We start from the raw sequence: 122,199 nt of genomic DNA, 5'->3' as shown, positions 1-122,199 counted from the left end.
TTAGGAGAGCGGGCAGCCAGCCAGCCGCCAGGGGCTTTGCCACACCCCCAGCAGCCCTCATTAACCCCTGGAGAAGCCCACACCACCCTTTCTCTACTTATGTGATTTCAGGCAGCGAGTGGCTTGCTGGCCTTTTGACTAGGTGGGGGCAGCAGACAAGGAGAGCCCCAGGTGAGCGAGGCCTGCTTGGGCTGGCTGAATCAGGTTGCTTTTGGCTGGGGGGGGGGGGTGGAATATGCTAATGAGTTATGCTAATGAGCTCTACCACCTATTTTTCTACAAAATGACCCCTGAGGCTATGCCCCCTTGATGTAGCCAATCCTCCAAGAGCTTACAGGGCTCTTATTACAGGACCTAGTGTAAGCTCTTGGAGGATTGGCTACATCAGGGGTGTGTGGCCTAATATGCAAAGGAGTTCCTGCTACAAAAAAAAAAGCCCCTGGGCTCTTCTGTTGCAGACCAATGCATCTACCCTTTGAAACTATGTTGGAGATTAAAACTCTACCAGCTCCTCCCAGCTGTTTTGAATGAAACGTACCTTCAGTTTTAACTTGGGAGAAGGGAGGAGTGTATCTCAGTCATCAGAGATCTGGGAAATGCTTTGCCACATAGACTGTGTTGCGGTGCAACAAAACACACCAATAATAAATTCCTCCGTTAAACCACAAGCAACGTTCCCTCTAAAAAGGAAGAGAAAAATACACAGAGGCAACTACTTATGGCTTGTAGGTAAATCCAGCACAGGCACTCCCTTTCTGACTTTTTGCCTCCTGCACTAATCTAGACAACACCCGGAAAGGGAGGTGCCCAAGCCATTAAAATCTGTAACTCCGGCTGCAGATATTAAAGACGGTGCACTGAAATGACACATTCCATTTTGCAATCCATTGTAGTCGCCTGTAGCCCCCTGCTGGCCACTGTGCTTTGTATCTCAAAAAAGTTTTGTGATCTAATCTGAAATCACCAAGACCAGGAGAGTCCCCAGGGGTGCCCACACCAGCACCTTTTGTGGCACCCACCTAGTGTTTTTCGAAACTGGGTGGGGCCCTGTGTGGCTTCTGCCCAGCAAAGTTTCTGACTGACCACTGGAGATTTTATTGTACAGATTTTTTTAAAAATGTTGGCAGCCATTCTGTGGCAGGCGCCACCTCCTGAGGAAGCCATTTTGTCCCTGCACTCACCATACTATGTCAGAATTCCGAAGGTGCCCACAGACGCAAAAAAAGTTGGTGATCCCTGGCTTCTTAGACATTTAATGCATGACACTTTGAGTGCTTTTGAGCCTCTCTTCTGATGTTGGTCAACATGTGTCTGTCAAAGGGTTGCCAGGTCCAATTCAAGAAATATCTGTGGCCAAGAGACATTGGGGGTGGAGCCAGGAGCAAGGTTGTGGTGGCTAGAACTCCTTTTGGAGAGGGGGGGGGGATTAGCACATTGCTTGGAAAATGGCACCTATGTGGGCTGAACCTTCTAAAATTCACACTTTGCTGTCCAGGTGGCTTGCTAAAGTGCTTGGACTAGATTCTTTCCAGAAGGATCATACCAATCCAGAAGGAACGTACCAAGAATGGGGCAAACTGGAAAGTGGATATTCAGAATCTGTGTGGAGGCTGCTCTGTATAAAAAACTGAGTGCAGGCAGAGGGGAAGAAAAACGTCTTTGTGAACACAGGCATTTTGTTTTGCAGTTTTATCCCCAGTAAAGTTTCCTAAACTGCAGAGTTGGGGATTCAAGTATGTTTCCCCCAAAATCTGGGCTTGCTAGATCTTGCCAGTGAACTGAGCAAGACTCAAGCACACTGTAGGACTTTCATTCCAGTGTTTAAAACAGCTGTTTCCTTTGTTGTAATCCGTGACGTCCCCATGTGCATAACTGGGAGACTAAAATCTCAGTGGTTTTATGTGGCATTCAACAGCAAAGCCACCCACCCCCGGCACTGAGTAACTCTGAGCAATTCCTTAATTGTCTCCTTTACAAACAAGCAGAGCTAGCAGTCTGGCTTTCTTCTCAGCCCTCCTCTAAGATCTAGAGGTGTATTCCAGAAATGCTGGTGACTGTAGAGGGTTGGGAGATACCCGGAGAGTGGGTGGCAGGGGTCATTTTGTAGAAAAAGAGGGGCCGCAGCTCATTAGCACAACTCACCCCTGACATCACCAGAAGGTGCATGAAATTATATCAACTCAGCATCTACCTTAAAATGTTCCTTGAATTAGAATTGTCCTAATAAAACCTTACTCCCATCCAGTGTTCCCTCTAAGCTGAGTTAGCGTGAGCTAGCTCACAGATTTTTTTAGCTTCCAGCTCACACATTTTTGTCTTAGCTCAGGAAGAATGACCCCAGAGCACAATAATTTATGTAATAGCTCACAACTTTAATGCAAGTAGCTCATAACTTTAATACCAGTAGCTCACAATGTAGAATTTTTGCTCACAAGACTGCAGCTTAGAGGGAACATTATTATACTTTTAAAATTACTTTCTCCTATGTGGCCACAGTGGCATGAGGAAGATTTCCATCTGTCTGCTTTATATGTTTTGGTTATTTCCCCATATTAGAATATTAGAAAATTTGTTAGATTTTAGAGTTCAGCAAAATTCTCACAGGGAGTTTGAACAATGGCACCCAGAAGCAAGTTGTTGTTTTTTGGGGGGGGGGGCGGGGTATGAAAGGAAGAGCACAATAAAATCTAGAGATTCCAGAGCTCTGCTCCTGTGAGCTCCTGCCCAAAATGAGGCCTAGTGGGCAGAAACTGGAGAGGTCAGGGTTTGAGGAGAGGAGGGACGTCAATGGGATATAATGCCACAGAGTTCACCCTCCAAGGCAGCCCTTTTCTCTCAGGGAACTGATCTCAGTAGTCTGGAGTTTGGCTGTAATTCTGGGTCCCCCTAGCCATGGGGAAGGGGTTGGGGATAGGGTTGCCAGATCCGGGGTCAGAAAACTCCTGGAGATTTGGGGGTGGAGTCAGGGGAGGACAGGGATTTTAGTGGGGATGTGATGCCACAGAGTCCCCCCTTCAAAACTTCTAGGGGAACTGATCTCTGTAATCTGAAGATAAACTATAATTCTGGTGGTTTCCAGGTCCCACCCGGAGGCTAACATTCCTCATTCTCCTCATTCCTCCAGGCCCCACTTGGAGGCTGGTAACCCTGCGGCCACAGGTGTGATGTTGCCAGCAGCTCCACAGCTTTTCAGAGTCCATTTGGTCTAGTAGTTAAGAGCAGCAGACTCTAATCTGGAGAACCAGGTTTGATTCCCCATTCCTCCATATGTAGCCAGCTGAGTGACTTTGGGTCAGTCCCAGTTCTCTCAGAGCTGTTCTCTCAAAAGCAGTTCTCTAAGAGCATTCTGAGCCCCACCTGCCTCACAGAGTGTCTGTTCGGGGAGAGGAAGGGAAAGGAGACTGTAAACTGCTCGGTGACTCCGAGTGAAGGGCAGGGTAGAAATCCATCTCTTCTTCTTTTCAGTGGTGCTGCTGATGATGACTTTTTTGTCATATAATTTGTCCCAGCTGGGAGATGAATGAGCCTTGCAAGCCATATTCAGTGAAGCAGCTTCCCCCGCTGTTTTGGATACCACAAATGTTGATACACCACAGTTGGGCATTATGCTTCAGACATATCTCTTGACACCCACGCACAAGGCTGCCAGGTCTTTGTTGGAAAATACCTGGAGATTTTGGGGGTGGAACTGGGAGGGCAGGGTTTGGTGAGGGGAGGGGCCTTAGCATGGTATAATGCCCTAGAGCATGGTTTCCCAAACTTTTCTTTCCTGTGGCACTTCTCCTTCGTGGTCCACTAAAATTTTGGGGTGAAGCTGGAAGACAGGAATCATGTCATTTCCAGTGGTGTCAAGGGCCAAGTGATGTCACTTCTGGGGCACACTGAACCAAAACTCCACCTTTTCCTGTGATGTCACTTCTGGGGCACACTCCCCCAAACCTGCCTCTTTTTCTGAAGTAATTTCATTTTCAGAAAAATCACTCTGAAATTCATGCTGAGCCAAAACGGGGGTGGAAAGTGGGCAGTCCTCTCTTTCCACTCTCACACCTGCATGCACCTATCTGTTTGTGTGTTCTTCTCCAGCTTGCAAGCACTCCTAATGCCCAAGTTTAATTGCCTGCACCACTTACACACCCCTTCCTCAACAACACTGGCCAGTGTATGCAGTTGGGAGTGCTGTTGCTATTACCATCAGGAACGACAGCGCTGTGTATCACCCACACTGGGCCCTGGCAGCTGCTCTACCTCAAAATATGCTGAAACATTTAGGAGGCCCTTCCTTCAGCTGCTACTACTGGAACCCTGACTCAAGTTATAACCAAGCTTGCTTGGTTTCAAGAAAATCTTCCGACAGCTATTTTTCATACTTTCTTTGGCTGAAACACTGGGAAATTGCTGTGAAAGGTAGCAGAGAATTGTACTGCAATTAATGAATTAATTTCCAGTTATATGAAGTTCATACAAGCTTTTCTGTAGCTATCCCAAAAAGGTTATTTATGAGGGGTCTGCAGCTTTTTACTGGCTGTGTTTCCCATGCCTTTAAAAGCAACCTGTTTTGCAGATATTTAGCCAGTGAACTTCTTTCATCTTTTTTAATACCTACAGGAGGAGTTTAATTTTGGTGTCAGACAGCTGTTAAAAGCAGGACCAGTACAACGGTGCCAAGTTCATAGTACCATCACTTCCAGTGCTGTTGAGGTATGCTGCAGTAATCTCCAATAATCTCTTTCTGCCCCACACCTCTCACTCACTCACACAGAAATCTAATAGAAAGACCAGCTGACTACAACTGGGGGTGCAAACTTTTCATTGGCAGAGCTCCTATGTCTGCAACAACAGTATGATGAACAGAAAAGTTTCATCCAGTAAAAATGGAAGGAAAGAAAGAAAGGGAAAGAATGAAATGGAAGGAGAGGAAAAGAAGACATGGAAAGAAAGAACATAAGAGGAGCTATGTTGGATCAGGCCAGTGGACTATCCAGTCTAATATTCTCTCATACAATGCCCAAAAAGCACCAGAATGTCCATCAGTGGGGCCAGGGCACTAGAAGCCCTCCCACTGTTGCTTCCCCCCCAACTCCTAGCACCAAGAATACAGACAGAGCATCACTTGCAGGGAAAGAAAGAAAGGGGGGGAGGAAAAAAAGCCTTTCTCACCATCAGATGACCCCAGCCAGCAAAACTTCTGCCCAGGGGTCATTTGGTAAAAAAAATAGCTACTGGAAAGGCCATTCCCCGCCCCTCCCGGCTGAAAAATAACACACAAACCCTTCTTAGCCGCCCAGGCCTCCTGGGGAAATCTCCCCAAAAGAGTATACTGCAAGGCACATGAAAACTCATACCTTGAAGAACACTTAATGGGTCTAAAGTGCCAGTGGACTCCAGCTTTTCTCTTAAACACTGGGAGGAGGGGAGAAGGAAGGAGAGGCAGCCCAGCTCCTCTCTGCACAACACAGAGACAGGGGAAGGAAGGAAGCCAAACAGAGCTCAGGCTTTGCAGCCTGTGTCAGTCTTCAAGGCTAGCTTTTCTCTGCACAACAGAGAGACAGGGGGAGGAAGGAAGCAGTGCAGAGGTCATGTATTGCTGGGGGCGGGGCTAGCTTTGGCTTTTCTTGTGACCCGGTAGTGAGGCTTCCGTGGCCCGGTACTGGGTCACGACCCTGCAAATAGGAAACGCTGCCCTACCCTTCAAAGCAGCCATTTTCTCCAGAGGAGCTGATCTCTGCCAGCAAGAGATCAGTTGCTAAAGTGGGAGATCTCCAGGACTTGCCTGGAGGCTGGCAACCCTACTCACAAATGGTCAGTGAGCTAATTCTTCCCTTCAATCCATCTATGAGATGGATCCCGCCACAGATTTATGGACTCAAATTGTGTTGAAGTTGCTCAGCAAGAAATGTGTGCATGCTCCAAGGAGAGAAATGAACGTTGCTCCGTCTATTCAGGCACATACCAGAATAGGAACGCTACCAGGCACGGGGGGGGGGGGGGGGGGCGAAGGAGAATATCTGGGGAATTGTCTGAGCTCAGCAAAGAGGCAAGATGGATAGTTCACGAAATTGGTATAGTTCTAAAACGGTGCTGTTGCAGTCTGGCTAATGTATAATTTATTTGCAATGCTGAAATATCCCAGAGCGGAGGTTTTTACTGAATAATCAGGTACTCCTTATCTCAAAAAAAGATTTTTTAAAAAAAGCTCTGCCTGGATGTATTCATGGAGGTTTCATGGCATGATGTAATGGGTTTAGATTTCATGCATTCTTGAAGAATCTGTAAATCCCAATGGTTTGGGGGGAAACAAAGACATGAAGGGAGTTAAGCAAGAGCCAATAACATCAGAGATTCTGTTTTTTGCTGCTGGAACAATTATCTGCAATGGTTCTCTCTGGGTTATTTGCAGCGCAAACATGTCCTGATTACAATTCCTGCACATTCCAGGATGGTGAGAAGTATTTCGTAGTCCTACAGAATTAATGGGATTATATTTACTTTGTAGGAGAAGAGATAGATGTGCCCATGAGATTACGGCACAGTTCCCCCAGCCACTTAATCCTCATTTTCCAAGCCAGTAGGAAGTTTCAGGGTCAGCATTTTATAGGATCGGTTTCTTGTGATCAGAGACTTCTGGAAAACGCTGTGCGTTTTGTAATGTATGCATTTGAAATGATACAAATTCAGTTTGTGGAACATCCTGACAGACAATGCTAGACCTCCTAAAGTAGGACACACAGACACCGAAAAAAAGATGCTTTGTCTTGCAAACTACCAGTTTCTTGGCTAGGGTGGTCAAATCCAATTCAAGAAATATCTGGGGACTTTTGGGGTGGAGCCAGGAGATTTCGGGAGTGGAGCAAGGGGGTGACAAGCACAATTGAACTCCAAAGGGAGTTCTGGCCATCACCTTAAAGGGACTGCACATCTTTTAAATGCCTTCCCTCCATTGGAAATAATGATGGATTGGGGTACCTTTTGGGGGGATCATAGAATTGGACCCCCTGGTCCAATTCTTTTGAAACGTAGAAGGGGTTTTGAGGCGAGGCATTGGATGCTATGCTGCAAATTCAGTGCTTCTACCTAAAAAAAGAGTCCCCCCCAAGTCTCAGATACCCACAGATCAGTTCTCCATTATACCCTATGGGAATCGGTCTCCATAGGGAATAATGGAGTGCCCAACAGACATTTACCTCCCCCTCCTTCTGCATTCTGATGACCCTGAAGTGTGGGGAGGGCCTCCAAACTGGAGGATCCCCTGCCCCCACCTGGGAATTGGCAACCGTATTCTTGGTGTTGAAATTTGTGATGGGTGCCCAAAAGCTGGTAGCTACCAACTGTCTCAGGGATGGCCAAACTGTGGCTTTGGAGCCACCTGTGGCTCATCTATCTATCTATCTATCTATCTATCTATCTATCTATCTATCTATCTATCTATCTATCTATCTATCTATCTATCTATCTATCTATAGATATATTAAAATATATATATTAAAAACCTTAAAACATGCTTAAAATGTTAGCACTTGTTGGTCTTAAGGTGCTTTGAGAGCCAGTTTGGTGTAGTGGTTAAGTGTGCGGACTCTTATCTGGGAGAACCGGGTTTGATTCCCCACTCCTGCACTTGCACCTGCTGGAATGGCCTTGGGTCAGCCATAGCTCTGGCAGAGGTTGTCCTTGAAAGGGCAGCTGCTGTGAGAGCCCTCTCCAGCCCCACCCACCTCACAGGGTGTCTGTTGTGGGGGAGGAAGGTAAAGGAGATTGTGAGCTGCTCTGAGACTCTTCGGAGTGGCGGGCGGGATATAAATCCAATATCTTCTTCTTCTTTGTATTACTCCCATGGGATCCAGGGAATAGCAAAAGAAGCTCTGACTCTTTCCTTCCCCAGGGGTCCAGGAGGGGGAGGAACCACAGCCAATAGAAGGAAGAGAGGCTTGGCTCAGGACCTCTGCTGTGTAATTGAGAGAGCCTGGAAGAACAAGCTCTGCCTTTCCCCTTCCTCCCCAAGGGAGGAGCCTCAGCCAATTGAGGAAAATAGGGGTTTTGCTCTGTAGCTCCTATGTGATTGAGCAAGCCTTGCAACGCAAGCTGTTATGCAGAAGGAAGCATGTGATCGGGAGAAGGAAGCAGATGACAGTCAGTTGCTCGGTGGTCTGATAGGAGCCCTCTGGGGACCTGATTCGGCCCCCAGGCCACATGTTTGACACCCCTGCTATAGAGAGTCAGCGAGATAGAAAGGCCTGGAGACTCTTCTATCCAGGGGTCGTTTTGTAGAAAAATAGGTGGTGGACCTCATCCAGGGATTGTTGTGCAGCTGCACCTACTATTCAATGGACAAGGAGGTAGAACTCTCAGAAGAAGGAGGAGGAATTCTCAGAAAGGTTCAGGAGCTGCTCTCCTGTGAGCTTCCACTGAATCTGAGGCCTGGTTCTAGCCTTCCCTTTCTACTGCTCTCTGATGCTATCTCTTAGTTGTGTAGATTGCTACTCTCAGGGAATCTTCCTTCCTTCTGGCCCGATGCCATCTATGCTATCCTTTTCCATCTTGGCACCATGAGAGCAGGACATGCTTCCTGCATCTCTATCCAACCCAGCTAGTTAGACTAGATTAGAATCCTGTCTCTATCCCGTCTACAATGGAGTCCAACCAATAAAGGATTCACATTAACTTTCGCAAAGAGGCGCCGTCTGTAACTTTGTTTCTTGTCAGCACCCACAAACCAGATAGATGCTGCTGCGTCATGTGCCTTGAACGCTCTGCTCAACCCAATAATCCTTCAGGTAGAACTATCTGTGCTACCAAAAACTCTGTGGAGGGAGGGCGGGATAAAAATGTACTAAATAAAGTTTAGATACATATGTGTGGAAAGTGGACAGATGTCTGGTACCATCACATTCCAACACTTCCCAAAACAAAATGCACAAGACACACAACAGACAAATTGGTGACTTCCAGATGGCAATGACGCTTTCTGCTGTTTTCGTTGTCTCTACAGCAGCTGATTCAGCGCAGAAGCGATGGAATTTCCACTTGGTGAGTTTGCCTACATTTCCCCTACCTCAGCCTCACTTTAGCAGCTATCCCCTTTGCCATATCAATAAGCAATTGATTTATTGTCCTGACTTGGATAACCCAGGCAAGAAGAAGATAGAAGAAGAAGATATTGGATTTTTATCCCGCCCTCCACTCCGAATCTCAAAGTCTCAGAGCGGCTCACAATCTCCTTTATCTTCTCACCCTACAGCAGACACCCTTTGAGGTGGGTGGGGCTGAGAGGACTCTCACAGCAGCTGCCCTTTCAAGGACAACCTCTGCCAGAGCTATGGCTAACCCAAGGCCATTCCAGCAGGTGCAAGTGGAGGAGTGGGGAATCAAACCCGGTTCTCCCGGATAAGAGCCTGTGCACTTAACCACTACACCAAACTGGCTCTCATCAAGCCTGATCTTATCAATTCTCTGAAGCTAAGCAGATCCAACTCTGGCAAGTACTTGGATGGGGGACCTCCAAGGAATACCAGAGCCGGGATGCAGAGGCAGGCAATATCAAGCCACCTCTCTGAAATGTCCTACCTCCACTGGGGGTTGCCAGAAGTCAGCCATAACTTCCAGGTGTGCAAACACACACACTTTAAAAAAGCAATTGATTTATTGTAATAGTATTACAAGTATTTATTGCAATTGGTGTGACTTTATTCATGGGGCGCAAAGAGTCGGACTTGACTGTGAGACTGAACAACAACAACAACGATAGAACTTCACTGCTATAAAGATCTGAATAGGTTTTTAAGTAAGTCTCTATCCTCTTTCTTTGCAAAGATATAAAGAAGAAGAAGACTGAAGATTTATACCCCGCCCTTCTCTCTGAATCAGAGTCTCAGAACAGCTCACAATCTCCTATATCTTCTCCCCCCACAACAGACATACCCTTTGAGGTGGGTGGGGCTGAGAGGGCTCTCACAGCAGCTGTCCTTCCAAGGACAACCCCTGCAAGAGCTATGGCTGACCCAAGGCCATTCCAGCAGGTGCAAGTGGGGGAGTGGAGAATCAAACCCGGTTCTCCCAGATAAAAGTCTGCGCACTTAACCACTACTCCAAACTGGCTCTCTGGAAGAGGCACATCTCTGCAGTGATGTGCTAGAGACCTACTTTTTAAACAGAAGCTGGAAGTGCAGAGGACTTTACAGATAATGTTATAGTGACTTGTTGATTACTGATGTTAAAATATGGGGAATTTTTTTTAATTGCATTTCACAAAACTCATTTGCCTTTTGCAAATCAGGGCCACCAAAGTCTCTAACACATCAAAACTTAAATAATAAAAACCACTTTTTAAAACCACAACACCAAAAACATCATTAAGGCAATTAAAAACAGCTAAACTATGCACAAAGGCGTAAAAGCAATTAAAGCAACGGGCAGGAAGGAGAGATCACTAAAGGAATGTCAAATGAAACAAACAATAAAATAAGTCTTTCACCCACTGGGAAAATACGGCAACAGAAAGAAGGAAGAGCCCTCCGGAGGGAAGAGCCCTTCCAGTAGTGAGACCTTGGTGAGGGACTGAAGCAGGAGAAAGTAGGGGTCATTTCACAGAAAAAGAGGTGCCGGAGCTCATTAGCACAACTCATTTGCATAACTCATTTGCATATGCCACCCACCCCTGACATCACTGGGAGGTGTACTAAATTAGATCAGCTCAGCATGTACCTCAAAAAGCTTCTTGAATTATCATTGTCATCATAAAACCTTACTCCCATTATACTTTTAAAATCACTTTCTCCTATGCGGCCACGGTGTCATGATGAAGATTTCCATCTGTCTGCTTCATATGTTTTGGTTATTTTCCCTTTTCTTTTTTGGAAAAATCATTTAGAAAGTTTGTCATATCTCAGAGTTCAGCAAAATTCTCACAGGGCGTATGATCAATGGAGCCCAGAAGCAAGTTTTTTTTTAGGGAGGGGGGGGTATGAAAGAAAGAGCACAATAAAAGTTAGAGCTTTTGGAGTTCCGCTCCTGTGATCTCCTGCCCAAAACGAGACCTGGAGGATACTGACATAGGCAGAACTAGGAAACACCTGGGTATTCGCCCCAATACTCCCTCTAACCTGTGGAGTCTTGAGAGCGGAAATTCTGCTTCATGAGCTACAGGCATTAAAGTTGTGAGCTACTACATAAATTAGTTTGCTCTGGGGGCATCCTTCCTGAGCTAAGACAAAAATGTGTGAGCTGGAGGCTAAAAAACTATCAGCTGACTCACACTAACTCAGCTTAGAGGGAACACTGATTCCCACCCACATGGCGGCCACCCCATGTTTCGTACTTTTCTTTCAAAGACTGAGGAAAGAATGTCAGAAAAGCGGAGTGAAAGCCAGATAGTGTGCACCATGATGCTGTGTGGAAGCGGGGGGCAGAGGAACTCCCACCCCATCAGCAGCCAGGCCAGACCAGACAACTCCGTGTGGAAACGAATGCAGAAATTTACTACGCTATCCCTTCCTAACCTCCTTTTACACACAGAAAAAGAAGCGTGCCTCGAGCGGCTCTCTTCCTATCCCGGCCCAGTGTAAGACGTTGAATCGAACAGCTCGCCCAAACTTTCCCCATATATCTTCATTACTTGGGGTTAAGCGGCCCGTGAGCAGAAAAGCAAAACATATCAGGTGCTGAATCAAGAGCTTACGAGGCAATGTCCGATTCACTGGGGAACCAGGAATCACAAGTCAGCAGCTCTTTCGGTTAGGCCAACGCCTGCTGCTTCAGATTACGTTCCCATTGGCTCAAAGGAAGGGGCCGAACCCGAGATGTAGGACTGCTAGATCTGTTTCAGAGGGTCTCAAACAGCAAGCCCCCTTATTTGCAGGGCTGCAGAGAAGGTATCCACAGCGGGGGGGGGGGGGGCAGAGCAGAGTCTTGGGGGGCCCTTCCTGTACCCCCCTTGCTTGTGGTATCTTCAATTCATTTATTTAGTGTTTGCATACCCTGCCTTTCTCCTGACACGGTGAAGGCCGAACGCAGTCAAGATGACAACGGTAGATAAATGCAAACATATTCGTATTAATGCCGTAATTAAGTAGGTACTTACACCAGTTGAGCTGGAGCTGATTCAAGGTGCCCTGTAAGCGCTTCGAAATAAATGTAGACTCCTCAGACTCCAGGGGTTGGTGTCTGCCTTACCCCTTCTGGGAGGCGGTTCCATAGCAGCGGCAAAGAAGACAGCATAATGAAATATCAGCATTAAAATGATGTCGTCGAGTCAGTGCTATTTAATGATGATAAAGTCATTAATAAGCAGGACTGTGGATTCATTGGACAGGCACGTCAGCTTCGCATTTGCCTCCATACGCCTGCCAGGTGGATCAAAGGTCATTTGGCTGCATTTTGGTTGGTCAACCAACCTGCCACAGGGCTTGGTCAGGGGGTGGCCAAACTTACTTAACGTAAGAGCCACATAGAATAAACGTCAGACGTTTAATAGAAGGGAGGGAGGGAGGAAGGAAGGAAAATAGATGGGGAGAGCTGGAAAGAAAGCAGCTTTAACTTCAAATGCATTCTTCAAGCTACCAGCTGGCTTGGTGAAGCGATTGAAAGAGACAAATCTCTTCTCCAAGCCTGCTGATGGTGTGGTGGGGGCTTCAAGAGCCACACAATGTGTGAAAGAGCCACATGTGGCTCCTGAGTCAAAGTTTGGCCACCCCTGGCCTGGGTGTTATACTGAAGCCAGCATTATTGCCAAAGAAAATTATCCAAGCTAACCAAAGAAAAAATGATTTCTTCCCTCTTCATTTAGCCCCCAAAAGATGACCCCCCCCAACCTGAGTTGGCCAATCTGGTCACCCGGATCCATGATGCCATAGTAACCATAAGCAGGGGTGCAATTCTATCAGGAACTCCTTTGCTTATTAGGCCACACACCCCTGATGTAGCCAATCCTCCAAGAGCAAAAAAGAGCCTTGTAAGCTCTTGGAGGATTGGCTGCATCAGGGGTGTGTGGCCTAATATGCAAAGGAGCTTCTGCTAGAATTCCACCCTGCCCTGACCATAAGTCTCAATCAGTGCTCCCTCTAAGCTGAGTTAGTGTTTTTAGCTCACATATTTTTAGCCTCCAGCTCACACACTTTTGTCTTAGCTCTGGAAAAATGACCCCAGAGCAAACTAATTGATGCAGAAGCTCACAACTTTAATACCAGTAGCTCACAAAGTAGAATTTTTGCTCACAAGACTTTGCAGCTTAGAGGGAACATTGCTCTCAATATAATGCAGTCTGCATGGGGTTGCCCTCTAAAGGCCAAACTAGGCAAGATTCCACCTGTGGGGTCATCCTGGAGACATGACTCCAAGCTGTAGAACCCTAATCTTTGAAGAGTGCTGGAGAAGTCCAGTTTTGGTTGGGTTGGATAGACAGTACAGGGGAATAGCAGGAGCCCTTTAACTCCCACTCCATGTGGTCCTGGCCAGAACTGGGCCCTTGTGGTAATCTTACATCATTCTCCAGGACTGGGAAGGGGCATTTTGGGCAGCTCTAGGGATGAGGACTCAGCAAAAAAACCACCCCTATCCTTGTACCCACGGAAGTTCTAAATGGGATCCTTTCTGTTATCCCGTTAAATGAGGGTTGCCAGCTCAAGAAATATCTGGGGACTTTGAGAGTGGAGCCAGGAGACATTGGGGTGGAGGGTGTGACAAGCATAATTGAACTCCAAAGGGAGTTCTGGCTCATGTGTAAAGGGACCGCACACCTTTTAAATGCCTTCACTCCGTTGGAAATAATGGATAGGGGCACCTTCTTTTGGGGCTCATAGAACCCTGGTCCAATCTTTTTAAAACTTGGAGGATATTTTGGGGAGATGCACTGGATGCTATGCTGAAAATTTAGTGCCTCTGCTTCAAAAAACAGCCTCCCCAGATACCCATGGATCAATTCTCCATTATACCCTATGGGAATGAGTCTCCATGGCATAGGGCAGTGGTGGTGAACCTATGGCACACATGCCAGTAGGGGCACTCAGAGCCCTCTCTGTGGGCATGCGCGCCATCACCATGGCCCTCCCCCTCCCTGCCTCCGCTTTCACCTTCAGGAAGGCGAAAACAGCGGGGCATGGCACTCCTGTGCTCTTCGGAGCCTGCTTCCTCCAGAGGGAAGGCAAACTCCAAGGAGCGCAGGTCAACGCCGCAGCTTTCACTTTCCCAAAGGTGAAAAAGCAGTGCGAGGTGCACCTGTGCTGTTCAAACCCTCTTTAAAGAGCGCAGGCGTGTGTGTATGTAATGTATGAGTTGCCATGTGTGTATGGAATGTACGAGTTGTTTTTTTCTAAACAAAAATCTCAGTATCCAGGTTAAATTGCCGTGTTGGCACTTTGCGATAAATAAGTGGGTTTTGGGTTGCAGTTTGGGCACTCGGTCTCTAAAAGGTTCACCATCACTGGCATAGGGAATAATGGAGTGCCCAGCAGATATCTCCCCCACCCCCCCGTTTTCTGATGACCCTGAAGTAGGGGGAGAGCCTCCAAACCAGAGAACCTTTACATGCAAATTGAAATTGACAAGCTGATGCATATGAGAGCAGTTGCTTTAGCACGGGTTCCTAGTTCATTAATGCGGCCACTGGAAGTGGTAAATGAAACAGGAAGCGGTCTCATGTTGCCGCACCGGTTGAACAAGAGGATTGCTGCCTTAAGGAATTGAAGTGGATTCATGGTACTACCTGCGTCTGGAAACGCAAGTGCACAGCAGGACTTGGTACCTTCATTTTTTTCAATTTAAGCATCCGGATTGGATATTATTTATGTTTATGAACTTTGGACTTTGAAAATAACAGCAAGTGGTGTAAGACGTTGTATTGGACTAATTTGAAATTGTGAAGATATACATGTACTTATCGATACAGCATAATTGTTTGTAATGCTTATGTGCAATGTTTCTTCGCTTGCTACCTACCTGGGGATTGGCAGTCCTACATTAAATGTTTTATTGTGGATGGCAGGAGGAAAGATTGCCCAGGGCTGCTGAGTGAATACTTTGCAAAAGCTAATATTAGTCCTGTATTGTAAGGGACTCCATTCTAGACAGGATACAGAGAGGATTCTAATATGGTCTAACTAGCTATAAAGGATAGAGATGCAGAAAGCATGTCCTGTCCTTACGGTGCCAAGATGGAGGAGGAGACCTATAGCATAGTATGGAGAGAAGGTAGTCGGTCCAGAAGTAAGGAAGATTCCCTGAGAGTAGCAATCTACACAACAAAGGGATAGCATCAGAGAGCAGTAGAAAGGGAAGGACAGAACAGTCTCCAGGCCTCTCTCTCTCTCTCTGATTCTCTATAGTCCCCCTCTGAAGCCTGAGGCTATGAGACAGAGCAAAGTCCTTTCACTTTGTGAGCCGCCCTGAGTCCGCTTGTGAAGAGGGCGGGATATAAATTGAACGTAATAATAATAATAAATAATAATAAACAAACTTTAAGACAGGAATGTCAAACATAAGGCCCAGGGGGCAGAACCAGCCTGTCCAGGGCTCTTACCTGGTCCACAAGCAACTGGTATGTATGGAAATATGTGGTTCTCTCCCTTTTATATTATCCCTTGGGGGGAAAAATTACTAGTCTTGCATATGACTGCATATATTTATTGGGGCTTTTGTGGGCTCCGCAGTAAATCAACTGCTTTCACTGTTAGGAATCAACTGCTTTTGCTTGACTTTTCAGTAACAACATAATGTTAATTGGGTTTGCCTGTGTCCTTTATAACGTTTTTCTCTCTGGTACCTGGCTTTACATTTTATGGCACGCGTGCCCCACCCGACAAAGTGACATTGATGTCAGATCCAGCCCTCGCAACAAATGACTTCGACATCTCTTTTTTAAGGGATTTCCCCTGTAGTTTTTAGGAGGGGTGAAGTGACTGAAAATCACAAATCACTCAGTAAGTGGTTTGCCTGCAGTGACTGTATACAATGGCGCATCTCTGAATTCATCGGGCCTCAGTCTCCAGGAATGCGTGGCACGATGGTGCTTCTTATAAGCTCTGCTCGGTGCACATAAGACAAAACTGGAAGGAAGTGGATGGAGAGCAGCACCCAAGAAAAGAAAGTGTTGTGCAGCAAATGGCCTCGTCTCTGCGCTTCTTCGGCATCGCTGTTCTTGTATGTTCTTGCATAAGAGAAGCCATGTTGGATCAGGCCAATGTCCCATCCAGTCCAACACTCTGTGTCACACAGTAGCCAAAAAACCCAAGTGCCATCAGGAGGTCCATCAATGGGACCAGGACACAAGAAGTCCTCACACTGTCACCCCCCACAAGCACCAAGAATACAGAGCATCACTGCCCCAGACAGAGTTCCAACAAAACGCTGTGGCTGATAGCCACTGGTGGACCTCTGCTCCATATGCTTATCCAATCCCCTTTTGAAGCTGTCTAAGCTTGTAGCCACCACCCAGGGGGAGATTAAGGCTCATTGGTGCCCTGAGCACTGACCAGTCTTGGTGCCCCACTCCTTTCCACACTAACCCAGTCCGTTTTAGTTGTTGATCTGTCTGAGCAGAAATACAATGCAGGTTGCAGCAATACAAACATTTATTCATATGATAATACAATATACTGTACAAACTAAGCCAAGCTTGGGCTACATAAAGTTCTACAAAAATGCAATACAACATCTGTTTTAATATTTCACAAGTTAAATGCATCAAAGTTCCAATATTCATGATCTAAAAGGCATTTTTCTAAATTTAATTTCCACAAAATCACTGATAACATCCTCGAAATTAATACTTCTCAGAATGTCTGCTTCAATTGTTAATGTACACAGTGAGTTGAGTCTTTCTTGAAGCATAACTGATCTATTTGGGTTTTTTACACGTTTCAGTTGTGAGAAAGACCTCTCTGTCGTGCCGTTGGTGACCATTAATGCTAAAAATATTCGCAAGGCAATTTCAACGTTTGGAAAGGCACTCTCTAGTTTGCCTTCTGTAATTGTGTTGTAAAGTTCCAAGTGAGTGAAAGATGTTTTCTTGGTTGTTTTAAACTTATGAAGAACACCACTCAACTGAACCCGCTTCATTTTTGATGTTTACATGGGGCTGAAATTAAAAAGGGGCAGAGAGGGTCATTGAAATGACTCTCATGGCAACGGAATGTGGCTCCATCATTTTACTTTTAAACACATGCATTTTACTTTTAAACATAGCCTACGACACTGCACCTCGCCAACAAAAAACAGAAGATAACCCTAGTGTGCACCATGATCAATCTGCACTAGTTTTATCATTTTTTATTTATTTTTTTTACAAATTTTCATTCAGGGTTTTTCTTTTCTTTTCACCCTTTTCCCAACTTTGTGGTGCCCCCTTTGGCCCTAGTGCCCTAAGCACGTGCTTAATCTGCTTAATGGTTAATCCGCCCCTGCCACCACCACCTCCTGTGGCAGTGAATTATACGTGGTCATCACCCTTTGGGTGAAGAAGGACTTCCTTTTACCTCTTTATCTGTTTTATTACCTGACTGCTCAGCAATTTCATTGAATGCCCACGAATTCTTGTATTGTGAGAAAGGGAGAAAAAGTACTTCTTTCTCTACCTTCTCTTTCCCGCGCATAATCTTGTAAACAGCCTCGCTGCAGGACTCCAGGTCTAGAGATTTCTTGTTAACAGGTGCCGAGGAGCCGTTCTCTGATCAAGTAGGTGTCCTCTGTGTTAAGTGCCATCAAGCCACTACCTTCTTTTTAATTTATATTTTCAATTTTTAACTCGCCCTCCCCACAAGTGGGCTTATGGTTAACAGCCTTGTTCAGGTCTTGCAAATTGAAGTTCGTGGCTTCCTTAACCGAGTCAATCTGCCTCATGGTGGGTCTTCCTCTTTTCCTTCCATTTTTCCTAGCATTATTGTCTTTCCCAGGGCCTCTTGTCTTCTCATACGATAGTCTCAATTTCGTCATTTTCGTTTCTAGGGAGAATCCGGGCTTCATTTGATCTAGAATTATGTGTTCCACCGCTGAGGAAATCTGAGCCTCCTCCAAAATGAGCACAGCCTGAGGTTCTCTGCATCTGCTAGGTGGACACTGTAGTAGTAGTAGAAGGAGGAGGAGACAGTAGATTTATACCCCGCCCTTCTCTCTGAAACAGAGTCTCAGAGCGGCTTACAATCGCCATTATCTTCTTCCCCCACAATAGACACCCTGTGAAGTGGGTGGGGCTGAGAGAGCTCTCTCAGAAGATGCCCTTTCAAGGACAACTCTTGCAAGAGCTATGGCTAACCCAAAGCCATTCCAGCAGGTGCAAATGGAGGAGTGGGGAATCAAACCCGGTTCTCCCAGATAAGAGTCCGCACACTTAACCACTACATCAAGCTGGCTAGTAGTTGGTGATAGTTCATGAAGCTCACAAAGGATGAATGTTTCAGCACAGCACATCCGATATGGAGGTAAAACCAGTGAAATGGGGCTCTAGAGGTGCCAATTTACTTCAGAGCACTGTTCCATCAGAGCAGTTGGGCATTTAGTCTCCCTGGTCACTAAAATCAGGCATAGACTTAAAAAAAGGAGAAATGTAATGTTCTTTCAGGGCTGAGGAAGCTTCCCCAATTACCTGAAATCTCCCAGAAGGAAAGACACCTGGTCAAGAGCCCGTTTGAGGTGCCGTGGCTCACTGCTAGAGCATCTGTTTGACTTGCAGGAGGCCCTTGTTTCTATTCCCAGGATCTCCAGTTAAAAGATCAGGTAACAGGTGATCTGAAAGACTTTCACCAGAGAGACCCTGGAGAACCACTGCCTGTCTGAATTGGCAATACTGACTTTGATGGCTAGATGGGCTGATGCAGTATAAGACAGCTAGTTCTGCATTTTAAATAGGGATTCAGAGAACTAGAGTTGAGTTGTATCTGGGTAGGGTAGCCTGCAGTTGGAGTTTTTAATGGAAGTCAAAAGCACACAAGATAAAACAGAGAAAGAATCAGGAGTCTTGATGTCAGTGCCGGATTAAACCCCGCGGAGGTCCCTAGGCAGTCAAAATCTCAGGGACCCCTTGCAACTTATCTCAGAGTCAGAGTGCCTGCTCCATTGCCCACAGCCCCCTCTCAAAAGGCAGGCACCTTCTCAAAAGCTCCTTTGACAAAGCTGTGGGGGAGAGGCAGAGAGGAGCAAGCTTGGCAGTGACTCCAGCAGCAGCTGCACCAGGCAAGCCGGGCAAAGAGTGGTTCAGTTGCTGGCTGAGTGTGCTGGCTGGGAGGATTGCAAACAGGGGGGAAACTAGGGGGAGAATCCAACCCTAAAGGTGTGGGGGCACATAGGCCAGTACCTACTTGGCCTAATTGTTAACCCAGCCCTGCTTGTTGTCCCTTAAAAATATTTTATTCCAGGGTAAGCTTTTGCGCAAGACAAGCAGTTTTGTGGCATGTTTTTAGGAATCCAACAGACTCCAACTATAAATTAAATGATCATGAAAATAACATAACATTTCAACATACCCTCTTTCCAAGGAAACTAAACCCTGCAGCTGTTGGGGAGGTCTTAACCACGCGCTTTTTTTTCTATTAAATTTTTATTTTGATAAAGGAAAAATACAGAAAAGAAGGGAGGGGGTATAAAAGTAATCATTAGTCATCTAGAGCTTTTACATATGTCAATGACGTTATTGTAATATATAATACATAATACATAGATCAGAAGTAAAAAAGTAGTCCCCTGTGCAAGCACCAGCCGTTTCCGACTCTGGGTTGACGTATCACAACATTTTCACAGCAGACTTTTTTTACGGAGTGGGTTGCCATTGCCTTCCCCAGTCATCTACACTTTCCCCCCAGCAAGCTGGGTACTCATTTTACTGACCTCGGAAGGAGAGAAGGCTGAGTGAACTTTGAGCCAGCTACCTGAACCCAGCTTCCGCCAGGATCAAACTTAGGTCATGAGCAGAGCTTGGACTGCAGTACTGCAGCTTACCGCTTTGCACCAGATCAGAAGTTGATTATTTCAAATTATTCCTCGTAACTCAATTAAATGAAGTTATCATAGCATATAGATGTTGTTGTTGTTCAGTTGCACAGTCAAGTCCAACTCTTTGCGACCCCATGGACAAAGTCACGCCAAGCCCTCCTGTCTTCCACCATCCTCTGAAGTCTGCTCAAATTCGTGTCGTTAGTTACATCTGGAATGCGGTCCAGCCATCTTATCGTTTCCGTCCACTTCTTCTTTTGCCTTCTGTCTTTCCTAGCATCAGGGTCTTTTCCAGTGAGTGCTCCCTTCTCATTTGGTGGCCAAAGTATTTGAGCTTCAGCTTCAGCATCTGACCTTCCCTGACCAGTCTGGGTTGATTTCCCTAACTGATTTGATCCAAAGGACTCTCAAAAGTCTTCTCCAGCACCACAGCTCAAAAGCATCTATTCTTCTGTGCTCGGCCTTCCTTATGGCCCAGCTCTCACAGCCGTACATTACTACTGGGAATATCATCGCTTTGACTATATGGACTTTTGTTGGCAGGGTGGTGTCTCTACTTTTTATTATTACCACCCAGGTTCGCCATAGCTGTCCTCCCTAGATGCAAACATCTTTTAATTTCATGGCTACAGTCGCCATCTGCAGTGATCTTGGACCCCAGAAATGTGAAGTCTGTCACTACTTCCATGTCTTCCCCTTCTATTTGCCAAGGTGTGATGGTGCCGGATGCCATGATCTTAGTTTTTTTGGTGTTGAGTTTCAAGCCTCCTTTTGTGCTCTCCTCTTTCACTCTCAACAAGGGGTTCCTTAGGTCCTCCTCACTTTCTTCCATTAGAATGGTGTCATCTGCATATCTGAGGTTGTTGATGTTTTATATGCAGTCTTAATTCCGGCTTGTGCTTCATCCAGGCCAGCATTCCTCATGATGTACTCTGCATATAAATTAAATAAGCAGGATGACAATATACATCCTTGTCGAATTCCTTTTCCTATTCTAAACCAATCAGTTGTTCCATATTCCGTTCTGACAGTTGCTTCTTGACCCTTACAGATTTCTCAGGAGACATGTGAGGTGGTCTGGTACTCCCATCTCTTTAAGGACTTGCCACAGTTTGTTGTGACCCACAACAAACAAAGATATATTCTAGAAAACTGCCTGAATATATATATATATACTTCCCCTAATGTATTATATTTGATATTTTAATATAACTTTTGCATACCATTCATTATTTATCCAAAACATAAATTTACTTAACATTGACTTAATTAATAAAATAGGCTTAATTAATAAAATTAATATAATATTAATGAACCACTCTTAAGCCTAATTCCTAAAGAGATCAAGCAGCCCTCAGCCCATATCATTTCAAATCGCAGATGCAAGTTCTCACAATGGAAAGTTCCTTCAGTCGCCTCTCTACTGAAAACCAACAGAGAAGGGTCACTTTCTCTCCTGTATGCTAGGTTACATGTAAGATTCTTTGGTCTGTGAGCTTTCCGTCATGTAAACCCCTTGTGAAGAAATGCAGTTTTTCTCCTGGGAGGTTTGAGATGAACTGAGTCTCCACTGCGCAGTTTGGAGGGACAGAATCCTAGATTATCTCCAGGAGGAAGCAGGAGGATATGTTTCTCTGGGAGGGACAATGACTCAGTGGTAGATCATCTGCTTGATAAGTGAAAGGTCCCAGGCTCAATCCCTGGCATCTCCAACTAAAAAGGATCCAGGCAAGTAGGTGTGAAAAACCTCAGCTTGAAACCCTGGAGAGCCGCTGCTAGTATGAGTAGACAATACTGACTTTGATGGACCAAGGATCTGATTCAGTAGAAGGCAGCTTCAGATGTTCATATGACCTAGTCAGTGGGTGGAGAAAGATATGATAAAAAAAAACTCCTTGCCACAGGAAGGAGGTTTCTTGTCCTTAGGTGCTGCATCCAGAAGCATACACAGACCTTTCCACAGGCAAGGCAGCCATCAGACATGTGCTCTCCTCAACAGCTGGAGCAAACTTTAAGGTAATAGTAACTTGGTAGAGATCTGTAACTTCTTAAAGCTAAGGAGCCTGTCCTATATTTTAACATCTGATGAGGCTTGCATAGAGAAAGGGACAGAGGATTTGTGTTTTTCCCTTTTCATTTGGTTCCCTTGCTCAATCGTTCTGTGCTAAAAGTATGCTCGTGGACAATTTCCTTTTAATAAATACTTTATAACTTTGGATGCTGTTAGCAGTTCTCTGTGCTACATAGACCTCAGACACCAGACACAGATTTACCGTCTTAATGAGGACTAAGTTCTTGTCAAACATGACAACAAAACTCAGGAATGGGAGGGGGGCTAAGCAGATAAAGCTGCATCGAGACATATATTAAGAAGGGACTCACAATTGCTTTGATCTCCTTTTCTCCCCAGCGGGGACCCAAATGAGTGGCTATCCTTCTCCTCTGCTCTTTTGTCCTCACAACAACCCTGTGAGGTAGGTCAGGCTGAGTGTGTGACTAACCCAAGGTCACCCAGAAAGCTTCTATGGCAGAGTGGGGATTTGAACCTGGGGCTCCCAGATCCTTGTCTGACATTCTAATCCAGGGGTGTCCAAACTTCCTTAATGAAAGAGCCATACAGAATAAACGTCAGATGTTTGAGAGCCACAAGACAGGAATGTCAGGTGTTTGAGAGATGGAAGGAAGGAAGGAAGGAAGGAAGGAAGGAAGGAAGGAAGGAAGGAAGGAAGGAAGGAAGGAAGGAAGGAAGGAAGGAAGGAAGGAGAGAAAGAGATGGTGGTAGGGGAGGAGAGATGGAAAGAAAGCAACTTTAAATCCATTTTCCAAGCCAGCTGCCTTGGCTTTGCTAATGCATTGAAAGAGAGAAATGCCACACAATTTGTGTGAAAGAGCCACAGTTTGGCCACCCCTGCTCTTATCATTACACCACACTGGCTCCACCTCCCGCCTCCTTGGCTTCCTGAAGGAAAACACCCTGCCAATGAATATCAGAGACACTGAAACCACTGAATGCAGATCTTGGAGCTCCCAAAGAGCAAGGGGACAGCAGAGCCAGCCCATTCAGCAGCTGCCCTGTTTGGTTTGCACCTGGGCCACGTAAATCGATGTGCAAAACGCATTCACCAATGCCTGGAGACAGCCTGAGCCAGGCCGAAGTCCCAGCAGCCCTCACTGAGAGCGATCCAGGCGACAAAAGAAAGCTGCTAACCAGCAAGGCCAAACCCGCTCCCCTGCCCTACACACACCATCGACAGGTTCAACCTCCATTCCATTACCTCTTTCTTAGGGGAAGGCCCAGGGGAAACCTTTGCAGAGGGGCCAAACCTCTGCCTGGGTCCCTGGTAGAGTTGCCAACACAGGGGTTGAGAAATTCCTGGAGATTTGGGGGTGGATCCAAGGAAGGGACCTCAGCCATATAATGCCACAGAGTCTGCTCTCCAAAGCAACCATCTTGCCCTTAATTCTGGAAGGGGGGGGGTGTTTCTCTCCCTTTCACCAGTGTGATCAACTCTCTTTAGGAACGTAAGAGAAGCCATGTTGGATCAGGCCAATGGCCCATCCAGTTCAACACTCTGTCACACAGTGGCAAAAAAAAAACAGGTGCCATCAGGAGGTCCACCAGTGGGGCCAGAACACTAAAAGCCCTCCCACTGTCCCCTCCCCCCCAGCACCAAGAATACAAAGCATTACTTGCCCCAGACAGAGAGTTCCATCTATACCAGGGGCGGCCAAACTATGGCTCTTTCACACATAATGTGTGGATCTTGAAGCCTCCGCTGCCTCATTGGCTGGCTTGGAGAAGGCATTTCAAGTTGCTTGCTTTCCACCTCTCCCTCTATTTTCCATCCTGCCTTGCGGCTCTCAAACATCTGAAATTTTTCGATGTGGCTCTTATGTTAAGCAAGTTTGGCCACCCCTAATAGCCCCTGATGAACCCCCGCTCCACACATTTATCCCATCCCCTCGTGAAGCCGTCTATGCTTGTAGCTGTTGCCTCTTTTTCCACCCTGGCTAGAGAGAACAGCGGCTCTGCAAGTCGTCTGGGGACAGTGGGGAGGGCTGTCACTCCAAGGCAGGTCCACCTAACACGCATTTACATCGCCCCAAAGGTGCCAATCCAGACGGTGCTGTTTGGGTGGCCACAGCCATGCCACAAGGGGGCGCCCTTCGGTGGTCGGTTTTCCCCTTCTTATACCTGCCTGGAGGCCCTGATTCTCCTTAAAGTTGCCAATCCCCAGCTGGCGGCAGGGGATCACCCAGTTTGGAGGCCCTCCTCCTGCTTCAGGGTCACCAGAAAGCGGGGGAGGGGGAAAATGTCTGCTGGGCACTCCATTATTCCCTATGGAGACCGATTCCCGTAGGGTATAATGGAGAATTGATCCATGGGTATCTGGGGCTTTGGGGGGGGCTGTTTTTTGATACAGAGGCACCAAATTTTCAGCAAAACATCCAGTGCCTCTTGTCAAAACCGCCTCCAAGTTTCAAAAAGACTGGACCAGGGGGTCCAATTCTGTGAGCCCCCAAAGAAGGTGCCCGAATTCTTCACTATTTCCAATTAAAGGAAGGCGTTTAAAAGATGTGCGGTCCCTTCAAATGAGATGGGCAGCACTCGCTTTGGAGTTCAATTCTGCTTGTCACACCCTTGCTCCTGGCTCCACCCCCAAAGTCTCCTGTCTCCACCCTCAAAGTCCCCAGACCTTTCTTCAATTGGACTTGGCAACCCTGATTCTCCTCCAGCCAGACACAACAACAGCGGCTGCAGTCAATCGCCGCTTCCTTTGCAACGCCGGGAGCTGTGCGCTCGGCCGCCGGCTGCTCTCCTCCGCGGTCTTACTAAGGGCTGCCCTCCCTCCAGCCTCCCGCTTGACTTTGACTTACGTCCGCTCCCCACCCCGGCCCATCTCTCGCCCGTGGCTGCCTGCTCGGCCGGGCCAGATCGGAATCTCCTCGCTCTATCTCCCCAAAGGGCAACGCTACGCGAGGCAATGCGGCTGTTCGTCGCGCTCCAGCCTGCCCGCCCTCCCCTCTCCGCCTTCGCACGGGCGCCGCGTTCCCAGGCGCAGCGGCTGCAGTTCCCCCCGGCCGACGCCAGGAGGCTCTTGCAGGAGCAAAGACCTGAGCCGGGAGAGGCCCTCTGCGGGCATCCCAAAAACCCCTCACCTCTCCCGCCGGGCTCGTTCGCGGCCGGCTCTGCAGCCTCGCTCTGCCTGCTTTCCTTGGGGATCGCAGGGCCTCTGACTCCCGCGTAGTCCCCGCCCCCCCCCCCCCCCGGCCTACAATCTCTCTCCCTCCCGCAGACCTGCAAGCCGCATCCCCTTTTCCCAACCCCGGGAAGGCGAGGGGTCCCGGTGGGTTTCTAGGGTTGCCAGGTCCGATTCAAGACGTATCTGGGGGCTTCGGGGGTGGAGGCAGGAGACACTGGTGGTGGAGCCAGGAGCAAGGGTGTGACAAGCATAATCGAACTCCAAGGGGAGTTCTGGCCATCACATTTAAAGAGACCACGCTCCTTTTAAATGCCTTCCTTCCATTGGAAATAATGAAGGATAGGGGCACCTCCTTTTGGGGCTCATAGAATTGGACTCCCTGGTCCAATCCTCTTGAAACTTGGAGGGTGTTTTGGGGAGAGGCATTGGATGCTATGCTGAAAATTTGGTGCCACTACCTCAAAAAACAGCCCCCCCCCCAGAGCCCCAGATTCCTGCAGATCAATTCTCCATTATACCCTACGGGAACCGGTCTCCCTAGGGAACAATGGAGTGCCCAGTGGACATTTCCCTTCCCCCCCCCTTTCTGATGACCCTGAAGCGGGGGTGGAGGAGGACATCCAAAAGGGCGATCTCCTGTCCCCACCTGGGGATTAGCAACCCTATGAGTCTCTGTGCCAGCACCGCAGGTGTGCTGCAAAAATGGCCCCTGGAAACGGGCGTGGAGGCGAGGCGACTATGCATGCAAGCGCTCCCCATAGGCATGCCAACGCTCCCCGGCTGGCTCCCTTGGCCTGAGTGGGCGTGTGCACACGGGGCTTCCTTGCAGCCTCCCCGGGGGCAGCGCGCGGTAGGGTTGCCAAGTCCACTTCAAGAAATATCTGGCGACTTTGGGGGTGGAGCCAGGAGACATTGGGGGGCCAGGAGCAAGGTTGTGACAAGCACTATTGAACTCCAAAGGGAGTTCTGGCCATCCCATTTAAAAGGGCCGCATTACTTTTAAGTGCCTTCCCTTCATTGGAAATAATGAAAGATAGGGTCACCTTCTTTGGGGGCTCATAGAATTGGACTCCCTGGTCCAATCTTTTTGAAACCTGGAGGGTGTTTTGAGGAGAGGCACCGGATGCTATGCTGCAAATTTGGTGCCTCTGCCTCAAAAATCAGCCTCTCCAGAGCCCCAGGAACCCATAGACCATTTCTCCATTATACCCTATGGGAATCGGTCTCTATAGTGCCCAGCAGACATTTCCCTCCCCCCCTCCCTTTCTGACGACCCTGAAGCCGGAACGGCCTTCAAGCCCGGGATCCCCTGCCCCCACCTGGGAATTGGCAACTCTAGCGTGCGGGCGCCTCGCCTCCCCGCTCTTCGCCTGCCTGCTTCCCTCCAAGCCGCGGCTGCGCCTCAGCCAATGGCTGCGCGGCGCCGGGGCCTCGGGAGCTGTTTCACCCAATCACGGCCTTCCTCTCTGCCGCCCGCCCTCCTCGCTGAGCCCCGAGCGGCGTCTCCCACCACGCAGGCAGGCAGAAGGAGGAGGCGGGTCGGCTCGCTGGACCGGGGAGTCTGAAGCGGCGTCGCGCCTCTGTCCTTCCCCGCCTTCCCCCGGGCGGGGGCGCAGCCGACGCCGCGCTCTGCCCTGCCGCAGCGAGCCGGGAGTTCCTCGACCAAGCAGGCGGGCGAGGCTCGCTCCTGAGCGGCATGAGCAGCTCGCCCCGGCCCCGGGTGGGCCGCCCGGGGGCTTGATCGACCGCCAGAGGGACTCGCCTCTCCCCCCCCCCCCCGCTCCGCTCCTCTGTTCTCCTTCCTCGCTGGAGGGAGAGCCTGGCCGGCCGGAGGCATGGGCTGCATCGGCTCCCGGACTGTAGGTAAGGAGGGACCGGACCGAAGCGGCTGCTGCTGCAGCTGGTGATGCCGCAGCGGCGGCGGCTGCGCCTCTCTGGCGGGGAGGGCCTCCTTGGGGCACGGCTGGGCTGCGAGCGGATGCCCAACGGGATGTGTGTGGGGGGGGGGGGATCCGATGGGGAGACCAGCGCTGGGGACCAGGACCGGATCTACATGTTTTTTGGGGGGAGGGCAAAATTAAAAAAAAATGACGCCCCCTTATGGGCCAGTCTATCTTAAGGTCCCCTAGAATACAATGGACTGCATACACAGTTTGGCGCCCCCCCCTCTGCCCCCTGCCCCTAGATCCGGCCCTGCTGGGGACAGGGCGAGCTGGCAAGGGCAGGGAAGAAGAGAGAAAAAACAGTAGTCTCCCCTCCTCCCCATAGCAGCGCCACTGGGTGTGCATGGGTTATGACCTCTCCGTCTGGCCCTCCTGGATAGGAGAGCTGATTTTTGTGTGGGGGGGGAGTAGAGTGGGGATGGGCAGTAAGTGGCACCCACACACACAGGGCCAACCCTCCACTGTCCAACTCCCTAGGCAAGGCTAAGTAACCCTTCTCGCACTGATAACATCACTGAGTCACGGGGGGGGGGGGGGGAGAGCACCCAATTTGGTGTCCCCAGAAGATGCCCCCAGAAGGCTGGCCCCCTAAGCCGAGTGGCAGAGCCAGCCGTGCACACATAACCGGGGCAAAAGTGTTAAGCTGAGGAATTGCCTCCCCCTATTGCAGCTGGCTGGGAGGATGGAAATGTGCCGCCTCCTCCCGCAGCTAGCAGGTACGGCGGAGGCGCATCGTGCATGAGAAATCTTAAGAGCAGAGAGGGAGGGGGAACAGGGAGGGGGGTTTCTCCCCTGGCCGGAATCAGGTTTTCTGTTAGCAGCCCCCCAGGTGTCTCCACTTCCCCCTCTCCTGCTGTTATCGGATTCTCCATTGCGGTCACTGCAGTGAAGAAGGCGCATCTCTCCCTCCCTCCCTCCCCCTGGCTACCCACGCCTCGGCTGGAGCTGCCACCAGGTCCCTCCTCCCAGACAAAAGTCTGGCCAAGGGCAGCCCTCCCCAGCTTCTGCTGGAAGTGAAACTAGCCCCCCCACACCTCCACACACAATCTGCACTCAACCTGGGCTGGACACTGCATCTCCTATTTTGGCATCCCGGCTGCAAAAGAGACAGTGCTGTTTACGTGGTCCTTTTATCTGAAAAGGGCCTGGATGCAAATGTTTCTGTTGCAAGGGAGGCGTAAGCCCTGGGGTTCGGGGTGCTCTTGAGGCCTGGCCAATTGCAGATGGGCACATCTTGACCCGTAAGACGCAAACCTTCAGGACGTTGGCCAGCGCAGCTCAGCCCCCCCTGTTGCAGTGAATGGGAACCGAACACGTTCCAGCAATGGACTGTTGTGCGTTTCCGTCTGGCTTTTCTGCATCAAAATGCTTTGGGACAGCCCATTTCTCTTGCCTCCCTTGGAGCGTGCCTGGTATAAAATTTCTCATTTGGTTGTTTGTTTCATTTCTTCCCTGGCAGATTTCTCTTGGGGAGCTGGTGGTGCATTAGAATGCACCCAAGCATCCCAGTTTTAGTATCGCAACACGGTTGTGGTCATAAATATCTTCCTTGCAAGGAAGACCCACTGCGTTGGATGGGGTTCGCTTCTGAGCAAACATTTCAAGAAATTGTGGGGCCTAGCGTGCTTCCTCATGGAGTCAATCTTGACTAAGCACAGCGGTAATAGGGCAGGGAGTTTCCTGAGTGAAACATCAACAGAGGAAGAAAGGAATTGGTCTCAAGTACTAAGGAATTCTGAGCCTCCTCTTCTTCATAGGTGCAGCACTGGGCCATGAGCTATGTTCCCTCTAAGCTGCGGAGTCTTGTGAGCAAAATTTCTATTTTGTGAGCCGCTGGCATTCAAGTTGGGAGCTGCTGCATCAATTAACTCGCTCTGGGGCCATTTTTCCTGAGGCGAGACAAAAATGTGTGAGCCAGAGGCTAAAAAATTGTGAGCTAGCTCACACTCGGCCTAGAGGGAACCAGCCCTGTAGTGAGGGGCCATGAAGAGAGGGGGCTGCAGGGGGAGAGGGCCATTTAAATCATTCGGGGAAACTGGTTGACGGCTCCTGCCACCGGCCCCACGCTATTTGGACCCCACCAATCAACTGATTTGTGGGCCGTTTAAACGGCACGGGAGGGGCAGCAGCTGCTCCTGGGTACCCCTCCCACCCAATTTAAATTGCACAGAAGAGAGGGGCAGCCTGGGGGTGAGGGCCCTCCAAACCGTCAGGGGGCCAGGCCCCCACGGGCCTGGAGGGAACACTGGTCGTGAGCTGTATTCTGCATCCAGGCAGCAGAGGAATGCCATAAACAGGTTCCTACTTGGACATTTTTAAACTTGAGAAGTAGTCTGGGGACAGGGACTCCTAATTTAGTTGCAGAAAGGGTGGGTGGGTGGGCAGTTACACCTTTCTGCTGCAGCCGTTTTTCCATATAGGGGGACATCAGATTGGCATCCTGCTAGGACTGCATTTCCATTAAAAGAATGGGGGGAGACAGTTCTCCCGCATGACATCTAGCTTTACCTTGGTTTGCAGACAAAGTGCTGATGTGTACCAAGGATGTAACAGAAAGCCACAAGAGTCAGTGGGAGTTTTGCCGTGGTGTTCAGTGAAATCCAGGCTGCGCCCAAATGTGTACCCAATGGGGGGAGCTTTGCTCCAGCTATGCCCACTTGGCTGGTACGTTACCCTCTGTACCTTACTTGGGAATGAGATTGTGTAATGTGGCTGTGGTCCGTGGGAAGCCTTTGGGCCCCAGACATGAGCCAGCTGCCATATGTGTCTGAAAGTTCTGCTCTGCAAGTCCCACACTGTGGCTTCAGTAGCTTCCCTGTATATAATTCCCCAGCAAATTCTGCTCCGTGTTGAATTAGAATGGGAGCGACGGTGGCTCAGTGGTAGAGCATCTGCTTGGTAAGCAGAAGGTCCCAGGTTCAATCCCTGGCATCTCCAAAAAGGGTCCAGGCAAGTAGGCATGAAAATCCTCAGCTTGAGACCCTGGAGAGCCGCTGCCATTCTGAGAAGACAATACTGACTTTGATGGACCAAGGGTCTGATTCAGCATAAGGCAGCTTCATATGTTCATATGTTCAGTAGCATGGTGTTTCAGTCTGCGTCCTCCACCTCAGCCTCCCCAATGCCTCGAGCAGGCCCCGATTCTGACTTTTTAAATATTTTGGGCAGGGCTTTTTTCCTAGCAGGAACTCCTTTGCATATTAGGCCACACATCCCAGCTGTAGCCAATCCTCCAGGAGCGTACAGGGCTCTTCATACAGGGCCTACTGTAGTCCCTGCTTCAAAAAAGCCCTGATTTGGGGGAAACAATGAGATTTGATTCTATTAAATTCAATGCACGTGTTTGATATTTAAATAATAAAAAGGCTGGGTTGGAAGGACCTTTCTTTTGGACTTAGGAATGCTCCCCTTTCCAAGGAAGGATCCCACACCTTTGGCTTCCTCTTTAGCCTATTATGCTCCCCTTCCTTTGGCAATCGTCCCTCTTATGATGTTGGGTCTCGCCTGCAGATGCAGCGGACAGTTTTTTCATCTCAGAAGACGCCTTGTTGTTCTTCCGGCAGCATGCCAGGGGTTAAAAAGACATACCCTCCCACACACTGTTTTTCCCAGTCCAACTGGCTTTAGGAAGGCAGAAACCTGCAGGGAAAACAGCTGCGAAGGGCTACACCGCTTTTCCCTTGTAAAGGTGAATGCACAACTAGAGCCCCATAGAGGACAACATGGGGGGGGGGGTCGCAGTGGGAAAAAAATGGTGGGAGAGGGAAGGATTAAGCGCTTCTTTCCTTCCACTCCCCCTACCCCAGTGATTGCCATGTTGAAAGAGCAGCTGCTTGAATTTAATTGCCACGTAATTCGCAACTGCTCTTCTGGAATGTGATCTTTTTGTTTTCCTTGCTGTACGCAGCAGTGCCTGTATTTTTTTTTTGGTCAGCTCTTGGCAGGTATGTTGCTTTGGGATCTTCTCCTGTTTTCCTCCTTCACCCCGGTCCCATAACATAAATAGAAATTGCTAAGCCTAGAATGTGTTTCCAGAATACGGGCAGAACAACAAACTTAATTGCTGGACACCGACTTCGTTGGGCCTGATGCAGCCAATCAGCTTTGCTGCTGATCTTAGTCGATCTTTTAAAGATCTTTTTAAAAAAAGTCTCCCTGTACTGCTAAAGAAGTCCATAATTTACCCAATGTCATAGGGTTCACCCCTTCAATGCCAGAAATGTATAGACAATGCCCGCGATTATGTGCTCTTGTCCCATTTCTGTCTTTAAAGAAGATATTGGGTTTATATCCCACCCTCCATTCAGAGTCTCAGAATGGCTCACAAGGATTATCTTCCTCCCCCACAACGGACGCCCTGTGAGGTGGGTGGGGCTGGAGAGGGCTCTCACATCAGCTGCCCTTTCAAGGACAACCTCTGCCAGAGCTATGGCTGACCCAAGGCCATTCCAGCAGATGCAAGTGGAGGAGTGGGGAGGGAATCAAACCCAGTTCTCCCAGATAAGAGTCTGCGCATTTAACCGCTACACCAAACTTGACGAGGCAAGGTCTGCAGGTTTTATAGAACTTCCAAAACAAGCAAATCTTGACCCATTCACTTTTGACTCATAATCAACACGTACAGCGGCTTTCTTTCTTTTTTATTTGAGCATTCCAATTCAAATGATGCATTTTATTTGAGCATTCCAATTCAAATGATGTCAACCAGAATGAATGCATATATACCTATGGAGAAATATATAATAAAACCAGTTGAATCCAGGATCCAGGAATGGTACGCGTACACCAAGGGGCAATGATAATTCTGTCGTATCCATAGAGATAGAAGATCAGAAGCTGTTATTGGCCATGATGCTTTAGTGGCACAGCATAGCATTCCGCTTCCCCTGGGCACCTCTGCACAGAATGCACTGGGCAACTTAGAGGGAAACAACTCCACTTTTAAACTGGAAGTGCCAGTGAACTGTGGGAACTATAGTAATGCCTTCATATTGTTTGTTTCTTTAAATCTACATCTACAGTTCGAGATCTGTTCCACCCTTCACCCAGAAATCCCCCCCCCCTTTTCCTTGCAGCATTCTTAAATCTAACCCAGGAATATTACCCCTTTGTAATCGCATATCTAATCTAATCCATTTGTCTTCCAAAACACACTCAGTGTCCTCTTGTATGTGAATTCACGGTATCCGTTCATCATCTTCTTTTCCATATCACCCACGCATTCTCTTAAAATAACAAGTACCATTCCCCAGCGACACCCACTTTTTGTTGGCCAGGATTTCACCAAATGGCTCATCCGTTAGCCACTCGGGGGAATTGAAAAGCTGACTGTGGCCGAACAAAAAGGATTTCTAAGAACTGAGCTGATGTGATATCCAGAAGGGCTTTTTTTTTTGCTATTGAATTTGCACAGAATACCATGTATAGCCCTGATTCTTAGTGGCAAAAGCTCCCACAGCATATCAGCTAAGAACCAAGAATAGGGAAAGACCCTCGTTGAAAGTCATACCTTTGCTGCAAGACTGGAAGGTAGCCTTAGGCGGGACGGCTGTCTCTTAGCCTCAACCTGCAGTCTGAAGATAACACAACTGACCTAGTTTATGGGAAGGTGGTGGTGGTCCAGGACTCACGTTTGTGCTTGCAGCCCTCGTTCGGATCGCTCAGTGCTGTGAGACGATTCATGCCCAAGCACGCCAATATCTAGCTGCACTCCAATGCGGGTTCATAATATCTGTCTGGAGCACCGTTGTACTCTCAATTTAGAACAAAGTAGGAGTCCAGTTGCACCTTTAAGACCAACAAAATTTTATTCAGAATGTCAGCTTTCGTATGCATGCGTACTTCTTCAGACAAGGGTACAGTGGGCCGACATACATGTAGTTGGTGGGTTAAGAGTGTAAACTGATACAAAGTTAGGATCGAATCGTGAAACAGTGTAATAAATTGGAAGATCGTATGGTCTGGATAGCAATAAAAGGTAATCAAAGTTGCCGGTTAATTGCCGTTGCTAGGTAAAACAAAAGGACACGTCTTTCTTAGTGATGTTCTTGTCCACCTAATTTACTTTTCAACATCATTGTATACATTATAAACATCGTTCTAGCTTGCCATTACGGAAAAAAAGAATACATGAAATGAAAATGGGTTAAGCATATGTAATGAGATAAACAGCCAATATCCCTTATTTGAGTGTGTCAATACAAAAAAATTATTCTGTACTCTCGGTTTGCGCATGCAATCCTGGCTTGCTGTCGTGAAGCTTCTACATGCCCTGTGGGTGGGCGCAACCTGTCCGCTGATGATTTATTATAAAAACGGCACAGCTGGTTGGGGGTTTAAAAGGCCTTTGAGTAATGTGGTGTTTTCTGTGAACACGTCCCCTAGTAGGCTGAGCGTGATTCAGATCTTCTTGTGGGTGTGAAGAGCTTGTCACTGGGAATCTCGAGGGTTTATCCGCTTGGAAAGGCATGGGCTGTGACGCTGGAGTGGGATGGTTAGTAGAGCTGGTAAACACCCAGGCTGTCAGGGTCCCAGGCGTTCCTTTTATCAGGAAAGAACATATATAATAACATAATGCAACCTTCCCATAAACGTAGCAGAAAGAACAATGTAAATTTAAAGAAGGGCAAAGTTTAATGACATGGAAATGTACACAAAATGTTATCGTTCATGATGTACATAAAATGTTATCGTTCATGTGGCTCAGTGGTAGAGCGTCTGCTTGGTCTGCAGAAGGTCCCAGGGTTCAATCCCAGATCCTTGTCTGACATTCTAATCCAGGGGTGTACAAACTTGCTTAATGAAAGAGCCATACAGAATAAACGTCAGGTATCTGTGAAGTTCCTGCATCATGCAGGAGGTTGGACTAGATGACCCTGGAGGGCCCTTCCGACTTATGGTTCTGTGATTTCCCGCCCTCCACGTTTAATTTTAATGTAATTTAATTTTCGATTTATACCCTGCCCTATCCCGCAAGCGGGCTCTGGGTGGCTTACAACATTAAAAACCTTACAGAAACATTAAACAAACCACATCCAGACTAGACAATATCATAATTATAAAGCTGTAAAATTATGGAATTCTCAAAATAGTATTCAACGTAACTTATGCATCTAGATGGTAAGGTGCCGATAAGGTGCCGGAGAAAGCGATGACTTCAGAGGGCACCCGCCGGATTAATTAAAAGCCTGGTGGAAGAGTTCCATCTTACAGACCCTGCGAAACTCAGATAAGTTCCACAGGGCTCGGATCTCCAGTGGGAGCTCATTCCACCAGGTGGGGGTGCGGACCAAAAAGACCCTGGACCTTGTTGAAGCCAGTCGGGCATCCTCAGGACCAGGGATCACAAGGAGATGTTGTGCAGCTGACCTCAGGGCCCAGGAGGCTCATATGGAGAGAGGCGGTCCCAGAGATATGCAGATCCCAGGCCGTAAACTATAACTAGGGAGCACCAGGTCAACATGGTGCATGGGGTTTTGTGCATGGTGCATGGGGTTTTGTGGGACATGCCCTTGAGACAGCTGTTTGCATTGGTTCATTGCCTGCCCTAAGATAGTCACATTCGGGCACTGAGCTTTCTGAGTCCTTCTATAAAGAACCTTGATACGGATTGCAAATGACGTGACCCTCTCCGCCGTGTGTTACAGTAATTCTGGTATTATTGTCTCCATGCCTTAGATGACACTGATGCTGACTCACACAAAGCCACCTACTGGTTGAAAGGAGATTTGATCTTTGAGATCCCTGCCTTGTAGATAGAGTTGCTAACCTCCAGGTGGTGCCTGGAGAAAATGGCCGCTTTGGAGGGTAAACTCTATGACCTCATATCCCTGTTGAGTAGGGTTGTCAGGTCTGGGTTGGGAAATACCTGGAAATTTTGGGGGTGGACCTGGAGATTTTGGGAGCCTGGGAAGGGGAGGAACATCAGCAGGGGTGACCAACGGTAGCTCTCCAGATGTTTTTTTGCCTACAACTCCCATCAGCCCCAGCCATTGGCCATGCTGGCTGGGGCTGATGGGAGTTGTAGGCAAAAAACATCTGGAAAGCTACCGTTGGCCACCCCTGATATAGAGGAGGGTGTGGAATTATTTTCTGTGGCCCCAGAAGATAGGATCAGAACCAATGGGTTGAAATTAAATCAGAAGAGTTTCCGGCTCAACATTAGGAAGAATTTCCTGACCCTTAGAGCGGTTCCTCAGTGGAAAAGGCTCCTTCGGGAAGTGGAGGGCTGTCCTTCCTTGGAGGTTTTCCAACAGAGGCTAGATGGCCATCTGACAGCAATGAAGATCCTGTGAATTTAGGGGGAGGTGTTTGTGGGTTTCCTGCATTGTGCAGGGGGTTGGACTAGATGACCCTGGAGGTCCCTTTCAACTCTATGGTTCTATAAGAGAAGCCATGTTGGATCAGGTCAATGGCCCATTCAGTCCAACTGTGTCACACAATAGCCAAAAAAGCCACAAACAGACATGAACAGACATGAAGCAGATCTTTGGTCCATCAAGGTCAGTCTTGTCTACTTAGACTGGCAGCAGCTCTCCAGGGTCTCAGGGAGAAGACTTTCACATCCCTAACTGCCTGGTCTTTTTTACTGGAGATGCTGGGGATTGAGCCTGGGACCTTCTGCATGCCAAGCAGAGGATCTTCCACCAAGCCACAGCCTCTCCCCAAGCAGTCTAATCCAGGGGTGTCAAACTCATTTATTATGAGGGCCACATCTGATGTAAATGAGACCTTGTTGGGTCAGGTCATGTGTGTCATAAAATATATTTCCAGGTAGCGGAGATATATACTTTATAAAAGACACAAACACAAAGATTTTTTTCCAAAATTTAAAACATGCTTAAAAGATCAGCAGATTATGTAATATTAAGGTTTGTAGAATCTTTCGGGCTCAAGTGCCGTGTTCTACTGGAGAAAGTTTTTCTTCCAGACGTTTCGTTTTCAGCTGCGGAGAACATCCTCAGTGGCGTTGCAGCCGGAGCAGGCGCTCTGACCTTCTTGGCTGCTGTGCATGTAGAATCTTTCGGACTCAAGTGCCGTGTTCTACTGGAGAACGTTTTTCTTCCAGACGTTTCGTTCTCAGCTGCGGAGAACATCCTCAGTGGCGTTGCAGCCGGAGCAGGCGCTTTGACCTTCTTGGTTGCAGCAGCCAAGAAGGTCAGAGCACCTGCTCCGGCTGCAACGCCACTGAGGATGTTCTCCGCAGCTGAGAACGAAACGTCTGGAAGGAAAACTTTCTCCAGTAGAACACGGCACTTGAGCCCGAAAGATTCTACAAACCCTAATGATATTACCAGCCATGAAAACCTGAAATCTTTGATTATGTAATAGTCTCTGATAACTGACACATCTTGTTCTGAATCATTACATCAGAATCTACAGACAATGTCTGTGCAGTAGCAATCTTGAGTATGCTGTTCAGGTGTATATCTGTAAGTTGCAAACCTACTTTTCATTTATTGACATTCATCACAGAAATCTCATAGTCAATGCTTTGAGCCTAAGACCCAGAGGAACATGAAATGGCTGGGCATTGTGAACTTTTGTACATAAGTTGCTTCTTGTGCTGGTCAAGAATGTGTAAAGGTACCAGGACACAGACTGAGGACTATGTGTTTGTCTACAAAACTATATTCTTCCCCAGCGCTTTTTTGTAGCAGGAACTTCTTTGCATATTAGGCCACACACCCCTGATGTAGCCAGTCCTCCAAGAGCTTACAGGCCTCTTAGTACAGGGCCTACTGTAAGCTTCAGGAGGATTGGCTACATCAGGGGGTGTGGCCTGATATATAAAGGAATTCTTGCTACAACAAAAGTCCAGGTCTTCCCCAGAGAAATAGCTATTACTCCTATGAGGCAGTGCAAGAATACAAAGACAGCAATGTATAGTGGACAATATCAGCCTACTTGTAAGGGAAGTCTAGGTTAAAATCTCCAGTCTACAAAGGAAATGTGCTGGGTGAGCTTGGTCTGGACACACACTTTCAACCGGTTCCATCTCACTGGCTCGTTGTTATTCCTTGTCTAAATAATTCACGTTGCTTTCCTACTGAGAAAGACTGGATCATGAAGGCATAAATACAGAGAGAAGGGAGAGGCAAAACCCAGTTGCACCCAGGAGAGCCCTGGCATAACAAGCCAACAAAACACACATGCACACACACTTGGTGGCCTGATAAGACCTCTCCGGTGGGTTGATTTGGCCCCCAGCCCACACATTTGACACCCTGGTCTAATCCTTTTAATTGCCACAATCCCAAATTACCTAAACGACAATCCCAAACAAAACTCTCATCATTAATTACAGAATCAAAGGGGAGATGTCAGTGCAGCAATGTTCTTCCTATACTTATCCCAAACTTCCCTTCAAGTATTAATAGTAAAAGTGTCTTTGGAGTAATATATGCATAAGTGAGATTTGATTATTCACATCAGATCTTCAACAGATAACCTACAACTTAGACTCATTATTTTTCTTCCATCCATTAACTAGGTCAGCCTGTTTGCATGGAGATTGCATGCTGGCCTCAGAACCCTCCGTTTGCCCAGCAATCACGTGGAGCTGTGTAAATAACTCTAGGTAGTCTTTTCCGTTCCAGATGGAGCTGAATATAATAGTCTGCCAGTCTCTTGATTCTTTGTCAGAGAAAGCTTTTGAAAAATACTGGGAGAATATGTATTTTAATAACATTACTTCTTTTAGGAAATGTATATGGGTGTGTATACACACCCAAACTCATACATACCTGCACAAGTGTATGTACTTATAGATAGGGCTTTTGTGTAGCCGGAACTCCTCTGCATATTAGGCCACACACCTCTGATGTAGCCAATCCTCCTGAAGTTTACAGGGCTTACTGTAAGCTCTTGGAGGATTGGCTACTTCAGGGGTGTGTGGCCTAATATGCAAAGGAGTTCCTGTTACAAAAAAGCCCTGCTTATATATATAAATAATGGCAGTGAGGTATAGCAGTTAGTGTGTTGGAGTAGAATCTGGGAAACTCGGGTTCAAATCCCCGTTCTGCTGTGAAAGCTTGCTGGGGACCTTGGGCCAGTCACACACTCTAAGCCTGACCTATCCGACAGGGTTGTTGTAAGGATAACATGGCGGAGAATAGACGGATATAAGCCACTTTGGGTCCCCATTGGGGATAAATAACATAAATAAAAAATAAAATATGTTTAAAAGTTCATAATTATTTTAAAATCAGTTTTGGTTGTCATCTAAAACATAGCTGGATAGCTTATATAGGGTAAAAAAAGGTAAAGGTAATCCCCTGTGCAAGCCACCAGTCTTTTCCAACTCTGGAGTGACGTTACTTTTGCAATGTTTTCACGACAGACTTTTTACGGGGTGGTTTGCCATTGCCTTCCCCAATCATCTACACTTTCCCCCCCAGCAAGCTGGGTACTCATTTTACTGACCTCGGAAGGATGGAAGGCTGAGTCAACCTGAGCCGGCCACCTGAACCCAGCTTCCGCTGGGATCGAACTCAGGTTGTGAGCAGAGAGTTCAGACTGCAGTACTGCAGCTTTACCACTCTGCCACAGGGCTCTTATATAGGGTACCCCCCCATAATTTGTATATTTTTAAAATATGTTAAAAAGAAACACAGAAGTGGATGAATAAATAGAAATGAAGAACGTGCCAGTGGACGTAAGAACAAAGAGAAGCCATGTTGTATCAGGCCAGTGGCCCATCCAGTCCAACACTGCGTCACACAGTGGCCAAAAAACCCAGGTGCCATCAGGAGGTCCATCAGTGGGGCCTAATAATAATAATAATAATACTTTTTATTTATATCCCGCCTTCCCCGCTGAAGCAGGCTCAGGGCGGCTCACAACATATTAGTTCAATACAATACAATACAATAAAATCATATAATTCAACAAATACTACATTATAAAACAATCACTTAAATCGACATTTCAATTAAAATGAACAGTTATGGTGCTAAATTACAGGTTTTTAATAAATTGATGGCGGAATACAAGGGCAGCAAATCTATCATTTGCTCAGCATTCAGCGAAGGCCATCTTAAAAAGAGTAGTCTTTCAGGCCCTGCGGAATTGGTCAAGACTCCCCAGGGCCCGCACTTCATCAGTGTGGAGCTGCGATAGAGAAGGCCTGTTCCCTTGTGTTCTTCAATTTGGCCTCCCTCGACCCAGGGATATTCAGCTGGTTCTTTCCCGCTGTTCTCTGGGGTTCGTATGGGGAGAGACGGCCCCTCAGGTAGGCAGGCCCTCGACCATATAGGGCTTTAAAGGTAATAACCAACACTTTGTACCGAACCCAGTATGCATTCGCCAGCCAGTGCTGCCCATGCAGCCTCGGCTGTTTGTGCTTCCACTTCAGGAGCCCGAACAATAGCCTAGCCGCTGCGTTCTGCACCAGCTGCAGCTTCCGGGTTTGGCACAAAGGCAGCCCCATGTAGAGGGCTTTACAGTAATCCAGTCTTGAGGTGACCGTTGCATGGATCACTGTTGCTAGGTCCTGGCGCTCGAGGAAGGGGGCCAACTGTTTCGCTCGTCTAAGATGAAAAAACGCAGACTTGGCAGTGGCCGCTATCTGGGCCTCCATTGATAATGGAGGCTCCAGTAGAACCCCCAAGCTCTTGACCCGGTGTGCCGCTTTAAGCGAAACACCTTAAAAAACCGGGAGAGGAATTTCCCTTCCCACAGCGCCACGACCCAAGCAAAGGACCTCCATCTTCATTGGATTCAGCTTCAACCCACTCAGCCTGAGCCAACCTGCCATGGCTTGCAGCGCCAGGTCCAGATTTTTGGGGACGCAGTCAGGCCGGCTGTCCATTAGTAGATAGAGCTGGGTGTCATCCGCATATTGATAACACCCCAGCCCATGCCTCCGGGCAATCTGGGAAAGGGGGCGCATGTAGATGTTAAATAACATTGGAGAGAGAACTGCTCCCTCCAGCACCCCACAATCTAGTGAGTGCCTCTGGGACAGCTCTCCTCCAATTGCCACCCTTTGTCCCCATCCATCAAGGAAGGAGGAAAGCCACTGTAAGGCCAACCCCCTAATCCCTGCGTCGGCGAGCCGATGGGTCAGTAACTGATAATTGACTGTGTCGAACGCAGCCAACAAACAACATCAGCACCGCCATGCCACCTTGATCCAGATGCCGCTGGAGATCATCCACCAAGGCGACCAGCACTGTCTCTGTCCCATGGCTTGGGCGGAAGCCGGACTGGTAAGGATCTAAGATGGAAGTGTCATCCAGAAAACCCTGCAACTGTAGCGCTACTGCCCTCTCGATAATTTTACCTAAAAATGGTAAATTTGAGACCGGCCGGTAATATGCCAATTTGGCCGGGTCTGCTGTTCTCTTTTTCAAGAGAAGGCGGACCATAGTCTAGAAGTCCTCACACTGTTGTCCCTCCCAAGCACCAAGAATACCGAGCATCACTGCAGAATAATGCAGGATAATCATAATGTATCATTAAAAATAAAACATCATAGAAATACTTCCACTGGCTAGGGATGTATGAATGCTGTTTTGCACACCAGACAGCCGTACACAACTAGTGAGCACTGTTTAGCGTATTTAACTGCAAGTTGCACAGGTCTGCGCTCCACTGGTGATGCAACGCAGGCACACTGTTTCTTCCTCTTCTGACACAAGCGCTGAAGAAGAGACTGGCATCTCGTTGCTGGCAAAGCTGGCTCATTGTTTAGTGCGTAATTGGGGGCGGGGGAGATGTTCAAGGCAACGCTAGTATCCACTGCTTGGCTTTTTGGCAGTCTGCATATATATGCCCATTGCCCTTTTCTGGCCCTTTGCTGGCAAGGAAGAGAGCTGGAGGCCGTTCAGTGAAGTCCTCCCGTTATATCTCTCGAGTCTGCTGGAGCTGACAGACCATGTGCTGTTTGAGGATGGGGAGAGAATAATAATCTCTCGGGGGCCGAGCCACAGATGGTTGAGACTCCGTTATCAGCCCTGGAAACCCGTCTGCTTTTTCTGAAATTGCGAGCTTAATTATAGGCGGAAGCAAACATCAGATGTTGGGAGTCATGCTTTTGAGATTCATTACAAAGCAGCAAAATGCCTGGTTTTGTTATTGACCTGCGCTTATCGAAGCAGGCGTTTGGTTAGTCAGCTATTAAAGGGTCCTATGTGTGTTGTTGTAGGGTTGCCAGGTCCATTTCAAGAAATATCTGGGGACTTTGGGGGTGGAGCCAGGAGACGGGGCTGGAGCCAGGAGACTTTGGAGGTGGAGGAAGGTTGTAACAAGCATAATTGAACTCCAAAGGGAGTTCTGGGACCGCACACCTTTTAAATGCCTTCTCTCCATTGGAAATAATGAAGGATGGGGCACCTTCTTTGGGGACTCATAGAATTGGACCCCTGGGTCCAATCTTTTTGAAACTTAAGAGGATATTTTGGGGAGAGGCACTGGATGCTATGCTGAAAGTGTGGTGCCTCTACCTAAAAAAACAGCCCCCGTAGAGCCCCAGATACCCAGAGATCAATTCTCTGTTATACCCTATGGGAATAATTTTTCATAAGGAATAAGGATTGCCCAGCAGACATTTCCCTCCCCCTCCCCTGAAGTGCGGGGAGGGCCTCCAAACCAAGGGATCCCCTGCCCCCACCTGGGCAGGGTGGGTGAGTGGGGGGAGGGGAGTATGCAAATGCAGAGATTCTGTATAATACACTGAAAGATTCCTTGCTGCCCCCCATAAAGAATCCTTGTCACACTGAATTTTAGATAATTTGCTCTTCCCCGTGGTGCAGAGTGGTAAAGCAGCAGTACTGCAGTACTGTGATCTCAACTGTCTGCTCACGACCTGAGTTTGATTCCGGCAGAAGCTGGATTCAGGTAGCCGGCCCAAGGTTGACTCAGCCTTCCATCCTTCCGAGGTCGGTACCCAGCTTGCTGGGGGGAAAGTGTAGATGACTGGGGAAGGCAATGGCAAACCACCCCATAAAAAGTCTGCTGTGAAAACACTGTGAAAGCAACGTCACCCCAGATTTGGAAACGACTGGTGCTTGCACAGGGGACCTCTCCTTTCCTACAGGAGAGATGAAGACATTGCACCAGAAACTCTGAATGGGGAACTGACTTGTGTGTTCAAAACCAATGTTGGTATATGATTTTATCTGTAATTAGGGCTACGACCTTTGGAGTAAAACATTTCAACCCTGCAAATTCTCAGAAGCCAGGATCTTAAAATATCCAAGCTGAAATATTTGCAAATGTTCAATCCAAAACCAAGTTCTAACTGAGCTTTGGGGCATTTTCTGCAAGTCATAGCACTGGCAGCAGGGACTGGCTGGACACAAACGCGATGTCCAACACTTATGAGAAGTTGTTTGACTTCTACAGGGCATTCCATCAAAGCATGTGGCCTGTCAGAAATGTATGAGTCTTGGGGATGTGGTAAGGTGTCTCATTGTATATGTTCAGGGGTGGAATTCTAGCAGGAGTTCCTTTACATATTAGGCCACCTCCCCCCCCCATGTCGCCAATCCTCCAAGAGCTTACAAGGCTCTTTTTTGTAAGCTCTTAGAGGATTGGCTACATCAGGGGTGTGTGATCTATTATCCAAAGGAGCTCCTGCAAGAATTCCACCCCTGTCTATGTTATAGCACGTAATAGAGCACCACTTAAAACAGTGGTGGTTATTCCTCCCCTCCCCCCATGTGGGAAGTGTTACCAGGCCTCAGCCCACAAACTCTGAGAGAGGCTGGGGGGGATAGGGTAGGTAAAAAACAGAAGTGACATCATTAGACGCTCCAGGTGTTACAAAATCCTATAACCATAGAGTTTTTGTACATTCTAGACAGTCCATGACGTCGCTTCTGGGTTTTGCTGGAAATGACATCGTCGTGCGTGTGCGTGCTCCATTCTCTCTCCCCATTTCTTCCCACCATCGTCTCAGATGCCAGTGGGCAAAGGAGTAGTATGCCAGGAGATTTCCCACTATAATGGGAGACTTGATAATCCTATGCTGTGGGGTAAACTCTGTTTCTCCATGCCTTTTCTCCTGAAATACCATGCGCACTTCTTTCCAAAACCGACACTGATACCTTCTTCCTCTTTGCCTCTCGGCCCTGTGTTTCTGGTGGGCTTGGTTTGTGTGTGTGTGTAAAAAATTCAAAATTTTTGTAGTTTTGTTTACTTAAAGGTTTGCCCAACAACCTAGATTATTAATTCCTTTTTTAAAAAAAAGTTTGAAAAACTGTTCCTGGTAGGAGATGAGTTCATGATTATGCAAGTGCTGGCCAGTCAGTGCTGTGCACAGTGTTGGAAGCTAGCTGGAGCTGTTGGAAACTAGCCGAATTGTCTTCTCTTGACTTCATCCTGTCAGCGTGGTTGTACGTTTGGCCAGAATGGAGTGAGTGCAGTTCCACATTGAGTTTCTTATTATTTTGAACTTCATAGCTATTTTTTTAAAAAAATCCTTCTCAGTGGTAGCCTAGGCTGGAAGGAGAGCCTGCAAAACATTCTTACTGCTGCTTTTACCTGCTGTTAGTAAACATTAGTAAATAACTGATTGACAGCTAGGGCTCTTTTTTTTTTTTTGAGCAGGAATGCACAGGAATGCAGTTCCAGCTGGCTTGGTGCTAGGGGATGTGGCCTAATATGCAAATGAGCCTGCTGGGCTTTTTCTACAAACAAAACCCTGGCTAGAGCAGTTCCTCAGTGTAACAGGCTTCCTCAGGAGGTGGTGGACTCTCCTGCTTCGGAGGTGAGGCTAGATGACCATCTGACAGCAATGCTATGCTGTGAACTCAGACAGTTCAAGAGAGGGAGGGCAGGAATGGTTACATCAGTGCTTAGTTCTCATGGCCCTTTCTTGCATGCCCAGTGGAATGCTGATTGCCACTCTGGGGTCAGGCAGCAATTTTTATCCAGGCCACTTTGGCCAGGGATCCTGGAGGTTTTTTGCCATCTTCTGGGCATGTGCAACAAACAGAGAAACACGGCAAAGAGTGACGGCAGAAAACCCTAAGGTTCTGTGATAACCAGCCTCCAAAGAAGCATAAAGGCACTTATACAAATATACAAAACACACCTATATTATTACAAATACCTAAAGTGAAAACAGAGGAAGGACACACTCTGTCTAAGACTTTTTGGAATCTTGCCATGCTCTGATAGAGTTATTGAAAGCTGGTCAAAACGTCTAGTGAAACGAAGGAATATAAAGTACTGCCTCATCGCTGTGTTATGCTGTGTACATAACGTATTTGGAATTGGGACTATTCAGAAACACTACGGGGTCTCCTCAGGAGAAACTGGACCGAAGATTCCTTCGAATGTGGAAGGACTGATGGTTGACTGCTTATTATGAGCTTTCTAGATTGTGTCCTTCCTTTGTTTTCACGTTAGGTGTTCTGCATATCAGGGTTGTTTATAAGATGGTTTGTCGGAGAGTGTTTGTAATAATATAGAAGCGTGATTTGTATATTTGTATAAGTGTCTTTATGCTTCTTTGGAGTCTGGTTATCATGGAACCTTAGGGTTTTCTCCCATCATCTTCTGGGCATGTGCAGGGGTCACCGGAGGTGTGTGTGAGTGTGTGTGGGGAGGTATTTGTGAATTCCGTGCATTGCGCAGAGGGTCAGACTAGATGACCCTGGAGGTCTTTTCCAAGTCTATGATTCTGTGATTCCCCCACATCCATAAATAGGGAGCTCCAGGTCAACACTGTTATTAGGTGCAAAGGGTTTTGTGGGAAATACCTTTGAGATGGCTGTTTGCACTGGTTCCCTGCCTGCCCCAGTCTAGTCACATCCAGGCACTGAGCTCTCTGAGTCCCGCTGTAAAGAACCTTGATGTGGATGGCAAATGGCGTGACCCTCTCTGCTGTGTGTTACAGACATCTTGATATCACAGTAGCTCCGGCATTATTGTCTCCACGACTCATCACTGATGGTGATTCCCATAAAACCACCTACTGGTTAAAAGGAGATCTGATCTTTGAGATCCCTGCCTTGTAAATAGTGTTGCTAACCTCCCGATGGTGACTGGAAAAAATGCTTTGGAGGGTGAACTCTGTGGCCTCATGTTCCTGCTGAGTAGGGTTGTCAAGGTCTGGATTGGGAAATACCTGGAGATTTTGGGGGTGGAGCCTGGGAAGGGGAGGGGATAATGCCGTACAGTCCACCTTCCGAAGTAGCCATTTTCTCTGGGGCAACTGGTCTCTATTATCTGGAGACCAGTTGTAAATTACAGGAGATCTCCAGCCACTAACTTGAGGTTGGCAACTCTACTGCTGAGGTTCTTTCCCTTTCCTGCCAAACACTGCCTTCCCCAGGTTCTATCCCAAAATCTCTAGGAGTTTTCTCATTGGAAACCCTACTTGTAGCTCCAAATCCTTAGCCGCAGCAGCTCACCGGCTCTTCTGCTGAAATTAGTTCTGATTCTCAGTCTGTTTGCTTGCCCTTATCAACAATCGTCTACTGTTTCCAAACTTGGCATGTTCGGGTATCCCTTTCTGGATTAGATGTGTCTGCTGAGGAACCCCATTCTCATTTATTTATATGCAACGTCTACGGAAATTGTCCTTTGGATAAGAGCTGCCTTGTTTGTCCTTTGAAGCTGCATGGTGTTAGGCACTCTGCATTTATTTTTTGAGTCTCTGGCTTCCAAGTTTTCCAGTGCCAAGGTCATTTGTGACCAATGAAGATTGAAGCCATAATGGTTGCTCTTTGAAGTTATGTCATACTGCATTCCATCAATTGGCTTCTGAAATCCTGCCTTCCTAATTAATTTGTACAAGTTGGTTCATGACTGATGAAGATTCATACATTGAAACAGGAACTTAGCCAGCATCCTGTCAAGTTGCAAAAAGTACCTTTGTAATTGGTCTAGTTGTATAGGACTTATTTGTAATGGCCACCATTGTTTGTTTTTTACTTTTATTTTTTACTTTTTAATAAGCCTGCAATCTTGTGATTGCAGGCTTATTAAAGTTTTCTTGCATTTTTGTAATTATCATTTTTTTTTCACAGTTTTGAAATTATAGTTCCGTTTCATTTTTATTATTACAGTCAGGGACCAGATCCAACTGACAAAACATTATCTAATACTCAAGTTAAACTACGGTTAAAAATTAAAAAAAAAAAATAGCAAAAAATCTATATGAAATAACCTAGTAGAAAAAGAATAAAATATAAAATAACATCTTAGAACAGGGGTGGGGAACGTCCGGCCCGAAGGCCGTTTATGGCCCTCAAGATCACTTGGTCTGGCCCTCGGGGATTGCTGGGCTGAGCCAAGCTACGTGGCAACCTCTACAAAAAGAGCCCTGGACCCCTAGGCATTTTCTAGGGTGGCGGGCCAGGTGTGCGTGTGCCAAATTAGGTTCTCCCCACATGACTTAAAATAGAAAAACAATTATTTGTATTAATTTTGCTGGCCTGAATCATTCTCTCTCGGCCGAGCACTGTTTTTTAAGTTGATAATTTTGTATGGCCCATGAATGATGTTATAAATATCCAAATGGCCCTTGGCAGAAAAAAAACGATCCCTCACCCTTGTCTTAGAAAATAACTACATTTAAAATTTGAACGTGGAAACCAAAAATTGAGAACTATATAGTAGACTTTGTAATTAAGTCAAGGTTCAAAAGGGCAGGACTGAAATTTATTGTATACTTTGCACAGAATCTTGCAGTTAACTTGGTAATAACTGAGATTTCATCAATTCATAATTTATCTAAGCCTATCTGGTCCCCCTACCACAGGACTGTCAACAAGGGACAAAATTGTCTTATCTTGAATTTGTTTATAGAGGGTAGGCTTCCCAATCCCCAGGTCCCAGCGGGAGATCCCCTGGTTTTACAGGCTTCCCCCCTCCCCCAGCCAGCTGGCCGGCGGGGGAAGCTCCACCCCTACAGCCATTATGCACCTCCAGGAACGATTCCCATAGGGAATTATGGGGAATTGATCCACGGGTGTCAGGGGCTCTGGGGGGCTGTTTTTTGAGGTAGAGGTGCCAAATTTTCCATATAGCATCTAGTGCCTCTCCCCAAAATACCTCCCAAGTTTCAAAAGGATTGGACCAGGGGGTCCAATTCTATGAGCCCCAAAAGAAGGTACCCCTATCCTTCATTATTTTCTATGGAAGGAAGGCATTCTAAAAGGTGTGCTGTCCCTTTAAATGTGATGGCCAGAACTCCCTTGGAGTTCAATTATGCTTGTCAGACTCACACCCTTGCTCCTGGCTCCGCCCCAATGTCTCCTGGCTCCACCCCCAAAGTCTCCTGGCTCCACCCCCAAAGTCCCCAGATATTTCTTGAATTGGACTTGGCAACCCTAATAGAGGGGGCAGTGGAAAAGCCATGTCCCATTGCTTCCACCTTCGGTAGAGGGCAGGGGCAAGTCCTTTCAGAGTAAGAAATCTTATATCTCCCTTCCAAAAGCGTGGCATCACATCTGGCCAGTGTAAAACCCTTCCCATAAGGGGGGTGGGAATCTAAGGTTTTAAGATATTGGGGCATTGCCAATTGAAATTATATATGTTTCTTCAATTTTCCCTTTTATAATCATTCTCCAGCCTCTGGTACTTAGTACCCCTTTTTTCTGCTGGAAACCCCCCAACATGTCTTTAATATGTTAAGACACAGGGATATGTGCTGAGGGTGTACAGTAAGGCCCTAGGCCAGGGATGTCAAATGTCTGGCCACGGGCCAGAACCAGCCTACCCAGGGCTTTAATCAGGCCTGTGAGGCTCTTCTCTCCCCCCTCTTCCCCCTTTTGTCCTCACCCTTTGAAGCTCCTAGGCTGCCAAAGTTCCCTGCTCTTTCTGCCTGGTCTTGCTGGCTGTAGTAGGAAGCAAAGCTGCAAGAAAACATAGGATGGATTTTCCATTTAGGTCTCTGGGCCCAGATAGTTTGGGCCCAGAGACCTTAATGGAAAATCCATCCCACATTTTCCTTGCAACTTTGTCTGTGCCAGCTGAAGCTCATGCGGGTGATGATTTGAGCCAGCTTGTCTCGGCTGAATGGAACTGACCTAGTGAGAACTCTAACCTGGGAACCCACAGCCGAAGGGGGATATTACACTGGAGAGCCGTTGCCAATCTGAGTAGACCCAGGGGTTGGATGGGAGAAGCTTGCAATGCCATTTCAATGCCATTGTTTTTAGTTTCTGCTGTGATCCTTGTGCTTTTTCTTGATGTTTAATTTTTAAAATTGCATTGCCAAATACCGCTATTCCCCCACTTTTCTGTTTTAAACAAAATATTGCAAGAGCTTTAAGCATCTTTGTATTTTAAGTTAAAAAATATTATCTTTGTGTTTGTGTCCTTTATAAATTTTATACCTCCACTATCTCTCATTACATTTTATGACACACGTGGCCTGGCCCCAGAAAGTCCTATTTGTGTCAGATCCAGCCCTCTTAACAAATGAGTTTGACACCCCTGCCCTAGACCTAGGGCTGTATTAAGAGCACCAGTTTGGTGTGGTGGTTAAATGTGAGGACTCTAATCTGGGAGAACCAGGGTTGATTCCCCATCTCTTCACATGCATCTGCTGGTGTATTCTTGGGTTGGTCACAGTTCTCTCAGAGCTCTCCCAACCCCACTTACCTCACAGGGTATCTGTGGTGGGGAGAGGAAAAGAAGGAAATAGTGAGCCACTCTGAGACTCCAAGTGAAGGGCGGGAGATAAATCCAACTCTCTCCCTCCTCTATTTCAAGATATTTGGTTGCCCCAAGCAACGGAGCCCATCCTTTCCTGGGCCTCCAATGACCACAGGTTGGGTCCAAGCAAAGCTCTTGTGGCAATGCCATAGGCTTGGCTTGAACCAGTCAACAATGGTGCAGTTCTCAGAGGGGACAGCATCTGACTCGCGTGTCATTGGTGGCTGGAAGCAAGACAGCAGTGCTGTTGCTGTTCTTAAACCACTGCTTAGGAAAGCCGACTCTATCTCAGGCCTCAGAATTGCCTTGCGTGAAAAATACCATAGCGTTTTCCTGTGCTGCCTGTTTCAGGGAGTGATCCAAGAAGCTGTTTGTGAGGAAAGGGTCTCCAAGATAAGGCACGTAACGAACTCTGGGCATTTGCGTCTATCTAAATACGAAGTGATGGTGTTACATTCGACATCAGTACCAAATTACGCGGAGCTCCAGAATCCATTCAGGAGAAATTTCCCACTTCTGGGGCCTGTCGAGACATTGTGTAGGCATGTGACCAACAGTGTATGTCTAAGAGGGATATGATTGGCTGAATACTATTTTTAGGGGGAATAATTGGCTGACTAAAGGACAGCGGGGCAGGAAAGGATGGTGATTCTTGCGAGGAAATGAGCTAATGAAATCTGGCATGATTAAGAGAGCAGAACTGGGAGCTGTTAGCTCCGTAATGCATTCAAGCAGATTGGGGAGGCTGGGTTAGAGCTCACCAGGCTGCCAAGCAGAGAGGGAATGGAAGCAGAGGAGCGGATGACCCAGGGGGCGGTTATTGCGGAACACCAGCCGGGTTAGTCCGTCAAGGCGAGAAGGCAGAAAAGTGCTGAGGCACTGCTGGAGTCTAACTAAACTAACACGGGTGTGAGTTTTTCTTCTGAGGCAGCAGCCTCCTCTGTCAGATCTTTAACGTACGTAGGAAGGAGGCCTTGTAACAAGTGGTTACTGGTTTTTAACATCCACTTTTTGAACGGGGTGGGGGCAAAGGCTGGCTTGTTTGTCATGTGGACACTGAAAGTCAGCTTGTGAGTCATCGAACACCACAGGTTTCAGATTAGGGTTGTCAGCTCCGGGATGGGAAATACCTGGAGGGGTTTTTTTTGGGGGGGGGGGAATGGAGCCTGAGGAGGGTGGGGGTTGGAGTATAATGCCATAGAATTCACCTTTCAAGCAGCGAGTTTGTCCTAGCGTTGCCTGGGGATCAGTTGAAATCAGTACTTCTTCTCTGAAAGGATGATTAGCGCATGGAATTCACTGCCACAGGCGGTGGGGACAGCTACAAGCATGGACGGCTTCAAGAGGGAATCAGTTAAACATGGAGCAGAGGTCCATCGGTGGCTGTTAGGCACAGGATATTGACGAAACTCTCTGTCTGGGCAGTGATGCCGTGTATTATTGGTGCTGCGGGGGGGGGGCAGTGGGAGGGCTTCTAATGTCCTGGCCCCACTGATGGACCTTCTGATGGCACCTGGTTTTTTTGGCCACTGTGTGACACAGAGTGTTGGACTGGATGGGCTATTGGCCTGATCCAACATGGCTTCTCTTATGTTCTTTTGAAATCTCAGGCGATCTCTAGCTACTTCTTGGAGATTGACAGCCGTGTTCAAGGTGCTTTCACTGCCAAGCAAAGATTGTTTGCAGCTTCCTGGTGTGGTATAACCCACACATCTGCAAAGCAAAATAGGAGTGTGCATTTCCCCCCCCTAGGCCAAATAGGGTTGCCAGCCTCCAGGTGGGGGCTGGAGATCTCCCAGAATTGCAGCTGATTTTACCCTGACCTGGATAGCCTAGGTAAGCTCAGGCTGATTCCACACTCACCTTGTTCCAGAGCAGGCTTCTGTTTCTGTGCGGAGCACGTTGCCGATTTCGCACCAGTTACTCCGCCATTTTGCCCAGGGCAAACCCACAATCTGCTATGCCACAGTGTAAACCTGTTTTTTCAGGTTTACACTGTGGCATGGCAAATTGCAGGTTTGCCCCATGCAAAATGGCAGCGCGGAGCAACTGGTGCAAAATCGCCAGCTTGCTCTGCACAGAAACGGAAGCCTGCTCTGGAGCAAGGTGAGTTTGGAATCAGCCTCAGACTCATCAGATTTCAGAAGCTAAGCAGGATCAAACTCTGGCAAGTACTTGAATGGGAGACCTCCAAGGAATACCAGCTGTCAGGATGCAAGATCAGGCTTTATTCAGCCACCTCTCTGGATGTCCTGCAGCCCTTTAGTAGGGGTAAGTCACTAGAATTTCAGGTGCACTCACACGCATACAAAAAAGGGAAAGAATTACACATCTCCAGATGACAGAGATCAGCTCTCCTGGAGAAGATGGCCTATTGGAAAGGTGGACTCTATGATATTGTACCCCACTGAGGTCCCTCCCTTCCCCAAATCCCTCCTTTCCCAGGCTCCATCCCTCAAAATCTCCAGCTATTTCCAAATCCAGAGATGGAAGCCCTACAAATAAAGACATGCTGACCTATGTACAAGACATTTTTGTAGCAGGAACTCCATTGCATATTAGGCCACATACCCCTGATGTAGCCAGTCCTCCAAGAACTTACAGGGCTCTTAGCACAGGGCCTACTGTAAGTTCTCGGAGGATTGGCTGCATCTGGCATGTGTGGCCTGATATGCAAAGGAGTTCCTGCAACAAAAAAAAGCCCTGCCTATGTCAAATTTAATTGTGTGTCACCTTAACGTTGATTTATTTGTATTTCGAGATCCTTCATAAGGCTAGGGGCTATGAGAAGACAAGACTCGCTGGAAAAAACAATAATGCCAGGAAAAGTTGAAGGCAGCAGGGAAAGAGGAATACCCAACATGTGATGAGTTGACTCTGCCCTTTCCAATATTATAAAATTTATGCTTACAGAACAATGGGTCATAAGCAGACAAATTCAGTAAGTCAGAGATACAGAATAATACGATCCATTAATATAAAAGATAACCAAATAACCAGAGATATTAATACAAAATATAAAATACGTTTATTGCTACAGTGCACAGATGGAACACTCTGTCTGGGGCAGTGATGCTCCCGTATTCTTGGTGCTTGGGGTGGGAGGGCAACAGTGGGAGGGCTTCTGGAGTTCTGGCCCCGCTGGTGGACCTTCTGATGACACCTGGGTTTTGGCCACCTTGTGAATCAGAGTGTTGGACTGGTTGAGCTATTGGGCAGATCCAACATGGCTTCTCTTAGGTTCTTGTGTCTTAGATGTACAACCTGTGGCTGCTCCCTTAGGTTGCCAGCTAGTGGTAGACTGGGGTGAAATGTGGACGTTGGGTTTTACTATAGAGTTTCTACCGAATCCCAGAGCAGTATGACATCACTTTCAGGTTCACCCCAGAAATAATGTCACACAGTCACCATGAATGACATGCTCAGTGAGCTACCAAGGGGACGTTGCCATATAACATCTGCAGGCCATTAAATGGATTTTCCAATTTGTATCCTAAAATTCACATGTACAGCAACTCTCTCTCACATACACATCCATGTGAAGCTGTCTTACACTGAATTAGACCATCGGTCCATCAGCATTGTCTACTCAGACTGGCAGTGGCTCTCCAGAATCTCAGGCTGTCTTCCACATTACCTAATGCTTGGTCCTTTTAAACTGGAGATGCTGGGGATTGAACCTGGGACCTTCTGCATGCCAAGCAGAGGCTTTTTCACTGAGCCACCATTCCTGCCTCCTCCTGCACTCTACCTTGGCCATACTGGGGATGGAAGGGGTGGGGTTCCAGTGGATGCCTGGAAACAGTGTGGCATTAGCAGTTGCAAAAGGTAGGGGAATTGGCAATTGTCCCTAGGTTGGAAGTGCTTCCACCAATGGAAAAACAAGTTTGGGATCTGAGCCATTGACTGCAGCAGGACTTTCCCCCCGTTGATCATTGGACGCCTTGTAATGGTGGTTCTTTGCCTTCCCTGATGGAGAGCAACATCTGGCGACAAACTCTGTTAGCTCTTCTTAGTTTTGTTTCCGTTGCAGTCTTCGGCGTATGTCTCGGTGTGACTTTAGACTGCACTGCTTAAGTTGCATTTCTTCCTTCTCGTCGCCCCATACTTAGAACACATTTTCTTAGTCCCTGTGTCAGCACGTATTGGATTATGCTCTGTTAACTGGTGCGTGAACGGATTACGCTTGTCTGTCCCCTTTTAGGCCATCTTTCTCCTCCCCACACACAAAAAAATCTTTCACAAGACTCTATGCTGCGAGTTCTGCGTCCTTTTGTAGTGGGGAAAGGGGGACAAGGACACAATTTACATTGTCTACGCAGATACAGCGGTTGCAGATGTAGGGTGACCATAATGTCTGAAGGCCAGCCAGGGACACTGGGGGGTGGGGGTGCGCGCGCGCGCGCGCCGCCGGAAACAGGAAGTGACGTCACTTCCGGTGACGTCACTTCCGGTGATGTCATGCCACCACCGGAAACAGGAAGTGGCATCACTTCCTGTGACATCATTTCCCCCGCGTCACCTGCCGGAAACAGGAAGTGACTTCACAGCACTTCCTGTGACGTCCCCAAAAATCCCCCAAATATCACCGCCGGAAACAAATTTGTTCTCAAATCCTGTATATACTTCATCAGTATATGGGATAAGGCACTTTCTCAACTGTGCTGCATAATGCAGCCTATTTATTTTGTCCTGTTGGCTCTGTTGGCTCTATCTGCGCCACCTTCATCACTTTCGGGGTGTGGATCCCCCAGTGGGGTGGTCTCCCGACTCCCTCCGCTGACTGTTTCTGATAGCCCTGCGCCCCCTCTTTCATTTGATATGTGTCCCGTGCGGGTGCCACCCTCCCGCCGGGAGATGCCGCAAAATGAGCCCCCTTGAGGCTTATGGCGGCAGGGCTCGGGGGAAGCGAGCTAGACTGCTGTTCTTTTGAGGGGTTATAGAGTGTTTCGAGCCCGTCCCTGTGGCATCGGTCCCATCGTTGTGGGACCAAGGGGGCCGGCGCAGCGGCACGCCGAAGCAGCCTGTCACTAATAACACCGGTCAAGATGCAGGACAGGAACCTGGAAGTGACCGACAGGCTGCTTCAGCGTGCCGCTGCGCCGGCCCCCTGGGCCCCACAATGATGGGACCGATGCCACAGGGACGGGCTCGAAACACTCTATAACCCCTCAAAAGAACAGCAGTCTAGCTCGCTTCCCCCGAGCCCTGCCGCCATAAGCCTCAAGGGGGCTCATTTTGCGGCATCTCCCGGCGGGAGGGTGGCACCCGCACGGGACACATATCAAATGAAAGAGGGGGCGCAGGGCTATCAGAAACAGCCGGCGGAGGGAGTCGGGAGACCACTCCACTGGGGGATCCACACCCCGAAAGTGATGAAGGTGGCGCAGATAGAGCCAACAGAGCCAACAGGACAAAATAAATAGGCTGCATTATGCAGCACAGTTGAGAAAGTGCCTTATCCCATATACTGATGAAGTAAATACAGGATCTGAGAACAAAATTGCACTAGAAGACACAAACACAAAGCTCCCTTACACTGAATCAGTGCTTGGGTCCACCAAAGTCAGTATTGTCACATAAGAGAAGCCCTGTTGGATCAGGCCAGTGGCCCCTCCAGTCCAACACTCTGCGTCACATAAGAACATAAGCGAAGCCCTGTTGGATCAGGCCAGTGGCCCATCCAGTCCAACACTCTGCATCACATAACAACATAAGAGAAGCCCTGTTGGATCAGGCCAGTGGCCCATCCAGTCCAACACTCTGCATCACATAACAACATAAGAGAAGCCCTGTTGGATCAGGCCAGTGGCCCATCCAGTCCAACACTCTGCGTCACATAACAACATAAGAGAAGCCCTGTTGGATCAGGCCAGTGGCCCATCCAGTCCAACACTCTGCATCACATAACAACATAAGAGAAGCCCTGTTGAATCAGGCCAGTGGCCCATCCAGTCCAACACTCTGCGTCACATAAGAACATAAGAGAAGCCCTGTTGGATCAGGCCAGTGGCCCATCCAGTCCAACACTCTGCGTCACATAAGAACATAAGAGAAGCCCTGTTGGATCAGGCCAGTGGCCCATCCAGTCCAACACTCTGCATCACATAACAACATAAGAGAAGCCCTGTTGGATCAGGCCAGTGGCCCATCCAGTCCAACACTCTGCATCACATAACAACATAAGAGAAGCCCTGTTGGATCAGGCCAGTGGCCCATCCAGTCCAACACTCTGCGTCACATAACAACATAAGAGAAGCCCTGTTGGATCAGGCCAGTGGCCCATCCAGTCCAACACTCTGCATCACATAACAACATAAGGAGGGAGGGAGGGAAGGAAGGAAGGAAGGGAGAAAGGGAGGAAGGGAAGAAGGGAAGAAAGGAAGAAGGGAGGGAAGGAAGGAAGGAAGGGAGGGAGGGAAGGGAGGAAGGAAGGGAGGGAAGGAAGGAAGGAAGGAAGGAAGGAAGGAGGGAAGGAAGGAAGGAAGGGGGAGGGAGGGAAGGAAGGAAGGAAGGGGGAGGGAGAAGGAAGGAAGGGGGGAGGGAGGGAAGGAAGGAAGGAAGAAAGGAAGGGAGGAGGGAGGGAAGGAAGGAAGGCAAGGGAGGGAGGGAAGGAAGGAAGAAAGGAAGGGAGGGAGGAGGGAGGGAAGGAAGGGAAGGGAGTGAGGGAAGGAAGGAAGAAAGGAAGAAAGGGAGGAGGGAGGGAGGGAAGGAAGGAAGGGAAGGGAGTGAAGGAAGGAAGGAAGGAAGAAAGGAAGGAAGGAAGGGAGGGAGGGAGGAGGGAGGGAAGAAAGGAAGGCCGCCCCCCCCCCCCCGCTTTCGGCCCCCTTACCTTATTCCAGGGTGGCGGATCCGGCGGCGGCGGCGGGGAGTCCTCCGGCGGCGGCCTCGCGGCGAGGGAGGGAGGGAGCTGCCGGGGCTGGCCTCTGGAGGCCTCCAGGGACCAGCGCCGGGCCTCTCCGCTACCGGCGCTGGCCTCTGGAGGCCTCCAGGGACCAGCGCCGGCTGCTCCGCGGCTTCCCCGCGGCCTCCGCTGGTCCCTGGAGGCCCTCCAGAGACTCTGGAGGGCCTCCAGGGACCAGCGGAGGCCGCGGGGAAGCCTTCGCTGGCCGGCGCTGGTCCCCGAAGGCCTTCCAGAGGCTCTGGAAGGCCTTCCGGGACCAGCGCCGGGTGCCCCGCGGCTTCCCCGCGGCCTCCGCTGGTCCCTGGAGGCCCTCCAGAGACTCTGGAGGGCCTCCAGGGACCAGCGGAGGCCGCGGGGAAGCCTTCGCTGGCCGGCGCTGGTCCCGGAAGGCCTTCCAGAGCCTCTGGAAGGCCTTCCGGGACCAGCGCCGGGTGCCCCGCGGCCTCCCCGCGGCCTCCGCTGGTCCCTGGAGGCCCTCCAGAGACTCTGGAGGGCCTCCAGGGACCAGCGGAGGCCGCGGGGAAGCCTTCGCTGGCCGGCGCTGGTCCCCGAAGGCCTTCCAGAGCCTCTGGAAGGCCTTCCGGGACCAGCGCCGGGTGCCCCGCGGCCTCCGCTGGTCCCTGGAGGCCCTCCAGAGACTCTGGAGGGCCTCCAGGGACCAGCGGAGGCCGCGGGGAAGCCTTCGCTGGCCGGCGCTGGTCCCGGAAGGCCTTCCAGAGCCTCTGGAAGGCCTTCCGGGACCAGCGCCGGGTGCCCCGCGGCTTCCCCGCGGCCTCCGCTGGTCCCTGGAGGCCCTCCAGAGACTCTGGAGGGCCTCCAGGGACCAGCGGAGGCCGCGGGGAAGCCTTCGATGGCCGGCGCTGGTCCCCGAAGGCCTTCCAGAGGCTCTGGAAGGCCTTCCGGGACCAGCGCCGGGTGCCCCGCGGCCTCTCCGCGGCCTCCGCTGGTCGCTGGAGGCCCTCCAGAGTCTCTGGAGGGCTTCCAGCGACCAGCGGAGGCCACGGAGAGGCCTCCACCACTGCCGCCGGGCCCCGCGCGCGGGCGGGGAAGGCGGGGAGTGAGGGTGGGAGCGTCCCTGCGCGTGCGCAGGGGCCCTGCGCAGGCGCAGGGACGCTCCCTCCCTCACTCCCCGCCTTCCCCGCCCGCGCCCGCGGCCCACCGGCTCCGGGGCTGCCTAAACCGGGACCTTTAATGGTCCCGGTATAGGCAGCCCGGGATCCGGGATTGGGTGGCCAGATCCGGGAATGTCCCGGGAGACCGGGACGGTCTGGCCACCCTATGCAGATGCCAAGCCCTGATGTTTGCTCTCTAGTCGTTTGTGTTCTGGGATCTGTTGGAAGGGTGCAATTTGAGTCCTCTCTGGTTATTTTTAAAAAAAGGATAAAGAAGGGCTTCTCAGCTAAGGATCCCACAGATCTCAGAAGTTGATTCTGTGTTTACCTGGCATTTGTCTTGTGTAGTAGAGAAGGGGTGGGAAGTGAGAACAAAGTAAAAAGCTTTGAAGCAAGTGGTGTAATATTATTATTATTATTAGGCATTGTGTGTATTTTAACCAGGAGATCTTAAGGTTGTCCAGCAAGCTGGAAATTCTAGCTCTTTTAACATTATGCACCGCTATTTAATATTGCTTATTGTTTATTGTTAGCCGCCTTGAGTCTGCATAGAATAGGCGGGATATAAATATAGGCTTCCCAATCCCCAGGTCCCAGAGGGGGATCCCCCGGTTTTACAGGCTTCCGCCCTCCCCCACCCAGCTGGCCGGTGGGAGAAGCCCCGCCCCCACAGCCATCATGCACCTCCATGAACGATTCCCATAGGGAATGATGGGGAATTGATCCACGGGTATCGGGGGCTCTGGGGGGGCCTGTTTTTTGAGATAGAGGCATCAAATTTTCAGTATACCATCTAGTGCCTCTCCCCAAAATACCTTCCGAGTTTCAAAAAGATTGGACCAGGGGGTCCAATTCTATGAGCCCCAAAAGAAGGTGCCCCTATCCTTCATTATTTCCTATGGAAGGAAGGCATTTAAAAAGATGTGCAGTCCCTTTAAATGTGTTGGCCAGAACTCCCTTGGAGTTCAATTATGCTTGTCACAGCCTTGATCTTGGCTCTGCCCCTAATGTCTCCTGGCTCCACCCTCAAAGTCTCCTGGCTCCACCCCCAAAGTCCCCAGATATTTCTTGAATTGGACTTGGCAACCCTATAGAAATATAACGTAAATAAATAAATTAGGTGGCGAGCTAGTGTTCTTAAGGCAACAGAAGTTTCAGAGGTGGTTTGCCATTGCTTGTCTCCGCGTCACGCCCCTGGTATTCCTTGGAGGTCACCCATCCGGATACTAGCCAAGGGTGATCCTGCTTAGCTTCCAAGATCAGATGAGATCCCTTCCCACCCCCCATCCCCTGCAACAAATTAATACATTTTATTTAATAATTACAGTTACAACCACGATCAATCTAATGTTGAAAACAAAGTACAAGGTCTAAAAGGCAGTTGTGCAGAATTTACAAAATAACTCTAAATCAAAAATATATCAGTTTTCTGTAAAATGAATTCTGAGGTACAATATCATGTTCCATTAAATATGATATTAATAAAGAAACCAAATAGAAACAACACATCCTTGATGCTGCTCTAAATCCAATTCAAATGAGCTGCAAGCTACCTTATTGATTACAAACAGTTCCCATAATTCCTGAAACCAAGATTCTAATGATGGCAGAGAGGAGTTTATCCAGTTAGTCGCTATTGTAAGTCTAGCAGCTGCAATAAGAACGTTGATTAAATTGGAAGTGCATTTCCTAAGCGAGAGGTCTTTCCAATTGTGCAATAAAAAAATGAACATATGAACATATGAAGCTGCCTTATACTGAATCAGACCCTCGGTCCATCAAAGTCAGTCTTGTCTTCTCAGACTGGCAGCGGCTCTCCAGGGTCTCAAGCTGAGGTTTTTCACACCTATTTGCCTGGACCCTTTTTTGGAGATGCCAGGGATTGAACCTGGGACCTTCTGCTTCCCAAGCAGATGCTCTACCACTGAGCCACCATCCCTCCCCTTATGGATATCAGAAATGTCTGGTTCTGAAGGCAAGAGGTACCCTGTAAGTCTTATCTGGGTTGGAATGCCAAAATTTATAAATATACTTACAATTCCACCAACCATGTATATAAGTAGCTATTTCTCCACAATTTTATATACAAGTAGGTGAAATAGTAGGGACAAATCTGTGAAGTCTAATAGGAGGCCAGTACCACCTCAAAAGTGTTTTGACAAATTGACAATTCTGTTAGTCCACTAAGAAGGGGGGGGGGTTCTTTCAGGAATATGCGCAATCAAAAAGGTCCTTCTCCCCCACCTCAGCTCTTCAAAGAATCCAGTTGTGGCTATATAAATTATATATAATTTAGATATATATATATATGGTTGCTATATTAAAAGATTTAGAATGCTAGGGTTCAGAAAAGCACAGCAAGGGTTGTATAGATTATTGGGCTAAAAGAAGCCATTTTCCCAAGGGATCTGACACAAACCTCTTAGTGGCACATCTGGAGTCTCTCTGTATATTCACAGTGGCAAGTGATTCTCCTTGTGTTAAGCTGGAGGTGACTCTTGACTTTGCTCCTCTCCACATTTTTTTTCCCCAAAGATGAAAGATGGGACATCAGTCACAAGAGCTGGAGGGATCCTGGCAAATCACCCTGGTGGTGTTTGGCAGAGAGTCCCACCAGCTCAGAGCCAGGGCCAAAAAATCCCTGGCTCTGATCGAAGACAGCCGGATATCTTTACGGCCAGGGCCACCAGTGGATAGTTTTCAGCAGAGCGTAATGCTCTTCTGGGGACATACCATATGTGATGTACAATAGAGACCACACCCCCATCAGTCTCCCTCCCCTCCCCAAACTCCACCCTCTCGAGACACTGCCCCCAAATCTCCACGATTTTCCCAACCTAGTTTCCTCTTCAAGGCTCTGCTGTGAAGGATAAACCTTGAGTCCCCCTTCCTGTTCTGCATGGTCCTAATTCATAGTGGTGCCCTTTTGCATGAATGGCTCTAATGTGCCTTATCTTATCCATCTTATCTTTGCAGCCCATTGTTACATTTAGGGGCCTATTAACTTCCCATGCTGGAGCCCTCTGGAGGAGCTAAAGTGCTCATGAATGACTGTTGAGTCTATTTCTGCCTGCTGTGTAAACTGGGATTATTTGCTCTAGTTGGCTCTGTCATTACTTATATTTGTAATTTGATGAGGGGTGGGGGTTTAAAGGCCAGGTAGTAATGCATCTGGCAGGTGCAGCATATTTTGCACAGATGCTTTCGCACTGATAAGTTTGCACTGACAGCTTTATCTGTATGCACACCAGCACACTGGTACATGTGAGTATGTGGTTACTCTTGTACAGTTGCATCAATTCAAAATTGAACTACTTAATTTACAGCACTGCAGTGGTGCTAGTGGTGTTTTGCTGTCAAATTACAGCCAATGTATGGGCAAGAGAGATTCAAAGGTTAGGGTTACCAGGTCCAATTCAAGTAATATCTGGGGACTTTGTGGGGTGGAGCCAGGAGACATTGGGGGTGGAGCCAGGAGCAAGGTTGTGACGAGCATGATTGAACTCCAAAGGGAGTTCTAGCCATCACATTTAAAGGGACTGTACACCTTTTAAATGCCTTCCCTCCATTGGAAATAATGAAGGATAGGGGCACCTTCTTTGGGGGCTCAGAGAATTGGACCTCCTGGCCCAATCTTTTTTGAATCTTGGGTGTTGTTTTAAGGAGAGGCACCAGATGCTATGCTGAAAATTTGGTGCCTCTATTTAAAAAAACAGCTCCCCGTCCCAGAGGCCCAAATACCCATAGATCATTTCTCCATTATACCCTAAGGGGATCGGTCTCCATAGGAAATAATGGAGTGCCCAGCAGATATTTCCCCCCCCCCGGTGCGCTTTTTGATGACCCTGAAGCGGGGGGAGGGTCTCCAAACCGGGGATTCCCTGCCCCCACCTGGGGATTAAGCAACCAAAGTGAAACACAGATAAGGGTGGCAGAGATACAAAGCAACGCTTCTGTGTATAAATTAGTCTCAATTGTGCTTCTGAAAGCTAACACAAATAAAGTTACTTTAACACAAAAATATAATCAGCCTTATCAAAATATAGTTATAGCAAACAAAACATCAGCAGGAGAAGAGCCAAACACCTAATGTGCGTGTGTGTGTGTGTAAAGTCCACAGAGGCAATTTTCTTTTTCTTAAGTCAATTTCATAGAAGGTGCAGGTTTAGTCTCCTGGGAAGCAAATAGAATGAAGCACCACCTTAAGAACACCAAGGGGAATGGGCAAATGTCAACTGGTCAATCTAGATTCTTAGACATGCAGAAAATTTCTATTTTTCCTGCATAAGAGCTAAACGAGGTATCTGGAAATACAGAACCCGTTCCAGGTAACCCATCTAGAACTGTAAAAAACTGAAGCTATGGATCTTAGTGAGAAGTGCCTTGTCATGATTGGAGCTTAGAGAAAGCCTGGAAGGCAAAATGGATTCTGAATTTTTGGATACCTCATTTAGCTCTTGTGCAGTAAAAAAAGAAAATAGAGTCTTGAAGAATGCATTTAAAGTTGCTTTCTTTCCATCTCTTCCTTCTTCCACCCATCTATTTGCCTTCCTTCCTATCTTGTGGCTCTCAAACATCTGACATTTATTCTATGTGACCCTTATGTTAAGGAAATTTGGCCACCCCTGCCATAGAGTCTGCTCTTCAAAGCAGCCATTTTCTCCAGGGAAGCTGATCTCTGCCAGCTGGAGATCAGTTGTAAAAGCGAGTGACCTCCAGGCTTCACCTGGAAACTGGCAATCCTAATTAGAAGCTTATTGGGTAACCTTGGGAACACTCATACTCTCTAAGCCTAACTTACTTCACAAGATTGTTGTGAGGATAAAATGGATAGAAGTGATGATTAAACTAGAAATAGAATGATGAAAGGGTTGGAACACTTTCCTTGTGAAGAACAGTTAAAACGCTTTGAGAAACGTTGACTGCAGGGTGACATGATAGATTATGCACATGGAATTCACTGCCACAGGAGGTGGTGGCGGCTACAAGCATAGCCAGCTTCTAGAGGGGAGTGGATAAACATATGGAGCAGAGGTCCATCAGTGGCTATTAGCCACAGTGTATTGATGGAACTCTCTTTCTGGGGCAGTGATGCTCTTTATTCTTGGTGCTTGGGAGGGGAGGGCTTCTAGTGTCCTGGCCCCACTGATAGACCTCCTGATGGCACCTGGATTTTTGGCCACTGTGTGACACAGATGGGCCGCTACCCTGATCCAACATGGCTTCTCTTATGTTCTTACATTCTTAGAAGTACTTTGAGTTCCCATTGGAGAGAAAGGCAGAGTACAAATGAATTAATTAAGTAAGTATGTTGCATGCTCCTCCTGAAAACAGAATCATTGAGTTGGAAGGGTCATCTAGTCCAACACCCTCCGCAATGCAGGGAATTTGCAAACCAGCGACCAACGAGGCCAAGTCAGACACTGCAACGACCTCTCGGAGACCTTCCCAATAGGCACAGGTGTAAAGCAAGGCTGCGTTCTCGCGCCAACTCTCTTTACGATCTTCTTTAGCATGATGCTTCAAAGAGCCGCAGTAGATCTAGATGATGACGATGGTGTCTACATACGCTATCGCACCGATGGCAGCCTGTTCAACCTGAGGCGACTAAAGGCCCACTCCAAGACAATGGAAAAACTCATCCGAGAGCTACTGTTTGCTGATGATGCTGCACTCGTCTCCCACTCGGTATCAGCTCTGCAGCATATGACGTCCTGCTTTGCAGAGGCTGCCAAGCTATTCGGCCTAGAAGTTAGTCTGAAGAAGACAGAAGTTCTCCACCAGCCTGTACCCCAGGAAGATTATCACCCTCCCTGCATCACTGTGGGTGAATCAGTTCTGAAGACAGTCCAGCAGTTCAGCTACCTGGGGTGCATCATCTCCTCAGATGCTAAGATCGACAAGGAGATCGACAACAGGCTGGCAAAGGCAAACCGTGCATTTGGCCGACTGCACAAAAGAGTGTGGAGCAACAAGCATCTGAAAAAAGGCACAAAGATCAATGTTTACAAAGCGGTTGTGATGACAACCCTCATCTACGGCTCCGAATCGTGGGTTTTATACCGTCATCACCTGCGACTCCTTGAGCGCTTTCATCAGCGCTGCCTTCGCACCATCCTCAACATCCACTGGAGTGACTTTGTGACCAACACTGAAGTACTCAAGCAGGCGGAGGTTACCAGCATCGAGGCACTGCTGTTGAAGATGCAGCTGCGCTGGGCAGGGCATATTTCTAGGATGGAAAACCACCGCCTTCCCAAGATTGCCCTGTATGGCGAACTCTCCACCGGCCATCGAAATAGAGGGGCACCAAAGAAGAGGTACAAGGACTCCTTGAAGAAATCCCTTGGCACCTGTCGCATCAACCATCACCAGTGGTCTGACCTAGCCTCAGATCGCAAAGCATGGAGGCACACCATCCACCAGGCTGTCTCTTCTTTTGAGAACGCACGCATAGCTGGTCTTGAGGACAAAAGAAGATTGAGGAAGAATCTCACTGCTACAGCACCAACCCTAAATCAGACTTTTCCCTGCAGCCACTGTGGCCGGACCTGCCTGTCCCGCATTGGTCTTGTCAGCCACCAGCGAGCCTGCAGCAGACGTGGACTATTGCACCCTTCTTAAATCTTCGTTCGCGAAGCCAAGCCAAGAAAGATGTTGCATGCTCCTCCTGAAAACAGAATCATTGAGTTGGAAGGGTCATCTAGTCCAACACCCTCCACAATGCAGGGAATTTGCAAATACCCCCCCCACACACACACACACACACCTAGTGACCCCTGCTCCATGCCCAGAAGATGGCAAAAAAACCCTCCAGAATTCCTGGCCAAACTGACTTGAAGAAAAATTGCTTCCTGACCCCAAAGCGGTGATCTGCATTACATAGCATAGAATGTTTGTAAGGCTTATTCCCATGACCTTTTATTTTTACTCACCCACCAGCCCTTTGGCCTGTGTATAATGTCACTGGTGCAAATACAGCAGGTGGCTGGTGCTCTGCCAGAGGCATAGGGTCTTCCTGTTTTACAGGCCTTCGCTCTGTTTGAGGATTTTTGAGGATTTGTAGCATGGTGGCTACAGAGCTGGTCAGTCATCCAGGAGCAGAGCCAGCTCAGCCACTGAGCAAACCAGGTGATTGCCTAGGGCGCCGCCCTTCTGGGGGGTACCAAATTAGGCACCCTCCCATGTGACTTGGTGACGTTATCAGCACAGGGAAGGTGCCAGAAGTTAGTCTTGCCTAGGATGCCAGATGCTCTAGGGCTGGCCCAGTCAAGGAACTCCGGTCTCTGTCCCTCTTTTTTGAAAATTGTGTAAAAATCTATATAATTGAATCAATCTTGGTCCCAGGTCTGATGAAGACTGGAAAGGAACAAGTGCTTAATCGATTGGCTTGTCACCACACTACTTTGGGACTTGAATATGCATGTTTTGGACATTTGGACTGATTTCTATATACTTCTTAGTAAATTGGTCACTAGCTTGCATTTTTTTTGTTGTGTTATGAAGAAGAAGACTGCAGATTTATAACCCACCCTCCTCTCTGAATCAGAGACTCAGAGTGGCTTAAAATCTCCTGCATCTTCTCCTCCCACAACAGACACCATGTGAGGTGGGTGGGGCTGAGAGAGCTCTCCCAGAAGCTGCCATTTCAAGGACAACTCCTGCGAGAGCTATGGCTAACCCAAGGCCATTCCAGCAGCTGCAAGCGGAGGAGTGGGGAATCAAACGTGGTTCTCCCAGATAAGAGTCCGCACACTTAACCACTACACCAAACTGGCCCAAGCTCACCTTGGGCCAGCTGCTCGGTCTCAGCCTGACCTACCTCTCAGAGTTGTTGTGCGACAAAAAGGATGGGAGTGGGCTATGCATGCTGCTCTGGACCTCTTAGAGGTTACGAGCCCGATCGATTAAATAAGTGTTCATGCATTCTTCCATTTCTAAAGTTGGGTTGGCAAGCTCTTATTTTTAAGTGAAAAGCACTAATAAGCCTATTAAAATAAATAATTGCACGGACTCAGAACCCTTTCAATGTGATCCCCATCATTAAAGGCCTATAACCTAACCTTTCTAAATTAGGTTTTTAAAAAGAAAATTGGAGAGTAGCGGCAGTGCCTGCGTTAGTCGAATGGGAGAAGAAATGTTACGAGTGTGCCATTAGATTGAAAAGTACTAATTATGTAAGAGCAAGCAGGAGAGAGAGACAAGGCTGATTTGGCAGTGTTGGTTGAGAACCGACCCATGAGGAATGCTTTTTAGATCAAAATGATTGTCTGTCGATTTCTGCAAGAATGCTTCCAACCAATACTCCCTCGAAGCTGTGGAGTCTTGTGAGCAAAAATTCTAATCTGTGAGCTACTGGCATTAAAGTTGTGAGTTACCACCAGGGGTCATTTCAAAGAAAAAGAGGTGCCAGAGCTCATTAGCACAACTCATCTGCATAAACCACACACTCCTGACATCACTAAATTAGATCAGCTCAGCATCTACCTTAAAAAGCTTCTTGAATTGTAATTGTTTTCTCCTATGCGGCCACAGTGTCATGATGAAGGTTTCCATCTGCCTGCTTTAGGTGTTTTAGTTATTTCCCCTTTTTGGGGGGTGGGATATTAGAAAGCTTTTGAAATCTTATAGTTCAGCAAAATTCTCGTGGGGTGGGTGGGTTGAACAATGGAGCCCAGAAGCAAATATTTGAGGGGGTGGGTAAGAAAGAAAGAGCACAATAAAATTCAGAGGTTCCGGAGCTCCACTCTTGTGTGCTCCTGCCTAAATTGAAGCTGGTTACCGCATAAATTAGTTTGCTCTGGGGCCATTTTTCCTGAGCTGAGACAAAAATGTGTGAGCCAGAGACTAAAAAACTGTGAGATAGCTCATATTAACTCAGCTTAGAGGGAACGCTGCTTCCAACACTTGGGGCTCTTTAGCTTGGAGAAACGTCGACTGCGGGGTGACATGATAGAGTTTTACCAGATTATGCATGGGATGGAGAAAGAGAAAGAAGTACTTTTCTCTCTTTCTCACAATACAAGAACTCGTGGGCATTCAATGAAATTGCTGAGCAGTCGGGTTCGAACGGATAAAAGGAAGTACTTCTTCACCCAAAGGGTGATTAACATGTGGAATTCACTGCCACAGGAGGTGGTGGCGGCTACAAGCATAGCCAGCTTCAAGAGGGGATTGGATAAAAATATGGAGCAGAAGTCCATCAGTGGCTATTAGCCACAGCATATTATTGGAACTGTCTGGGACAGTGATGCTTTGTATTCTTGGTGCTTGGGGGAGGGCAAAGTGGAAGGGCTTCTAGCCCCACTTGTGAACCTCCTGATGGCACTTGCGGGGGGGGGGGGGTTGGCCACTATGTGACACAGAGTGTTGGACTGGATGGGCCATTGGCCTGATCCAACATGGCTTCTCTTATGTTCTTAACATGACTTCAGAGTTACCCAGCTGAAGTGGGTAAAACCTAAGCTTGCCAGCTCTGGGCTGGGAAGCACCTGGAGATTTTGGGGGTGGACTCTGAAGAGGTTGGGGTTTGGAGACATGAGGAACTTCAATGGGCTATAATGCCATAGAGCCCACCTTCCGTTGCCCAGAGATCAGTTTTAAACCACCTGCAGGTCAGCAGCAGTACAAAACCCTTCCATAGTTATTAATCCCCTTTGCCATGGCTGCCATTCCAATTGCTGGCTATGTTTGGCTGTCTGATCCTTCCCCCAACCTGGTTGAAGAAATGACATCATCCGGTGTGAACCAGCAGTCAGGTTCTTTCAGAGAAGCTAGTCCTCCCAAGAGACGTGGCTGCGATGTCTAGTTTCAGTAATCCTCCCAGGTCTTCCCCTCTCTGCTTATTTTCACAATAAATCTGTGGGCTGAATTACATCAGCTGCTCCTCCTGGGGAAAGCGGCCCTAGGAAGGGGATATTGGTGCCACGGAAAGAGGGTGCTTCAAGCCCTTCACCCACCACTCGATTGGAGATCTTCCCTCCCAAGCGTCTTTTAAAAATCCCTCTGGAGGATTTCGCGCTTTGGGGACACAAGAACATCAGAAGAGCCCTGCAGGATCAGGCCCAGTGTCCCTCTATTTCAGCATCCCATCTCACATGGTGGCTGACCTGTTGCCATGGTGAGGGCCAATGAACAGGGCACAGAGGCTGAGGCCTATCCCCCGTTGCTGCCTCCTAGCCCTGAGATTCAGCAGTTTTTGCCTCTGAATCTGGAGGTTCTCTTCAGGCCCTGTGGCTAGTAGTTATTGATGAACCTGTCTTCCACGAATGTGGGTTGTGGCACATGGGGGAAGTGAAACACCTCTTTTCCTGGCCCTTCTCCACCTCAAATCATCCCTTCCTAATGGGGCCTAGAAATGGTAGCTGTCTAGGGTTGCCAAGTCTGAGACAGGAAATATTTGGGAACTTTGGGGGTGGAGCCAGAAGACTGGGGGTGGAGCCAGAGCATGACAAGCAAGATTGAACTCCAAAAGGAGTTCTGGCCATCACATTTAAAGGGACCATTTGCCTTTTAAATGCCTTTCCTTCATTTGGAAATAATGAAGGACAGGGGCCAATCTTTTTGAATCTTGGGGGTTGTCTTAAGAAGAGCCACGAGATGTTGTGCTGAAAATTTGGTGCCTCTGCCTCAAAAAACAGTCCTTCTAGAACCCCAGATACTCACAGAGCAATTCTCCATTATACCCTATGGGAATTGATCTTCATAGGGTATAATGGAGTTCCCAGCAGACATTCCCCCCTCCCCACTTTCTGATAACCCCGAAGCAGGGGGAGGCCCTCCAAACCAGGGGATCCCCTGCCCCCACCTGGGGATTGGCAACCCTATAGCTGTCACAAAGTTTGAGTCCAGTGGCACCTTTAAGACCAGCAAAGTTTTATTCACAGGGCTCAAATTTTGTTCTGCTTCAGACCAAACATGGCCGCCCACCTGTATTTATGACCGTATTTGCAGATTTGTGGGGAATCTAGTGGCGCATTAAAGACTAACAAAATTCTATTCCGGCATATATTTATAATAAAAGCTAGTTAGTTTAATATACGGCACAAATACAGAGGCATGTTAAAGACGAGCAGGATTTATTCCAGCATAAACCTCCAACTGACTTCATCAGAAGCATAAAATGTACATCTGTGGAGATGATAATGTTCTTTTGCTGCTGCAGGCCAACAATTGGGGGTCAAGCCTGGGGAGGGTGGGGCTTGGGGAGGGGAGAGACCTCAGGAGGGTGTAATGTCATAGGGCCACCCTCCAAAGCAGCCAGTTCCTCCAGGGGAACCGATCTTGGTCATTTGAAGATCAACTGTCATAGCAGAAGATCTCCGGGGCCACCTGGAGGGTGGCAGCCCTCTTGCTAATGTTCTGGAATTCTCATGGATGTGCCTAATTTGTTGGTTGGACCTGAGAGTGGGGCATTCTGGGTAAGCTACCGTGTCTGTTTCTTCTGTGCTCTTGTTCATGAGGCTATCATGGTTGAACTTGTGAGTCTTTGCAAGAAACAAAAAAGGCATGCATGACCATGGCTCAGTGGTAGAGCATCTGCTTGGCATGCAGACCATCCCAGTTTCGATCCCCAGCATCTGTAGTTAAAGGGCATGGCAGCAGGTGATGTGGAAGACCTCTGCTTGAGATGATACTGAGTTTGATGGACCAGTGGTATGATTCAGTGTAAGGCACGTTCATGTGTTTAGACCTTTTGAACCAAGAGATGCCGACAGGGCTAGTTTGTATGCTGAGTTTGCACTGAAAAGATTCACACTTATATGTGGGTAGGCAAGTAACTATTTCTGGGCCAGGTATTCTTATGTGTGTATGCACACACATAGGTTTATGTGTGAACTAGCTGATTAGCCTTCGTGTCCTGGAATTTTGCTGGAATTTGGGAAGCAAGATTCAGAACTGTACTATAATCTGCACCTCTTTTTTTGTTTCCCTGTGTTGATTTACACAAGCAGGAGTTGAGCAACAGTACATGAAAATAGCCTTGGAAAGCAATTTCTTGCTCTTAACATTTTTTTTCCCTAACCCACCTGTTCACACATACTAATCACATGAACACATGAAGCTGCCTTATACCGAATCAGACGCTTGGTCCATCAAAGTTGGCATTTTAACTGGAGATGCTGGGGATTGAACCTGGAACCTTCTGCATGCCAAGCAGATGTTCTACCACTGAGCCACAGCACCTACCTTAAGATTCATTGACAGTGTGAAATTAAAGAAGAACCAGCTCTGTTCCAAATGAGGAACCTCATATTGACAGTAGCTTACATTGCATAGCTGGAGAGGACAAGTGACTAGAATGGGTTGAAACTTGGCTCAAGTGTTGGGCCATTTATTTATTTATTTTTAAATCAGTTTTACAGACTATTTTATTTTAGCTTTGGATTTTGTCTGATGAAGAACCTCTGTGTGATTGGAGAAACCTTCAAATACTTTAAGCTAGAGCAGATCTCATGAAAGATATCTGTGGTTCTGATTCACAATTACTTTAGCTGAGCTAGTAAAATTAAATGAGTGGATCTTTGACTGAAGTTGAAAGAAGACTGATTGGTTTGTCTGTACACTAAATACCCTGTGAGAGCCCTTTCTTTTACTGAATGAGTTCATAATCCCTCCTTTTTTTGACTCTTGGTTTCTTTTTTTTCTCCCCCTGGAGTCTAGATCAGAGGGAAAACGTTGCTAGAATGCAAAATGAATAGACTTCTAATTGTGATGTTTAAGAAGCTTAGGGGTAGCGTAGTATTGTATCCAGTGATGTGCCTGGCTAGCAATTTCTGCATAGCCAGCATTGGTGTTAAGATGTAGTAAAGCTACGCAGTGTTACCATGTGTACAGAAAAGAATGGGGAGCACCTCCCACCAAATAATAAAGAAGCCATAAAAAATTGAGCAACTTTTTAAAAAAGTTTGCTTGTTTATAATGCATCAAGGAACCACACCGTCATGCAAAAGCATAAGACAGTCTATAATTCAGTTAAAGGATGAACCAGGAAGCTTCTATATGTAGGAGTCCACATGTAGTACCATGTTTGCTGGGCTTTTTTGTAGAAAAAGCCCAGCAGGAACTCATTTGCATATTAGGCCACACCCCCTGACATCACTATTGTTTCACACAGGGCTTGTTTGTAGAAAAAGCCCAGAAAACACCAGATACCCCTTTGTTAATTAAAACCGTGTACTAAATATCTCCAGCACATAAATTATACACAAAACGCTGGTATTGCTTATGAGAAAAATCCAAAATGTTGTCACACACACACGCACCGTTGCCAATAAATACAATATCCAGAATAACATAAACCAAACCACCAAGTTCCATTACAGTTCCAGGCTTCCAAGGAATATGTAAAGACTTGTACAACACTCAGAAGTGATATAAATATATTCTCCAACTGTGCATAAAGTAAGTTCTCAATGGAATTTTGATCATTATATTTTCCGTTTCGGTTAATATCTTTGTCAAGAGATGCACATATGAATAACTTAAGCCTTTACTCTGAGGCGCGCTAAACCATATGTCAGCTTCAAAAATATTTCTAATAATATTTCTTATCTCTGGAGCCTTACAGCCTCTGTAATATTCACAGTGATACATACTTCCTGCTGGGCCAGTAGCTCTCAAAAGTATGATGGGAGTAAGGTTTTCTTATGACAATTATAATTCAAGAAGCATGTTAAGGTAGATGCTGAGCCGATATAATTTAGCACACCGCCCAGCGATGTCAGGAATCTGTGGCATATGCAAACGAGTTGTGCTAATGAGTTCCAACACCTCTTTTTCTACAAAACGATCTTTGACTACAGCCATGTGTGTGCCAGAGAGACGATTTCTGTGCGTCTGAACTGGGCCAAAGCAGTAGTTCTGGTTCTGTCTGTGCATTGGTGGACTGCAGTGCCTGCTCATGTTTGTCAGCATTGCCTCCATTCAGTTCCCAATTCGAGAGAAGATAGGAGGGATTGTCTTATATACATAATTTATCACTCAAACCTCCGCCTCCCTGACCAATTAGGTATTTTCTCAAAGTAACCTTTTCTCTTTGCTTGAAAAATACCAGAAGCATACCAAGAGCCTCGCTGTGATTCGCAGAAGGAAAAGCTTCTCGATCATCAACAAAAAAATAACTATACACAGAAAGAGAGACGGTGGTTTTAAAGGCTGGAATTGTGAGACAGGTAGGGTTGCCAGGTCTGGGTTTGGAAATTTTTGAAGATTTAGGGGTGAAGAAGGTATTGGATTTCTATCCTGCCCCATACTCTGAATCTCAGTCTCAGAGCGGTCACAATCTCCGTTGCCTCCCCCCCCCCATAACAGACACCTTGTGAGGTAGGTGGGGCTGAGAAAGCTATTACAACAGCTGCCCTTTCAAGGACAACTCCTAAGAAAGCTATGGTTGACCCAAGGCCATTCCAGCAGCTGCAAGTGGAGGAGAGGGGAATCAAACCCGGTTCTTCCGGATAAGAGTCTGTGCACAACCACTACACCAAACAGCCATTTTCTCCAAAGGAACTGATCTCTGCAGTTTGAAGATCAGCTATAATTCTGGGATATTGTTAGGCCCCCACCTGGAGCCTGGCAACCCTAGACCCAACAAAACATTTTTTTAAGTGGGGCAAAACCTCCCAAAGATCACTGTAGTAGCCTATGCATACATGATTTTATTGGCTGTCTTTTTATTATCCCTTAGTAACTGTTATGTGCCACTCCGTTCCTTTGGACTGGAACGTATTTTGATCTGTTGTGGTTCTGAATAGTATGGGGGTGGTGATTCAGGCAGAGTGCGAAGTCATTAAAAGAAAAATGGTTTTGTGGCATTTCAGCACTGTGGGCCATGGCTTTAGGGCAATGGTCCCCAACCTTTTTGGCACCAGGGACCAGTTTTGTGGAAGACCATTTTTCCACGGGCCGGAGGTGGGGATGGTTTCAGGATGATACAGGGGTGGATAAACTGTGGCTCTTTCACACATATCAAAGCCCCCATTACCCCATCTGCCAGCTTGGAGAAGGCGTTTCACTCTATAGATCATTTTTTCAAGCTAAGCCAGCCAGCGGCTTGGAGAATGCATTTAAAGTTAAAATTGTTTCCTTTCCACCTCTCCCTCTCTCCCTTCTTCCTTCCTTTCTTCCCTCCCTTTCTCCCTCCAGTTTGGTGTTGTGGTTAAGTGTGCAGACTCTTATCTGGGAAAACTGGGTTTGATTCCCCACTCCTCCGCTTACAGCTGTTGGAATGTCCTTGGGTTAGCCATAGCTCTCACAGGAGTTGTCCTAGAAAGGGCAGCTGCTGTGAGAGCCCTCTCCAGCCCCACCCACCTCACAGGGTGTCTGTTGTGGGGGGAGAAGATATAGGAGATTGTAAGCCACTCTGAGTCTCTGGTTCAGAGAGAAGGGTGGGGTATAAATCGGCAGCCTTCCTTCCTTCCCTCCCTCCCTCCCACATTTGACATGTCTTTTGTGTGGCTCTTACGTTAAGCAAGAATGGCCACCCCTGCTCTGCAGCAAAGTAGTCGATCTAATCTTGATAGACAAAAAGTCTGACTCAGTGTAAGGCAGGTTCGTGTGAGAAGCTGAGATAATGAGGTTCTTTGACTCAGCGGTTTGAGAGCCTTTCCTTTGTATGCAGAAAGTCCCACGTTCGTTCTCTGAGGTGACTCAGACGGTGGCTGAAGTGAGAAATCTCTGCCTGAAACGTTGGAGGCCCCTTGCCCGTCAGAGCAGACAGCTCTAACCCTGACAGACCAAGGGGTCGGACACTGTAGAAAGCAGCTAAATGTAGGATTGCCAGCCTCCAGGTGGGGCCTGGAGATCTCCCGCTTTTCCAACGGACCTCCAGCTGGCAGAGATCAGCTCACCTGGAGAAAATGGCTGCTTTGAAGGGTGGGCTCTGGCATTGAATCATGCTGAGGCCCCTCCCCTCCCCAAATCCCACCCTCTCCCGGATCCACTCCAAGTATTTTCCAACCCTAGCTACATGTATCCGTACTGGAAGCCGAACAAGGACCAGCAGTGTCTCGTGACATCTTAAACATACCTCATCCCTTATTCCCTTGACAGTTTTCTGACTTTTTTTTTTTTTTTAAATCCTTTTTTATTTTTTTTCCTTTTAAAAAAATGGAGAAGGATGAATGTGTCAATGAATAAGCAACTGTGGTACTTAAGCCAGCCAGCAGCCTACGAGAACTTGGTGGGAGAGGGCCAGGAGATATTTTGTAGAAAAAGAAGTTGCTGGAGCTCATTAGCGGAACTCATTTGCATATGCCACACACCGCTGACATCACCAGAAGGTGTACTGAATTATTTCATCTGAGCATCTACCTTAAAATGCTTCTTAAATTATAATTGTCCTAAGAAAACCTTACTTCCATCATATTTTTTAAAAATTACTTTCTCCTATGCTGCCACAGTGGCATGATGATTACCATCTGTCTGCTTGATATGTTTGGGTTCTTTTCCCATGTTTTTGTGGGAGAAAATATTGGAAAGTTTGTCAGTTTGTTCAGCAAAATTCTCACAGGGGGTTTGAACAATGGAGCCCAGAAAATTTGGGGGGGGGGGGGGGGCAGGTTAAGAAATTTAGAGGTTCTGGAGCTCTGCTCCTGTGAGCTCCTGCCCAAAATGATGCCTGGGAGAAGCAAAACTGATGGCTGAAGCACTGTTTGAATAACTGGTATGCATATGTGTCATGCAAACAATGAATCTGAGAGGAAGCTGGACTCACAGTTGCAAAAGGAGAAATTGGAGCCCTCAAACAAAAGAGAGCGTCTGACTAGCTCCTTTCTTTTTTGATGGCACTATGGGTACAGCTTCTCTTTTTGTATTCCGGTCTGCCTGAATTCTCACAAATATATCTAAAACTGTTCTTTTTTGATGTCTGTTCCCTCTGACTCTGGTTGGGATCAGACAAGCCGGTTGCCACAGTGGCCTCTCGGCTTCAAAAAAGGCATGCTGTGGCAATTAAGGGGCGCCCACCTGCTGGCTGAGACAAGCATGGGCTGTACATGTGCAGAGCAGAGCATGATCACCATCTTCAAGTACTTGAAGGGCTATCCTATAGAGGAGGGTGTGGAATTGTTTTCTGTGGCCCCAGAAAGTAGGACCAGAACTGACGGGTTGAAATTAAATGAAAAGCGTTTCCGTCTTAGCATTAAGAAGAACTTCCTGACCGTTAGAATGGTTCCTCAGTGGAACAGACTCCCTTGGGAGGAGGTGGGCTTTCTTTCCTCGGAGGTTTTTAAACAGAGGCTAGATGGCCATCTGACAGCAATGAAGATCCTGTGAATTTAGGGGGAGGTATTTGTGAGTTTCCTGCGTTGTGCAGGGGGTTGGACTAGGTGACCTTGGTGGTCCCTTCCAACTCTATGATTCACACCACTCCTGCGCATGTGTGGCACACCCAGCCAATCACACGGCCAGAAACATGCATCAGAGGTGTGGCAAGGACTTTGCCACTGGGAACTTCCCAGTGGCTATTTAATGTGTATGGGAGTTGTTCTACAACGAGTCAAGGATGAGCAAGCTGTGGGGAACAGATATGTGATTGCACACATTAAATCTGGGTGTAGGGGGTGGCTACGGTGGGCCAAAAAGCCAGTCTGATCACAACCAGTGTGGGTACATGATGGCGGAAGTCCCAGGGGATCCGGTTTCTAAAAGCAAGGGAGCAGGACAGCAGGGAATGAAAGACTCCTGGTCTGCAACCCTTCTCTCCAGGGCTTTTTTTTTTAGCAGGAACGCACAGGAACAGTTTCTGGCTGGCTTGGCATCGGGGTATGTGGCCTAATATGCAAATGAGTTCCTGCTGGGCTTTTCCTACAAAAAGGGAAAGGAAGGTCCCCTGCGCAAGCACCAATCATTTCTGACTCTGGAGTGATGCTGCTTTCACAACGTTTTCACGGCAGACTTTTTACAGGGTGGTTTGCCATTGCCTTCCCCAGTCATCTACACTTTCACCCAGCAAGATGGGTACTCAGTTTACCGACCTCGGAAGGATGGAAAGCTGAGTCAACCTCAAGCCGGATACCTGAAAACCCAGCTTCCACCGGGAATCGAACTCAAATTGTGAGCAGAGCTTAGGACTGCAGTACTGCAGCTTTAACACTCTGTGCCACGGGGCTCTATTTCCTACAAAAAAGCCTTGCGCAAAACAATGGTGAGGTCAGAGGATGTGGCCTAATAGGCAAATAAGTTCCTGCTGGTCTTTTTCCACACATAAAAAAGCCCTGTGTGAAACACCACCATTGTTTCACACAGGGCTTTTTTTGTGGAAAAAGCCCAGCAGGAATTCATTTGCCTATTAGGCCCACACCCCCTGACATCGCCGTTGTTACACACGGCTTATTTTGTGGGGAAAGCCCAGAAGAAACTCATTTGCATAATAGGCCACACCCCTGACATCTCCATTGTTTCACACAGGGCTTTTTTGTGGGAAAAGACCAGCAGGAACTCATTTGCATATTAGGCCATACCACCTGACATCACCGTTGTTTCACACAGCTTTTTTGTGGAGAAAGACCAGCAGGAACTCATTTGCATATTAGGCCACACCCCCTGACATCACCGTTGTTTCACGTGACTTTTTTGTGGGAAAAGCCCAGCAGGAACTAATTTGCCTATTAGGCCACATCCCCTGACATCACCATTGTTTCACACAGGGCTTTTTTGTAGAAAAAGCCCAGCAGGGGCTTATTTGCATACTAGGTCACACCCCCTAATGTCAAGCCAGCTGGAACTGCGCTCCTGCTAAAAAAGAAAAAAAGCCCTGAGCTGGGGTGAGTAGAGGGTTTTTCACTGCTTACCTTTTGCTTTTGCTCGTGTAATCTGAGCTCCTTCACTTTCTCTCTCCTTCCCCCAGGAACCTTGGCTTTTGTGTTTCCTTACTTTCTGGCACTTTCTTTCATTTTTTTTCTTCCCTCTCTGAGGTATTAAACAGAATGAGTAGATAATCATATTATTGAAAAGACATCCTCAAAATAACACAGCTCTATCCTCTGCCTCCAGAATAATAGCTGTACAGTCTCTACCTCTGAATCTTTTAAAAAAAAAACTCCAAATGGAACATTTCTGAACAATAGGCTCGAATGCATATTACATCTTTCCTCCTCCTGCCTTCCTCCTTCCCCTTCTGATAATGAGCGAGCACATCTGGCTGCTTTCTGAACTCGAAAGGTAGAATTCTGGCTTGAATGTGAATGTCACAAGGTGTGCTGCTGTCTTAGAGGTCAAAGTAAAGGTAAAGGCAGGCTCCTGTGCAAGCACCAAGTGGTTACTGACCCATGGGATGACATCACATCACAATGTTTTCATGGAAGACTTTTTACAGAGTGGTTTGCAATTGCCCTCCCCAGTCATCTACACTTTATCCCCAGCAAGCTGAGTATTCGTTTTAGGGCAGCAGTCCCCAACCTTTTTGGCACCAGGGACCGGTTTTGTATAAGACAATTCTTCCATGGACCGGCGGGGAGGAGAGGGGGCGATGGTTTTGGAATGATAGAATTGTGCACTTTATTTTGGTGTGGTGGTTAAGCGTACAGACTCTTATCTGGGAGAACCGGGTTTGATTCCCCACTCCTCCACTTGCAGCCACTGGAATGGCCTTGGGTCAGCCATAGCTCTAACAGAGTTGTCCTTGAAAGGGCAGCTTCTGTCAGAGCTCTCTCAGACCCACCCACCTCACAGGGTGTCTGTTGTGAGGGAGGAAGATAAAGAAGATTGTGAGTCACTCTGAGATTTGGAGTGGAGGGCAGGTTATAAATCCAATGTCGTCATTGTCTTATTATTATTACTGTTACATTGTAATGTATAATGAAATAATTATACAACTCATGGCCCAGGGGTTGGGACCCCTGTTTTCGGGGATACATCAATTTGCAAGCAAGCAGAATGGAAGACCCCAGGGGGGTCTCACTTTGCTCTGACAGTTTGCATGCTCCTTTTGCCCCCCCCCCCCCCCGTTACAGAGAAGGGTCTGCTTTTCTGAACTGGGGGCCAGAAAGGAGTTATGATTTATCACAACTGCAGAACCTCAGTGCAACAGAGCATGTCGTGATTCTTATTCTCTTCAACACCTGGCACATTAAGCTCACTTCAAATGCTGCTTTCCCCTCCTTCCTGGGGCTCTGTGCAGGTACATATGGGATCCAGAAGAAGAAGAAGAAATTGGATTTATATCCCACCCTATACTCTGAATCTCAGAGTTGCAGAGCTGTCACAACCTCCTTTACCTTCCCCCCTCCACAACATCCAGGGCTTTTTTTTTTGTAGCAGGAACTCCTTTGCATATTAAGCCACCCCCACCCCCCACCCCCGATGTAGCCAATCCTCCTGGAGCTTACAGTAGGCCCTGTACTGAGAGCCCTGTAAGCTCTTGGAGGATTGGCTACATCGAAGGGGGGGATGGTTTAATATGCAAAGGAGCTCCTGCTGCAAGAAATGCCCTGGATCCCACTCTGTGCTTTGAACATTGCTGATTCTCTGGCCAACTCTTTGGGGGTGGCACAGGGAGGGGGGGTGTCAAGGGTGACTGGCCATTGCTGGAAATACCACAGGGAGCTTGGTTTGATCTCTGCTAGCAGTAGGTTAGTCAGGGCTTTTTTTCTTTCTTTTTTTTTAGCAGGAGCACAAAGGAATGCAGTTCCGGCTGGCTTGGCATCAGGGGCTGTGGCCTAATATGCAAATGAGTTCTTGCTGGGCTTTTTCTACAAAAAAGGCCCTGGTGTTAGTCCCAAGTGAAGATAGCTATACCATGACTAAGGGTAACAAAGTACGGTACTTTGAACAAACATTAGTTCTTTCACTTCCCTCTTGGCTTTTGCAGCTGCAGCTCTGAGGAACATCTTTCTGGTGTTTTTATTCTTCATTGACCCTGGTGTTGCCAACTTCCAGATGGGGTTTGAAGATTTCCCAGAATTACAACTGACATCCATAGTATAGAGATCAGTTCTCTAGGAAATGGCTGCTTTGGAAGGGAACTCTGTGGCATTATACCATGCTGAGGTCTCTCCTCAAACCTTGCTTTCCCCAAGCTTCAACCTCAAATCTCCAGGAATTTTCCAACCTGGAGTTGGCAACTCTTAAGTGATCCACAGGCCTAATTTCATTAGGCCACACCTCCTGGCATCACCACTGTTTCACACAGGGCTTTTTTTTTTTAGTGGTTAAGTGCGCAGACTCTTACCAGGGAGAACTGGATTTGATCTTGGGCCAGTCATAACTCTCTCTGAGCTGTTCTCTCAAGAGCAGTTTCTGTCAGAGCTCTCTCAGCCCCACCCACATACCTCACAGGGTTTCTGTTGTGGGGATGGGAAAGGAAAGGAGATTATAAACTGCTCTGAGACTCCCTTTGGTAGTGAAGGGCGAGGTATAAATCCAATCTCCTCCTCCATCTCCTCCTCCTCTTTCTTCTTCTCCCTTCTTCCTTTTCCTTCCTTCTTCCTTTTCCTTCAGATTTTCTTTCTTTAAAAAAAAAAACTTATATGAATGATAAATGACATTAAACATGAAGCTAGATCACAATAGGTAGCCGTGTTAGATATCTGAAGAAGCGAGCGGTGACTCATGAAAGCCCATCCCCAGTCACAAATGTTGTTAGTATTAAACATGAACTCAACACTCTGGTATATAGTAAATACTTGTAAAAATTGATATGGATACTGAGTACTAGGTTAATGTGATATCTAAAAATGATTACCGTACATTTGTGAAGTGCTGTGTGTTCCCTAAATTGTAATCATAAGGTTTAGTTTCTCATATTTACCAGTGGTAGAATATTGAACAGGAAGTACCAGACAGCAGGAAACCATTTCTCTCATTTTATGCTCATTTTGATTTTTCTTTTCTTAGCTTGCAGTTTACTGTGTTGTAAAGAAATGTCACAAAGAAATGGTCTTTTCATATCAGGTTTGATTGGCAAGCAGTTATCAGTTGGTGTTCTTTAACGTCCTGCCATGAAAAGATTCAGTGAAAAGGGACAGGCCGTTCCTCCCACCGCCTGCCTAGTTAGCAACTTTAGTCAGACAACAGATACGGTACTTACCCAGCATCTACCTGAGCTCAGAAGTCAGCTGACTTAAAGTTGCCAATCTGCCTCCTCCAATGGTCCCTGGGAAAGGAATGATCCCATCTATTGAGGGATCCACATGAAGCCTGCTGCTCACTGGGAAAGGTCATAAGAACATAAGAGAAGCCATGTTGGATCAGGCCAGTGGCCCACCCAGTCCAATACTCTGTGTCACACAGTGGCCAAAAAACCCAAGTTCCATCAGGAGGTCCACCAGTGCGGCTAGAAGCCCTCCCACTGTGCCCCCCCAAGCACCAAGATTACAGAGCATAATTGACCCAGACAGAGAAAATTCCATCAACACGCTGTGGCTAATAGCCACGGATGGACCTCTGCTCCATATAGATGTTTATGTTTATCCAATCCTCTCTTGAAGCTGTCTATGCTTGCAGCTGCCACCACCTCCTGTGGCAGTGAATTCCATGTGTTAATAACCTTTTGGGTGAAGAAGGACTTCCTTTTATCAGTTCTAACCCAACTGCTCAGCAATTTCATTGAATGCCCATGAGTTCTCACATTGTGAAAAAGGGAGAAAAGAACTTCTTTCTCTACCTTCTCTATCCCATGCATAATCTTGTAAACCTCGATCATGTCACCCCACAGTCGACGTTTCTCCAAGCTAAAGAGCCCCAAGCGTTTTAACCTTTCTTCATAAGGAAAGTGTCCCCCAACCCTTTAATCATTCTAGTTGCCCTTTTCTGCACTTGATCCAATGCTATAATATCTTTTTTTGAGGTGCGGTGACCAGAATTGTACACAGTATTCCAAATGAGGCCTCACCATCGATTTATTGGGCAAGAAAGGGAAAGGTGATTGTCAGCCACTTTGAAACCTCCTAGGCTGAGGCTTCCGGGGTTGGAACATGGTGAGCTGACCTGTCTCTCTCAGAGGGGCAGTACGAGTTCTTTGTTTTGGACATAAAAGGCATTTTAATGCCTGCTGTGTACCTGTTTCCAGTAAAGGAATTTGTCTAGGACATGCTTGTTATCTCGAGGGGAGAGATTTTGGCTGACGAGAGACCCCAGGAGGGTTTTTTTTTCGGCTTTGAAGAACCCCCAATGAGAGATTGCATCTCATCGTCTACAAAGAATCTCTGGAGTCATTGAATTGACTTAAACTCATCAAGATTCCAGCCTTCTATAGACTATAATAACTTCTGAAGGAAAACTGGACGGTATGAGCAAGATTAGATGGCGCTAAGGTAAAATATTCTTATCTATCACTCCGGGAGCAAATTAAGACTGTTTAAAGAAAAGTGCTAAGATCCAGAATTATTTGTCAAAGTAAGAAATTAAGGAGAAGTGGAAGGGGGTAAAGGTGGAATTTTTGGAGCTAAGAGAAAGCAGTAAAGTGCAGAAAAATACTTGCTGTTTGGAATTTTTGTGACTTTGAAAAAAAACCCCAGCCATAACAAAGCTGCAAACTCTCATGACGGAGCAGGAAGTGACGACTCCTTCAAGTATTGTGAGATTTACAATCATAGAGAACGGGACTTCATTGCCAGAGAGTCAGGAAGCAAGTGGCGAAAGAAGAGGAACCTCCAAACATCCGGGTATATTCCAAGACCAGGAACCATAGAGAATCATCGGAGGCCATTATAGAAAGGCCAAAGTTTTATTAAAAATAAACTGGATTTGGACTATAAAAATGTTTAAAACCAACACAAATCATCCTCAAATGACGAAACAGTTTGGACTATATATTTGGAAATAAAAACTAAGCCCTAGGAGAAAAGGGAAAACTTTTTAAAACAGAGGTTTAAAAACATTGCGGCCGCCATTTTGCGGAATTTAAGAACTTTAAAAATTAATATCTGGAGCTAGGAGGCTCCTAGGACAGCGATTTTGGCCTTGCTGGAAAGGGCAGGCTCCAATCTATTGATTGCAACCATTGGATTGTGGATTGGTGAGACCAACTAAGATCCCATTATAAGCAATGGGCAGACAATGTCTGATCAGAAGCTGGGATCTAGAGTTACACGTTTAAGAGCAGCCTTAGTGGGAAAAGGGAAAATGTCTAAACAAGTCCAAGAACAATTGGACGCTATGGAAACAAGATTATTAAAGGCAATGAAGGAATTAATAACGGGCAGTGAAAAGAAATTCACTAAAGAAATCAACTCTAGTGCTGAAGAAGTAAAGAGAGAATTTAAGAAGGAGATTGAGGAACTGAAAAAAGAATCTCAAGCAACAGCAAAAAAACCAGAAGAGATTGAAGTTAAAAATAAAAGACCAAGATGCTACTATCAAGAAATTGCAGGATAAAGCAATATTGCAAGACTGTAAGTTGATGGAGAATATGATTCGTCTAAGGGGAGTGCCAGAGGCTGACCAAGAGGATTTAAAGAAGTATATGGCTACAATTTTGGCTGAATTTCTGGAAGAAGACCCAGTTGAGGTGGAACGTATGTGTGACTATATATATAGGGCCAACTCAGAATTTTCCAGAAAGCGCAGGCTACCCAGGGACATGGTAGTGAAATTTACTACAAGGGATGTGGTGGGAAGGATCTTAACCAAGCAGTTTAGTAGCCCAATGGTTGTGGAGGAAAGCAGAGTGAGAATCATGAAGGAATTTCCGAGAAAGGTCATCAGTGACAGAAAGCAATTCAAGAAACTGACTGACAAGCTAAGAGAGAAGGGCATAAGGTATAGCTGGATTTTACCTGAAGGTCTCAGCTTTGAGTATAATAGATTGAGAAAAACAATAGTGGACACCCAAGGCATGAATGAATTTTTGGTGGACAATAAAGATTTCGAGGGTACAGAATAATTGTAAAAACCATTATGGATTACAAATTAATCTCTTGGAATGTAAATGGACTTAACTCACCTCAAAAAAGAAAGGCAATTTTTCATTGGATTAAAAAGCAGAAATGTAATATAATTTGTCTACAAGAAGTACATATTAAGCAATTTGATTATAAATTTTTATGGAACAAAGCTTTGGGAAAAGAATTTTTCTCACTAGCAAAAAATAAAAAAGGGAGTGGTTTTTTATATTAAAAAAGAACTGGAGCCGAAATTGATTTTTAAAGACAATGAAGGTAGATATATTGCAGTGGAGGTGTTTAGTAATGAGAAAAAGACATTGTTGCTGGGACTATATGCCCCTAATGGGGCAAAAGATGCTTTTTTTCAAAGAGATTTTGCAGCAACTTGACCAAATGACTTATGAGCATGTAATGTTAATGGGAGACTTTAATGGAACTATTAAGAACTCTTTGGACAGATCTGGAAATAAAAAGAATAAAGTGGCAAGTTGCCAAAGTCTTTTTTTGAATTAGTAAAGCAAGAAAGTTTGGAAGATATTTGGAGAGAGTTCAGTCCTAAGGTACGAGATTATACTTTTTTCTCAGCAAGGCATGACACTTTCTCGAGAATTGATATGATATGGTCTGTGAAGGACCTGGGACTTATTACTAATAAAATAGAGATTCTTCCGAAAATAGGTGCAGACCACAATCAATTACTGTGGTTAGCAAAAGGAGTGAAAAAGTGTAGAAGATGGAGACTAAATGAAGATTTGCTGCCAAAAGCTGAAGTAGTGAAATCTCTGGAAAAAGAAACTAAAGCTTTCTTCCAAATGAATGAAGATCAAGATGTTAAAATTCAGACCATATGGGACGCATACAAAGCTGTTATGAGAGGAATACTAATTTCACTGATTAATAAAGATAAAAGAGCTAAAGAAAAACAAATGAAGGACTTACAAATAGAAATAGGCAGAAAAGAAAATGACCTGAAGAAAAGACCAGGGAAGAAAAAAAATATTGCGAGAGATTACAATTCTACAGAACCAACTGAGACACCTATTGAATAAGGAAGTGGAGTGGAACTTAAAAAGGTTGCAGCAGAAGTCTTTTGAAGGTGCTAGCAAACCAGGGAAGTATCTGGCCTGGCAATTAAAGAAGAAAAGAGAGAAGAAATTTATAAATAAAATTATTTCAGATGGTAAAGAAATTTTAGATCAAGCCGGAATTAAAAGGGAATTCTACAAATTTTATGCCAAATTATTTAAAGGCCTACAAGTGAATACAGAGAAAATTGAGGCCTATTTGCAAAGAATAAAAGTGAAACCTTTAAGTTAAAGCATGGAAAAAATTTGAATGATTCAATTGAGAAAATGGAAATTGAAGCAGCAATTTGTTCAAAGACAGTAGGTAAAGCTCCGGGTCCTGATGGTTTTTCAGCAAAAGTTTATAAAGTTTTGACAGAAGTATTAGTACCCAAACTTCAGAAATTGATGAACTGTATCAGGGAAGAGGGGAGGGTACCAAATACATGGAAGGAAGCTGTAATTTCACTTATACCGAAAGAGGAAAGAGATTCCACGAATGTTAAAAACTATAGACCAATTTCACTACTGAATAATGATTATAAAATATTTGCTAGAATTCTAGCAGAACGACTCAAACAGCATTTGAACATTTCTATTCAACAGGAACAAGCAGGATTTCTCCCCAGAAGGTAAATAAGAGATAATATTAGAACAGTAATAAACATTGTAGAGTACTATGAAAAACACCCAGAAAAAGAGGTGGCTTTATTTTTTGCGGATGCAGAAAAAGCCTTTGATAATCTTAATTGGGATTTTACGTTTGCAGTGATTGAAAAAATGGAATTAGGAGCCGATTTTATAAGGATGATTAAAACAATTTATACAGAACAACAAGCCAAATTTTGTGTGAATGATGATTTGACTGAACAAATGATAATCAGCAAAGGTACAAGACAAGGCTGCCCTCTGTCTCCGCTGTTGTTTATAATGACCCTAGAGGTCTTACTGACTCAAATTGATAAAGATAATGAGATAGAGAGTCTGAAGTTGAAAGGTTTTTCCTATAAATATAGAGCATTTGCGGATGACGTGATGTTTATCAATGAAAATCCATTGCAAGTAACACCTTGTTGAAAAAAATTAAAGAGTTTGGTGAATTAGCAAGCTTCTATATTAATAATGAAAAATCTAAAATCCTTAGTAAAAAATTGTCATCATGTAAACAGACGGAGTTACAAAATGCTACTGGTTGTGAAGTTGTGTCAAAAGTAAAGTATTTGGGTGTGGAGATTATGATGAGGAACATTGATCTATACAAGAACAATTATGAAAAGCTCTGGCATAAAATTGAAGGGGATATGCTAAAGTGGAATAAATCGAACTTTTCCATGTTGGGGAGGATATCTGTAATTAAAATGAATGTTCTACCAAGAATTATGTTTTTCTTTCAGACTATTCCAATAGTGAAAGATAAGAAACAATTCCATCTCTGGGAAAGAAAGATTTCAGAATTTATTTGGGTGGGTAAAAAACCAAGAATTAAGATGAAAATTCTGACAGATGCGAAAGAAAGAGGAGGCTTTCAAATACCCGATTTATTGTTATACCATGATGCAGTTTGTTTGGTTTGGATTAAGGACTGGATGACTTTGATTAACAAAAAGCTATTGGTATTAGAAGGCCATGGAAATGTTTTTGGTTGGCATGCGTATATGTACTATGGGAAGGAAAAGTTGGATGGTTTTTTTTCACACCATTATATAAGGAGGACTTTGTTGAATACCTGGAAAAAATATAGTAAATATGGTGATGAGAGGAAACTGCTTTGGATAGTGCCAACTGAAGTCATAAAGCTGTCTCAAAGTTCACAGGAAGAGAAATTGGTTACCTATGAGCAACTGCTAAAATTTCATGGAGGCAAAATAAAAATGAAGTCGGTGGAAGAGCTAAAAGATAAATTTGATTGGTTTGGATTTTTACAAATTAAAAGTTTGGTAGAGAAAGGTATCAGGAGTACAGGTATAAGATGTGAAAAAACAGAAATGGAGAAAGTGCTGTTGGGTGAAAATGAAAAATTGATTTCAAGGCTCTATAAGCTATTACTGAAATGGTCTACAGAAGAGGAGGTGGTAAAACCTCAAATGATTAAGTGGGCAATAAATTTTAACAAAGAAATACAAATGGACACGTGGGAACACCTATGGAAGAACTCTATGAAAATATCAACGTGCTATAACATAAAAGCGAACTGTTTTAAAATGCTGTGTAGATGGTACATGACACCTAAAAAACTAGCAAAACTGAACAATAATGTTTCAGATAGGTGTTGGAAGTGTAAAAAACAGCAAGGTTCTTTTTACCACATGTGGTGGACTTGCGAGAAGGCAAAACAATTTTGGTCTATGATTCAACAAGAGATATCGAAAATCTTGGGTTATAATGTCAAGAGAGCACTGGATGATTTTCTGGTGGGATTACAAATAAAAAGCTTCCCGAAGCAATAGGACATTGTTGTGGTATTTGCTTTCAGCTGCAAGAACATTGTATGCGCAAATGTGGAAGCAAGACAAAATACCTGATAAGTGGGACTGGGTCTTAAAGGTTCTTAACTGGAGTGAAATGGACAAATTTACTAGAATCTTAAAAGAATATAATATGGAGAACTTTAAAGAAGATTGGAATAAATTTCAAAACTATGTGGAGATGCAATGGAAGGTGAAGAGACATTTAGTGGTTTTGATAATATTAACTGAACTCTAAAAGAGGCAACAGACTGTGATTACTGAGTACTGTTTTAATAGCGAAATATAAGTAGCTGAATTTATATAGTAAATTTATGTGAGTTAAGATAAGATTAAGATTTGAATAATTTTTAGTGATGATTTAAGGACTATGAAATATATGTTTAATGTTTAACGAGTAATAATTAAATTTTTAAAAGTGCAAAGAAGAATAGATTATGGTTATCTGATTAAATATGTAATATTGAGGATTAAGAATGAGTAAAAGAATAAGAATAGTAGTTATATTTGAGTTAACATAAAGTTAAGTGAATAATAACTTTTAGTTAAGATTCTATATATGTGAATTTTTACTTTTAAAAGGTTTATAATTTGTTTTGTATACCGGTGGAAGTCACAATTTGGAGGGTGGAAGGAATAAGAAATTGTGTAATGTATTGATGAACTATATTTAGATTTTGATAGTAGAATACTTTTCAATATATTGCAAAATAATTTTTTTTGTTCACAAAAAAAAGAAACCTCCTAGGCTTAGGGTTTTCCAGTTCTGGGCTGGGAAATAACTGCAGATTTTGGTAGTGGGGATCAGTTGTAATCTCAGATCTCCAGCAACGACCTGGAGGCAATACTCCCTCTGTCTGTTGTGGGCGGAGAAGACATAGGAGATTGTAAGCCGCTCGGAGTCTCTGATTCATGGAGAAGGGCGGGGTACAAATCTGCAATAATTCTTCTTCTTCTAAGCCGTGGAATTTTATGAGCAAAAATTCTCCTTTGTGAACTACTGGCATTCAAGTTGTGAGCTACCACATAAATGAGTTTGCTCTGGGGCCATTTTTCCTGAGCTAAGACAAAAATGTGTGAGCCAGAGGCTAAAAAAACTGAGCTGGCTCACACTAACTCAGCTTAGAGGGAACACTGCCTGGAGGGTAGTAACCCTACTGTAAGATAAGAGAAAAGCCAGGCATAAAAAACCCTTCTCTTCTTTTTCTGCTCCCTCGTCTGTTGCTTGATAAAAGTCTGTTCCAGCTGGTCTGTCTTCTCCAGCTGTTCTTCCCTAAGGGAATGTCACTCATGAAGGAGACTGGCCCATGGGCACAGGGTCTGCAGCTTGCCGTTTAAAGCTGAGGCCTTTTTCCCAGTCGGCAGACGCGCTTGACGAACGACTTCGACAGATCTGTCAGAGCTAGGCTCCCTTTGGAGCAGCCGCCTCTGAAGATGCCTTGATGCCTGTCCTTGTATTGATGCCTGTCCACCCAATTAAAGAACTCTCTGCTGATTAATTGATATTAGCTGGTTTGAATCAAACCGTGAGTTATGAGGGAAATATGGTGTGCTTGGCACGCAACCCAGGCAGCGCAGAAGAGGCATTTGTTGAATGTAAAAGAAGGGGGAATGATTCTTTCTCCCAGTCTTCATTCTTAAATGCCCCCCTGTTAAAGGTAGGGCTGTCAACTGCCAAGAAGAGCCAGGAGGTCTGCCAAAATTACAGTCAATCTCCAGATTGCAGACATCTGTTCCCCTGGAAGATAGACCAGCTTCAGAGGGCAGGCTCTTTGGCAGGGGTGGCAAAAACTTGCTTAAGGCAAGAGCCACATAGAATAAACATCAGATGTTTAAGAGCCGCAAGGAAGGAAGGAAATGAATGGAGGAGGGAGGGAGAGGTGGAAAGAAAGCAACTTTAATTTTAAATGCCTTCTCCAAACCAGCTAACAGGACAGTGGAGGCTTCAATACGTGTGAAAGCCACTTAGGACTCCCGAGCTGCAGTTTGGCCACCCCTGCTCTATGGTATACCACAGACAGTGGAGAAACAAGTCCTAGAGTGCTATCACCCCCTTGCCGCCACTCCCCAAACTCCACTCTCCCCAGCACATTTCCCACATCTCCAGGAAGTCCCCATGCCAGAGTCTGCAAGCTTAGTTCAAGTTCATTTTTAAATAATGTGCCCAAGTGATCAAGGACATTTACACTGACTGAAAAGAAGGGCGTTTTTTTTTTTTTTTAGCAGGAACGTAGTTCCGGCTGGCTTGGCATCAGGGAGTGCGGCATAATATGCAAATGAGTTCCTGATGGACCTTTTCTACAAAAAAGCCCGGTGTGAAACAATGGTGATGTCAGGAGATGTGGCCTAATATGCAAATGAGTTCCTGCTAGGCTTTTTCTGCGAAAGAAATCCCTGGTTTCATGTGAATCCAGCATGTAACCTGTGAGAGGACTTACGTGAAGGACTCTGAGTATTTAGCATATCTCTTGGCTGTTTCTTCATCACAATTTCAGAGAATGAATAGTTACCCAAACAGAAAGAAATATGGCCTCTCTTGCTGAATTTCTGCTTCTCCCTCCTCTCCTCTCCTCTCCTCTCCTCTCCTCTCCTCTCCTCTCCTCTCCTCTCCTCTCCTCTCTTCTCCTCTCCCCTCCTCTCCTTTTCATTTCATTCTCTTCATGAACCCCCAGCTGCACTGCCTGAAAGAAAATGGAGTCCACATGGAGTCAGTAATGTCTACCCCATTACAGTCAGGGCTTTTTTTGAGCTGGAATGCAATTCTGGCTGGCTTGGCATCAGGCAAAAAAGGTAAAGGTAGTCCCCTGTGCAAGCACCAGTCGTTTCCACTCTGAGGTGACGTTGCTTTCACAACATTTTCACGGCAGGCTTTTTACGGGGTGGTTTGCCATTGCCTTCCCCAGTCAAGCGAGCTGGGTACTCATTTTACTGACCTTGGAAGGATGGAAGGCTGAGTCGACCTCGAGCCAGCTACCTGAAAACCCAGCTTTCGCTGGGATTGAACTCAGGTCGTGAGCAGAGGGCTCTGATTGCAGTACTGCAGCGTTACCACTCTGCGCCAAGGGGACATTAGGGGGTGTGACCTAATATGCAAAAAAGTTCCTGCTGGGCTTTTTCAACAAAAAAGCCCTGTGCGAAACTATGGTGCCATCAGGGGGTATGACCCAATATGCAAATGTTCCTAATGGGCTTTTTTTACCCAAAAGCCTTAGTGAAAAGTACCTAATTCTATCTTTTGGAATTCAGCAGGATGCATCCCGAGGAAGTGACATCCCTCTTTTGAGAGGGGCCTCCTCTCTCTTCATCCACTCAGAACACCCATCGGTGACCACACCCAGGATTCCATGCCAACAGCAGCAGCAGGTTTTGCTGAGATGTATCCGGGGGAGGGGGAGCTGGTGTGAAGGAACCCGTTTTTGCCTCCTCGCTGTGCTGAATTTTGGATTTTAAAATCTGCCATTCCCATTGGCAGCTTAATGGCCAATGTCGCTTTCCTGTATGACTTGGAATGTCACTTAGGCTCCTCGGTTGCCCAGCTCCACCCGTCTTCCCTAATGGTCAAGGCGCTTAATGAGTCAAAAGCCTTCTCGCAGTCAGGTGCCGGCTCTGCACAATAAAGTAATGCACGACCAATTTGAAAATGATCTGAAGGATTGTAATAGCTCTCCCCCCCCCTTTTCCACACACAGAAAAAATAATAATAATACGCTTCGTCACTGTAGTTGGGGAGAGCTAGGAATCGATTTCCTTTTGTCATCCGACCACTAACAGCTCCAGCCTGTTCTTTGTAAATGTGTTTATTTTGTTTCTGAAAGTCCACTGGGAAGGAGTTTGGAATAGGGAAAGTGGAGAATCGTCCTGTCTCCTCAGAATTAATTGGAGCTGTGCAAGTGGGCTTCCCAACAATATTCTTGTGAACGAAAATTCTACTTCGTGAGTCTTCTGAGCGAAAATTCTACTTCTTCAGCTACTGGCATTAAAGTTGTGAGCTACGACATAAATTAGTTTGCTCTGGGGCCAATTTTTCTGAGCTAAGACAGAAATGTATGGGATAGAGGCTAAAAAATTGTGAGCTATCTCACACTAACTCAGCTTAGAGGGAACACTGCTTGCCAGCCTCCTCGTGGAGCCAGGAAATCTCCCAGAATTACAACTGATCTCCACGCCACAGAGATTTAGTTCTCTGGAGAAAATGGCTGGCTTGGAGGGTGGACTGCATGGCATTATACCCCACTGAAGTCCTCCCATCCCTTAACCCTCCCCTCCCCAGGCTCCACCCCCCCCCCCCCCCAAATCTCTAGAAATTTCCAAACCTGGAGTTGGCAGCCCTATGTACAGGAGATTGCAAGGAGAACTTCCCAGGGGATGACGCTCTAATGGGGCTTCCAGATTAGGAAAGGTTTTTCTTAGGCATCGAACATCCACTCTGTCTCTGAATCATCAAGCCAAACAGGGACTAGGCCCAGATCTTTGCTGGCCTCTAGTCCGAAGTTGGGTGGTGGTGGTGGAGAGCAAATAGAAGGACCCTTGTCTAAACCAAGAATATCTAGCTTCTCAACAGGTGGCTTGCCAACTCTGGGTTGGAAAACTCTTGGAGAGGACAGTAGGGGTGCCAACATTCAGATAGTAGCTGGAGAGCCAGTTTGGTGTAGTGGTTAAGTGTGCGGACTCTTATCTGGGAGAACCGGGTTTGATTCCCCACTCCTCCACTTGCACCTGTGGAGCACCAGTGTTCCCTTTAAGCTGAGTTAGCGTGAGCTAGCTCACAGATTTTTAGCCTCCAGCTCACACATTTTTGTCCTAGCTCAGGATGGATGGCCCCAGAGCATGCTAATCTCACTTGCACCTGCTAGCATGGCCTTGGGTCAGAGGTTGTCCTTGAAAGGGCAGCTGCTGTGAGAGCCCTCTCCAGCCCCACCCACCTCACAGGGTGACTGTTGTGGGGGAGGAAGGTAAAGGAGATTGTGAGCCGCTCTGAGACTCTTCGGAGTGGAGGGCGGGATATAAATCCAGTATCTTCTTCATCTTCTTCTTCTGTTACAGCTGATCTCCAGGTGACAGAGATCAGTTCAGCTGGAGATAATGGTTGCTTTGGAGAGTGGACTCTAGGGCACTGTACCCTGCTGAGGCCCTTCCCTCCTCAAGGCCTTCCCTCCTCAGGCTCCACTCCCAAAATCTCTAGGTGTTTCCCAACTCTACATGGCAAGGTTTAAGGTAACAAGGTAAAGGTGCAAGCACCCAGTCGTTTCCAGTTCAAAGGGTGATGTCACATCACGACATTTTCTTGGCAGACTTTTTTACGGGGTGGTTTGCCATTGCCTAAGAGCCCTGTGGTGCAGAGTGTTAAAGCTACAGTACTGCAGTCCTAAGCTCTGCTCATGACCTGAGTTCGATCCCTGGCGGAAGCTGGGTTTTTAGGTAGCCGGCTCGAGGTTGACTCAGCCTTCCATCCTTCCGAGGTCAGTAAAATGAGTACCCGACTTGCTTCCAAGGTCAGTAAAATGAGTACCCAGCTTGCTGTGGGGAAAGTGTAGATGGCTGGGGAAGGCAATGGCAAATCACCCCATAAAAAGTCTGCTGTGAAAACACCGTGACAGCAACATCACCCCAGAGTCAGAAACAACTGGTGCTTGCACAGGGGACCTTTCCTTTTCTTGCCATTGCCTTCCCCAGTCATCTACACTTTCCTCCCAGCAAGCTGGGCACTCATCTGACCAACCTTGGAAGGATGGAAGGCTGAGTCAACCTTGAGCCAGTTACCTGAACCCAGCATCCACTGGGATTGAACTCAGGTCATGAGCAGAGCTTGGACTGCAGTACCACTGCAGCTTACCACTCTGAGCTAAGGGGCTCTTGTAAGGTTAAAGGAGGGGAGAGAATAATGCCATGGAGTCCATAAAGCTGCCATTTTCTTCAGGGGAACTAATCTCTGTAGTCTGGAGATCTTTTGTAATTCTGGGAACTATCCAGGCTTCACCTGGAGGTTGGCAACCATACATGTGAGATGGCGCTAGCTGCTTTAGCTTGTGCCATCCTTGGAAGATCAAGAAAAGATCTGTTTTTGTTTTTGTTTTCAAATAAGCTTTTTATTTAATAGGATTTGCTACTATACTACCTAGCCAAGGCCTTAATTTCTAATGCTTTCCTTAGTTCATGCTCTATTTCTAGGATAGAACGGAACTTGGTAGCTTTCTGGGGGTGGGGGGACTAGCTTGGGGTATTTTGCATTACTCATAGGTAACTTTTCTGAAAGAAAACGTCGGCAACCCTTGTAACCAGTATCCCCGAAAGATGTGTGGCACTGCCCTTGTTTGCATCTCTGTTCTGAACCTGCATTTCTTCCCACACTTCAGATAATTCAGGTTTAAAAATGGCCTATATAGTATGAATAGAAATGGCCTATGTAGTATGAGAGCCAGCTTGGTGTAGTGGTTAAGTGTGCAGACTCATACCTGGGAGATCTGGGTTTGATTCCCCTCTCCTCCACTTGCACCTGCTGGAATGGTCTTGGGTCAGCCATAGCTCTCGCAGAGCTGTCCTTGAAAGGGCAGCTTCTGTGAGCGCTCTCTCAACCCCACCTACCTCACAGGGTGTCTGTTGTGGGGGAGGAAGATAAAGGAGATTATGAGCCTCTCTGAGACTGAATGGAGGGCGGGATATAAATCCAGTATTGTTGTCGTCTCCTCCTCCTCCTTCTGTCAAAGTGGATCCAGCATGGAATGAAATGGCAGATGTGAATGGGCCATAAGGATATGTAGAGTAAATGAGTAGAGCAAATATGCAGAGCAAACCTGACCTCCTTCGAAGTCGCTGTGTGGATGTATCCTAGCACATAGGGGTTGTCTCTCTGTTGCGCAAAGAATTGGCAGAGGCCAGGTTTTGCACAGCAAAATGCGGTTTGCACAAGGAAATATTGTCTGCATTTGAAGGAAAGCCCACTCCTGGCAGAAAAGGAGAGAGAAGCAGATGCAGTCGCATCACCGCCTTTTCCCAAAGCGAATGGCTCCAAGCCAGGCTCAAAGGGGATCCTGTTTTCGCAGCGGGGGACCTGCAGTTAAAAGCCAAGATTATCACTGCATCTATAGAGATCTCATGCTCATGTCCTGACTGTTCCCCGCTGAATTCTGCCTGCGTTAATTTTTAATGCCTGCTGCCAAGGGGCAGGAAAGAGACAACTCCATCATCCTCCAGCCCCTGTCTGCCGCTTGCCGTAATTGGACTTGCAAAATTCACATTTGGGGAGGAATAGAATAAAGCACAGGATTTGTGACTCCAAAATAATGCCAAATGTGAAACCAAAATATTTTCTTCTCCTTAATTGGTTTCTTGGCTGAAAGACAGGGCAGCCTGTAAAAAAAAACAACCATGTGTGTGTTTGTGTGTGACTTGTGGTGACTGACCTCTACTGGCGGCCTGGAGGATATTCAGAGTGGTGGCTGAATGAAGCCTGCCCCTGCCCTCCCAGCTGCTGGTATTCCAAGGAGGTCTCCCGTCCAAGTACCCTATTTAGCTTCAGAGATCTGACAAGATTGGGCTTGCCTGGGCTATCCAGGTCAGGCAGCTATAAAACCTGTCTTGAACGGTTGCAGAGCTAGAACCTGGGAACTGTGGTGGGTACTAGGGTGCCTGGAGATCTCCTACCATTGCAAATGATCTCCGTGCAACAGAGATTAGTTCCCCTGGAGAAAATGGCTGCTTTGAAGGGTGGACTCCATATGTCATTATTCCATAAGAAGAAGATACTGGATTTATATCCATTCCCGCCCTATACTCTGAATCTCAGAGTCTCAGAGCAGTCACAATCTGCTTTACCTTCCCCACCCCCCACAACAGACACCCTGTGAGGTAGGGTTTTACAGCAGCTGAGAAGGTTCTTACAGCTGAGAGGGTTCAGAGGGTTCTTACAGCAGCTGCCCTTTCAAGGACAACCTCTGCCAGAGCTATGGTTGACCCAAGGCCATTCCAGCAGCTGCAAGTGGAGGAGTGGGGAATCAAACCCGGTTCTCCCAGATAAGAGTCCGCACACTTAGCCACTACACCAAACTGGCTCCCTACTAACCACTACTAAGCCCCCTTCCCTCCCCAAATCCCACCCTCTCCAGGCTCCACCCCCAAAATATTTCTCAACAGCTCTGGATTAAAAGCTGCCCTTCCAAGAGCAATAGAACAAAGTCTGAGTCCAGTGGCACCTTTAAGACCAACAATGATCAATTCTGGGCGTAAGCTTTCATGTTCATGCGCACTTCCTCAGATACCAAGTGATGAAATGCGCAAGCATACAAAAGCTTATACCCAGAATTAAACTTTGTCGGTCTCAAAGGTGTCCCAGACTCAGACTTTGTTCTGTTGCTTCAGACCAACGTGGCTACTCCCCTGAATCTTCCAAAGAGCTGTTATTAATTAAGGCACAAACGGGGACTTCTAAAATGTTTCTGAAAATCTAAATTAATGGAGCACTGTCGGGGAGGAATAATTAGGGATGTTCTAAAGAGTGTCTGGCATGGATTCTTAAATGACTTGCAGTACGGTCCTGACGCCAAGCTGTACCCTTCTGAACAAAGGGATTTAGAGGGCTGTAACTCACTGCCCCATGACGCAGAGTGGTAAAGCTGCAGTACTGCAGTCCTAAGCTCTGCTCACAACCTGCGTTCGATCCCAGCAGAAGCTGGGTTTTCAGATAGCCGGCTCCAGGTTGACTCAGCCTTCCATCCTTCCGAGGTTGGTAAAAGGAGTACCCAGCTTGCTGGGGGTCAAGTGTAGATGACTGGGGAAGGCAATGGCAAACCACCCCATAAAAGGTCTACCATGAAAACATTGTGATGCGATGTCACCCCAGAGTCGGAAATGACTGGTTGCTTGCACAGGGGACTACCTTTACCTTTTTAACTCACTGCTTAGGACTGCATAGTCAAACAGGCAATGCAAGCGTATGGTTGAGGTTACGTACCCAGAGCCAGGGCTCAAAGATTGTCTAACATGCTGCTGCGTTTGACTAATCACACAATTTTGGCTTTGGATTCCTTCTTGCAGAGAGCGTATCTTCCCATGAATGTTCCCCAACCCAGTGAATATTTTTGTCACTCTCAAAGAGCCAGCACGGTGTGCTGGTTAAAGTGATGGACTGGATGGCCCATGTTTGAATCCCCACTCTAACTGGTTGACCTTGGGCCAGTCACACACTCTCAGCCTTAGCAACCCCGCAGGGTTATTGTGAGGACAAAATGGAGGAGAGGCGAATAATGTAAGTCTCTTTGGGTCCCCCTTGGGGAGAAAGGAGTGGCGTGAACGAATCGAACGAGAAAACATACATTCTTTGTTTGTTTTCCATAAGAGTTGGGCAAATGTTCTTGTTTTTTAACCTGTGCTTAGTGTCCATAGCACAATTCAGTGCAGGGTTGAAATCCCAGGGCTTAGAAGAAAGTGAACCAGACCTGGACGGCCCAGGGTAGCCCAATCTCATCAGATTTTGGAAGCTAAGCGGGGTCAGTCCTGATTAGTACTTGGATGGGAGCAGGGGTGGAATTCTAGCAGGCGCTCCCTTGCATATTAGGCCACACCCCCTGATGTAGCCAATCCTCCAAGAGCTTTCAGAAAAGAACCTCCTAAGCTCTTGGAGGATTGGCCACATCAGGAGTGTGTGGCCAAATATGCAAAGGAGCTCCTGCTAGAATTCCACCCCTCGATGGGAGAGGAAGGCAATGGCAAGCCGCCTCTGTTAGTCCCTTGCCTCGAAAACCTGACAGCATTGCCCTAAATCAGCTGCGAATTGATGGCACTTTAGACATACAGAATGACTGGAGAGGATTCTGATGTTCGCTGCTCAGAGCCTCTTGTGATTTTGCATGCCAGCTCTGCAAATGTTGAAAAATGGCTGTACTCAGAATAGCCTGAAGCAATCGTACTTTTAATGCATTTTGGATGGGAACTAAAAAGACGTCTTCTTAAGTTCAGACAGGTCTACTCCCGAGATCTTTTTGGACTTCTGTAAAAAAGAGTTCTCAGACAAAGATCTTTCACATCACCAGCTAAAGGTAAAGGTAGTCCCCTGTGCAAGCACCAGTCGTTTCCGACTCTGGGGTGACGTCGCATCACACCCCCCTGACATCACCATTCTATCACACAGGGATTTTTGTAGAAAAAGCCCAGCAGGAACTTATTTGCATATTAAGTCACACCCCCTGACACCAAGCCAGCCATAACTGTGCTCCTGTGTGTTCTTGCTCAAAAAATGCCCTGAAGATTCTTACTGTCTTTAATCCAGGGGTTTCATTTCAACAATCTTCTATTGCATTTTGTGGAACTTCGGAGAGCAGTGTTTGAAGAGAAAATTGGCATTGCTGTTTCCTTGATGTTTGTGGAAACCACAAATGGGGATGGGGGTGGGAATGTTCCTCCTATGGTTGTGTATTTCCACCCCTGTATGAACCAGGCATCCGGGGAAAGGCAACTTAAATGGACTACAGCAATATAACAGAGGCCTATTCAAAAATATCTCTTTGTTTGTGGAGAAAATTAAAGACTTAAAAAAACACACACCAGTATTCAAAGGCTATTTGTGAAATGTTTTTTTTGTTTGTGTATTTCTATATTTCTGAAGGATAGGGGTGGTCTTCTGTACCATAGAAGCAAACAAAAAGAAAAAAAAACCCACTTCAGAATAAGCTTAGTGCACATTGCGGGGGAAATTTGGTGACACATAAAGGGAGTTTAAGGAGGTTCATTTCTGTGGTGTAGAAAAGTGCAATTACGTTCCTCAGTACCTAGAGAAACAAAAAAAAAGGTAGAAACCCTTTTCAGATCAACCCTTTGCAAGCTATTCCCCCCCCCCCCAAAAAAAAATTTTAACGTGAGAAACCGGTTATTTTGAAAGGTTTTCTTTTTCTTGCCAATCCGGCACCCCCAGAAGGCCGGCAATCACCTAGTTTGCCTAGTAGCAGAGCTGGCTGAGCAGCCAAGCAGGCACTCTTTCATCTCTCCTGAGCAGCCAAGAGCCCTCTTCTTCTGTTCTCTACTGGCTCAGGAGAGGGCGGGAGGGGGGGAAAGATGGCCTCTGGGAGTCCCTTTTTTCTTCCCAGAAGACCTAGCAGCCCAGCTGTGACTTGGAAGCGTTCTCACTTCCTGATGCTTCCCCCACTGGGCCTCCTGTTGGGTCCCATTGCTTAGGTGAGGATTCTGATGGTATGGGGCCCAATTCTTCAGATTCCTTCTTATCCAAGGAGGTGGCAATTGTCTGACCCATGACACAACCATTTTCTCCAGGGGAACTGATCTCTGTCTTTTGGAGATCAGTTGTAATTCTGAGAGATCTCCAGGCCCCACCTGGAATTTATCAGCAGTGGACAATAGGTCAGTGTTCTTGTGGAATCGATCCTGTTTGGCTATCAGCCCAAGCCGAACTCTGGGCCAGAGGCCTCCACCAAATCAATAGTTTGTAGTTTCCAGTGTTAAAAACAAACCCAGTGGCTCTTTGCAGTTTGCGGCATCTGTCTTTGTGTATTCTGCAGGAAATGAAGTAATCGCTGTGGACTGGAAAGGGCTGCGAGATGTGGACCAGATCAATATGGACAGCACCAGTTCGCTACACGGCAGCAGCATTCACCGGCCCTCCACGGAGGTGAGCGCCCATCCCATGGCCCCGGAGGAGAGAAGCTGTAATTGGTCAAAAACGTCAGTCCCTGAAGCTATGTAGGCCCATGATGCTGGTCTTTCACATCACCAGTTTTTGTCAGGGATGACACACACTAAATAACGCACTTTCAATCTACTTTCAGTGCACTTTCCAACTGGATTTTGCCAGTTCATGCAGTAAAATCCTGTTGAAAAGTGCATTAAAAATGGATTGAAAGTGCATTGTTTGGTGTGTGTGATCACAGCCTTTGAGTCCCATATGGCTTATTCATTTATATGGGGCATAGAGCCAGTTTGTATTTGTTCTCTCTTATCTGGGAGAACCGGGTTTGATTCCCCACTCCTCCACTTGCAGCTGCTGCAATGGCCTTGGGTCAACCATAGCTATTGCAGGAGTTGTCCTTGAAAGGGCCGCTGCTGTGAGAGTCCTCTCAGCCCCAACCACCACACAGGGTGTGTCTGTTGTGAGGGGAGAAGATATAGGAGATTGTGAGGCGCTCTGAGTCTCTCATTCAGAGAGAAGGCCGGGGTATAAATCTGCAGTTGTCTTCTTCTTCAGCACGGTCTGCTGGAACCCCTATTTGGGTCCCAACAAACCACTTAGAAATCCAGGCACTCAAAAAGATGAAAATGTGGCTCCAATGAGACTAAAAGCGTTCCGTGGAGCTGTGCAGGAGGGACGGAGGTGGGAAATACACAATCTAAACAGTTCATCCAGGAGTTTAGACAGTCCTCAGCCAGTGCTAAGTCCACATTTCTTAGTCTTGATATCTGTCTAAACGACTCGTCTTGGAGCTTTTCCACATGAGGACCCTTGTTCTGTTTTCCAAGCTGTCAGTCCAGTAGCAGAATTGTGCAGTAGCACTGAGCTTCTGCACAATTTCCCTCTCTCATCGTTTTTTCAGCTGCCTCATTGGCTTACTTTCTTATAGACATGCCTCACTTTGATCGGGTTTTCCAAGAGAGGGTGCTGTCATTACCAGAGGTGCAACAGACTTTTTTCCCTTGTGAGCCAGTTTGGTGCAGTGGTTAAGCGCGTGGATTCTTATCTGGGAGAACCGGGTTTGATTCTCCACTCTTCCACCTGCACCTGCTGGAATGGCCTTGCGTCAGCCACGGCTCTCACAGAGCTGTCCTTGAAAGGGCAGCTTCTGTAAGAGCTCTCTCAGCCCCACCTACCTCACAGGGTGTCCGTTGTGGGGAAGGAAGATAAAGGAGATTGTGAGCTGCTCTGAGACTCTTGAGATTCAGAGTAAAGGGCAGGATATAAATCCAATATCATCTTCTTACGCTACATCGTTATTGACCTACGGCTTGGCATGTGCATGCGTGAGAATCATCATATGGAGAAATGCTCTCTACTCTAAGGTTCATTGGAGCTGCAAATCATTTTTTTACAAAAGTTTTCCTGTCTGCAAAAGGCAGGCAAACAAAGAGGCAGCCGCTCCATCTAGTCTGTCGCTTCTAGCTGCCAAAGAACAATGAAGCAGTTTGGAGGGGCTGCCCTGTGACAGCCATCGGAGGCTAAAGAAATGCATCCCGATTCAAGGAACGGGCACATCTTATAGTGCTGTGCTGCTATCAGGGAAGATTTTTAATAATTCAAAAACTTGCTTATGCAAGTAAACAAAATCCTTCCTTCCGTGGGAGGAAAGGGGAAGGGTAGAGCTAATCGAGAGAGCCAGGCACAAAGACAAAGACCCACTTTGCACTCACCTTACGCTGCTCTCACGTTCATCTCGGCGCGGCTTCCTTCTGATTTCCTACTATCTGCCCTGGGGCTGCGGCAAGGATCAGCGTTTTTGTGCAGCAAACAGAAACCACTAAAAACCAGTTTCTGTTTGTTGCACGAAAACGCCGATGCTTGCTGCAGCCTCGGGGCAGATATTGGGAAATCGGAAGGAAGCCGCGCTGAGGAGACGAACGTGAGAGCTGTAAGGTGAGTGCGAAATGGGTCAAAGAGTAAAGGCAGAGTGGCCAGAAAGACCAATGAGCTCTCCTATCAGGGTTGCCAGCACGGAGTTGGGAAAGACCTGGAGCTTTTGGGGTCGGAGCCTGAGGAGGGCGGGGTTTGGAAGGGGCTTCGGTGGGATACGACGCCATAGAGTTCACCTTCTAAAGTGGCCACGTTCTCCAGGTGACCTCCAGCCACCACTTGGGATGCACATTCCAACCCTAGCTTCTGAATGTGCCAGAAAGCAAATAGCCACCGCCGGGAAAAAAATATGGGGAAGACAAAGAATGGAAAAGGTACCAATTGCATGAGGGGGAAGAGCAGTGATTACTCCTGTGTCTTCTTTCAGCAATATATAGCAGCAACTCTTTTAAAAAAAAGAAATAATACTTGTAAATGTGCTGATGCATTTAAAAAATCCCTTATTATTGAGGCGAGGAAAGAGACTACGGGGTGGGGTTGTCCCGCAGTCACAATCCAGACAGCAGAAAGTGTGTTAGACGGGATGGGGGGCGGGGGGGACGACGACACAAATGCACTGGAAACATATGTGAACAAGCGTGCTTCCAATTCAGTTGGAGAAAAGGTGCCCCCCAAAGAATCAGGAAACAAGAAAAATGTGAGGCAAAAGCAAATGTCTCAAGAGAACACATAGAAGCAGTTTGGGGGCTGGAACCAATGCAATAACGCTGTGCCCGAATGCTCTCCGTCTGGTGCCTGTCTAAACTACTCATGTTCTTTATAGCATCCTCTTACATTATTGCGGCTGCTCAATGATTCTCTTTTTCTTTTTTCTTCCATACAATCACAGCCAAGTCCTGGTCATTTGATTACCAGGCAGTGATTTCTATACAGCTTAATTCTGTTGTCTGGCAGCTTCTCTGCCTTCTGTAATTTTAGGTGAGTTATCTGTCTAATAAGGTGAATGTGATCTAATGAGATCTTTGATTTTTCCAAAGAGCAAGGCTATTTTTATTTGAAACGACTGTGTTATTTTGGGGGGGAGATCCTTACAATTTTGTCCGATTGAGTCAGTCACGAGTCCTTGGCATAGCTGTCCCTCTCAAGAGCAGTTTCTATTAGAGCTCTTTCAGCCCCACCTACCTCACAGGAACCAATTCCACACTTAGACCTTTAATCCTGGTTCCGCCGTGCCCCCAAGCTGACATTCTACACTAGAATCATAGAAGCATAGAAATCAGCTGGATGAGTCTATGATTCTAGTGTAGAAAGTCAGTTTTAAAAGGTTGCTTGAGGCGCAGCTGCCAACACAGCGCAAGGCTTTTCACTGTGTGACGGAAGGTAAGCTGTGAGTATGCAAGAAAATGTTTTTAAATGACACGTTCTTTTGAAAAGGCATCCTATTAAGCCGTGCTTCTGTCTGAAATGGCGCAAGAGTTGCTTTTAGAGTTATGCGTGGCCTCTCTCCTTGACATTTCGTGGTTGGCTCCACCTCCTATGGCAGCCATTTTGTGGTTGGCTCCACCTTCTATGGCAGCCATTTTGTGGCTGGCTCAACCTCCTATGGCAGCCATTTTGTGATTACGCCTACTACCCTGTGCCACAATTCCGAAGGAGTCTGCAGGCTCAAAAAGGCTGGGAAAATCCCTTGACTAGACCTATGTTGACTTGTGGCATTTCTCCAGCATCCTTGACTGATGTCCATCCCAGCCTTCCTACCTGAGATTCTTTTATCATGGCAAGAGTTGAGAATCTGGGGCTTTCTATGTACAGAGCAGTTAGTTTGCCACTGAGCCATTTTCCTTATCTGGAAGAGGCCAGAAAAATTGTACACACTTCCAAGCACCCCTCTGCATATGCTGGAGTTGAGTATGCAACTATTGCATTTGTATGACTGGGATGCACATTCCAACATGCTTTTTAAAGATACATCCACATCCCTGGTCCACCTCACCAAACTAGTTTCACTAACAGTTTGCTTATTATTGACTAGAGCTGGATTGGGGCCACAATCCTAATGTGCGGGCTTGGAATTTGATGCTGGCGCTCAGAGGTGAAATATCGCTGTTAAGAAACAAAGAGCTGGATGGTTAGGGTTGGGTGGAGAATTTTCAATTAGAAAAAAGGGTGAAATTGGGAAGAGAGCAGTCCATAAGCAGGATATCCCATAGAATAGGGTTAGGTAAAAAGAAGACTGGAATGGAGAGGGCATTCAGGAATTAGATGGAAACCAAGGAATCTGAAGGAATGTAGAGAACTATGTAGAAGCAAGAGACTTTCTAGCCCAAAGCCACAGCCTGCTCCGTTCTGTATAGCTGCGTGTGCTCAATTGTCACATTTGCTGTGAATAAACTTCTGTCTGACACATTCATCCCCTTTAAATACATGCCTACCAGCATCAGAGCTTGTGTTCATCCACAATGGCAGACGAAGTTTGAAACTTGTGTGTGGGAAGCTTCAGAACTGTTCTGTTTCTATGCTTCTCTCGATCTCCCATCTTTCTTGTTCTTTGGGACTATGGCCTGCCTCAGACAGACACTGCGGGACTGGGGTTCTCTCCATGAAAAACACTTTTTCTACTCAAACTGGAGCAGTAGCTCTTTATTTGTGAGAATGGATTTGGCTGTTTGTAGTGTCCTCCGGAGATAGCTGATAGACAGAAGAAGTACCACATGGGTTTGATTCTAACATCCCTTCTCCCTTTCCCACAGCAAACACGGACAGATTTCTCTTGGGACGGCATTAATGTAAGTACAACCACCACACTTGAAAGAATTTCAGTGCACGCTTCTTGTGGTCTGTCTGGGTGTAGGACCTCAGCTTTGATGGGCTACCCAAGCCTCTGGTGGGTCTGGAGGTGGAATTCCTTGCCCCAGTTTCTCCTGCGCAGAGCAGCAGTGGAAGAAAATTTTAAAATCCCACAACGCTGGCTGTGGCGTCACAAAAAAAAATGAAGGGTAGCTCTAGGAATCACCGGAAACTCTATGGTTTTACTGTAACGTTTCTGGCTTTTCCTATGGCTATCTATGGCACATGATTTTTTACCATATCCCTGCCCACAGCCCCATAGTAGTTGGCAGGCAACGCTGCTTTCTGTGACGGCACATATTTTAATTACCCCTAGGACCTAGTACATAATTAATCTGTGAAAACTGGATTGATTACCTGGTGGCCTGCTGAAAATTCAGAAATTAATTTGGTTTTCGCAAATAATTGCGAATCAACGCACCGGAGGCCTACCGTTTTTTCCTGCTGGGAGTAAGGAAACTCTCAGCTCATGTTTCCTGCTGCTGTTCCTGAAGCCAGCAGGAGAAAAACAAATGTCAAAAGCCCACTATGTGACATCACTTCCGAGGAAAACCAGGAAGTGACATCAGTCTGATCTAAGAATATGTCGTGTCAAGACAGTGTGCGATTGCAATAAAAAAGGCCAACGCCATGCTGGGAATTATTAGGAACGGAATTGAAGACAAATCAGCCAGTATCATAATGCCCCTGTATAAATCGATCGTGTGGCCTCATTTGGAGTACTATGTACAATTCTGGTCACCGCACCTCAAAAAAGCTATTATAGCATTGGAACAAGTGCAGAAAAGGGCAACTAGAATGATTAAAGGGTTGGAACACTTTCCCTATGAAGAAAGGTTAAAACGCTTGGGGCTCTTTAGCTTGGAGAAACGTCGACTGCGGAGTGACATGATAGAGGTTTACAAGGTTATGCATGGGATAGAGAAGGTAGAGAAAGAAGTACCTTTCTCCCTTTCTCACAATATAAGAACTCATGGGCATTCAATGAAATTGCTGAGCAGTCGGGTTAGAACTGATAAAAGGAAGTACTTCACCCAAAGGGTGATTAACACATGGAATTCACTGCCACAGGAGGTGGGAATGGATAAGCATATGGAGCAGAGGTCCATTAGTGGCTATTAGCCACAGCTTATTGTTGGAACTCTCTGTCTGGGGCAGTGGTGTATTCTGTATACTTGTGCTGGGGGGCGCACAGTGGAAGGGCTTCTAGCTCCACTGGTAGACCTCTTGATGGCACTTGGGTTTTTTGGCCACGGTGTGACACAGCGTGTTGGACTGCATGGATCATTGGCCTGATCCAACATGGCTTCTCTTATGTATGTTAACTCTATGCTAAAACCATAGAGTTTTAGCATAGAGTTTCTGACGATTCCTAGGGATGTGTGACCTCACTTCCAGGCCCCCCCCCCAAAATGATGCCATGCCAGTGTTTCCCATGTCACCTTCTCCCCCCCCCCCTGGAATCTCACCAGTTGCCAGGCCATACCTGACATTTTTGTATATTTTAGGTGTGTATGTGTGTGTGTGTGCACTTGGAAGTCATGCCGACCTCTGGTGATTGACCCCTACTGGTGGCCTGGAGCTTATTCAGAGAGGTGGCTGAATAAAACCTGCCTCTGTTCTCTCGATTCCGATAGAGTTCAAAGAAGTCTCCCATCTACCTGATTTACTACCTTTTTGTAGGGCCTGTAAAATGTTCCGCCAGGCCTTCAAGTGAGGCAGCAGACGCCCATAGTACATCGAGTCTGGCCCCCCTTTCGCAGCATTCCATCGTCTATCAGGCCTATTGGAACTTCATTGGTTCCAGCTCTGTTTGCACTATGGCCTGATTAGTTGTCTTCCACCTGAAATGGAGTAATTTTATTGTTTCAATTGTTTTATTGTTTATTTACTTCTAATGTTATTGCCTATTATCATTTAAGTCTGTTGTAATAAACCCTGAGCCCGCTTACGGGATCGGGCGGACTAGAAATTAACATGAATAAATAAATAAATAATCCCCGTATTAGCCGGGGCTGACCCTGCTTAGCTCCCAAGATCTGACGAGATTGGGCTTGCCTCAGCTATCCAGGTCAGGGGCAGTGTTCCCTCTAAGCTGAGTTAGCGTGAGCTAGCTCACAGATTTTTAGCCTCCAGCTCACACATTTTTGTCCTAGCTCAGGATGGATGGCCCCAGAGCATGCTAATCTATTCATTAGCTCACAGTTTTAAGGTCAGCAGCTGACAGCTTTAATGTCAACAGCTCACCAAGTAGAATTTTTGCTCACAAGACTCTGCAGCTTAGACGGAACATTGGTCAGGGGGCAAGGCCATCCCTGGCAACCCTAATGCATAGGGGTGCTTGGCTGCAGCCAGCAGCCCCTGGGAGGGTTTGGGAGCAAGCCTCCCACTGCAGCAGGAAGTCTCTTATCCCTACTAAAGCACCATCTAGGCTTCTTCTGATGACATTGGGCAAATCTGGCAGGAGCTCGTTTGCATATTAGGCCACACACCCCTGATGTAGCCAATCCTCCAAGAGCTTACAAGGCTCTTTTTGTAAGCTGTTGGACATCAGAGGTGTGTGGCCTAATATGCAAAGAAGCTCTTGCTAGAATTCCACCCCTGGACAAATGAATGGGCCTGCAGGCCTCCTCACAGATTGGTACCACGTAAAACCCTCTTGTTCAGGGGTGTTAAACTCATTTGTTATGAGGGCTAGAGCTGACATAAATGGGACCCCATTTGACCGGGACATTTGTGTCATAAAATGTATGTGTGTCATAAAATCAAAGGCTGCTTAGAAAGCTTGAGAGTCATGGAGTAAAAGGACAGTTCCTCTTATGGATCAAAAACTGACTGAGTAATAGGAAGCAGAGAGTGAGTATAAATGAGCAGTCTTCGCAGTGGGGTGCCTCAGGGCTCGGTACTGGGTCCCATGTTCTTTAACTTGTTCATAAATGATTCAGAGTTGGGAGTGAGCAGTGAAGTGGCCAAGTTTGTGGATGACACTAAATTGTTCAGGGTGGTGAGAACCAGAGAGGATTGTGAGGAACTCCAAAGGGATCTGTTGAGGCTGGGTGAGTGGGCATCAACGTGGCAGATGCGGTTCAATGTGGCCAAGTGCAAAGTAATGCACATTGGGGCCAAGAATCCCAGCTACAAATACAAGTTGATGGAGTGTGAACTGGCAGAGACTGACCAAGAGAGAGATCTTGGGGTCGTGGTAGATAACTCACTGAAAATGTCAAGACAGTGTGCGTTTGCAATAAAAAAGGCCAATGCCATGCTGGGAATTATTAGGAAGGGAATTGAAAACAAATCAACCAGTATCATAATGCCCCTGTATAAATTGATGGTGCGGTCTCATTTGGAGTACTGTGTGCAGTTCTGGTCGCCACACCTCAAAAAGGATATTATAGCATTGGAGAAAGTCCAGAAAAGGGCAACTAGAATGTTTAAAGGGCTGGAACACTTTCCCTATGAAAAAAGGTTGAAACACTTGGGGCTCATTAGCTTGGAGAAACATCGACTGCGGGGTGACATGATAGAGGTTTACAAGATAATGCATGGGATGGAGAAAGTAGAGAAAGAAGTACTTTTCTCCTTTTCTCACAATACAAGAACTTGTGGGCATTCGATGAAATTCCTGAGCAGTCAGGTTAGAATGGATAAAAGGAAGTACTTCTTCACCCAAAGGGTGATTAACATGTGGAATTCACTGCCACAGGAGGTGGTGGCGGCCACAAGCATAGCCACCTCCAAGAGGTGGTTAGATAAAAATATGGAGCAGAGGTCCATCAGTGGCTATTAGCCACAGTGTGTGTGTATATATATAAATTTTTTTTGGCCACTGTGTGACACAGAGTGTTGGACTGGATGGGCCATTGGCCTGATCTAACATGGCTTCTCTTATGTTCTTACTGCCAAGAAGCAGAGATACAAACTTTATAAAGGGCACCGAGGTGCTTTCTTTCTTTTTTTTTTAAAAAAGGTGCTTTCTTTGTATCTCTCTCATGGAATCAAGGGAACTGGGCAAAGGAAGTTCTGGCTCTTTCCCTCCCTCCCCAGGGGACCAGGAAGGGGAGGAGCCTCAGCCAATAGAAGGAAGAAAGGCTTGGCTCAGTAGCTCTGCTGTGCGAATGAGAGAGCCTGGCAAAACAACCTCTCCACCCCCACTTCCTCTCCAAGGGAGGAGCCTAAGTCAATGGAGAAAATAGAGGCTTTGCTCTCTAGCTCCTGTGCGATTGAGCAAGCCTGGCAAAGCAAGCTGTGACACAGAAGGAAGCAAGCAAGAGGGAGAAGGAAGCAGACTTGCTCAAGGGCCTGGTAGAAGCTCTCCAGGGTCCTAATTCAACCCCCAGGCCACATGTTTGACATCTTTGCTCTTGTTGTTTTTTCTGTAGCTACCAGAGGTGATACAGTGGCAAATGTGTCTGTGGGAGGGGATTATCTGGGTTTTTATGATAAGCAGTAGTTCTGCGCTTACTGTTAGAGGGGCACGCTAACTTTTACGTTACCAACAGCACAGTCCTAAGCAGATTTACATGCTTTAAACCCCTCTGACTTTAATGAAGGGTACGACTCTATACTTGGAGTTGTATTATTTAAATATGCTTTCCTGGGTTGAAGGATTCAGCATTTAGGAGCTTTTTGTTGACACACAAGTACTGTGATTTTGCAAGCTTTATTTGACACCTTCCCTCAGTAGTGATGAATCCGGTAACAGAATGACTGCTCTGCTATATTTATCTAATTTTTTATATCACATTGTAACTCTTCTAGGATTCGGGAGGTACGATCATTTTGTTTATATATTTATGTACAAATGTATAAACCCTCCCTCTTGATGATACGCAATTATTATATTCGGGCATCAGGCACTACTAACCAGGGCAAGAGCTTCCAGCCACACAATAAACAAACTGATAGTTGACATCTGTCTTTCTTCTTCTGTTTTTCTTCTTCTCAGTTTTGTAATTTCCCTTTGCAACTCTCTGGTTTGCCAGTTTATTGAAGAAGCACATTAACTCCCTGCGTATGTACCAAAAGTCCAAGCATGCATTTTGTAATACATTAAATAAATGGATTCTCTGGTCTCTTGTCATTCCACCCTTCCCTTTTTCTTAGCAAAGCCTTCTGTTTTGGAAAAATAAAAAATATGCTAATTATGTGCCTATCCAGGGCTTCTTTGTAGCAGGAACTCCTTTGCATATTAGGCCACATACTCCTGATGGAACCAATCCTGTAAGAGTTTACAGGGCTCTTAGTACAGGGCCTACTTCAAAAAAACAATTTTGTTACTGATCCAACTATTTCTGCTCAAGCATGGGTTGATTACTTCTCTAACATATTTGCCGCTCCATGTGTATCCCCTCTTATCTTCTTGTTGTTCAGTCACACAGTCGAGTCTGACTCTTTGTGACCCTCCTATCTTAGTAAACCCCATAGTTACCAATATGCCGGTCTGGCCTCCAGTAACTCTGGAGGAAATCAGTGGTTTATTGAAGGGCTTATTGAAGGGGTTAAAAGCGGGTAAAGCACTGGACCCCGATGGCCTTCCTGCTGATGTCTTCACAGGGCCTACTGTGAGCTTCAAGAGGATTGGCTACATCCAGGGGGTGTGTCCTAATATGTAAAGGAGTTCCTACTACAAAAAAAGTCCTGTGCATATCTGCTTATTTATTACGGGGACATTGCTAGTTTCTTCAGCTACCTGGGCCTAAGAAAGGATTCCTGTTTTGTTTTAACCCACAGAATTCAGCAACATCTTGTGTTCATGGAGTCATCTCAAGTTTAACTATGATTTCCCCCTCAGAATGCTTTAAAACTTAGTGGTGTATGCATTTGGATGTATGATTGAAGTGCATATTCAGTTTCTTTTAAAGTTGTAGGTATTCTGAAGTGCATATTCCTGTTTTCTCTTGTGTAGAAAGCCAAGATAGCTTTCGAACCTCACCTGAACCTTAAACTCACCCCAAGGGGTGTTAGACAAGCTAATTCCCCCCACTTTTCCTACCCTCCAATACACAATCTAGGATTAAATAATACTGACCGCTTTCCTTGTGATCAGGATAATCACTTTAAAGAAATGGTTCAAAGCAACTACAGAAGGACCTCAAATGGGACTGGTGCTACAGTGCAATGGGGAGGGTGTAGAACCCTTTCTGCCCAAGCATTTCCCCTTGCTTTAGTAATCCCTTCAGGGTGTTGCATTTGGTGCTTATAGGTTTCCGCAGCAGCTGGGGAAATGACTGGTTTTGCAAAGGGAAAATGGCAGATGGCATGAGAGAAAGGGCTAGGCCAAACTGGTTTGTACCTTCCATGTTGGTTCTTAACTAAACATGGATCCATGGGCAGATCCAGTTAGGGATCTCCTTGTGTCTCATCTGGTGTGACCCTTCCTGAGAGAATGCAGGACCAGGGATGGAATTCTAGCAGGAGCTCCTTTGCATATTAGGCCACACACCCCTGATGTAGCCAATCCTCCTGGAGCTTACAATAGACCCAGTATGAAGAGCCCTGTAAGCTCTTGGCAGATTGGCTACATCAGGGTTGTGTAGCCTAATATGCATAGAAGCTCCTGCTAGAATTCCCTGTGCATGACAAACTGCTATGAAAAAAGCATGGTGGGATAGAGTGTTTAACTAGGACTGAGGTGACCCAGGTTCAAATCCCTACCCTAACCATGGAAGCTTGTGGGGTGACCTTGGGCCAATCACTCTGTCTCAGCTTAACTCACCTCACTGCATGCTGGTTGTTGGGATAAAATGGAGGAGGGAAGGGCAACGTTGTAAACTGCTTTGGAGCCCCAACAGGGAGAAAAGTGGGGTATAAATATAGAGAAATAAATATAATAAGAATAAATATGAAGGTATGCAATAATTGGCTGTATTGTGGATGTGCCCTTAAGCCAAACAACAAATGGCATATGTCTGGTGTGGTAATCTGAATCTAAAAAGGCAGCAATTCTAGGGCAAGGAGTGTGAGACTGAGGGGGGGACATGGGAGGGGTGTGGCCAGCAGCAATGATATGACACACCTCTCTAGGATTCATTCTTACTGGTATAGTAAAGCCATGGTTTTCCAGTGCTTTCCAGAGAGGACTGACATCACTTCTGGGTCTTCCCTGGAAGTGACATCACACTGTCATCTCGAATGTCATTTAATTTTTTTTGTCTCTCGCTGGCCTTCCAAGAAGTGGAAGGAAGCAGGAGCCTGAGGCAGAAGATACTCTGCTCTCAGCAGGTGCCTAGCAGTCTTAAGGAGGAGGCAGGCTCTGGACTGGAACTGTGGCACTGGTTTTCAACTCTTCTTCCATGGCTGCCACCGTTTCCATGGACAGTTAGACTGCTTTAAGCCCTCCTAAGGGGAAAAAGACACACAACTATATTATGCCTCTCTTTCTCCTTCCGACAGGGCTGAAATCAATCTATAGGAGCAATTTTTCTGTTAGAGAAATAGGCACAGCATGCATTGTTATTCTCTGTTCCCCAGCTCTATGTCCCTGACAGAGATCTCCCTCTACTCCACCCACACTGTTATTTTTTAAAGGCCAGGATACACATGGGAAGTTGCAGTGGTGGACCTTTAGCATTCTGCGTAGCTTTGCTTTCAAAAATATCTTTTCTGGCTGTATTTGTTATCTCCTTTCCAGACATTATTAATCTTCTACGCTTATTCCTCCCCTCTCCCTTGCATTCCAGTGCTTAAATGTGGAAGTATCTCACCTTCATTTCTTTTCCTTTCTCATGAATGCTTTTTTTTAAAAAAACAAATTGCCATGTGAAATCACACCAGCAGACCAGGGCTGGCCCAAAAGAACATGATATCTGGGGCAGAAAACCTGAAGAGCTCATACAGTCACAGTAGATGCCCCCAACCACAGGCACTTCCTTCCTTGGTGTTCATCTCAGTTAAGTTTCATTCAGATATTCAGCCCAGTTAATAACTTTCCCTCTTTGTTTGTTCCCTTTTCCTTCAGTTCTCTTCTGCTTCCCATTTCCCTTGTCTTCTTAGCAGTCCAGAATGGAATTCCTTTTGTCCCCCCTTCCTTTTTCCTTCCTCCACCCTACCTTTCATTCCTTTACTCAATCTTTCTTTCAGCTCTCTATGGAAGACACAACCTCCATCCTTCCCAAGTTGAAGCGAAACTCCAACGCGTACGGGATTGGAGCCCTTGCTAAGTCCTCTTTCTCTGGTGAGGATCCTTGCACTGAACTAATTATTTCTTGATCACCTTGTGTTTGCTTCTTAGCTTCTGCTCCTCACTTTGGACCTTGCCTAAAATACCTTCTTTTCTAAAATTTGTTCACCTGAGGAAACTTCATTACCATAAAAATTACAAGTGATACATACTTGTAATTTCCCTTTGATTATACCCCTAAGCCTCAAGATAACTTTTCACGCGCGTATGCTATAATGTATGAATAGCAGTCTCGTTTTTCTTGTCCAGGCACACACACAATAAGTCAAAAATGAACTCAAATTGCTTTTCATATGTTAATGAATACTTATTTCTTCTAACACTGAGGTTACTTTTCTGATATTGAGAGGGGAGTGTGTTAGGGCTTCCCTTACCTTAAGTGCTGGCCTGCAGAGGAGTCTTGTTGTCAATCTTTCTGCTCCACCTCTCAAAATGTACTTTCTCCAAAGTACTGGGCAGCCTTGATCCTTTATTTCCATCCAAAGTTGAATTCTAATCTGGGTAAGGAAATTACATTTTGAAGTAGAACAGAAAGAATGTCAAGAAAGGTCCTCAGAGCAGCAGGAGGAGCGAAATACTCCCACTACGTTGGCTGTGGGGTCGGATTACTTCCAGTAAAAACCCGGAAGTCACATAGGGGTCGCTCTAGGAATTTCTGGTGATTTCTAGAGCTACCTAGGTTGGCTAGACAGCGACTGGCAACCCTGAACTTGGGTAACAGAGAAATTGTACCAGAGGGGCATTCATAGCTAAGATCATTTATGCAAATATCCCAGAGGCTTTCAGAGTCGTTTCAAAGAAGGGGAATGAACTGTCAGCGAGTTGGCAGTTTTCAGGGTTTTAACCTCCAGTCTTCAGGAGAGGCAGTTAAATCTTGGTATGAAAAGCCAGAAGCTGGAGGACAAGCTATTTTCTCCAATTTCCATTATAAAATTTAAAACAATTTAACCTTTTGTCGGCATGTTCTTCTGGTCTTGATCCCTCTGTGGTAGAGAATGACTGAGTTTGAAAGGAAATGGAAAAGATAATTTTTTTTTCTATTGGAGATAAGATTTTAAAAAATAGCCTAAATCTCTTTTTCAGAAAATCACCACTTGGTCTTTAGGCTCCACCTGTGGATGTGATAGCCTCTAGTCTTGAGGTCTCATGTTCCTTCACCTGAACCTTAGGGTACCTAGAAACCCTTAGTGAGCTCACAAAATGGAGGCCTCTCATGAAAACCCTGGAGTTCAAAAATCTCCATCAAAATATGACCCTTCATTTTATTATCTATCATACATTATCATGCGTAAAGCACTTCAACAACACAATTAGCTTTTTTAAAAAATAATTTTTAAAGAAATATTCAGATTTTATAGGTTACAGGAGAAAAAAGGAAAGGTGGGAATTAGGTAGAATCAAAGGAAACAGACATTTAACAATTCAGCTTATCCATCATCTCATTACAAAACAGCTCATAATTTAAGACTAACACTACATTCAGTACATTTCATTTCAACACCAATCTTCTAAAGTTACACATTTAACTTTTTTAAAGTCAAATTATTCCCATAAAAATTATCAAATGTTTTCTTCTGCCATATCATCTTATCTTCTTATCCACAATCAATTGTTATTAACCATCTACGTTTTACATAAAGAAAATTTAGAAAGACATCATCAAATATATACACACACACACACATAAAATAGTATTTAGTTAAACTATTAATAGTTATGTATAAACGTGAAATAATTGAAATTACATTATCACATTGAGATAGAGTATTATAATCATTTTACATTTTATCCCCTTTACTTATAATACTCAATACAATTAGCTTTTTAAACACAACAAACACATATTAAATAATGTGATTTCTTACTTGCTGATCATCTGTATGGACTATTCATATTTTCTGAGCAATTTTTTTAAAAATAAGAAATTTATTTTGGAGAATGCTCTTGAAAATTCTGAGGAAGAACAGATATTTTTCAAATCAAGGCTACCTCAACAGAATACATGGCTAAACTTTGTCCATAATAATCAGAAAATTCAGTTATGAATAAAATGTGTCTATAAATGTGCATTTGAGAGGAGGGAAGTTTTGGAAGTAGCACAGATGAAAATGTAGTTGGCATAGAAGTATATATAGAGGCAGCCCTGCCACTAGGCAAATTAGGTGTCAAATTGGGCTCTCCCCCCCCCCTCCAGTGCCCTAGGCAAATGTCGGGGCTGCTTTCCTCCACTGCACTGCCTTGTGGCAACACTACTTGTCACCTGCAGCCTTCCACCACCACCCTGGCCCGTGGCATGCACAACAAAGTAAGGTGGGGAGCGTGCCTGGGCAGCTCCTCGCCTCTGTTCTGTGGTCTTTGCTGCAAAGAGTTTGTGCGCCAGCTGGCTGGCTTCGCTCCATCTCACTTCTGGAACCAGAAGGGATGTGAAGCTGAACCAGCTAGCCAGTGTGTAACTTCTCTGTGGCCAGGGCCATAGAACAGAGGCCGGGAGCCACTCAGACACCCTCCCTGTCCACTCACGCACACCCCCAGGGGACAGAAGGGTATGGGTGGCAGGGCGGTGGGCCATGGGGTAGTGTCATGGAGGGGGGCTTACCTGGGGTGCCATGTGCCCTAGGGCTGCCCCTGAGTGTACATGGAAGAGAAGTGGGGGAGACAGGGTGAAAGTAGACTCCTCCCAGGATGAAAACCGCAAATGTCTCTGGAACGGTATAATAGCCCCTTCTTGCTTTGTAATGTCTGGCGCCTTAGGGATATCTCGCAGCATGAAGGATCACGTCACCAAACCCACGGCCATGGGCTCGGGTCGTGTGGCTCACATGATCGAGTGGCAGGGCTGGGGCCAAGGCAACACTCAGCAGCAGCAGCACACCCATGAAACCATCCGCAAGGACGCCGATGCCTACTCTGACCTAAGCGATGGTGAGAAGGAGGCCCGATTCCTTGCAGGTACGCAGACACTCATTTGCTACCCATCGGTGTTTAGTTGGGACATATGTGTGAGGGCTTGGATCATCTGTAACTTGTAAATGTATCTTCCTGTAGTCTGGTCTGCATACACCATTGCCAGGAGCCTGGCTGCAATCCCTACAATTTTGAGGAGAGTGAGACATGGAGAAAAACGATGCCATGGATGTGTTGACGTCACTTCTGGCTAAAACTCAGAAGTGATGTCATCAACTGTCTAGGACTTTCTGATCTCTATTGTTTTACCATTGGCCAGCAGTTGGTGATAAGTCTGCCATAGTGACCAATGAAAATCCTAGGACCTCAGTGACATCACTTCTGGGTTTCAGCCAGAAGTAAGGTCAACAAATATAGTGTCTCCCCCACCTCATTTCCCAACCAACTGCCTCTCATTTGAGCAACAGTGGGGGCTGATAGGCAATGGCAGGTGATTGCCCACGGTCTGGAGGGGGAGGGAAGCTTGAGTTTAATTATTTTTTTAATCCCCTTTAGTTTTTTGATGCTGACATAGAACAGAAATGGTTTTGAGCAGGGATAGACTTGGACTGCATCCTCAAGACTGCCCAGTGTGGATTACTCCTTAATGCCTTTTGGGATTTGTGCTGTCAGGGCAGCATATGTAATAAGAAACTCAGTTCTGCCACCAAAATCAGCAGCCCTGTGTCCTGTTCCCCCTTTGCCTCCATGATGTGTCGTACAACTTACCTCAGGTTCTGATACTGTTTCACTGCGTTTTTCCCCTTCAGCCACCCGCTTGCTGTACAGTGCTGTCTGGCTCTACAGGGCAGGAAAATACTCAATTAAATGACAGGAATGCATAATTTTTACCATATTTTAAGGAAGGGGAGGGAGGCACTTCAACACACTTCTGTTTAAACAACAGCTCCCTGTTTCTAATTAACCTGTAGTTTCATCATTAACCAAAGTGCTTAAAAATGGTTGAAAGGCTTATAATTTTCTCCCCACCTTTTGAAAGCTTGTTTATAGGAGAAATAGGAATTATAATAGCATTAGTGATTTCGGGTATGGAATCAGGACGTGGCAGCCATTCTGAATTAGGGTTGCCAGAAATGAATACCTGGATGAAGTCTGGCAACTGATTCCTGTGAGTAGGGCAGAGCCCAGGCCAGAAATCATGAAGATATCCAATGTGACACCCACAAATACCATGGTGCTAAGGCCGCCAACTTCTAGGTGGCACCTGGAGATCTCCCACTATTACAGTTGATCTCCAGGCAAGCAAGATCAGCTCCCATGGAGAAAATGGCTGCTTCGAAGAGTGGACTCAATGGCATTATGGCCTGCTGAGGCCCCTCCTCTTCTCAACCCCCCCACCTTCCCCAGGCTCCACTTCCAAAATCTCTAGATATTTCCCAAACCAGGGCTGGCAACCCTACATAGTGGCCACCAGTGTGTGGCCTATTTACCAACATTTTGGCCAATCACCCATTCCTCATGGCAGCCATTTTGTAGTGGTGCCTAGTAGTCTTTCACAAAGTGGCCACAGGCTCAACAAATGTTCAGGTTAAGCAAATCCATGTTCAGGTTAAGCAAACACCTAAGAACAAAATCAGGCTGTCCCCCTTGCTTTTCTAATGGCTGGTTGGCCTTCAAAATGGCAGGGCTATTTTATTTTTATTTTTTTGCAACCTTATTTTGGATTAATTAATTAATGTCCTTGTGGGGCGAACAGTTCAGATTCCATACAACGTTGCTGGACTGTCAGCTGCACTCTAATCTCCAGAGGGAACTGTTTGGAAATCTATCCCTCCTTCCCTGTAACCTAGTGAATGGGATTGACTATCACCACCTACTGAAAGATAATGGAATAGAAATCACAAGGGCTGTTAGTAAATTTCTGGAGAAGTCCATTAAAATCTATGCGGGTCATGTTTTGCTATAAATTTTATTAACTGACTGTTCTTAATGTTGGACTGTATATTTTGTCTGTCCTTATTTTATCTTATGCCTGAGCATGCCAATAAAAGGTATAATGACGACGACGATAATTAATGTTGAGAACCAGAATGTAATGCATATAGGACCACAGATGAGCAGTTCTTAACTGAAGAGTAATCCACCTTACAGAGTCTTGCTGATCAGTAGAGAGACACAGGACGCTGGGATACGCTACAGAGTTGACCTTCTATTTAAGACCCCAGACATAGCTTCTCAGGGAGGCATAACCAGGGTTGTGGAAGCACCAAAGAACCCAGGGCCAGCGTGTCCATTAGGTGACTCTAGTCTAGGTGGTCGTAGGCCTACAGGCACAGCCCAGGGGGGGGGGTGCTAAATTGGTGCCCCCCCTCCTGGGTTGTGGGGGGGGGGAGGCAACAAGTAAACGAGGAAGGGAGAGCTACTGCCCTTCCCACTCGCAGATGAAGGCCCCGCCAATCAGCTGATTGGTGGGCTCTTTCACCTGCACCCCCCTGCACGTTTTAAATAGTGTGGGAGGGAAGGGGTGGCAGAGGTGAGGGTGGTGTCGTACATGCGTCCGGATTACAGCACCCGCAGCCAGGCTGGTCATATCGCTGAACTCAGCATGGCCTCCAGCATAGCAAGGAAGGGAGCTCTGCCCTCCTCTCAGATGCCCCAGGTAAGTCCTGTGGGGGGGGGGAAGACCAGGGGTGGGGGGGCCTCACCTGGGGCACTATAAGGCCTGGCGCCACCACTGAAAGAACCAGCAGCTGAAGGAGCAGGCAAGAGTTGAAGAGCTACATCTTCCACCACCGTCCCTCTCTGATTGCTTGTAATGCAGGGGTGATGCAGCAATTTGCTATCTCCGAAGCCACCCTCATGGCTTGGTCTTCCATGGATGGCGAGGACGTCAGTGTCAACTCCACACAGGAGAACCAGGCTGGCAACTACAGTGAGAACTACCAGGAGATGATGGAGAACCAAGGTGAGTGTTGACCATCAGACTTCTAGGCTGAGAAGGGGTGAAGATGGGCTTAGGTTTATAGGTAAAGTCCATGATGGTTTTCTCAGAAGTAGCTAAACACAATGTTCCACTCTCAAGGCGATGGGTATCCATTGCCTCCCCAATTTGCTTGTGTCTTAGAGGAGAACAAGCTCCAGAGGCCTTGCCACCATTACTGGAACTCACCTTCTTTTTAGGGGTGGAGGTATGGGTTGGGTCACTGCAGCTCACTTTTGAAGTGGTGTGAGTCAAGTAAGCGGCTTGGCCTCTGTCACCTCCCGAACCTGTGCTTTGGGAGCTAACCACTGGAGATGGTAGTGGAGCACGTTGGGAAATCAAGGGACTTCACAACTCATCCTATACAACTGCAGGCCAGGGCTTGGTAGGAAGGCAAGTTTGGTACTTCAGGATCTCACCAGCTTCCTGAAAGGGTGTATGAAAAGTGCTTTGAAAAACGCTTTCAAGCACTGTATAAATGTCAGGTATTAGAATTCCTTTAATCCCTTTCTATCCCCAAACCTGATTGGGTCTTAGACCTGTCAGGAGATGGGATTTGGGTCCAGAATCTCCCCGAGAAGCTGCACCTGTGTCTACACTGTACTTCAGGATGCTGGTCATGTGATCAAACATTTTTCCAGACCAAACTGAACTCTTTCAGCATAGAAAACTGCTTCTTGGAGAGAAGGGTTCCAGCGCAGTTTTACTGCTGGCTTTCCAGTTTTATATGTGCTAGGAATCGTTTTGTTTGGAGGAGGCTCCTTTTATATGTACTTTCTGGAAAGAGGCGGGTTTAATTTCTCAGTGAGAAGTAGGCCTTGGAGAACACTCGTTGCCAGGGCTGGCTCTGTCACTAGTCCAACCAGGCAATAGCCTAGGGCACTGGCCTTCCGGGTAAAGGAAGTTCTGGCAGAGCCTCAGCCAATAGAAGGAAGAGAGGCTTGACTCAGTAGCTCTGCTGTGTGATTGAGAAAGCCTGACAAAGCAAGCTTTGGGGGGAGCCTCAGTCAATGGAGAAAATAAGAGGCTTTGGTCTATAGCTGCTGTGTGATTGAGCAAAGCAAGCTGTGACACAGAAAGAAGCAAGAGAGAGGGAGATAAAAGCAAACTTGCTTGAGGGCCTGATAGGAACCTTCCGGGGGGCCTAATGTGGCCCCCAGGCCACATGTTTGACACCCCTGGACTACATGGACCACTGGTCTGATCTAGCAGGGTTGCTCTTGTTATTTTCATCAATCACATGATTTTGCCAGCTCCAGAGCTCCTGGAATTCCCCCCCCCCCCTTGTGCCTCCCTTCTTGGCAGCTCTAGATAGTTATCCCTGCCATATAACTGAGGCTTGTCTGCTCTCTTCTTCATTTTTGACCTCCTCTGTCTCCCTTTCTTTTGTTCTTATTCTCTCTCCTTCGGTCCCTGCCTGAAGATCACCTGGCCCAGGCACAGTACGACAGCTGGCCCCACTCGTATGTCTCGCAAGGCATGTATTGCCTAGGCTCTTCCGATGCCTGGGAGACGAGCGACCAGTCCCTCATCGCTTCCCCAGCTGCCAGCTCTTACGTCGGCCAGAACTTCGAAGAATCCCAGCCCAACCTTCAGGAGAGCGTTCTGATCCAGAACAACCTTATCCAGCAGCACCAGTTGCTGCAACAACACCAGCAGCTACAGCAGCTACAACAGCTGCAGCAGCTACAACAGCAGCAGCAGCAACAGGCGCTGCCCCCAAATACAGGCCTAGTGGATGTTTGGCCGGCTCAGACAGTTCCTAGCAATGGCGGCGACAGCGCGGAATCCAGCACTGTCGTAGGTGTTCACACAGAGGAAGAAGGGAACGCCGTGGTGGAGAAAGGCCCGCTTTTGAACAAGAAGCCCTCGCCGGAGGAGGACGATGTGGTGTGTCGGGACCTGGAGTCCCTTTCCCCTCGGGAGGAGCCGGAGCCCGCCGCCCTCAGCCGCAAGGTCTCAGACGTTACGTCATCTGGAGTGCAGTCTTTCGACGAGGAAGAAGGTGAAGCCAACAATTGATGCTGCCACGCAGAACCCCTTTGCCATTATGCATGGGAAACACGGGTGGGGGGGAGTGATAGGGAAGCCCTTCTCCAGCTCCTCAAATTCCCCAGGCACATGAGCACATTTGGGGTGTTTTTTTTTTCCCTTTTACAGAAAGGGTAATCCAAGGACCGAAATTTCGGGGCAATGCGAAGCCCCCCCCCCCATCTCTTCCTGCACGGGGTGAACTGAAGACTTGGGACCTTGGATGGGGTGGGCACAGGAAGCTCAGGGAACGGACATCCTATGACTTTGGGGGGCAGGGTGCACTGGGAAGCAGGGCTGCCTCACTTGGGATGCAAACTTAGGCTTAATATGGCGACGGAGAGGATCTTGCCGCAATCTGCATTGGCTGTTAGGACCCGAGGCCTTCTGCAGATGCAGGCAGAAGTTGGCTTGGTAGTAGTGAGAGGTTGTGGCTTTGTCAGCACCTGTTCGTCCAAAATGGCCGCCTCGAGCCTGTTTGCCAGATCTACTTTTTTTTTAAGTGAGGCGCTCTTTGAAAGGCAGTTCTGCAATTAAGGCCCTGCGTATCAGGATGGGGAAGGAGTGACTCTGTGAAGAAGTGCATCAGAACGAGAGGTGGATACCAACTGTCTGGCGGTGGGGACAGAGTCGCTTGGCTGAGTCCAGACGAAACTTCGTTCTCCAGCATTGATTCTCTGGGAAGATCCCTAACGCGCTTTTTAATCATCTCCACCTGCCTGGGAGCTGGAGATTGGTTTCCCCCTCCCCTATTTACTGCTGGGCACTGCATGCAGGAGGGAAGGGAGTGTCGTCTGTCTTTTTAAATATAATTTATGCAGACATGGAGTTTTCTTTTTCCATCTGCGTGCAGGCGAGACAAGGCAGAGAGGGCAACGGGAAGCAAGCATGTATGGTTTCAATGTCAGTTTTCCAGTTTACATTAGGGCATTTGTTGCTTTCCACCTACATTTAAAAACATATTTCCAGGTTTTCTAAATGGTAGCTACCAGAAATAAAGACCTGAGTTACCACCTGTGGTAAAGTGGCGCACTTCTCCCCATTGGTGGGTCCTCTGTAGTGCCAAAACATCAACGGCACAGAGACTGAGAAGAGATCAGTTTTGCTCTCTTTCCCTTATTTTCACTCTTATAATTTCTTTACCAATCTTTTTTTCCCCCTTATGAACATCGTTGACATTATTCCTCAAGCTTTCACTCAATCAGCAACAAGGAAAGGGTCTTTATTTTTTTATTAGGGTTTTTTTTTGTGAACGACAAGTCATTCTTTTTACGGATTATCTATTTTGGGCTAAGGTTGTCCCTCCTCGGTTGCTGTTTTGTGGGGTTTATAAGCGAGAATTTTTAAAAAATTAATCCTTTCTGGCCTTCTGCAGAGAATAAAAGGGGAGCAAAAAAATAGCGTGGAACAATTAACATTTGTCAGGGGCAAAAAAAAAAAAAAATCTGGTCGTTACTAAAGCTGCTTATGTCCGGAAGGAAACTCTCGCCAAAGGTGACTTGAGGGCTACCTGGTAAAGAGAATCCTTTTGGAAAATGGCCCTGTCGCTATTCCTCTCTGGAAGTGCTTCTCCAAGCATGTTTCTGTTCCCAGGACATTTCTTGCCCGTGCACTTTTGATGAAGGATCGAGGGAGTTCTTCAGCTCGTCAGTTTCAGAAGCCAAGCGGGCTCCGTCTTCCCTCTGCTGTTGCACTTTTTTTTTTTGGAAACACTGTCGTGACAACGGACAAGAGCTTGGGCAAAAATGGTACCACAACAGATGCATGTAACGACACCTTCCTCCTCTCTGTCCCCCATTTCTTTTGCTCTTCCTATCTCCCCGAGTGGGCAACTGCTCGGTTTTTGAGCACCGGGGAGTCGGTTTTTGCTCTCATTCTCTCTTTTAAAAATATGTTTACATGCTCCAGTGCCAACCTCTGAAGGCAAGGAGGATTGGGCACGGCACTGCTCTGAATGTGAGGGGGGCAAAGGCTCACGTTCCCGTTGTTTCTCTTCAGTTGCTGCGTTCCAGCTGCCCGTCAGTGTGGGGGACTTCTGCCCACAGTGACGATGCAGAAGAAAGTGCAGAGGGCTGTCTTCTCTGCAAACGAAAACGAGATGGATTCCAGGTGCCCCAATGATTTTGGAGCCTTCAGGATAACCAGGAAAGTTTGGGATCCTTCCCAATTTGGGCGGGGAGGGGGGAGCTCCAGATAGCCTGCTGCTTCTTCCCTCCAAACTCTTTTGCTCCACGTGCCTATCCAGGACCAGGACTTAACCTCCTGGATGTTTACGGTAATTATATTTCAGTGTCAATATATCCTCCTGTCATCTTGGCACTCACGGGACTCAAGACAAAAGTGGCTCATCTTGTTTCGCTCTGTTCTTTTAATGTCTTATTTTTTTTTAACAAAAAAAAAAATGCAAGCAATGTGTGCATTTGGTTCTATGTGACACAAATGTTTGGGAGATGTATAGTTTCTGTGTCTGAGAGACAGTTGAGAAGGACTTTATATGGAAAATAAGCAAAAAGCAACAGGAGGGAGGTAAAGGATGGGGAACTGTATCTGTGGAGAGTGGGATCAGAAATCTCAGCTGAGCTGTAGTCTTATATTCTGCTTTCGTAAAGTCCAAAGAAAGAGACCCTTTTCTCTATTTTAAAAGTCTTGAGAGAAAGACTTTCTGTAGTAAGGTAATTTCAGAACAATTAAACTACCCCCCCTTTTTTCCCCCAGAAGGGGTTTTGCCTTTTTTATAAATCTGAAATCTTTTCAATTGGCTCCTGAATTTAGAGCTGGGATTGGGGCCAACTTTTGCTTTCTCTGTCTAGAAAACTTGATGGGGTGGAGAAGTTATCCTCAGTTTATCCCTCACCTACGCGTAGAACAATAGCTGTTCTGTGAGGCTGCATTTAGTTGTGCCCAAGGTCGAGAGCAAAAGATATATCAGATGAGAAACTTGAGTTAGGCAGAAGTGCTCTGTGGCTTCTTCCACACAGTGACAATACTCTAGGTAACTCTAAATGCTACAAATGCATTGACAACGGAGTGTCCACACAGCTGTTTTGCCTATATGTTTCTTACCTTAAGTCTAGGACTAGAGTTAGGCCTTAGGTCTAGGTTTGCCGGGCCGAGCCTGGCAGCAAGAGGACTCGGGAGTGTGGGGACATGGGGAGGTACATGTGACGTTGCTGACTTTGCTTTGTCACTTCTGGGTAAAGTGACAGAAGAAGAATAAAATAAAAACTGGTGTTGCCTATGTGACTTCTGGACAAATCCAGAAGTGGCATGGGGTAGCTCTAGGAATTGTTGGAAACTCTATGGTAAAAACAATGACATAGTGATGTTGGTGACATCACTTTTTAATTTTATTTTTTTCCTGTTGGCATTAGACCAGTGGCAAACAGGCATGGTGGTGGGAGCAAGAGGCCTGGGAAGCCTACATTGGCCCCCAGAGGCAGCTGCCGTGCTATAACACTATAACAGTCTATTGCCATGACTTAACTAGCACCTCTGAATTCCCACCTTTCGTTTTAAGAAGTTTCTAATCCATTCCAGGGTGCTTTTTTTTGTAGCAAGAACTCCTTTGAATATTAGGCCACACCCTCCTGATGTAGCCAGTCCTCCAAGATCTTACAGGGCTCCTAGTACAGGACCTGCTGTAAACTCCAGGAGGATTGGCTACATCAGGGGGTGTGGTCTAATATGCACAAGAGTTCCTGCTACAAAAAAAGCCCTGACTCATTCTGTATCTTCATGATGAAAACGACTAAAGACTTTTTATTAAAAAAAAAAGGAAAAAAAACTGGGATTTCAGAGGAATTTAATTGTGACAATGGATCGTTATAACATTGCAATGATCCAGCAACTGCCTGTTTTTTGTTTTTTAAACAACCTTCAACTGGAAGATGAAAAATTGTGCCAAGGTAGGTGAGACCTTAACTTCCTATGCACATGGTGTGCAAAGGAACTTTGCCTGGGATCTTTCCGAAAAGATGGTTTCAGGGGGTAGCTGTGTTGGCCGGCAGTAGAACAGCTAGACCTAAGTCCAGCAGGGCCTGAGAAACCAAAAAGATTTTTGGGGTATGAAGAAGAAGAAAATATTGGATTTATATCCCACCCTCCACTCCGAATCGCAGAGTCTCAGAGCGGGTCATAATCTCCTTTACCTTCCTCCCTCACAACAGACATCCTATGAGGTGGGTGGGGCTGAGAGGACTCTCACAGCAGCTGCCCTTTCAAGGACAACCTCTGTCAGAGCTATGGCTGACCCAAGGTCATTCCAGCAGGTGCAAGTGGAGGAATGGGGAATCAAACCCGGTTCTCCCAGATAAGAGTCCGCACACTTAACCACTACATCAAACTGGCTCACAAGAGTCAACTGAACTTTCAAGAGTCAAGGCTCCCTTTGTTGGGTAGTATCAAACCAGATTTTGAGAGACCAGAGTGCAGCGGAGCAAACCCTCAGAAATTGGGTGTTTACCGTATGACATCATATGGTTGATCTCGCTGAAAGAACCCCACACTTGCTGGTTTGGATGTCCAGTTGGAATAAAACCTGTGTGAAAGCAACCTTAGCAGTAACAGGTATGTCTCTCTAAACGTACGCCTTCACCAAACAGCAGCAGAACAGTGGGGGGAGGGTCAAGGCATTTTCCAGCTGAACGGCTAGATGTTTGCAAGTGCGGAAATTTCCCCACCACCCCCTCCTTTCAGGCCATTTTTCTCATGCT

At 46.6% G+C, this 122,199-nt stretch overlaps 1 protein-coding gene across 1 annotated transcript; it reads left to right on the top strand.

Moving 5' to 3' along the window:
- The first annotated feature begins 26,930 nt into the window (after positions 1-26,930).
- On the top strand, positions 26,931-117,838 carry FAM131B (family with sequence similarity 131 member B). The gene is made up of 7 exons (XM_060236931.1): positions 26,931-26,972; positions 96,544-96,653; positions 101,294-101,329; positions 109,473-109,567; positions 112,316-112,521; positions 115,298-115,441; positions 116,880-117,838. The coding sequence occupies exons 1-7, from the start codon at positions 26,945-26,947 to the stop codon at positions 117,476-117,478; spliced, it is 1,218 nt and encodes a 405-aa protein (XP_060092914.1). The 5' UTR covers positions 26,931-26,944; the 3' UTR covers positions 117,479-117,838.
- Positions 117,839-122,199: the final 4,361 nt, after the last annotated feature.

The sequence above is a fragment of the Heteronotia binoei genome, chromosome 4, assembly GCF_032191835.1.
Source record: "Heteronotia binoei isolate CCM8104 ecotype False Entrance Well chromosome 4, APGP_CSIRO_Hbin_v1, whole genome shotgun sequence".
Classification (NCBI taxonomy): Eukaryota; Metazoa; Chordata; class Lepidosauria; order Squamata; family Gekkonidae; genus Heteronotia; species Heteronotia binoei.
The sequence above is the reverse complement of the archived record's forward strand: the minus strand, read 5'-3'. Positions and strand labels throughout refer to the sequence as shown.

Excerpts from the sequence above, each read along its gene's own strand:
- FAM131B (XM_060236931.1), top strand. The coding sequence starts at position 26,945 with ATGGGCTGCATCGGCTCCCGGACTGTAG. Across the intron at positions 26,973-96,543 it reads CATCGGCTCCCGGACTGTAG|GAAATGAAGTAATCGCTGTG; the intron begins GTAAGGAGGGAC and ends TGTATTCTGCAG. Across the intron at positions 101,330-109,472 it reads TCTCTTGGGACGGCATTAAT|CTCTCTATGGAAGACACAAC; the intron begins GTAAGTACAACC and ends TCTTTCTTTCAG.